The 110000-nt window shown below is 46.0% G+C and overlaps 7 protein-coding genes across 10 annotated transcripts; 2 read left to right on the top strand and 5 right to left on the bottom strand.

Moving 5' to 3' along the window:
- The first annotated feature begins 19619 nt into the window (after window positions 1-19619).
- On the top strand, window positions 19620-25334 carry lhcgr (luteinizing hormone/choriogonadotropin receptor). The gene is made up of 11 exons (XM_056610100.1): window positions 19620-19864; window positions 20009-20077; window positions 20675-20749; window positions 21067-21141; window positions 21459-21533; window positions 21869-21946; window positions 22148-22216; window positions 22569-22643; window positions 23046-23225; window positions 23403-23456; window positions 23569-25334. Exons 1-11 carry the CDS (start codon window positions 19686-19688, stop codon window positions 24719-24721), a joined length of 2082 nt encoding a protein of 693 aa, XP_056466075.1. The 5' UTR covers window positions 19620-19685; the 3' UTR covers window positions 24722-25334.
- A 107-nt stretch (window positions 25335-25441) lies between these two features.
- On the bottom strand, window positions 25442-29011 carry gtf2a1l (general transcription factor IIA, 1-like). Of its 2 annotated transcripts, XM_056609060.1 has the most exons (11): window positions 28729-28913; window positions 28502-28603; window positions 28257-28386; window positions 28048-28097; window positions 27647-27740; window positions 27358-27557; window positions 27284-27321; window positions 26839-27250; window positions 26459-26680; window positions 26099-26188; window positions 25442-26015 (listed from the first exon to the last, which is right to left on the bottom strand). In XM_056609060.1, exons 1-11 carry the CDS (start codon window positions 28750-28752, stop codon window positions 25908-25910), a joined length of 1470 nt encoding a protein of 489 aa, XP_056465035.1. In that variant the 5' UTR covers window positions 28753-28913; the 3' UTR covers window positions 25442-25907. The 2 variants fall into 2 exon arrangements, with proteins under 2 accessions (XP_056465035.1, XP_056465034.1); XM_056609059.1 differs by having other exon boundaries at window positions 26839-27557; window positions 28729-29011.
- Window positions 29012-29184: 173 nt separating this feature from the next.
- LOC130404369 (stonin-1) lies at window positions 29185-35091 on the bottom strand. Its single transcript, XM_056609057.1, has 4 exons — window positions 34701-35091; window positions 30083-32034; window positions 29666-29868; window positions 29185-29560 (listed from the first exon to the last, which is right to left on the bottom strand). Exons 2-4 carry the CDS (start codon window positions 31956-31958, stop codon window positions 29495-29497), a joined length of 2145 nt encoding a protein of 714 aa, XP_056465032.1. The 5' UTR covers window positions 31959-32034; window positions 34701-35091; the 3' UTR covers window positions 29185-29494.
- Window positions 35092-35197: 106 nt separating this feature from the next.
- ppp1r21 (protein phosphatase 1, regulatory subunit 21) lies at window positions 35198-50964 on the bottom strand. Its single transcript, XM_056609056.1, has 22 exons — window positions 50330-50964; window positions 49271-49339; window positions 48724-48870; window positions 48059-48160; window positions 47295-47459; window positions 46182-46240; window positions 45628-45722; window positions 45361-45413; window positions 45032-45181; window positions 44708-44809; window positions 44324-44412; window positions 43595-43731; window positions 43190-43282; window positions 42369-42496; window positions 41489-41641; window positions 40645-40737; window positions 39814-40092; window positions 39104-39139; window positions 38852-38968; window positions 37952-38050; window positions 37551-37679; window positions 35198-36368 (listed from the first exon to the last, which is right to left on the bottom strand). The coding sequence occupies exons 1-22, from the start codon at window positions 50381-50383 to the stop codon at window positions 36339-36341; spliced, it is 2379 nt and encodes a 792-aa protein (XP_056465031.1). The 5' UTR covers window positions 50384-50964; the 3' UTR covers window positions 35198-36338.
- A 1082-nt stretch (window positions 50965-52046) lies between these two features.
- Window positions 52047-73262, bottom strand: foxn2a (forkhead box N2a). 2 transcript variants are annotated; one of them, XM_056609230.1, is made up of 6 exons: window positions 73107-73262; window positions 61336-61913; window positions 58649-58773; window positions 58284-58333; window positions 57382-57450; window positions 52050-56476 (listed from the first exon to the last, which is right to left on the bottom strand). In XM_056609230.1, the coding sequence occupies exons 2-6, from the start codon at window positions 61897-61899 to the stop codon at window positions 55932-55934; spliced, it is 1353 nt and encodes a 450-aa protein (XP_056465205.1). In that variant the 5' UTR covers window positions 61900-61913; window positions 73107-73262; the 3' UTR covers window positions 52050-55931. The 2 variants fall into 2 exon arrangements, with proteins under 2 accessions (XP_056465206.1, XP_056465205.1); XM_056609231.1 differs by lacking the exon at window positions 73107-73262 and having other exon boundaries at window positions 52047-56476; window positions 61336-61909.
- Window positions 73263-81394: 8132 nt separating this feature from the next.
- Window positions 81395-94258, top strand: fbxo11a (F-box protein 11a). 2 transcript variants are annotated; one of them, XR_008904220.1, is made up of 22 exons: window positions 81395-81743; window positions 83715-83842; window positions 84044-84125; window positions 84487-84628; window positions 85128-85257; window positions 85856-85939; window positions 86091-86223; window positions 86343-86449; window positions 86575-86686; window positions 86932-87038; window positions 87198-87335; window positions 87635-87852; window positions 88562-88742; window positions 89310-89432; window positions 89870-89955; window positions 90101-90177; window positions 90272-90415; window positions 91208-91318; window positions 91556-91663; window positions 91803-91853; window positions 92125-92223; window positions 92568-92657. XR_008904220.1 is itself a non-coding variant. In XM_056609008.1 (22 exons), exons 1-22 carry the CDS (start codon window positions 81656-81658, stop codon window positions 92695-92697), a joined length of 2637 nt encoding a protein of 878 aa, XP_056464983.1. In that variant the 5' UTR covers window positions 81395-81655; the 3' UTR covers window positions 92698-94258. The 2 variants fall into 2 exon arrangements, 1 of the variants encoding a protein (XP_056464983.1); XM_056609008.1 differs by having other exon boundaries at window positions 91803-91911; window positions 92568-94258.
- msh6 (mutS homolog 6 (E. coli)) lies at window positions 93413-103147 on the bottom strand. The gene is made up of 10 exons (XM_056609007.1): window positions 102718-103147; window positions 102178-102380; window positions 101694-101869; window positions 98898-101505; window positions 97659-97963; window positions 96969-97086; window positions 96459-96548; window positions 95887-96041; window positions 94936-95135; window positions 93413-94399 (listed from the first exon to the last, which is right to left on the bottom strand). Exons 1-10 carry the CDS (start codon window positions 102978-102980, stop codon window positions 94318-94320), a joined length of 4200 nt encoding a protein of 1399 aa, XP_056464982.1. The 5' UTR covers window positions 102981-103147; the 3' UTR covers window positions 93413-94317.
- Between the last annotated feature and the right edge of the window lie 6853 nt (window positions 103148-110000).

The following is a 110000-nucleotide window of genomic DNA, read 5'->3' on the forward strand; positions in this document are numbered from 1 at the left end:
TTAAACACAAATGAATATTCAAGGGTTTATCATACACAACTCAATCAAATAAATCAAATCATACCCAACTGAAACATTGGAAACAAAACAAAAAACAAATAATCAGAGTAGAAATCAAGAAAACAGGGTCAGCTACCGAGAGACACAAAAAGACTGGCAGCAGCCACCGCACTGTTAACTACTTTGTTGTTCTGCAGAAGAGATGCACAATTACAACCCAGAGCAGGTTCGATATTATTACATTTTTCATTTTTTTTGTCTGAACTTGATTTTGTTTCTCCAACAGACAAACGAGACACCGCCCCCATCGCTGCCCCGCACACCGTACGATTCTGCGTGTGTGTGTCTGTGTGCGTGTGTGTGTGTGTGTGTGTGTGTGTGTGTGTGTGTGTGTGTGTGTGTGTGTGTGTGTGTGTGTGTGTGTGTGTGTGTGTGTGTGTGTGTGTGTGCGCGTGCGTGCGTGCGTGCGTGTGTGCGTGTGTGCGTGTGTGTGTGTGTGTGTGTGCGTGCGTTTGCGTGCGCGAGGAGTGTAGCGACTGTATATCAGGACAAATAGGTCTTGTCCCGCCTCTCCTCTCGTTGCGAGGCTCTCGTGGGACTCACCTAGAAGTTCAGGTGCTCGGTTGCCATGGTAACTGCGGAGAGTGAGGCGTAGTACGCATTGTTTCTGGCTCCGTCCGCGCGACCGCGAGTGTCTTCTAGTCCTGAACGGAGAGATAGCTGTGTGCGTGCGTGTGCGTGCGTGTACGCGCGTGTGTGTGTGTGTGTGTGTGTGTGTGTGTGTGTGTGTGTGTGTGTGTGTGTGTGTGTGTGTGTGTGTGTGTGTGTGTGTGTGTGTGTGTGTGTGTGTGTGTGTGTCTTTCTTATCGTGCGCTGTCGCTTCCCGAATTAAAGAGACGAACACTGAGCTCCTCTTTGCCTCTTGTTTAGTTTCTGCACATATTCTGTTTTCTAGTGTTGTGTTGTTGGATATCCTCAGTGCTTTCCCCACCAAATGCATAAACAGACACGCGCACGCACCCACCCACACACACACATAGGTTACCTATGACAAACACAATCCTGTTTTGCATAATTTCTTAAAAGATCCGCGGATAAACAAAGGACAATACACCTTTAACGCGTTGCGAGAATTGAATATGGCACGCCATTCATATTCCATGAGCAACTATTCCAGGGAAGAACTTGAATGGCAGTGATCACTCTCCGTCGGCCGCAGAACATGGGCAGCAGAATCACGCATGACTTAGTTTTTAAGGAACACTACTGACATCTGTTGGTCATAACATGAACTTCCAGAAATAACGGCGAGAAACAATGAGAGTCACTAATAACCGTGAACACGAATAGAGATTACGAGTCTCCATGCAACAAATAACCATGCTCATTATGACACAGAGACACACCATAATTTGGGATGGGATAAGGATGCACCAATCTTTCAAGGGACAATTATTTGTCCCATTTTTTTGTACCAAACTTGACTTCCCTCACGCACATCCACGTCCAGGCGACTGGAGTCAGAGTGTGTCTGTAATCCATTGATAATTTGTTCCCTAATATCCAGTGGGGCTCTCATGGTGATTATATAGGAGACGTCGTGGACTCAGAGTCTGTACCTTGTGAGATATCACCCACTTAAAGGAGAGCGCAGCTCGGCTCTCTGGAGGTTTGCTGCTGAGTTAAACGAGTGACGATGGGGGGGGGGGGGTCTCGTGAGCTCATAAAATCAATGCTCTCTCTCGCTTCTTCTCTCTTTCTCTCTCTCTCTCTCTCCCTCCCTCTCTCCCCTCCTTCCCTCTCTCTCTTCTTTCACTCTTTCTATCTCTCCCTCTCTTCCTCTCTAGCTTTCCCTCTCTCTCTCTCTCTCTCTTTCGCTCTTTCCCTCTCTCTCTCTCTCTCTCTCTCTCTCTCTCTCTCTCTCTCTCTCTCTCTCTCTCTCTCTCTTCCTCTCTCTCTCTCTCCCTCCCTCTCTCCCCTCCTTCCCTCTCTCTCTTCTTTCACTCTTTCTATCTCTCCCTCTCTTCCTCTCTAGCTTTCCCTCTCTCTCACTCTTTCGCTCTTTCCCTCTCTCTCACTCTCTTTCTGTTTTCCCTCTCTCTCCCTCCCTCTCCCCCCTCCTTCTCTTTCCCTCTCCCTCCCCCTCTCTTTCTCGCTACCTCTCTCTCTCTATCTCTCGCGCTCTTGCTCTCTCTCTTTATATACCTACAGTATATACATTCTACTTCTGAACTATAATATGCACACATTTTTCCGAGGATATCTGTGGCCCAATGAAAGACCCAGGCGGCCGTGGCAGGCTCAATATCTGCACTGAGTTCGCAGCAGCCGACACACATGATCTACACATCACATCTCTCAACCATCATTACGATGATAACATGATTGCAATCTTTATGATTGCTGTCTAAAGGACCACACGACCAAGTTCAGCCCGAGTGCCATCATCACCATGAGGCACCCAGAGGTCTCCTATACATTCCTCTGTGTTCCTACATACGTCCAGGGACAAGCGAGGAGGACCGACTACTATACTACAGCGGGGGGGCTCCCCAGCCAGAGTCAGTGAGACCCATCGTGGAGGAACAGAGAGAGGAGGAGGAGGAGGAGGTGGAGGTGGGGTCTCGGTGGAGACACAGGGGACAGCAGGGAGTGATGGTGGAGTAGTGGTGTTGCAGTGGGGACTGGGTGGTGTGGGTGTAGGGGGAGAGAGAGGTGTCCGTACTGGCAGTAAGAGCCTAATCCATCTTATCAGCGACAGGACAGTGTCTCCGTGGAAGCGTGCGATCAATGGCACTTGACCCGTTTAAATATCAGCAGGACTGACATCCCTCTTCCCTCTACGTCGGTCCCGGGCCCCGCATCTCAGGATGGATGGCCTTGCTGTAGCACTTCACCACGCTATACCGCTGGCCGATATTAGTTCATCATTTTGATCCTTTATGGTACAGATGGACGCAGTGATAACTGTGTGTGAGGCTGGAGGGAGCGTGGACAGAGAAGTCGGTGATGCGCTGAACCTTGTTTATTGCGGGCGCGCATCCTCACCCAGGAGAAATATTTAGCTTATTGATATTTCCCCCGGACGTCGACGTTGGTATCGATGAGCTCTTCAGAAAAGCCGTTCGTACCACTGCTGTGTATAGCCCCATGCTAATGGCTCCATTGTTCAACTGTGACACCCAGACATCAGATCACTGTGACGGGTCACGTTGTGTGTGTCTGTCGTGTGTGTGTGTCTGTGTGTGCATGTTTGAGTTTGTCTGTGCGTGCGTGTGTTTATGTGTGTGTGTGTGTGTGTGTGTGTGTGTGTGTATGTGTAAGCATGAGTGCCTGCGCGTGTTTGTGTGTTCCTGCATGCTAGTGTGTGTGTGAATGTATATGTGCATGTTTGCATGCATTCCTGTGTGCTTGTTTGTGTGTGTGTGTGTGTGTGTGTGTGTGTGTGTGTGTGTGTGTGTGTGTGTGTGTGTGTGTGTGTGTGTGTGTGTGTGTGTGTGTGTGTGTGTGTCTGCCTATGTGTGCGAAAAATCATTGAAGAGCTGTTGGGATCATGAACAGTTAATCTTTTTTTTCAGCATTATCCCCAAACAATGAAGTAAGATCAATACAAGTGATGATACATGAACGTCGAACCCTCTCCATAATTCCTGGGTATTTATGGCCGCTTGGAAAAGCATAGGCCTACTGTAGCCTCTTCTGGGCTGCGGTTCATCGCCACTGATTTGTAGCTTATGGTCTCACAAATACCTAATATCCATGCCTGCTTTTGTAACTTATAAATCACACCAAAGCCTATCTCCGTTCCGAATGGAAAGGTTTAAACTTTATGACCAAGCGTAAATGCCCAGGGCGTAGTCTTCTAGAAATACCGGTTGAAACAACGATCAATAAATTAGACACACGGACACAAAATCGTAGAATGTATGGATGTTGTCCAGTGTGTGTTTGACAATGACTTTACCAAACACGCTAAACGCTAGACCAAACCCGAATACAAGAAGATATCGGACCAAAAAGCCTGTTGGATTAAATGTCCTACCATCACAACTGTTAACGACTGGTTCACACTGTCGGTCCGTCGTGTTTTAGTCCGTATTCTCCCTTGTTTGAAAACGTGAGCTCATCTGCATGGGAAAGTTCAGTATTTTTCGAATCCCGTTCCCGCTATGCTGTTCGGATGCTAATAGGGCCCTGACAGCTGTAGGTGGGTATTGAAATGTGCCATTGGTATGCACTAGGTGGCCAAACGGCTTAGCAGTGCGTCCTGTGCTGCAGCATAAATTGGGCTCTTACTGATTTCAAAAAGAATAATTGCTAACAATGACAACTGCACTTTACCATTTTTTGTGCCCTTGCAACTGGGTAGAAATGGGACATTTTAAGAGAGCAATCCTTTTGTGTATTCTGCAACTATTTATTCTGATTTGACTGTCAGAATGCCATTTTATCTGGCCTTTTTAATTTTATATATTGCCCCTGCTTAATGAGTTTATTCATTATTTTTCGCTTATAGTCTGACAATAAAACTTTAAACTTTCATTTTTCTTGCATGCAGGGGGAGGGGGCGGGGGCATAATGAAAACTGTGAATAATCACAATTTATTAATACAATACGGTATGTATAGAATAAAGTGAATGATAGGGAACATACGACATTGTTTATTGTCTGCAACTTATCATTGAATCCAAACACGTTTTGGTGCCATAAACGAAAGCGTCATTAATTTCACTTTTCACACACATTAAACACTTCATCAGTTCATGTCAGGAAGCAATTAGTCCATGACTTATGGGTATAACATATACCACATCGTGTTACAACCCTTTACGGGGAGATTCTCTACAGTGCACAAGGCTTTTAGAACATTTGCTTTGTTTTATCAACATAAACATTTTAAATCTATCAGACTGTAAATAATGCAGAGGTAGGCCTACGCTAAAAGGCGTTAATGGAACCAGTAAAAAGAGTCATTTGTGGGCTTTTGAACCCTTCAATTAGTACTAACACCACAATAAATCCTTTCATCAAAGCGATCCTCTGGCAAACATTATGATCTGAACGAGGACAAAGCTGTGTGTAAAAACACACGCAGCGCGAATGCGATGAATATTTAGTTGTCGCAATGTGTTTGTTTCTATCCCACACCGTATTTCTATCCCACACCGCTATCTCTCCCAGCTTCATGCTAGCGGTGGTTTAATCCAAACAGGGCCAAAGAGAATGATCCATTCACTGCAGTGCAGCGATCAAACAAACAACATCTGTTTTGGTCAACCCAGTCTCACCAATATGCGTACAGATCGCACGGTTTGACACTTTCAAAATGCGTGCAGTACATACGCCAAATGACCATTTCGCGTGCATATGATACGCAAAACCCAGCATTAACTACTGTGGAGGGCGGATGCGTCCATTTCGCGTGCATATGATACGCAAATCCCAGCATTAACTGAATGGGAAATGCAATATTTTAGGACAGATTCACCATTAAACGTGTTTCTAATGACATTTCTAGCGAGAAATGTACTTTTTCCTTGAATAATCTTCAGTCAGTGAATGTGTATGATCTTTATTAATCTTTATTATCTGAATGGGAAATGCAATATTTTAGGACCGATTCACCGTTAAACGTGTTTCTAATAACGTTTCTAGCGAGAAATATACTTTTTACTTGCATAATCTTCAGTCAGTGATTGTGTCTGATCTTTAGTTTTATAGTTATTAGGAAGATTTTATCGGCTCGCTCGCATGTTTCAACGACGTCAGGTTGTTCAACCCAGTCGCCAAGAAAAAAACGTCAGTGGTGTACGTTTCCATGAACACTGGATACGTAGCATTTCAACGTAAAACATAGCGTGTTATACCTACAGTATCCACGTGTGCCGCTGTGGAGGCGGGTTTCGGGGTTTGGGTTTCACGGCTTTCGCGGCAAATTGTGGACTGTTGTTGACCGGGGAGGGGGGGGGGGGGGGAGAGACACGTTTGTTGAGACACGTTAGTTGAAGGGGGGGGGGGGGGGGGGGGGGACACGTTTGTTGAGGGGGGGGGAGACACGTTTGTAGGGGGGGGGGGCACGCTCGACAACGAGAGTTGGTTTTTATTGAACGCTCGACAACGAGAGTTGGTTTTTATTGAACGAGACTTCAACACGGAACAGCTGCGCGAAACGATGGTCACGTCACTCTCGGTGACGGTGTCGACAATAATGAACACACGAACAATGTTAATAGAACAACACACAACCACATAACATCCCGAACCCATTAACCCCACTTAATCCTAACAACAAAACAAGTTAACAAAAGCCCCATTTGTCAACTGAGAACCCCAATTCCCAGAATCCCCCGCGGCTCCGGAACACGCCGTAGCTTATATTAATCTTTATTATCTGAATGGGAAATGCAATATTTTAGGACAGATACACCATTAAACGCGTTTCTAATGACATTTCTAGCGAGAAATGTACATTTTCCTTACATAATCTTCAGTCAGTGAATGTGTATGATCTTTATTAATCTTTATTATCTGAATGGGAAATGCAATATTTTAGGACCGATTCACCGTTAAACGTGTTTCTAATAACATTTCTAGCGAGAAATATACTTTTTAATTGCATAATCTTCAGTCAGTGATTGTGTCTGATCTTTAGTTTTATAGTTATTAGGAGTTGATCGGCTCGCTCGCATGTTTCAACGACGTCAGGTTGCTTTCGCTAAACTAGCAGCTCACGTGCTTCCGGCGTTTGTGTTATTAAACTGTTACTTTATGTAACTTTTAATGATATCATCTTGTTAGAAACACGTATATCTGAGAGCCAACCCAGTCGCCAAAATCATACCTACGTTGACACTGTACGTTTCGTGAACACTGGATTACGTCGCATTTCAACATAAAATTGCGTGTTATACACACACACACACACGCACGCACATGCACAGACACACACACACACACACACACACACACACACACACACACACACACACACAAGCACACACAAGCACACACACGCACGCACAGACACACAGACACACAGACACAGACACACACACACACACACACACACACACACACACACACACACACACACACACACACACACACGCACACACGCACACACGCACACACGCACACGGTGCATTTCGCTGCTAAAACCACAACAAAAAAATATTCCCTCAAATATTATTACTTTCAAAACGTTGGCCAAAATGGCCAATAATATCATTTTTTTTTGGGATGCTTCTAGGACATTTTGGGTGGATTTTGAACGGTATGTGGGGGGCACGTTTTTTGCAGGAAGATCTGGCTCCACCCCGGCGTGGTGGCGTCTCCTTTTGACCTTTTGACCCCAGACTTCTGGGGGAATAGCTGAATCAATTCATTAGTCAATCAGAAGCATGTAAATATCTTTCCGGTGGCGGAAGAGGACAAACAAGGTATCCTTCAACATCTACGCTTCCAGGCGATTGCAACGGTGCCACACATGAGCATATTCGAACATGTTTAATGGTAGTAATTAGCTGTCGAAATTGGAGGCCTTAATCAATACTGAGCAGCTATTGATTTGCTTCCCGATAAAGATTTGTCACAAATGACATGTTATTTAGCATCTACACGTTGAGCTGAGTCCAATGACACCAAGAACGACACTCTAGCTAATGGTAACATGTATTTTACATGGTACACCTAGGTCTAGGACATGATCTCGGTGTAGCAAGAGGCCGAGCTTGATCTCATTGGACTCAGCTTAACGTGTAGATGCTAATTAACATGTAATTTGTCAAAAATCTCCATCGGGAAGCAAATCTATAGCTGGTCATTATTGATAAAGGCCTCCAAAATCGACAGCTAATTACTACCCCGAAACATATTCAAATATGATCATGTGTGGCACTGTTGCAATCGTCTCGAAACGTAGATGTCAAAGGACACCTTGTTTGCTCTGCTGCACCACCGGGAAGATATTTTCATACTTCTAATGGATTGATTCATATTTTAAGGTTCTCGGAGTGAGACTTTAAGTGGCTGCAGCAGAAGTGTTGCGACGAAAGATGATATCAAGAGATTTATAGAATATTCCCATTCACATTATGATTCTTCGTCGTAACTTCCGACCAAACATCCTTTACATTCACAGAGCGAAGATTATGAAAGTCCAGGCTCAGCAAGTGCTCCATCTCGTTGCACCTGCACCCAGCGGCTCGCTTGCAAGATTTTGGCCTGAAGTTCTTCCCAGACCTATACCCTAACATTCCAATATGCATATCTGAGAATCAGGCCTCTCTTCAATAATGACAAAATGTAATGAGAGAAATACAGATTCACTTTTTGTTATCTCATAAGCGGCGTGGTGCCGGCTCCTTTTGACCTTTTGACCCCAGACTTCAAAGACGTGGCCACAGGCCAGCGGTGTCTACACACATTAAGCCACAAATGTACACCTCCATCCCGCAAAAAATGGGGCCTAGAAACTAACCTCTGTCTTATGTACATTGACTGTACTGTTGGAGGTCACGCCCCTTTTCCAGCCTTTTCGAGATAGCTAGGGATGCTAAAATGTTGACACACATTTCCCGGGGCCCCGAGAACGACATATGCAAGATTTCTAGTTCTAGCCCATAGAGAAAAAAAGTTTTCCCAAATGGACTGTCATTTGGACAAAGCCCCTTCAGAAGTGTTGCCTGCGAGACCTAATGGTTCAGAATGTGGTGGAAAAAGGTTTTTGAGATAGGAAGGTCCTACCGCCCTGAAATTTGAATACCATATTCTAGGGCCTAACTGGGACCCCCGCACCGAAACTTGGCCCGGTCGGACCCCGAGGGCAGGAAGGGGGGGCCTGCCCTTGGGGTCTGACCGCGCCAAGTCTCGGGCAGGAAGGGCCCCCCCTTCCTGCCCTCGGGGTCCGACCGGGCCAAGTTTCGGTGCGGAGGTCCCAGTTAGGCCCTAGAATAAGGTATTAAAATTTCAGGGCGGTAGGACCTTCCTATCTCAAAAACTCTTTTTCCACCACATTCTGAACCATTAGGTCTTGCAGGCTACACTTCTGAGGGGCTTTGTCCAAATGACACTCCATTTGGGAAAACTTTTTATCTCTAAGGGCTAGAACTCCAAATCTCGGATATGTCGTACACGGGGCCCCGGGAAATGTGTGTAAACATTTTAGCATCCCTAGCTATCTCGAAAAGGTCGGCAAAGGGGCGTGACCTCCAACAGTACAGTGTATGTACATAAGACAGAGGTTAGTTTCTAGTCCCCATTTTTTGTGGGATGGAGGTGTACATTTGTGGCTAAAGGTGTGCAGACACAGCTGGCCTGTGGCCACGTTTTTGAAGTCGGGGGTCAAAAGGTCAAAAGGAGCCGGCACCACGCCGCTTATGAGATAACAAAAAGTGAATCTGTATTTCTCTCATTACATTTTGTCATTATTGAAGAGAGGCCTGATTCTCAGATATGCATATTGGACTGTTAGGGTATAGGTCTGGGAAGAACTTCAGGCCAAAATCTTGCAAGCGAGCCGCTGGGTGCAGGTGCAACGAGATGGAGCACTTGCTGAGCCTGGACTTTCATAATCTTCGCTCTGTGAATGTAAAGGATGTTTGGTCGGAAGTTACGACGAAGAATCATAATGTGAATGGGAATATTCTATAAATCTCTTGATATCATCTTTCGTCGCAACACTTCTGCTGCAGCCACTTAAAGTCTCACTCCGAGAACCTTAAAATATGAATCAATCCATTAGAAGTATGAAAATATCTTCCCGGTGGTGCAGCAGAGCAAACAAGGTGTCCTTTGACATCTACGTTTCGAGACGATTGCAACAGTGCCACACATGATCATATTTGAATATGTTTCGGGGTAGTAATTAGCTGTCGATTTTGGAGGCCTTTATCAATAATGACCAGCTATAGATTTGCTTCCCGATGGAGATTTTTGACAAATTAACGTTAATTAGCATCTACACGTTAAGCTGAGTCCAATGAGATCAAGCTCGGCCTCTTGCTACACCGAGATCATGTCCTAGACCTAGGTGTACCATGTAAAATACATGTTACCATTAGCTAGAGTGTCGTTCTTGGTGTCATTGGACTCAGCTCAACGTGTAGATGCTAAATAACATGTCATTTGTGACAAATCTTTATCGGGAAGCAAATCAATAGCTGCTCAGTATTGATTAAGGCCTCCAATTTCGACAGCTAATTACTACCATTAAACATGTTCGAATATGCTCATGTGTGGCACCGTTGCAATCGCCTGGAAGCGTAGATGTTGAAGGATACCTTGTTTGTCCTCTTCCGCCACCGGAAAGATATTTACATGCTTCTGATTGACTAATGAATTGATTCAGCTATTCCCCCAGAAGTCTGGGGTCAAAAGGTCAAAAGGAGACGCCACCACGCCGGGGTGGAGCCAGATCTTCCTGCAAAAAACGTGCCCCCCACATACCGTTCAAAATCCACCCAAAATGTCCTAGAAGCATCCCAAAAAAAAATGATATTATTGGCCATTTTGGCCAACGTTTTGAAAGTAATAATATTTGAGGGAATATTTTTTTGTTGTGGTTTTAGCAGCGAAATGCACCGTGTGCGTGTGTGCGTGTGTGCGTGTGTGCGTGTGTGCGTGTGTGCGTGTGTGTGTGTGTGTGTGTGTGTGTGTGTGTGTGTGTGTGTGTGTCTGTGTCTGTGTGTCTGTGTGTCTGTGCGTGCGTGTGTGTGCTTGTGTGTGCTTGTGTGTGTGTGTGTGTGTGTGTGTGTGTGTGTGTGTGTGTGTGTGTGTGTGTGTGTGTCTGTGCATGTGCGTGCGTGTGTGTGTGTGTGTATAACACGCAATTTTATGTTGAAATGCGACGTAATCCAGTGTTCACGAAACGTACAGTGTCAACGTAGGTATGATTTTGGCGACTGGGTTGGCTCTCAGATATACGTGTTTCTAACAAGATGATATCATTAAAAGTTACATAAAGTAACAGTTTAATAACACAAACGCCGGAAGCACGTGAGCTGCTAGTTTAGCGAAAGCAACCTGACGTCGTTGAAACATGCGAGCGAGCCGATCAACTCCTAATAACTATAAAACTAAAGATCAGACACAATCACTGACTGAAGATTATGCAATTAAAAAGTATATTTCTCGCTAGAAATGTTATTAGAAACACGTTTAACGGTGAATCGGTCCTAAAATATTGCATTTCCCATTCAGATAATAAAGATTAATAAAGATCATACACATTCACTGACTGAAGATTATGTAAGGAAAATGTACATTTCTCGCTAGAAATGTCATTAGAAACGCGTTTAATGGTGTATCTGTCCTAAAATATTGCATTTCCCATTCAGATAATAAAGATTAATATAAGCTACGGCGTGTTCCGGAGCCGCGGGGGATTCTGGGAATTGGGGTTCTCAGTTGACAAATGGGGCTTTTGTTAACTTGTTTTGTTGTTAGGATTAAGTGGGGTTAATGGGTTCGGGATGTTATGTGGTTGTGTGTTGTTCTATTAACATTGTTCGTGTGTTCATTATTGTCGACACCGTCACCGAGAGTGACGTGACCATCGTTTCGCGCAGCTGTTCCGTGTTGAAGTCTCGTTCAATAAAAACCAACTCTCGTTGTCGAGCGTTCAATAAAAACCAACTCTCGTTGTCGAGCGTGCCCCCCCCCCCTACAAACGTGTCTCCCCCCCCCTCAACAAACGTGTCCCCCCCCCCCCCCCCCCCCCCCTTCAACTAACGTGTCTCAACAAACGTGTCTCTCCCCCCCCCCCCCCCTCCCCGGTCAACAACAGTCCACAATTTGCCGCGAAAGCCGTGAAACCCAAACCCCGAAACCCGCCTCCACAGCGGCACACGTGGATACTGTAGGTATAACACGCTATGTTTTACGTTGAAATGCTACGTATCCAGTGTTCATGGAAACGTACACCACTGACGTTTTTTTCTTGGCGACTGGGTTGAACAACCTGACGTCGTTGAAACATGCGAGCGAGCCGATAAAATCTTCCTAATAACTATAAAACTAAAGATCAGACACAATCACTGACTGAAGATTATGCAAGTAAAAAGTATATTTCTCGCTAGAAACGTTATTAGAAACACGTTTAACGGTGAATCGGTCCTAAAATATTGCATTTCCCATTCAGATAATAAAGATTAATAAAGATCATACACATTCACTGACTGAAGATTATTCAAGGAAAAAGTACATTTCTCGCTAGAAATGTCATTAGAAACACGTTTAATGGTGAATCTGTCCTAAAATATTGCATTTCCCATTCAGTTAATGCTGGGATTTGCGTATCATATGCACGCGAAATGGACGCATCCGCCCTCCACAGTAGTTAATGCTGGGTTTTGCGTATCATATGCACGCGAAATGGTCATTTGGCGTATGTACTGCACGCATTTTGAAAGTGTCAAACCGTGCGATCTGTACGCATATTGGTGAGACTGGGTTGGTTTTGGTACCCTAACTACGTCTTTGACCTTTCCTTCACTGACACTTATTGTATTTCAGTCTGCCTTTTCTCCCAGATAAGCATAAAGAACCTTCTCCCGCGCGGTAGAGAAGGGCCGAGAAACTCGCTTTCTCCTGCTCTCACTTCACACAGACAGCCCAGTGCCACTTTACTTGTATTATGTATTAGGTGCACTGCACAGCACACACACACACACACACACACACACACACACACACACACACACACACACACACACACACACACACACACACACACACACACACACACACACACACACACACGGGTACACACACACAAACATGCACATAAGCAAGCACACAAACACAGACACGCACACACACACACACAAACACACACACACGATACACATAAACCACAAACACACACACACACACACACACACACACACACACACACACACACACACACACACACACACACACACACACACACACACACACACACACACACACACACACACACACACACAGGTAAGCACATACACTTTTTTAAATTAGCGCACTTCATTTAACCACTTCTCACAGGACACCTTTCTCGTTGCAATTTTCAGCAATAAAGTATAATTTGCGGGCTGCCTTTCTCTCGGCCATAGACTCCACAATTGCATTTAAGTGGCGATGAGGTCAACAAGGATATCCATCATGGCCGCAGCCCCCGCTGAGAGCCTGATGATCAACGTCTATGCCGCGCAGACAGAGCGCCATTTAAAAACACCTCAACGTGCCCTTGCCCATCACCGCACCGGCGCTAAGCTCATCGCGGACCGCGGCAATTTATATGACCCCGGTGCGGAGCGAAAGACAGCCGTTCTGTACCAGCGGTTTGCCAAATAAATAAGTGCTTAATGATCTTCTCGCTCCCCCCGTCTTTCTAACTTCATTAGGGACCGGGGGGTGTGTGGGGGGGGGGGATTCGGCCGGGCGGGTGGCTCCGGAGGTACGGAGTGTGAATGTGAATCTGTTGCGGGGTCCACCTGGCTATACGACGCTGCCCCCCGGACGCCACTCTGAGCTGTGAGGGGAACCGACCCCCTGAATGAAGAGGTGGGAGCCGCGGTGACGTCCCCAGCGTTTTTTGTTTGGGTGTTTTTGTTGTTTCTGTTAGCAGTGATGTTATGCAGCGTTGCGTTTCTGCTGGTGGATTTAGGCCTATGCTGCATTACATAATGTAACATCTTCGTGGTGTTTGGTTATGTGCTCGTGTGGTGTTGTGCTGTGTTTTTCCCAATGACTTCTACTTCTATAATAATCCCATACAAATACGTACTGATAGTTCATAATCGATATCAGGTAGGCCTAGCTGAACTCCAATTCTAGTTTTCATCAGCAACAGTGTAATGAGACCAATATTTCACGCTGTGCATCACCAAGGGCCCGTACCATTCACACGCAGCTAGATTTAGGCTAATACAATCACGCCAAATGAACGAAGGCTAATGAATAAGTAGGGTGGGCATAATGCAAAAACCAAACCACATCAGATGACATTACTGATTATTGGATAAGCTGCCAATCCTGTTGAAGCGCACTGTGGAATCCAGAGATAGCATGAGTCAATAGTGCATTCACTGCATCAACCTCTGTGTGTTAGAGATGATCCCTCTATAATAAGGTATTTCCACAGGAACATTTGAAGGGCTTTAAATTACTGCATTTGAAGCTTTCCGTTCTTTCAGATTTCACATAAAACTCTAATGACCTTTGCGTAATTCAGTTTAGAATGTATAGTTTGCAACGGACATAATGCATAGGCCTACTTGTTGCACAATGCATAACTGATTGAGCAGAAACTTCTGTACTTTAGTCAATTTTAAATGTGATTAACCTTCATAGCTGTGGCTGTATTTCTGCAACTGCGGAGCTTTTTGTTATATCCATGTCTTTGATATGAGATTTTCGATTTCTGACTGAATTAGCCTATCTCTCTATCTAGTCTGACTCATAAACAAGCCTGCATTTTTTTATTATGAAAAATGTCAATAAGTACTCAGACTGATAACACTCAACATGAACTATGTAGGCTACTAAAACCAACGCAGAAGAGAACGAGCGATCCATATCTAGCGATTGCGTTGTCTAACCGCAAACACAAACTTTCGGCTTTGTATGTTTTGTCTCACTCTGCGTCTCTGTCTCCCTGTCTTTCCAGTTCTACCTCTCTCTCTCTGGTAGCTTAGCCTCGTCTCTCTGCTATCAGTGATACTTCTCCGGAACACCATGTGCATTTCCCAGTCACACTGACCTCACTGTGCAACCCCAGCGTTCCTCTAGGGCAGATATGAAGTGGCCCGGTAATAATATCTAAAACTCAGTGCCGTCTGCTTCATATGAATTAAAATCCAAGACGGATGCTATCCATCCAATCACAGTTATAATATAGGCAATCTCTGAGAGAGGACATCCTCTCTGTGCAGGAATCCAGGAGATTCTTGCATAAGCGATGGAGGGGGACTTTGCAGGGATGAGACTGGAGTGGTTCGATGGAAGGTGGGTGATAGGCGTGGATATGGAAAATATCCTTGAAGATGTTGAGCCGAACCAGGTGCATCCTTACCCAGTGTCCAAATCCACCTTGTAGTAGCCTACACACACAGTGCTTACTCTAGACTAGATGCACGCCTGATAAATGCACATTATTATGGGTGTTTAAAGGAGCCCGTTGTTATTGGCTGACTTGTGACCTTGGATACACGCACACATACACACAGACACGCACACACAGAAGGAGAGACTGAAGTGAGAGGATGAAGTGACGGCTTACTCCAAGATGCAGATGACCGTTTACGTTTGTGGTGCATCCTTTAAAAATCCTTTAAAAAATAAAATCCTCCGATACAAAGAGCTCCAAATTGAAACAAGCTTTCTGGATTTGTGGGATAATATGTGTATTATGCAAAAGATACTGATGAAAAAATTATGATGGCCGAGTGCTTTCAATGTTGACATATATTGTGCGTAATCTGTGGGATCTTGTGTTCAGTATGACTAAAATGTTCAGCCTGACACCTGCTGGTGAGTTAGAGGAACTGCAAGTACAAATGGGATGAGGATGATCAACGTGAGATAGAACTGAACAGAATATATTTTTATTTCAAAGAAAAAAGGAATGACCGGGTGTCATGAAATAGCTATTATCTTATTGCTGTACAAGTTTAGCTGGCATTTGTGCTACAGTGAAGAGGGTCGTGTGAAATGGTTAATGTTCTAGGGTTAAGATTTCTCTAATGCATTTTAGATGCCCAAGGACCCAAGAATAAGTGTCCTGATAAAAGAGACAGCAGCACTGTGTATGTGTGTGTGTGTGTGTGTGTGTGTGTGTGTGTGTGTGTGTGTGTGTGTGTGTGTGTGTGTGTGTGTGTGTGTGTGTGTGTGTGTGTGTGTGTGTGTGTGTGTGTGTGTGTGTGTGTGTTTGTGTTAATGTGTGTCTGTATGTGTGTCTGTGCTTGTGTAGTGTGTGTGTGTGCTTGTTTGTGTGTCACATCTGGGTATGTGTGCTACATGCCCGGGTGAGTGTTGTGTGTGTGCGCTTCCATGAGTATGTCACACAAGCGTTTGTTAGGACTTTGTGTGTGTCTGTGTGTGTGTGGGTGTGTGCGTGCATGTGTGTGTGGTTGGGGGGGGGGGGGGGGGATAGCCGCAAGGTTATTTGCTATTAAATTCAAGACTGCATAAATTTTGCATGATAATTCATAATGACTCCCCTGTTTGTGGGAAGGTTGTTTATCTCCTATTCATGCAACAGAGCGAGAGCGTCCAAAAACATGGAATATATAAAACCTCAAACACATTTGAACAACATTAATGTAGTGCGAGTGTGTGTTTGTGTGTCTGTGTGTGTGTGTTGTGCATGCGTGAGTATCTGTGTATCAGTGTGTGTGCGTCATGCATGCATATAAGTGTGTGCGTGTGTCTGTGTGCGTTCATGCGTGCATGCGTGTGTGGGTGTGTGTGTGAGTCATGCTGTACTCTCTTGGTTGACTTCCCTGGGCCATCATTTAGTGGCTGTTGATAGAAGGCACTACCCTCGATCGGAAAGCCTTGTTTGAGGAACATGGGCAGTTCAAAATCCTTTCTATCACAGTACTGCAATGTCTTACAATGACTTATCATTATGATGAAGCGAAATGTCATGATGTTGTATTGTTATAATACTACTCTCACTCAAAAGAAAAAATTTGAAAGAGAAAGTCCAACACAACTTTAACAAACACACGGTGACATGAAGGAGTGCATGGTCGGGTCAAAATGTGCGTGTAGCGAACCGGCCTCAGAGACTTTCTCCAGAATCGCTCATCCAAACAGCCTCACACTTGACACTTCCTTGGGTCCTCGGCAATTCACCCGCCAAGTATGAGGTCGATCGAATGAATGGTTGTTGAGAAAATGGTTGTTGAGAAAATCTCACTCCATGATCACGCTCAGTCATATCTATAAGCCTTTAGTGAATGATGAGGTCATCATTAACAGATGATGTATACACATTTGTAGGCGAATAGTAAGTGCCCAGCAGACCATTCTATCCAGTGGACTGTCCCAACTGGTAGGCTGATCTATCCATCATACATCTAGGGGGACACTCCCACTTGTGATGTCACTCGAGGGTAGATGTTGAGATGGCTTGTAATGGTTGATCACACCACCTACCTACCGTCTTAAAATAGGATCCTTTAACATATACAAATGTATGTTAATGTTTTGTTACTAATTAGTTTGTGTTAAACGAAAGGCTTATAAATGACTTATGACTGAATGTTGTTGTAAAGTCTTCACAAATTCACATGACATAAACATGTATGCAGAGACCCTAATTGGATGACACTGAAGTGTACTGAGCGGTTGTTGTTATTTGTTTGTGTCATGTCGAGTTGGTTTCCCTAATCATGTGTCACCATTGTGCGTGAATTGTGAATGTGAGGCAATTTTGTGAAGCGCTTTGGGCGGCCAATGGTCAGAAAAGCGCTGTATAAATGCAGTCCATTTACATTTGTGTTGGCTTGTGTTCAGACTATTTGTGTCACATCGCTTTCTTGTGCAATGTTGTTGTGTTGCGTATCATTGAGTCATCGTATAGTTCTGCTGTTGTGTCTTCGTGTATTTGTATTATTGTGTCGTAATGTCATTGTATAGTAGTGTTGTTTTTGTCTTTGTGGTATAGTTTCGTTATGTCGTTTTATAATATTTCTGTCTTTGTGTTATTGTGTTGTTGAGTCAGAGTGTAGTTGTAACGTTGTATGGTTGTATAGTTGTGTGTCCTGTGTGTGTGTGTACTCTCCCTGAGCCATAGCTCTGACCTGTGACTATCAGCGGGGAGCCTGCAGGCCGACCGCCAGCCGCCAGAGGTGAGAAAACCCATCCACCGGGAAGGACCTCTAGTAATAACAACGGTGGAAAAGAGGCGCCCGATGATGGCCTGCTCAAAAGGCTCTCATCCCACGGTCTACAATGCAGGGCTTATTTTTTAGCCGTGCAATCTGCTTTTGTCAAAGAAGCAATCCAACTGAACTAGTTCCATAATAGACCGCTGCCCCATTTTGGATACAATACCACCAATTAAGACTTCTGATGATTATTTTAACCGTATCTAGAAGTAAATATGCACCTGAATTCATAACCTTATATCCTAGAATGGTAAAAGGTAAATGAGCGCTTAAAAATAGCGCTCATTTACTTAATTGCCTACCGCAGGCAGTGTCAACCATGCAAGGTAACAGCCAGCTCATCGGGAGCAGTTGGGGTTTGGTGTTTTTCTCAGGGATACATCGACACTAAGCTCAGAGGTGCCAGGGATCAAACTAGCAACCTTCCGTTTACCAGTCAACCCGCTATACCTCCAGAGCAATGCCGAACCAAATACATTTGATGCATCTGGATGCCAGACACATGTGTGTGCAATGTTCAGAACACTGTATCCCTGCAAAATTATTTTAAACGTAAAATATACTTAGTGGGGAAGCTTTCCGCATTAAACTGGTAAACTTAAATTCGACAACGTTGTGCCTTGCTGTGAAGGAGACAGCAGGTCAGGGTCACCGAATCAGGAAGGCTGTTGGGTCTGGAAAGGGCAAGGATCATTTTACGAGTTGTTGTAAAATGATGCTGAAGTAGGTGCATGAATGGGGCTTATCTATTGAAAAACCACAGCCAGTATAAAGTGAAATACTAATGTAGGTTTGTAGAGGCCGTAGCCCGTAGGGTTTGAGGAGATGTCAGATATGGTGACATTATCTTTCCTGTACTATTTTGTTGGGTGAGAGGTATAAAAAATTATTTTCTATTGAAAAACACTTTCATAGATATCAATACATTATATTATAATATTTTTAGATTGAAAAACTGATCAGTTGCTAAAATTAAAAACGTATACATCATTTTTGTTAAAGGTAGTTTACAGAAAACAGAACACATGGTTTGTTAGGACTCCATGTTTGATTTCAATTAAGACATATTTTTCAACACATGTATGTCATTCATGAAAGGCGCTGTTGGAGGAGACAAAAGGAAATCGAACCCAGGACCTTTCAGCTGGGAGTCCACCCCACATAGAAAAGCTTGCCCCTTAGTTACATTTGTAATCAGGATTAGTTTGGATTTAGTTTGTATCCATAACAACTAAACACACAATTTAATTGGCAACTAATCTTTTGAGATGGCTCAGAAACAGCTCCTGCATAGGCATGCATGGCACCAAAAGACCTGTGTAGCCTATCTTTTTAGCTGTCGATATCTAGATGCCAAGCTCACAATATAAATGTTTTTGCTCAAGTATTTGGTCTGCTGTCCTAAACTGCAGGCATATGCAGAGAGCTGGCTCTCCGCCTATTGAGTCCTTGAGTCTCAAAATGACTTCATGAGTGAGTGCATTGTTTTGTATTTTGTTTGTTTTGCTTTGATTAGGCTGCTGGACGCGCACGTCTTGATGAACTTGATGGGGCGTTTACTCGTCACGTTGGTCTGCTGCACAGAGCGCAAGTGACGGCGCTCACTTCTGCTTGTCCTTGTGTGTGTGAGTGACGTCGTGCATGTGAGGAATCGTAATCGAGGCGCAGGTGAACAGACATAGTGGTTCAATCTCTTCCCGGAGTTTGCCATTTGAAGACACAAAGTCATTATCTATCTAGGAAAGACCTAGATCTCCTTTAAGGACACCGTGTGGTTGGGTACAGGCCACTTGGTTACGGGAGAAAGGATGACACATATGGCTCCACAGGGGTCACTACGGCTACTTTTCGCGCTGTCCTGTGTGGTGAACACCTGCTTCGGCCTGACCTACATCTGTCCGGCGATCTGTCGCTGTAAGGTGGAGACGTTTCGATGCAACAAAGAGACCCAGGGCATCCATGAAAGTGGGCTTTCCTTTCGACCATTGTAAGTAGCCGATTTGTATTTGTATTTTATTTATTTATTTATTTATTTATTTATTTATAAATACATCTATAAATTATTGATACATTTATATTGACATTTTCTAGTCATCATGTCTCACCGTGCACATTGTCTGTTACCTTGTAGAAGACTCAGCCATTTGTCCGTGAAAATAGTTCCACGACATGCCTTCAAAGACATCAACGTGACCAGAATGTGAGTTGCCCTCGTGCATGTATCAATACTCTGGTCTGGATTAGGATAGGCTGCTCTTACCCCGAGGGTAGAAAGCCCTAGAGGAAGAGATATATAACATAGATTAGGCAATAGTCCCACGTTTATTAATTGAAATATTACCAAATATTTTGTGGGCGGAGTTCAGGCTGGTATCCAGGCTACCAATCTCATGTCACTGAGACTCAAATTAAACCACCACTGATACTAATGTGGAGAATCTTGGCACAGCATCTCTAAAAGCCCAATCTTAAGAAGGCCATGGGAGCCCCTATCAGTTGTAATTACAATGCAATGTGTTGTATTAACGTGTCAATTTAGGATAGGGGGGATATAATCAAATAAAACAGAAAACTGCATTATCAAATTGAAAAGAGAGGATTGTCACCGGTACATCTAAAATGTTTGTTGTTATATAATACTTTAATATAATGAGCTGTGTCCCTTTTTTAATTGTGTTAACCTGGAAGCTATTGAAAATCTCTGTCTGCGAAATGAAGTGAATCAATTGAAAATATCATAAGGACTTTTAACTTCTCCTGTTGAAAGTATTAACAAATTCAACTTGTATTCTCACAGTGAAATCTCCCAAAGTGTCAGTGTCACAGAAATACAGCGCCATGCATTCCTCTCCCTGCACTGCTTGTCTGAAATGTAAGGCTCCAGTTCACTCACGCACACACACACACACACACACACACACACACACACACACACACACACACACACACACACACACACACACACACACACACACACACACACACACACACACACACAGTCCAGTTCACTCACACACACACACACACAGACACAGGCAGGCACATTCACTCACACACACCCACGTACACGCACACACACACACACACACGCACACACACACAAACGTATACACCACACAGCGTTGTTGCCCTTAATCAAGCCTAATTTATGGTCACGTGTGTTCTTTGGTCGTTTATTTGCTCCTGCAGCTCGTTGCAGAACATCATCAGTCTGAGATATATTGAGAAAGGAGCTTTCACTGACCTTCCGAGACTCGAGTACTTGTAAGGATTTCATTTCGTTAACAGTATGGGTTATTTTACTAAGGCACGCAATTTATTCTCTCCTGGCCTTCTGTATTTTATGTTTTGATGTCAGGCTAATCGAATCACCACACTGTTTCCATTAGGAAGTTGTGAAGCTATTATGCTACTAAATATAAACAATAGAGACAAAATGACAGCACGCATACTTGTAGTTGTGTCAATTGAGTTTCTTTAATCAACGAAAGGTCACAATAATGTAGTGCTTTAACCATGGAATATAAAGCTTGAACTGCGTAAACCTTTATGTTTTGGTCTAATCCACTTCTGTCTTAAAGGAGCATCCTCAATACCGGCATGGTGCACTTCCCCGACTTCACCTCTGTCTCCTCCCTCATGTCCAACTTCATCATGTAAGTGGATGCGTATTATAGCTGCATATGGGGGTTGAGTTGGGTGCTTGAAGAGGAGGCTGGTACTGTGTCCTTTTGTGTCCCTATATCATCTTGTCATGCACGTCAAACACATGCCTGTGTGGGGCCAAGGCTGTCAACTCGAAGCCTGAGAGTTACTATTATCTTATCTTCACACCGCCAACGCACAATTCTCAGCGCTGTCTCCCACAGGGCTGAGGCATCTGTCTCCACTGTTGATCTGATGAATAATAATAATTCCCCCACCTAATCGTAACGCTGGATATTTCTTAATGAAGGTGTTCCCGAAGCCTTTAACCTTTTTTCGTTTCCAGAGAAATGGCGGATAACACAAAGATTGACTCTATCCCGGCCAACTCTTTCAACGGTTTTGCAGAGGACTATATCTTCATGTGAGTATGTGTGGCATATAAATGTTTCATGGCCACCATGGTTAATATAGGAGCAATTGTTGGACATAATTTATAAGGAATGGTTTTGGTAGGTCTCAGTGCACATGTATAATTGAATGCAGAAGTTTGTGAACCGTATTTGATACATCCGTCTGGGATATATCCATTTGACTGGCAATATTTGTGAAATGTCCCTGACAGGAACCTGTACAGAAATGGTTTCAAGGAAATTCATTCTCATGCCTTCAATGGAACCAAGATAAACAGCCTGTAAGTACTAAAATATTAGTTGTGTGAGATGGTTGAATTTAATTTTATGATTAATGATGTTGAAACACGATGTACCAGCAAGTAGGAGTTATAAAAGCCAAAACATAGAAAGGACATGTCTTTTGTCCCCGTGCATTAGTCTCTGTAAATGGAAACGCAAGTTGAACTGAAGTCCACTCAGTTCTTTACTAAGTGTAAAGTGATGAAGACAATCAATTCCAGGAATGTTAATAGTTCCTTGCTGCTTCGACCGAGATGCCAAAAAAATCCAGAAAATAGCACAGATTTATCTTTCAATGGCCTACAAATTAAAGTTTCTGAGTTAACCTGTATAATTAAATGTGTCTTTCAGAGATTTAAGAGACAACAAACATCTCTACCATATCCATGAAGGTGCTTTTGACGGTGCTTTGGGACCAATTGTGCTGTAAGTGCCAGTGGCTGATAATGCAGTTGGCTGTACGTGTGTCTCTGCCTTTACTGCCCCCTATTGGACAAAATAGGCACTTCTAATAACCTCTCAACTCACTCAAAAATAACTGCTATCGAGCCATAGCATGCTTCAGCGATGATTCTATTGAAAATCTGGTCATCATCAATTCGTTTTTCAATTGAATGTGGACATTAACATGATTAATGGTGCAATTAACACAGCATACAGAATACAAACTGGGTAATGGACGGCAAACCTGCATATCATACACATCAAACAGTCTTCACGAGCTAGACAGGCCTTTGGCTTTTGTTCTAATGTCAATATCTTGCAAAACAGCTAATTATCCCTCTAAGCCTAATGCTTGTTTATACATTTCTCTGGTTCCTTCTGCAGGGATATTTCCTCCACAGCCCTGAGTTCGTTCCCCGCTGAAGGGTTGACGCAGGTGAGGTTCCTGACAGCGGTGTCTGCCTACACTCTGAAGGTCCTGCCCCCACTAGAAAGCTTTACTGAACTGCGGGAAGCTAACCTGACGTACCCCAGCCACTGTTGTGCCTTCCAAAGGAAACAGAGGTAGCAGAACACGAACCGCAGCAGTAAACACAATCTTCTCATCATTTCTTCTCATCATTTCACGCCATCACAAACAACAATACAACTCCTTAAAGGCTTAACTGTGACAGATGTATGTTTTAATTCCCGGGGTACTCTGCTGTAACTATGTTGTCTCCCAAACATTTACATCAAAAGGGAAAGTGCATTAAAGAACCTCACAAGGCTCTGTGATGTCAACGAGGCGGACATGTAAGGACATGTTTTGTTGCGCAAACACACAAGGCCTTGTTCGCTTTTTCCCATCTAGCTTTTCACCAGCTTGACAGATTTTACAATTATTTTAACCGTGTTTACTCCATAGGGAACCAGCAGACGATGGTTTGTACGGAATCGATTACATCACCTCCCAGTATCCGGACATGGAACTGGACTGCCTGAACAGTTCCTTCATCAAGTGCACCCCAAAGCCCGATGCCTTCAACCCCTGCGAGGACTTGCTGGGCTACTCCTTCCTCCGCTCCATAACCTGGGTCATAACACTCTCCGCAGTGGCCGGCAATCTGGGCGTGTTGGTTATCCTCCTGGTTAGCCACCAGAAGTTGACCATTTCCCGATTTCTAATCTGTAACCTGGCCTTCGCAGACCTCTGCATGGGGCTCTACCTGTTGCTGATTGCAGCCATGGATTCCTACTCTAGCCCTCAGTACTATAACCACGCCGTTGACTGGCAGACTGGTCCGGGCTGCAGCGTTGCAGGATTCTTGACGATGTTTGCCAGTGAACTGTCGGTCTACACCCTGACCGTGATCAGCCTGGAACGTTGGCACACCATCACCAACGCCATGCACCTACACAAGCGGCTCCGGCTACGTCACGTGTCGTTCATAATGGCCGCAGGCTGGGGCTTCTCTCTATTGGTGGCTCTGCTCCCTCTCGTGGGGGTCAGCAGCTACAGCAAAGTGAGCATCTGCCTGCCCATGGACATCGAGACGCGAGGCTCCCAGTTCTACGTGATGGCTCTGCTGATCCTCAAGGTCGTGGCCTTCACGCTGGTCTGCCTGTGCTATGTCTGCATTTACCTGAGCGTCCGCAACCCCGCGCTCACCACACACCACGGAGACACCAAGATCGCAAAGCGCATGGCTGTGCTCATCTTCACCGACTTTCTCTGCATGGCACCCATCTCCTTCTTTGCCATTTCAGCAGCCCTGCGTATGCCCCTCATCACGGTGTCCCACTCCAAGATCCTGCTCATCCTGTTCTACCCCATCAACTCCCTGTGCAACCCCTTCCTGTACACCATCTTCACCAGGGCGTTCCGCAGGGACCTCTGGCGGTTCCTTCAGCGCTGGGACTCCTGCCAAACCAAGCCTGGGATCTCCAGGAACCAGAAGAAGCCCGTGCGCACGATCATTGCCAACAACAAACTGTCAGGCGTCAGACCCCCCTTGTTTAACTTCTATGCCTATCACATCAAAATGCAGGGTTGCTTACTCAACAAAGGAGAGACATGATCACAGACTATCATCACTTGGTCGTTATCTCGATTGGTCAAAAATTGTCCCGGCTCGGAATGGCTATCTGCTGAAAACATCAATAAAAAAACCTTTTCGTTGTGCTTCGGTCAAGAGAACGATAAGCAGCTCATGTATCGACAAAGATGTAGACAGACAGGTCATTAGCACTTGAACAGCCCACCAAAAAGGGAATTAAGTACCGCAATTCAAGAGATGAGTACAGATAAAATGGGCTGCAATGACAGACTATTTGTTAGGGGAACACAAGAGCATACTGGGAAATCATGTGGTTCTAAGTCTTCTTTGGTTTAATTATAGGTCTTATGTCACAACTGTATATCGTTACACTGTGCATTTGGTAGACAGAGTTCCTTCAGACATTCTGCAGAACAGCGATGGCATCATGACGGGGTTCCTCAGTAGTCTGGTGCTACCTGATGATTAGAGATCTCGCCGGAGCGTTGAGAGACCGACTTGTGAGTCAAGGGTTCCTGGCTCCTGAGGGTAACTCAGGAAATATCCCATGAATGCAGACAGCACCAACTCTTTCACACACTACTTCTGTCCAGTTTAATATGAATGTAATGCACACTCAATTTTTGTAATAAAGAATTACTTGAAAAATGATTCGTAGGCCTCACTTATTTTCCAATAGAACTCGATTGATGGAGTTGAAATTTAGTTTGCAGTCCAGTTTGTGTGTCAGACTAAAAGTAAAAGTTTGAATTTTTGCATGTGTTTATTTGAGTTTTGCAGTAAATAAACATGCCGTCCAAGAACAGAAATGTGACAAATGAATAATCAGCAAGCCAAGGAGCCAGGCAACCATGCCTCGAGTTCAGTATTTAGGACCGTTCTGTTCAGTGTCTAACTTTTTGTATAGGATTTCAGAGAAAGCAACAGCGTTAATTGGTTTTGTAACATATTTTATGTGCCTTGGTAGAAAACAGTAGAATTTTTCATTCAGCGTCATAGTTATGGAGGCATATGCAACGCGATATAAAGAATACATCCAACAACAAAGAATACTCCTCAATAACTAAAAATAAATAAATAAATACAGACAATAAATTCTCTTTGCAATGCAAGAAAGGCAGAAAAAAAAACAAAATAAAAAGGTGGACTCGTCAGTGTCATGATCGGTGCTTGGTTCTTCAGTCCCTGAAACCAGACACTAAAGTAATCACCACTCCGCCTCTCCGATTGCCTTAGAGAACACGTAGTCTCTGCCTCCATAGCACATCACCGCGTCCTTCAGATGGAACTTCCAGCGGTTCTTGCTGCGGTGAATCTGTCAGAGTAAACAGCAACCAAAGTAATACCAGTGAAAGCATACAAGGGCAAATGTGAATGTGTGGTGAATGGACCAAGTACCTTGTCATACTGGCACACGATCACATTGTCTGTGTCGAAGAGGTCAGGGATGTCCTGGTCGTGCACATCGTCTCCCGAATTCAAAGGATCCTAGTGAAGTTTCAAAAAGGTTTTTTGCACCCGTTATATTCAAATACATTTTGCATGATCCAAAATCCTATTTTTTTTACTCAGATACGTTAAAAGGGCTGATATACAAGTTGAATTTAAAGGGCTCCAACAGGTACCAAACTATTGTATGATCTCTTGAAGTGCCATTAGATATATGGAGCATCAAAATGTTAAAAAAAAAAAAAAAAAGCCCAGCATATTGAAACCTTTGGGGGAATCAAGCAGTCACTTACACCAGTCTGAACATACCTCTTCAACAACATCAGCGAGCTCATCCACTGCATCGCTGTCACTGCTGGAAGAGGGGCTGTCCCCCGCGCTGCTGCCGGCCCTGATCGCCTCTGCATTGATCATGCCCAGGAAATCGTTATCTTCCAGCGCGACTTCATCTTCTGCCTCGATATCCGAGTTGTCAAGAGGACCGTCCAGTTGAACAATATCCAACAACTCAGGGTAGCTAGAAAATACCGGCTTGGTGGTAAATCGGAGGGGGGGGGGGGGATATAAAATTACGGAATGGAAAGTAACCTCAGATACCGAACTGAGTTTTAGGGCGGGGATAAGACATAAGCACGTGAAAAATAAGTATGTTTAAGGCTTATGGATGAACATGAAAACAAATGTATTACCTCAGTAACAGCCTTGTTCATCTCATCTTCGATCACTTGTTTCAGGATATCGTCAATGTCTTTAGAGACCGAACCTGCTGGGGCCTGTGCCAACGTCTCGAGAGACTCCGAGAAGAACTCGGAGATGGGTGTGTCCACACCTACTGCACCAGGCTCCTGGCCTGGCTGGAACCCCCCTTCCATCATCACCTCTGGTTGCTGTTGGAAGACTTGAGAGTGCAGGTTCACAGCAAGAGGAACCGGAGGAACCTGATGGGAAGCAGCGTTTTCCTGACTTGGGTTATAACTGAGGTTTTTTTGTGGCTGCGGTGGCTGAGATCCTGCTGGTGGCTGAGATGCTGGTGGTGGCTGAGATGCTGGTGGTGGCTGAGATGCTGCTGGTGGCTGAGATGCTGCTGGTGGCTGAGATCCTGCTGGTGGCTGAGATCCTGCTGGTGGCTGAAAGGCTGGTGGTGGCTGAAATGCTGGTGGTGGCTGAAATGCTGGTGGTGGCTGAAATGCTGGTGGTGGCTGAGATGTTGGTGGTGGTGGTACGAGGGTTGTTGTTGAAGCTGGCCCCACTTTAGGCACAACAGTTTTGACTGACAAAGTGCCGCCGGCTGGTTGAGGGGCACTGGACTCTCTCCAACTGATTATCTTCTGTGTGGTTTGGGAGAAGGGGTTGCTGCCAGCAGGGCCCTGGGTTACTACTACTGGAACGTTTACTTTGTAAAGTTGACCTGGGGAAAACAAGACGGAAATTTAACCGAATTAGCTCATGTTATACTAGAAATGTGGTCCTGTAAAAGGTAACCTACAAATGGCTTACCTGAGGCAGTTTGCAGAGTCACCCCTGCTGGTATTTGCACTGGGTAGGACAACCCAGGAGGAAGAGAGAATGTAGCAAGGGTCTCAGTGCCTTTCTGTATAATGCAAGACAATTGTGCAAATATGTCATTTTCTGGAAGATTAAGCCAAGATGCACTTTGTGCCGTTTGTTAATGAGAAAAAAACATGAATGGAAAAGTGTCCAGTCTGAAATGTAGTATGACCCACATATGGCAGTCTGATTAGAGATTAATGATCCAACATCAAACATTTGATTAATCTAATATTATTTTTTTTAACTTGTAAATGTGGAGATGTTTCTCGTATGTAATTTAGTCATTTTAAATATCGGATGACCACAAAATATGTAACGCAGTTTATTTTGTAAATTTTAAAACTTACCTTGAGAGGGAAATGAAATGCATTTTGACTTGTAGGTATCCCAACTGCAACTGAAGTTGTAACATTGGAATATATAAAAAATATCAATTGATGATTCAAATAATTAAACCATGCCCAAATCATGTAATCATCTTCAAGTAACCAACAACGGATGTTTTAGTTAAGAAGACATCAATAGGTGGGGTAGGTGACCGTGTCCCCATGTCTACCTCTGGGCCTGCGGTCCTCATCTGAGTGGTTGTAATGGGCAGGGAGCTGGAGCACAAACTTTGAAGAGGTGATGTTGTTATGCCTTATGTCTTCCAGCGCCTTCGACGCCATCACCTTTGCCTCCCACATCTGTAGAAAAGCCGCCACATGTAGAATAGCGTCTTGATAATTTTGACGAATGTGTTTTTGACGAAAGTTCGGCGTTTCTCAAGAACATTTTAACAGTTTGAAAGCTTTGACTCACTCGCTTCAAATCGTCTAGGACGCGGTCCTCAAGTCCTTCGTCCAAAATAAGTTCCCGCATACTTTCAACCACATCCTCAATGATAGACATGTACAGTTTGGCCTGAGACAGCCATTTCATAGAGAAGGTTAATGACACATTAGCTCACAAAGCTAACATTAGCTATGCGCACACATTTCAGTAGACGCGTGAATTGACAGATAACGACAGCAAAAACCTTCGCTTACCACGTTTCCCGGGTTGCCCAACATAGTGTTCAAATGGACGAACGTATTAGAACATGAAGTATTCAAATTGCAACTTTGTCAGTTAGCCTACATGTAATGCCGCTGAACACTATACAGAGGGAAAATGCGGTTGCATCGCCGTATGCACACAGGTGACAACGTGTCCCATGGCATTGCCAATCAATGATCAATCACTGCCGCTCCGGGGTGCGCGAGAGAGGCCTGGGAACCAGGTGAGGTAAGGGGCGTGGTCAGGATGAGAGCGAGCGGGTCGGGAGCATCGATCAAAGCGTTTGCCTTGTCTTGATATAAAGTTATATGAATGACAAATACAATTTCTCTTTGGATGTTGCGAAAATGTGTACATAAAACATTTGGTCAAATACGCAAAATCATTTCCTGAATAAATGTTTACACCAAATATTGATTATTGTCCATGTTGATTACTATTACATACACAATATACAATACAATACATACCACATTTATTATGTTTGCAAAGGGTGCCAGTCCTTGACAGAGGCATACAAAAGCAAATACAGACATACATATATTAATATTATTATAATTTTAAAAATATAAAGTGCTAGACAAAGGACATATCATATGGTTTAAAATGTTAAGACTATTTGAGCCTTTGTAAAAGGAAACAGAATTGGTCCACTATAATGGTACAAAGGCTACTATCATGTGATTAGATTAATTTAACACCACGAGTGTCACCAAGGGTCATTTCCCTCTGTGAGAAGACGATTTGGCAAAGAGTTCACTGTGTCACACACGCAGCTTGCTTCTCCGTCTCCGTCTCAATCCACTTCCTTTCAATTTCAACCTAAGAGGACAGATCAGTCGGTTAGAGATGTTGTAGCTCAGCATCCATCTTGGTTTGATGTTTACTTTGTACACATCATCAGGCCAGCACGGCTCGACATCTCACCTGACAGTGATACCGGGTCCAGCTGGTGACGTGTTTCTGTGGCTGGATGTCGTTCACCGTGCCCAGGGACCTGATTCTGGTCTGGGAGACCACTGCCCCCAGGATCTCACACTCCATCGTGACGAAGGGGTACCAGTCGTGTGGGATTTCCTGGTCAGATCCTAGTTCCAGCTTGCAAGACAATGAGTGAGGATGGTTGACGGCTGCGAGAAGAGAAAAAATAAATAAAAAACAGTTGCAGTTAATACATTTGACCACTAGACGGCAGGCAAATCTGATTCAACTGCTTTCAATATGTTGATGGCATGATTAAGCATAGCAGTTCGATGCGTGACCACTCTGGAATTGTTTGAAAGTGTGTTTAAATAAACACTCAAGTTCCCACTTAGTCGAGTATATTATATGACGTCTTCTTACCGGTATTTTTCGTCGGAAGTTTGTCAATTCTCCAGACGATAGCCGAAAATACATTCTCATACTTCACGGTGCCAAGAGAAACGTGCATGACCGGTTGGGACTCCTCGGCGCTGACAGCACCCAGACACGTGTTCCTGTTCATGCGGGCCTTCAGCGACCTCTGGCGCAGTAAGGCCACCGTCTGGGACACTTTGACCCAGTCCCCCGGCACCGGGATCCAAATCACCAAGTTCTCGCAGAGTGGCTGCGTGTCACTCGCCGTGGCGGAGCTGGGGAAACCCGCCGACACGTTCAGGAAGGCCTGGAGCTCGACGTAGGCGCCCTGCACCGTGACCACCGCCTTCACGGAGAACGGCAGCTCGGTGCAGCCCAGAACCATGGTCTTGAACCGCATCAGCTCCGCCCGGCACGCGTCTGGCGGGGAGAACTTAATGAGCCGCGACCTCTGGAACTCCACCTCGTTGATGCAGTTGTGGAAGTGGCAGTCGGTGATCTCCATCCAGGCCTCCGAGTCCCCCTCGTTAGTGTAGCTGGAGTCGAAGCGGAGGAGCCCCAGGTCGTTCAGTGCCAGGAAACAGTCCGCCTCCCCGTTCAGAAAGGCCAAACAGTGGATCTGCGTGAAGGCCGCGCGGTCGATGACGCCGCCGGCCTTGTCCAGCTGTACCCACAGGTGATCCGTTATCTGCAGGGCGAACTCCTGCTCCTCATAGTGCCGCCGTGTCTGGTGAGGTACGGGCAACCTGAAGATCTCCTCCTCGATGGAGGCCAGGAGGTCCTCCATGTCGCCGTGCTCCATGGTGCCAAACTTCAGCAGTTGCTCTACTTCGGCCTCGTGGGTCACCTCCAGCTTGGGATGGTAGCGCTTCTTCTCCGCGTAAGAGAAGTGCTCCACCTTGACCGTGAGGATCTTCCGGGGCTCGCCGTGGCTCTCCAGCTTGGGCTCCGACGGTCGGCAGTGAGCGAGGAGCTGGAACTCCTTGAAGGGCTTCTCCAGCCCTCTCTCGTAGTACATCTGGAGCACTCCCCCTGCCAGGAGCCGAAGGTAGATGGGCCCCCACTGGCGAGAGGACATGCGGTTCTTCTTCTCAGGAATCCGGAGCATCAAGGACCAGCCGTCTCTCTTCTGGCCGCGGAACAGACCCTGAGGAACAAACTGTGTTGTTGCCTCCTGTGACAGCCTGGATTTTAACTTTGTTTTGCAACTCGACTCCCTGTCTCCGTCTCCTTCCAACTCCTCGGTCCCTGCTCGTAGGCCCTCCAGTTTGTGGCAAATATAAGAAAATGAGTTCTGAAGTTGGTCACGTTGCGGCACGCCGCCATCTTTGGTCCGGATAAAAAAGCGAGGCGGGGCATTGTCACATTCAGAGTCTGAAGAGGAGCTCTCTAAATCCACACTGGGGTCGGTTCTGTCCCAGAAGGGGTTGTAATGACCACGGTTCCCCCGTGAGGAGGTAGAGAGGCTGGGTCCCTCTGACGTCTGACTGCAGGCCCGTGGGCTACTCCCCGTCCCCGTGGACGAGGAAGGAGACGTGCTGGAGAGACTGTGCTGAACGACCTCACTCCTTTCCTGTGTCCTTTGGGCAAAGTTGAACGGAGATGTTGTACTTGGAATGCTGCTGACAGGAGTGCAAAAAGGAGTGTTGCAGGGAACGGAGGATCTTCCATTGGGACTTAATGGTAAGTGTGGGGATTCGAGGAGACCGTTGAAGTTCCAGGAGGTATCTCTCACAGACGGGATCTCCAACTTGAGGCCATTAGGACGGGGCACCGATCGTTTGTTGGGTTGTCCTGATGATGATAGGGATTTTGGGGGCGAGGAGATGGGGGTGCTGTCATCCTCAAAGGTCACCCAGTTTGTGTTTTTCATGGAACACATCACTGGGCTTATCTTGGTTGCCAGATGTTATCAAATCCTCCTTCCTGGGAAGGCTGGACTCTGTTTTACTGGACCTCTGTAACAAAACAGGAAAGAAAACATCCAAGTTATTATTGTTGTTAATAATTCCTAAAAGTTCAGTCTAAGAAAACAGAACACTTACGCATACACACACTTAAAGCTAACTAGCTAATGAGACCATATACCATTCGCCATTGATTTTTCCTGATAAATGACTAAACAACAGCCTATTCTTTGTTCTCTTGTGAATATTAACAACCTTTAAGAAAATTAGTAATTTTGTCAACTCTTGAGATTCACCACCACTCATATTTAATTTCAGATATTTTTAAACTAGATCTCTTTTTAAATGTTAAAATGTATATAAATACAAACATTTATATAAAAACGGTTAACAGGAGTGCATTCTCTTCACAACTAAATAACTTTCTGAACAGCACATGGCAAACAGACGCATTTTCTGAGATAGAAGTTGACATCATTCAGATGTTATAACATGCAATGGAAAAAAGCCAAACTCTTTGCCACAGCAGCAATCCTGTAATCTAGTTTTACATAACAAAATAATAATCTGGCATATGTAAATATTTTAACAGAGATGTAGCAGATTTTTAAACATTCTTTCAGGCAATTTAATATTTGAGGCTGTATTCCAGGCTGAAGTTCACATCAACTAACAAATAACATCCCAGACATCAAAATCCTAATTAAATATTTACTAATGCTAGTATTAAACCTAGGGAACACATGTTTACCCCTCCTAATGGCATGAGACTAGTGTTGGTGCCAAACATCTTCCTGTCTCATCATCACGGCGCCAAGTCAACTGTGAGAATTAGGCTACGGCTCAGAGCAGATTGTAATACTCTACACTAACTGGTACTGAGAATAGCTAGCTAGACTACATTAGAAGATGTAGCAGCATAATAATTGCAGTACTATGGGGTAGAACAATTGGATTGGATACAGAAAAAGGTTGTCTTTGTAGTTTTATATAGACTATAAACCATTTGTTGTTCTTCATTGTCATTGCTGGGCCAAACATTAAATCTGCATTTTGATCCTCTTCCAACACCCCTCATCATGACACAAGACACAGAGCCTCATTTCCCTGCAGATTTGAATATGAGGGAAAGAAATAATTGAAGACACAAAACCACAATTACAGCCTTGCTTCGTGATCACAGCTATTTCTTGCATGGTGAAGACAACCAGTGTGCAAATACCCCCTCTCTCTATAAATAACTGTGGGACTTAGAGAAGCGATTCAAGATAATGGGGCTGACCAGACAGAATGTTTCGGCTGCACTGTGATGAGTGAATTATTCAGATCTGTCCATGTTTTCTGTCCACTGATGCCCATTCTGTTTTATGAGGAGGGGCAGAGGCATGTTGTCTGAGTGAAACAATACAAACAAAGAAGGACGGAGCAAGTTATCCACTTTCGTTACCCCATTATCTCAGTTCGGAAGAACCACAGAGTCAACATCAACTCCGGAGTTTATGTGTAAACTTTGTAGAGGCCGGTAGCATTTTTAGCAACCAAGCTTATTCTCTGCTGAGGACAGGGAAGGAATTCCACACATTCCTCTGGGACAAGCTGCTTTTCACACAGGAAATACCATTAGGCTTTTTTTTTTATGAGATCTGACAGCAAATATGTGGTAGATTGTGTCTTTATCAACTCACTTTAAGATAGGCCTATCTAATCTTCAGCTCTTCAAAGCAGTGATGCCTTTCATGGCATAACAGACAAGCAGATGACCAAGCAAAGCTTTTACGGAATAACAGACTATCCCATGCCTAGGGGTTTACAGGTGTGGGATCTTTTTTTAAGAAGGGTCACAGAGACTACAGGAAATAATTAGTGTTTTACAATAAAAACGAAAAATTAAATGAGAGCATTTAAGCAACCAACGGAGAGCCAATGTTAACTGCCTGGCTGCTTCCTGTATTGCCTCAAGACTTTGGCAAGCTCTCTCAGGTTGCTGCAAGCTGTGATATTTAATTACAACTGATTTAGGCCTACTGGACATTTATCACCCTTATCATGCCTGTGTTTGAACAAGAAGGGCATTCTTTTCACGTTTTCAACCGGCCGCTTTATAATGAAATCCAGTTTTCCTTAATTAGAGCACTTTAACTCTTTTGCAAAAAGTTATTGTTTGTGATGAGCAGCCGTCCATCCAGAATGGAAAGAACAGCCTTAATCCCTGGAGCGAAACATTCCCATGTTTCCTGTTCGATTTAGAGATCTGATTGATCCCAGCCCTGGTCCGAGCTACGCAACACACTCACTCTGTAACCTATAATATGTATGAGTCCAACTTCCCTTGGCTTATTCGATCGCATATTCGCGGATTGCACTCATTATGCGTTTACAATCACGTAGGTTTACAACCGGAGAATGTTCCAAGTGGGTCAGATCAGAGACCGTTTAGGTAGGCCCGGGATGTTTATAAGAGGCCCGCTTCTGGTGCCGAAACGGTCCATTGTTTTGGGAGCGAAAACTTGTCCCGAGTATAACTAGTCGCGTCTGGCGTTGTTTGGGTCGCTCTTAACATAACGGTATGCGCACAATGTTATTGCATGAGCAACACATGTGGGGGGTTCATTTAACTACGTCTGACTTTTAGACGAAACACATCCATCCCGAGTTGGTAAGTCGAGAGTAAAACCTGCAACAAACGTGTCAGAAAACCGCGAAGGTGATATACTCACACAAAAACATTTGCAGGCCACACGTTCGGGACGTTATCCGGACTTTTTCCTGTGGACCAGCCACGTCCGAGTTCCGATGTCGGTGGGTGTTCGTCAAAATGGCAGAGCGCAAAAGCTTGGTAGTTGTAATAACGCAGCGTTTCCCCCCTCCACACTCTGGTGTTGTAACGGGACAGCCCTGTCAAGGAATGAACGGGGGAGGATGCCCTCCCTACACCTCCCTGAACCCATGTTCTCCCCATGACCCGTTAAAGAGGCAGGGCAGGGCTTTAAAAGTGGAAGCTTATTTTGAGTTGTGTTTCATGAAGACTCGCTTTTGTTTGCATGACTTTGTAGACTCTCTGTAGTGGTATTAAAATCCCCTTCATCTTGCTCATCTGGGTCACGTTTTTTTTTAGGTAATATTGTGTCGAGATTGACGTCGGTTTATGGAAGGCGTGCTGTTGATCATATCCTAGCCTTGTGCCTCAGAACTATTCTGAAATTAGAACGCTTTTATGTAAATAATAACCCATCGCAAGTTAGACTGCAATGCATAATTGGTGTTAGATAAATATGGTCCTTTAAAGGTCATATTTCCTGATTTTAAATTGACTAGGCAAAGCTCACACTTTACTGCTCCTTCAAACATAATGTTGCAACATAGCATTAAATCATTCATTTAATATGACTAATGATATCCTTATGGTGTTATTTCACTAGTGGCTCAAAAACAAACAAGCGATACAATGGATTTAATGACTTAAAATGTGTTTATATTCAAAATTACCCTTTTTTAATCCATTCACGATGGAGCATGACATTATACACAAGTGTTTAGTGTACATCCATACACCCTTTGGGGATAAAAACTGACACAATAGGGCTAGTTCACAGCAACTGACATTTGTATTGGACTGACATTTGTACGTCCAGTGTTGTGTAACCCAAAGGAAAACACAACTTGTCTTGAGTAAAATGTAATCAAGTGTAATTTAATTGTTGGTCAAATGTTAACAGGGATATTATATGTAGAATTACATGTGTCCTTTCGTTCACGGTCATTAAGAAAGAAAAGCCCCCTCATTTGTCCTTTGAGAAGGCTCACGATTAGGCAAACACATTCTGCTACCAAATAAAATTTGCACATGTCCAGTTACACAATACAAATTGCCGTCTTTAGCGCACACACACATACACACGCGGACGCACACGCATCCGCACACGCGACGAGAGCAAACAAAGTACATACACACGTCAACAGAGTTTGGTCTTCAAGTCTGGACTTCAGGAAAACATCACCATCACTCACAGCTCATCCTCATCCTTCCCTGAAGGGAGCTAAAATCGCCTGCTTCCCACACGTCACAAAACCGCTTCGCCATGGAGTATCATACAAAATTATTCCAGTCACAATTAACTGGTGAAAAAAAAAACTAACAAAAAAAAGCTATATAGGACATCTGGTAGACATAAAGACATGTGCCCGTCTGCATCTGCATCGCCGACCTCCACGTTGGACGTGGAAGGGATTCCTTGTGATGTCCCCAGCCTGTAAACCAGGCAGCCAATGGGAAGCCTCCGCAGGCCAGATGCCCCGCCCCGCGAGGGCAGGACAGATCCATGCGTCGGGGGGGGGGGGGGCATTCCCTGCCCTCCCTAGCGACCCTTGTTCTTTTTGGCGTTAGCCTAAAAGCAGAGGAAGAGAGAGATGCTTAGCGCCTCGTTAAGACATCAACAGACATGGGAGCAGATCAGGTGGTGGCCCACCGACAACATGGGTTAGACGAATATATAACGGAGACACATTCGCACATTTCTGACGTTATATCCTTACAGTATCCGGTACAGGCTAAACCACACACACACACACACACACACACACACACACACACACACACACACACACACACACACACACACACACACACACACACACACACACACACACACACACACACACACACACTTCTAGCCACAGGCCTCTCCACTGCGACCTGCCCTAAATTACTTTCTCAGACGGTTTCTTACAGGTGCTTTTCCCATCACTTCCTGCAGGAATCCAGCAGCCGCCGGTGAACTTTGATCGTCTTAAGACCCATTTTACGGATTAACCTCAAGCGACCAAAGGGGGGTAGACAGTTGGCTCTGACCCCACAGCAGAGAAGTGTGTTATGGAAGGACCTAATATTGAGATAAGCAACTCTTTTTCATATCGAAATAGTTGGAACTTTGTTGTTGTTGTTTTTCGGGCATCTTCATATCAGCGACTGCATCTCAATATGAGAATCATAGTATAGTGAGAAAATTAATTTCAGTGAAAGGCTGTGTCAATAAAAAATGTGTATATTTGGGCTATATTATATTGGTCTCTTTTTTGTATGTTGAAATAAAACCAGCCTGTGTATTCAGGCAGGAGTGAAGCTTGAGTGTTTCTCTGATTTGCCGAGTTTCTTGAACTACGTAAGGCCGCAGCCATATTTGGAAATCAATCACTGTCCAGCCAAGGAAAATAACTGGATGGTCTCAAGATTCTAGGGTGGCTCCATGGACAAGTAATGCCTTGTGATTGGTCATCCATGCTGTGACACCATCGTGTACAGAGCGGCGACAAAAAGTCCCAAAATAATCTCACGGGTTGACATCCGGTTCCAGAAAAGGAAAAATGCTGAAGTGCGCGTTTCAAAAGATTGACTAACACACAGCAATCCAATGACTTTTAACTTAGTCAAAATCAAATCACGCATTCAGATCCCCTTTAATACACACATTGTGGACACATGCAGTGCATACACACAAGGCTAACGCTAGGCTAAGAGCCGTGGAGCATTAGCCTAGCCAGGGACCATGGTTCGAGTGCGGCGGCGGTACCTTGCTCCCTAGCTTCAGCGTGTCGATCTCCTCCCTCTGCTTGCTCAGCGTCTCGTTCATGCTACACAGGTGGTCGCTCATCATGCTGAGCTGGTCCTCGTAGCTCCGCTTGGTGGTGGCCAGGTCGTCCTGTGGCCGGGGAACACGGCGAGGCTTAAGGGCTGATCGTGGGTCCACGTCGACGCAACGCAATGACCGCGCAGTCGTGAACCTGTTGGGGTTCTGCGCCTGCGTTAAGTTAGCGGACCTTGCGGTGGACGCAAAGAAGGCTCCGCAACGACGTGATGGGTCCTTGCGTTACGTGAACGTGGTACCATAATCAGCCCTTTATGGTTGGGAGGTGGGGGATGCGTGTGTGATGGGAGGGGGTGTTGTGTTGGACGAGGGGCGAGAGGACCTACCTGCAGTCGGGTGACGTTCTGGTTGGCCACCTTCACCTCCTCGCTCAGGGCCTCGCGGGACTTCTCAGCGAGCGCTAAACGCTTGGCCAACGCCCGGCACTGCATTAGAAAAAGGAGTACAAGGTTTTTGTTTTTTCCCATACACAGAGTTGTCTGTACATCTCTGGATGTATTCCAATGCATTACAGTGAGACAGAACTATTGTTAAAGGGGGAAAATACTGTTTTGGCTCTCCGGTGCCTCAGACAACATGCCATGCGTTCTGTTCCCGGTGGCCGTCAGTACAAGACGCAGATAACAGACATGTGGCAAATGAGTCAGACGCACAACATGAGGGTGCAAATCTGAGTGGCATCCAGCCTGCCCCTGACTCATCCCTTCCAGACAACGCTGCAAATACAATCCCGCCTAAGAAAATGAAAGAGCTCTTCACCGCCCCGACACGGCTGAGCCAAAAGGATTGCAGTGCTAATAATAGTATATGCTCTTTAAATCATTTAGCCAACGCTTTTATCCAAGGCGACTCACACATGGATGCCCTTAAGCACGACTTGGCGTTGAGTTAGACTCCCGTTGCTATAGCCCTCCCACTATCCTGTCCCCGATGACCCCTAAGGCGACCAAAGTGAGCCTGTGCGTTCCCTATAATTAGCCCCGTGTGTCCACCTCACGCCCGAGTCAACTGAGGAAGTGAGCGGTATATAGCCGTGGAAAGATCAGTCACAGGAAGTCACACGGTGGAGGAGGTGGTGGGTGGCAGCCTCCTCTGATTGGCTCCCCTGATTTGGGTTCGTTTTCACCGACCCAGGGGCCTCCGTGAGCCATGGCAGCAGTGCATGCGGGGCCGCGTGACGGCCCCCCCACGTGAAACAGGACTGGGAGCCGGGGGCCCCGACTCACCTCGGCGTGGAAGTGCACGGCCTTGCTGTCGGACACCTGCAGCTGGGAGGTGAGCTCCCCCACCCGGGCCATGTAGTGGTCCTTGATCAGCTGCTCCCTGGACTCCTCGTCGCCCACCTGCACGCGCACAGAAGGAGGAGGACCTCCTTAAAGAAGGGAGACACTGCAGTCCTCTCTTTTCAGAAGGATAAAAAAAAAGAAATTGAATCCCATCTGTGGGAATCTTGTTTTGTCTGGCATTCTTTCACTTACATTCTCCGTGCTGAACGTCGTGGATAGCATGCCAACCTGGTGATGACACAGAGCAAACAACGCCAAAGCGTCAGGGACGAGGCCGCAGACCAAAATATCCAATGTTGTGCTAGCTAGCTCGTCATTTAACTGAATAATATTCAGTTAAATGGAGGTTCTGAGAGCTGAATTTAATCCCAATTTGATCCCTTTATATTTTAAGAGTTTTTTTATGTAAAAAAAAAAAGTCCCATCATAACGATCTTAATCCTAGAGACAGACTATTCTCTACCGCCCATGTTTCCATATTTTTTTATAATACAAATATAAGCTGACACGATAGAACTGGTTAACACATCCGTGTGAGGGTCCAGTCGCACCTGACCGAGCGTAGACAGGCTTCAGAGGGAGCTTTGGCTGTATGCATAAATTCGACTAACACCTTTGAGTCAGAAACCGATAACAATAGGTGAGGGGGAAGAATTCAGCCAGAGTATCCAAGACGAACAGTAGAGCTCTCTGTAAACAAGGCTATTCTTCAACCGTTCTGCCGCATCAGCACAAAGCACCGCTGCATTGTTTTCAAACTATGCCCCGAGTGGGAGCAGCCGGCCTCCCGGTCGCTGAAGCATGTGCACGCACGCCCGAGTGCTGCGATTGGATATCGGAGAACCGCCACACCAGGACAAGGAGGGCTGGTTAAGGAGGGGGGTGGGGGGGGGGGGTCGTACCAGGCTGGTGCTCGTCGTGGGCTCCGTCCCGGGACACTTTGGCGCCGCCTCCGCGTCGTCCTGGTCGTGGGCGGACGCGTCGGCCGGGGGGACAGCCGTCGCCGGGGCAACAGAGGCCGGGGCCCCCCTGGCGGTGGCGGCGGTGGCGGCCAGCTGGGCCTCCAGCTCCCCGATGCGCTGGCTCTCCTTCTCCAGGCGCACCTTGCCCAGCTGCGCCTCCAGCAGCCAGTGCTCCTTCTCCTGCTCCAGGCGGGCGATCTTCTCCTGGCTCTGATGCACCTGCAGGGGGGGGGGGGGGGGGGGGGGGAGATGGGGGAGGAGGGAGAGACACGGGGAGCGTCATTATGGTGCCTTTTAAAACCCTCTCTGGCAGGATGGTCCAGTGCTAAGTGTTCCCTGTTGAAAGGTGCCGGGTTCGACACCAAATATCCACGGTTTAACTGAATTATCAAAAAACATGATAAAATTAATGCGTCTTTTAAATTAAATATAATACGGATATTGAGGTTTTCTCGTCTCGAGTAAATAAAGCCCATGGGGGGAGAGCATTAGCATTGGACTGCATCTGGACTGAACCTGGCTGCTACAGGGCACAGTGTGCATGATAATAATAATAACAAATGTTATTTATAACGCACTTTATATCAATTCAATGATCTCAAAGTGCACGAGAGGTTAGGGCACCAGCAGGTCACCAGTGACATTTTTCGCCTCAGGGAGGAAGTTCAGACTTAGGAGATGTGTCCTTTTGAGTGTGATTGTGAACCAGAGAACCGTGTTTGAGCCACAGTATTGGCTGGATGGGGAGGAGAGGAGGCGGGGGGGTCTGACCTGCTGGGTGAGGCCTTCCCGGCTCTCTGTTGAGCTAGTCAGCACACGCCGGTTAGCCAGAGCCTCCTTATATGGCACCGACTGCGGCCTCGGCTGAAACCAACACAAACCATACCGATCAATACACAAACCATACCGATCAATACACAAACCATACCGATCAACACACAAACCATACCGATCAACACACAAACCATACCGATCAACACACAAACCATACCGATCAATACACAAACCATACCGATCAACACACACACCATACCGATCAACACACAAACCATACCGATCAACACACAAACCATACTGATCAAATACACAGACCATACCGATCAACACACGAACCATACCGATCAACACACACACCATACCGATCAACACACACACCATACCGATCAACACACAAACCATCTGCTTCTCAACACATTGTTTAACACCGTCAACATCTGCCATTTATATATATTTAATTATTTGTTTGCTTATGGCTGGAATTGTTTGTCATTAATCATTAGTCAATGTAATTGGGCCAGCACTTATATAAACAGCTGCTTTCGGATGGAAAATAGGGCCAATTATCCGTGTGGTTGTAGACAAACTACAATATTGTTGAGACTGGCACTCCATTCGAATAAGCAACCATTCGGAACACCCTGCCAATTTACAGATAGCTCGGCGTATCCCTTTAACAGCAAAACACGCGTCATCAAATATTTACAGCTCAAACATCAGCATACTCCTGCAAACCCATATGCACATAGTTCCTGAGGTCGTGAATCACGGCACTAAAATTAATGCATTCAACCCCAGCAACATGCACACAGTGAAGGGTACCGATATCATTACGGACCTTTTGAATGGCGCGGAGGTAGGTCGCAGCCTTCTTCTTGTTAGCCAGCATGCTCTCTGCCTGCAGGGGGTCAAGGGTCGCCTGGCCTCCCCTCGGCCCGTAGCCCGGCGACGACGTGAAGAAGTCCAGGTTGTTGCTGAAAAAGGTGGCGATCTGCAGATCAACCGAAACAGGAAAAAAAAACACTATGAACCGACGCCATGAGCACGTCAACACAATGGGAGGCATTCCTCCAGAGAGACAGCACACACCACCACACCACCGCAACGCAATGACCACGCAGACGTCGTGAACGTTTATGGTTCTGCGTCGGGTTTTAGTGAGCGGACCAATCACAGCCCTTGCTTCTGCGTCGGCTCGACGGAAGGTTCCGTTATTTTTGGGAAGCGCACGTCCGGCCCTCGCGGTGGACGCAAGGTAGGGTTCGTAATGACGTAAGGGGTACGTAACCCCCATGCGCTGCGGGAACGATGAACCTAAAAAGCCCTTTAGGAATGGAATTGAAACATTCCTTCTATTACATAATGAGAGAGCAGGATGTTTTAAGCAGAACACTGAAGTGGATGAGTCTTCAAGTAGCAATTCGAGGGCGGGCCCCTTGATTTCACCATGGCCGGGAGGAGCGAGTTAATAATAATAATAATAAAGATAATTGAGAGAGACGAGAGAATGAGCATGGCTTCCGCTTAACACAGATAAATGTACTCGGTAGGTCATTAAGGTTAATCGCCTTTAATCCTCCTTAAATAGCCAAAGACAAAAGACGTATTGCGCGGACAAAGGAAATGGAATTGGTTTGGTAATGGAGAAACTCTCGAGTCGGAAGATGAATGGAATCGAAGCCGCTCTAGACATGGCATCTGCCCCCTTGTGGCCATACCTTGCTAGTGCAGTTGGTGAGCGAAACCAGGGACCCCAACAGGCACTCTGTGGTGGTGCGCAGCTTCTCTGTGACATTGGACAGCTCTCCCTCCAAGCTGGCCTTCTGGCTGTAGTGCTTTGACATCTCTGCAGAAACACACACACACACACACACACACACACACACACACACACACACACACACACACACACACACACACACACACACACACACACACACACACACACACACACACACACACACACACACACACACACGGCTCCATGTTAAAACATCCTATACTTAGGGAGTAGGGAGGGGCGGTTTGTTCCAGGGATGAACACATCCTGCTTTCGGGACGCCAAAATAACTCGGCGGCTTGCACACGGGGGCGTGGGATCCGAGCATAATGAAGCGCTCTTAGTTACCCGTGACAAACCAAAGGATACTAAGCCCGGCTTGTGCCGGGGGCCGGAACCTAACCCAGAATAAGGAGGGGGCGCAGAGAGCCTTTTGCTGGCACAGCCGCTGCGGAAGGGAAGGACCACCCCCACACATGATGCAGCCCCCCCCCCCCCCCATGCGTCGCCACCGCTGTGTAAGAGGCTTAGCCCTTCCAGGTAATCAACCCCGGCACCACTACGCTCGTCACCCGGACATGATTGGTTGGAACTTAAAGGGGGGGGGGGGGAGGCGATGCAGCGAACGGTGAGAGGAGGATTAAGTCGCGTCGCACTTGGCTAAGGGCAACTGTCGTGTGTGTGTGTGTGTGTGTGTGTGTGTGTGTGTGTGTGTGTGTGTGTGTGTGTGTGTGTGTGTGTGTGTGTGTGGCACCCCACCTTTAACAGCATCCTGAAGGCTGTGCAGGCAGGCGGACAGCTGGGTGAAGACGGCAGACATGCTGGTCTGTGGCAGAGCGTCCTGCCGCACGCCTGAGACACAGGAAATGAAACAATATGACACTCTCTGCCCCATCGATCTGCTTATGGAGGTGGCGGTGGAAAAGGGTGCGTGTTCGGGCTAGGGGGGTGCCTTGGCAAAGGCAAATAGGTTGGATTTGATATAATATATTGCCTGTAAAGCCCATAAGTCTGTGATTAAGGTCTATATAAATAAAATGGAGCAGGCTTTTTGCCCTCAAGGGCACTTTTTGCCCTTGAAGAAACAGAAAATGTATGTGATTTTACAAGAAAGATGTGTGGCTGAATAAGAGTATCTAAAAGGCAGAAGCAGCTGCTACTCACTGGGTAAGGCCAAGAGGTTGATGTAGTTGCTAAGCTTGTCAAACTGCGTCGTGATGCACGTCACGTCACTCTGGAGCTCGCGGTTTTTGGCAGTAAGGGCGGCGGTGCAGAAAGGTGCGTTGCACTCCTCTTCAAGGCTGGGGGGGGGAGGAAGAGACAGAGGGGGGAATGGTGACCCACGAGAACTGTCTTTAAAACGTGTTCAAAACCACTCGGAATCCTAAACTCTGAGGTTACAAATGTTATTTAGTTCACGCTGTGGGTTAACAATGGGGGGGGGAACCACTGATGCCTGAAAGACGTTCAGCATGTTTGAGGAATACAAAAGATATATGCAGCAGCAATTTATGCTTATTTCTGAAACATGAAGAAGAGAGGGAAAATAAACCATCTAGTTGATTCGCTTAAATAGCTGTGAAATTCCACATATTGCTATGATCAGAGTGGAATATAAACAATACAAACACATATCGCATGATTACCCATCAAATGATGTGCTAAAACTCTTTTAGAATTTAATTCCCATTAACAACGAAGGCCACCATGTTTTATGAGGTCAAATGGGACCAAAGCTCTGAAATTAATTTCCGAACTGCAATTCCGACTTTGAAAACCTTCATCTCCTATTAACAATTCGCAGCTCGTTGATTCCGAGTGCCCTTGAACGCAGCATTTCTGCTCCGCACACACACACACACACACACACACACACACACGGAGAGTGCTCACCTTTTCAGCTGGTAAGGCAGAATCTTCTGCAGGAAGCGAGAGTACGCGGAGAAGTGATCGGCAAAGAGCTTCAGCTTTCCTACGGTCTCCTTTCGGGTTTCAACAAACACAGTTTACAACAACAAGAGAGTTGGTATGTTATAATTATACGTTTGTCTTTTTTGCAATTACACACGGGGAATGGGGAGTTGTAAATGATCAAAGTATCAAGTATTTCACTTCTACCTACTCCTTTTCAAATATGTAGTAATTGCATTTTTCGGTTTACATTTCTTTCTTTTTTTTGTGGTTATTAGTTTGAAACAAATCCAATCAAAATCCAATCAGTGTTTCCAGGGTTCGTCGAGCGGCTCCATCCCTACAGAGCACATGAACCCCACTCACCAGCACGGTGACAGTGTCCTCTGTGATGCTCTGGTGCAGTTGCAGCAAGCCGTCCTCTAGGGGGCGCACGTAGGCTGCGTTCTCATGCAGATACTGGGAAAACTAGACGTGTGGGGGGGGGGGGGGGGGGGCAGAGAGCGAGGTATTGAGGCGGCACAATAACACCCTTGTTCATATCAGAAAGCAACATGCGTGTGTGTATGTCTTGAATATCGGTCGTGTGTGTTTTGTGTGAGTGAAAGACCTTTCGGAGTGAGGGAATGAATGAGATAAAGAAATGTTTGGTGGGGGGGGGGGGGGGGGGGGGGTGAGCGAGGGAAAGACCTTCTGGTTGAGCGGGGAGATGGGCTCGATGGAGGAGTCGCGGGGGTATATGTGGACTCTCTGCTCCGTGTACGAGTGGAAGTTGAGCAGCGCGGCCACCAGGTCCTGCACGAAGGCCAGAGCCTGGCCCGCCAAGTCACGAGCCTTCAGCTGGAGCCAACAGACACACACACAGACAGACAGACACAAAGACAGACAGACAGACAGACGTCAGAGGTGCGCAACACGCGGCGATTCCCCGCATCAACCGTGCATGGGGGCTGTGATGACTTTATTTTTGTGTAACGTATGGCGATCATACATATGGTGGAGGGGGATGCATCACTCACCTGGTGCCTTCGATTGTGCGCTGGAACGTTCAGGCTGTTGAAGTCGCTTAATTCTACAAAGAGGAGGAGGAGGAGAACCCTACTGTAAGACCAGAGCAACTCTTAACATATTTTGTTCTTGCATTGCAATATTTACATCCAACGGTAACTGCCTGGCAGGATGCGATCACTGACTGGTGTTTAGAAAAACAGGAAAAGCCCCGGTAAAAACAGAAGCCCGAACAGATAGAGATAGGCTTGCGGGGAAGTGAGCAGGGGAAGACTCACTGGTGTCGTTAAAGGGCACTTTCTCCTGGAGGACACTGCTGCTCTGCTTCAGCTGCCTGCTCAGCTCAGCCTGGCATCGCCGCAACTGCTGCTGACTGCACAGGGGGGGGGGGGGGGCATGGAGGACACACAGGTGTTCAGACTCGTGACAGAGGGCAACGTTGCCCTTTTTGCCCTTGATGCGCACGTCATCGTATCTAAACTCGTACCCCATCATCAGCCGTTCGGCCGACCCAGAATACACCAAGTTGGTGCATTGGTTATTATTAACGCTAGTTACAAGGGTGGATGGAAGCAATCAATGCATTAAACTGCATCCCAAACGTTAAAACACCTTATTACTGTAAAAAAATAGTGTGGCAAAGGATGTCAAAACACTACATCACAAAATCACCAAGAACAAACTGTAAAACAAAAAACTGTAAATAGCAATGCACACAAACTAATATATAATATAATATATATAAAAATGGAACAGTGCTTTCTGTGCCCTCTACGACTGCCAGGGCTGTGTTCCTGTATTAAATCAAGTGGTAACAAACAGGAGGACCAACCACTCTTCTGCCCGCATCCTGCACTCTTTAGATTCATGCTCCAAAGTCTGGCTTTTCGTCTGCAAATGACACACAGACACACGCACGCACACACAAACACAGGCACACACACACACGCGCACACACACTCAGTGACCTGGGACAGTGGGAGCAGCAGATCACATAAAAAGAGAGAAGCAGCCTTCACCTCCATCCTTTCCACAGAACTAAGATGGAAACTTGGGGCAGGGGTGATGGCAAGAGTCTCCCGTACTGCAACAAGTGATCATTCACAATCATATTGTACAAGATGAGATTTGCACATGTTTTGCTTTGTATCATATATCATTAGCAAATAACTCAAAGAGTGTGTTTAACCTCAAACTTTGATAAATAGTGCAGTGAATGTTAGTTTGCGAATAAGGGGGTTTATAATAAGCGGGTGTGCAATCTTTCAATAGAATAATGTTTTGTGGACCTGGTTTTTGAGGTTGTTTCCCTGTTTGAAAACTAAAAAAGTAGGCCATCGCTCTTTCGGAGACAGTTGGTATCCAAAAGAAAACTGCGATACAACTGCCAACCATCATTATATCAAGAGCAAAGTATATTCAGGTACCGCAGAGCAAGTGAACATCGGCTTGTCGCACAGATTGCTATCGAGATGATAGATCTATAAATAAAAACCTCTGCAGGAAGTGAGAGAGTCTATGAATGTGTAGTTTACCACTATGACCGCAGTAAGATGTCCGTGTGTTGAGAAATGTTAATAGGCTTTTCCATCCGCATTTATCCTACATCATAAACACTGACCACCGTGACTATGACAGAGATGCCCGTTTGCGATTGGACAAAAGTTATCCATCTCAGGCTACAGCCGTCCAAAACCGACTTCGGTGCGATTTAAATGAATGGCGCTTTTATGCAGAACGGAAACACATACTGGCGTCTTGGACAATACGGGCCAGTACAGGCCGCCGCAGTCGTCCGAAAGGGAGGGGCGGGTTGGTGCAGTTTATGGCAATCTGAAACCTCACTGCTAGGTGCTTTTCAAGACTACCCACTGCCCCCCTTAAAAGTAACACCAAAAAACAACTGCCACCATTGAAGCGTCTCTCGTCTTCCCCCGTCTCTCACCTCCATGCGGGCCTTGTCGGTCTGCAGCCTCTCCACAGCCTCTGTGTACCTGGCGTTGAGGCCGTCCACCACCGCCTGGTGCTGTGCCGACTGGCTCTCCAGCTCCTCCAGACGCGCCCGCATCTGGCCCTCCTGATGCCGGTGCTGTTCACCGGCCTCGTAGAACTGGAGCCGGGGCACAGGGAGGACATGAACAACGACGACACGACCAAAACAACCCCAGAAAGCATCCAATTAAGAGCCCACCCAAACTTTGCATCACCCAGCGGATCGGTCGGCTTGGCTCAGCAGGTAGAGCGGTTGTCTTGAAACCGAAAGGTTGCTAGTTCGATCCCCGGCTCCTCCTAGCTGAGGGTTGATGTGTCCCTGAGCAAGGCACTTAACCCTAACTGCTCCTGACGAGCTGGCTGTCGCCTTGCAGGGTGGACTCTGCGGTCGGTGTGTCAATGTGTGTATTAACCGATGTAAGTCGCTTTGGATAAAAGCGTCTGCTAAATGCCCTAATTGTAATTGGATCATCAACACACATTTATACTATGGAGTCGTTAAGCAGACGCTTTTATCTAAAAGCGAGCGCACAGTGGTTTTCTTTCCATTTCAATGTCCTAATGAGCTGATCGGGGTGAGTCATCCTGCTCAATGATGCGGGGAGACTGTGTACATTGTTTTTGAACATTGTTTTCCACTGTGGACGCTTTAGATAAAAGATGCACAAGGGAACCCCTCCATGAATAATTGAAGTTGAGTGGAGGAGGGCTGCCGACCTGAATGTGTAGCCTCTCGTTCTCCTGGATCTTCTTCTGCAGGTCCTCGTCGAAGACACTCTGGGTCTGCAGGCCCTGCTGTGACGGAGAGTCTCCTTTACTCTGGGGGAACCAAGACAGAGCCCACATCATGAAGTCAACATAAAGTTACTAAATCCATCCGCACCAATAATATTAAAGACCGTTCAAAAAGTAAATACCGGCCATAACTACTGAAAAAGGTTTTAGAGAGCCGCAGTAAGTTTAACACAGCTCCTGTAATATGAGAAAGACAGTCTGAAAAGCGTGACCTATTGAAAGGATCTTACAGTCCCGGTCAGTCAAGAGATGATGCACTTTGGACCCGAGTGGTGCAACGTTTCAAACGATTATTCGTTTGAAACGTTCAAAAATGAACTACGATTATAAACAGACTGACGGATTATCAGTGTTGATGCATTGAGCTGCAGAGATATTTACTTAGGTAAGCACCGTCAATCATGCCAAAAGTACACTGCAAATGGACGGCCCCAACGACTTTCTGGTAATACGCCGCCACCTATTTTCTTAGTGACTGAATCGACAGTTGACCAAATCATTAATGTTGGCATCTTTAGAAAAACAACAACAACAACAACAACAACAACAACAACAACAACAGACTCCAGCTGTCGGGGTTAGCTTACCTTGCCCTTTTTGCTCTTGGCTTCACTGGTGACCAGCTCCTCCTGAAGCAGCTCTACCCTCTTGGCCAGCTGCTGGTTCCTGAAGCTCAGACTGTCCATCTCCTGCTCCACCTTCCTCAGGCTCTGGTCCCGCTGCTTCAGCTGGTCCTGAGGTGGAGGTGGAGGTGGGTGGTGTTGACGTTGATAGCGAACAACCATAACTCTACTTGCCACATTTGTGTCCGTTTGTTGACTTGCGGTTCTGCTCTAGGTCTGTATTTAGCCAATACCTTCTTATACATGCAGAACGAAGAGCAGAACCTTAACTCTCAATAACTCTAATCTACACACATTTGAGTCTATTGAGACTTCGGGTTCTGGTTTAGGTTTGTATGTATCCATTACTTTATTATGAAGTTGACCTTATATATATGCAGGTGAAATCTGTATGAGAGCAAGCAGCTCTTATCAAAGAGAGACACTGATTAGCTGCATCACACTCTTTGAACAACAAAATAGAATACAGGCAAATTCCGACTAACACAATCAATGCACGTTGTTCATGTACCTTCAGCGAGGCCGAGTTGGCCTGTTCATCCACAACTCCCTTCTTTAGCACCTGGTTCTGGGCCCGGAGCTGGGGAACAGAAACAACTGTTGAATTGGGTATTCCTGGCCTATGGAAAGGTGTTTGTATGACATTATTGTGTACTAGAAACCATGAACTGACAAAAACCAATGGTGCGAACGTTTTTGCAAAATCAACAGCAAAAGGGCCACAGGTTGACTAGAGATGGGGTTAATGTGTACTCAAAACCATGAAAACAAACATTTTCAAACGTAGCAGTTTTCAGTCTACTACTTGAGAAGTTTCTAAATTACAATATAAAAAAAGAAACAAGTATACAATTATTTATCGGTTTCGGGATTATTGATGGAACTGAAGCTTCACCGTTTTCTCCAGCATAAAACACATACTACATAAAAAAAAACAGCACACTGGACGAAACGTGCAGTGTCAGCACTTCCTGAACAGAGAAGTCGGCTGAATGGCGAGTAAACTGCCGACAGACCCCGTGCTGTCAGGTGACTCACAGGGTCGACACAGCTCAACACTATACCATGTTTTTATGAACATTTAGACAGGAGGTCTATGCAATCTAGAATTATATTTATATATATATATATATATATATATATATATATATATATATGGCAGATATTTAATGCATGGAGACTTTGTTGTGAGAACTTAATAGTACCATAATAGTTAGAATTATAACATGTCACAGCTACAACCATGGCGTTACCCCATTATTCAACCAGGTTATTTAGTGAAATCGATATGATCCTTTCGTGTTTAATCAACTGCAGAAGTCATTTCCATGTTTACATATCGACAAAAACACAATGGTAACATGAACCACGGATCACATGGTTCATGAACACTCGTGTTCAGTGTGTAACTGCAAAGGCCCCATGACGGGGACATTAGGATCAAAACATTGATCAGTGATCATACCATGCACGATCAACGATATACAACACACACACACACGCGCGCGCGCGCGCATCATGCACGATCAACGATGTACAACACACACACACACACACACACACACTTTACCTTGGAGTACTCCTGCGCTAACTTGCTGTACTTGGCCTGGAGGTCCGCAGCCATGGTTACGGGACGTCAGTCACCGTCTTAAAGAATGATCGCCAACTAGCGAGGTCGCTCGCGCTGGACGGTTGGCTTCTCCTCGCGCTGTTTTTCCCTGACAGTGGCTGTAGGCGACAGTTAGACCGAGCGAGGCGTAGCCCTGCTAACGCTAACTATCATATCCTCACGACTGGCTTCGTGGTCTGTTGTTCCCGTCGGTTGTCGATACATTGTGACAGCGGGACGGTGCCTGCCCAGTCGTGATTATCCTAAAGCCGGATATTATGATGCTATAGCCGAAGCATCGCGACACATAACGTAACCAAGCAAGCTGATTAGCAACCGTTTAGCCGCCGGACTTGTAGCATAGCGGTTGCAGCAGTGCATCTACAAGCACCGACTAACGACGAGCTGGTCTGGTACACACTGTTGGCCAGATCCAGTGTAATCATGAACTGCTGCGGTTGCAATAGGAGAACATCATTGACACTTTCTCCCCGTCAACGTAACACACTTTCTTTTTTTAATCCGCATCTGATGCCCCATCGCAAACCTCTGACCCTGACAGCAACATAACCCAATCAAGGGGTTCAAAGTGTACGGCCATTGAAGACACTGGGGCCCTCTAGCGGCCGGAGGTCAGATTACATGGAAGACGTGTAGGCCTATAATATTAATTATCTATCATCTATTTAAAACTAACCCAACAAAGGCAAGATTGAATATTAAAAGTAAGTCATATTTTAGAAACACAATGCATTCGGTGATGAGTTATATATCAATATGATATATCGATTGATTAATTAGTAATATAGATTTTCACCTCATTGATCAGTTGGTTGTCAACAAACTAACTCAGAATTGGGTCACTGTAGTGTAGCCCTACTTCCATAATGGGTAGAAATTGGGATTCACCCTTAAAATTACCTCATCAAGCATTCCTCACCATAGAAATGTAATTCATTGTTTCTACCCATTGTCTACCCATCAAGCCACAATTCCTCAATTTTATTTTTAACAGATTTAAACGATGATGGCATTTTCATATTGGACATTAAATAATATCTAGGGACTCGTATATATTGTATTATATCAGCTTTAAACTCAATAAAAAATAGACAATAAGGGATCATCACATACAAGGGTGCGGCAAATTCCGTAGTGTTATTGTATCGTCAACGACACACTCCTATGTTGAGACGATATACCCCTCATCGATCCTTAATATTTACAGGCAAAACACAAACTCTGCCTTTTTCTCACACACATGCACCACAGCCATTGGCTCCAGCATTGTCTGGTTGCCTGGCAACTGTCAGCGTGGCGTGGTAGCTAGAGCCATGTGGGAGAAGGGAAAGGGGGGGGGCCTGCTCTGATTTCGATCTGAATTGAGGCAGTCAGAAGGGAGACCCCCTCCTCTGCAGTAGACACACAGGACTCCATTGAACAATAGAAGCCGTGCCAATAGGCCCGGGGCTAGTCAGACAAGCCCTTGTTCAGGGTCATGTTCTGTTCATCTTGCAGTCCTCCATGACTAATTAACTTGCAGGCAACATTCGTTAGGACATCTGACTACGCCTCCATCGCAGGCATAGCCCTCGAGAAGCCACACAGGGCACGGTAGCCTGTGCAGCATCTCGTTGACCGCTGCTTTATGATTATAAAAAAAGACTAGCAGGACGATAGAGTGGAGAGGGGTTTGAGCCTGGCCTGTTTACAGGGCCCAGGACTGCTGGCCCGGTTGGGTGCACGCATGCATGTATGCACGCACACACACACAAATGTGCAAGCTTTGACATTGCAGTCTCAAGTAAAAATAAAAAGGGGCTTTTGTTTTTCATTTTAAATGGTGTGACTGATACACTACAGCAGGTGGCAACATTGAACACTTTGGGTTAAGAGCAAACAAGGCGTTGGTATTCAATTATCTGCGTTTGGGAATGTGAAACATCTTAATTATTGGTATTATGTGATGAAGTTGTATCCAAGACAAAAGATTTAAAATAATACAAAGAGATAAAACAAGAAAATGTTTTTATTATTTTTGTAATACCATATATAATGCAATTGCATATCTTTGGCGAAAATAAATCTTATAAACATTTTTATGAACAGAGGTTAGCATACAAAACCAAAAGGTGTACCTGTCCAACAGACATGGCAGACAACTTGACACAAACTGATACTGGGTTGGCAGCATTACTTAGTCAAATGAGGGACAACAAAAGGCTCATCATTACCATGGTAATTCATACAAACAAAAAAAAATAAAAAGGTCACATAATCATTAACAGATTTTAAGCAGTGAAACAATGGCCGCTTTTGACTCGTTCCATGTTTCCAGGACATCATTCGGTCATTCACCGGTTCAGAATCAACATCACATGGACACCGTCAGAACCCATCCGTTGCTACAAAAACAACACGTATGATTTACCCCCTTGTAACCCCTCTACACTTTCCCCAACCATCTCTCCCAACTTTGGTGGGATGATCAACTACACAGCAGTTGCCTGGGGAACGCAATTGGTCTTTTTTTTGCAGACTTTAGAAAAAAGGTTCTAAACACATTTGAGCCAATGAGCCACACTTTAACACATCTTTAACAGATGGCAGTACATGCTAAATTATTTGAGTAATGGCAATGCTTCATACGTACATAATAATGTTTGACAACCATGTCCCCAATATCTGAATATGAATCAAACACCAGCTGAAGGCCTGTGAAGTCATGGCATAGCATCGAAGGGAGCTCTTCCTTGGGGATGGTTTACGTCTTTGCTTTTCAATGTACATTACTTTTGGCAACAAAATAATTCCGGAACAATGCATTAATTGGCAGTCATCGGTCCAGTCAAATTTAACAAAGTAAAATGAAGAAGAAAAATAAAAATACCTGGCAGTTAAGGGTAAAACAAAAACACCTGCGCGAAAGAGAGACATTGGCAGAACTATTATCACTTAAAGAAAAACAACAGGAAAATCAACTATCAGATAATTCCAGAGGAAAAAATATATAAGTGCCCACTAGCGAGAAGGCATTTAATTCAAGAAAACTATAATTTTAACAAAGAAGTCACTCAAAAATCCCATAAATTAATCATATAAATAAGTTGAACAATTAACAATTTGATCTTTCTTTCACAGCTAAATAAGACCAGTGTACGCTTATTTGTGGTTTTAGAGAACCGCTGAGTATCTCAAAGAGCAGTTCCCGGTCCGAGGCAAAATAAAATAATAAAACCTAATAAAATAATCCTTTATTATTATTCAGAGTCTTTTCCAAATTCCTGATTCTAGAAAACAGTGCACTTGTTACGACGAGTCCAAAAAGCTCTGGGAAAATATGAGTTCATGGCCTTTTTCACTCTCCCAACAGTGGCACAAGAAATTAAATAGAAATAAACAAATTTGGCACTGGACATGCAAACCATGCTAATGTCGCGGTGGGTCTACTAGCCTAATCATTTACTATCAGAGACAAATTGTGTTTTCCATATTCTTTTGTAATGAAGCCACGGTGAAACCTAACACTTTGTCGCGGGGTGTGTGTGCTTATGTTTCAGTTCTATCTCCCATTTCACACATACTCAACCTTTTATGAAAAGCTCAAATACCGATCGCGGCCCCTGTCCCAGAGGGTCTCCTGTGACTTCCGCTCACTGAAACAGTGCGGCCCAGGCAGCACAATGAACATCCCATTTCACAAGTAGAGCAAAGAGAAGCTTGATCGCTTCCTCTTTTTGTTCTGGGCGGAAATCATAGGAGAGAGTGTGAGAGAGAGAGCGAGAGCGAGAGCGAGAGCGAGAGCGAGAACGAGAGAGAGGGGGGCCAGTCCGAGGCTGCCACAGTGAGTCACGACGGCTCCCGGAAGCGACATCGCGCCACACGTCCCAGTTCCCAGCGAGCCGTGCATCACATGGCTCCCCCCCTCCCTGCACCACGCTCCCGCTCTCCACGGTCCGACTTCTGGCTTTCCTACAATCCCTCCCCACCTACTCTCTCACGAGACAGTAACACTCCCCGCCCCACACCTAGAAGATAGACCGACATAATAGGCCTGTGTGTTCCAGTTCAGGGTTGAACAGGGCATTTTGCGGCATAGCGTTTAGTCGATTCTTATTATTGGGCGAAACGGGACAATAGCTCTGCTCATTTTTGTGCATGGTTCTTTGTGCATCCCTTAATTCTGTGAATGCACTGAGCACGAGAGGGAATTCAATGTGCCCTTAAGACAGCTGTGCTCCAGTGTGATCAACCGGTTGTTCAGCATAACATGTCTGACTTGAGACCTGGGTCAATTTCAATCACTCGTGTCAAGCCAACCGCCATGGCCCAGAACTCAATGTACACTCTGTCACACCAGTGTATGTGAGGTACAGTTTAAACACCTCAACAATTACCTATGCTAGCAGTGTGTGTGTGTGTGTGTGTGTGTGTGTGTGTGTGTGTGTGTGTGTGTGTGTGTGTGTGTGTGTGTGTGTGTGTGTGTGTGTGCGCGCGCGCGCTTCTCGCCTTGCATAGGATGAGAGATCATATAAAAATTATACAAGCAATGTTTGGAGTTCTTCACAAAAGGCAAAGACAAACATAAAAGAAAAATGCATTGACGCATTGAAAATTCATGCTATAGAATTCGTACAATAGCTTCCTTTCTCATGAAGCTAGGATTACCTCACAAATTCATAGCCTGGGAGTTTGAACGACTGGGCAACAGAGTTTGGCAGTGGTAGGTTTTATACTATATCTTGCTTGGTTTCTTACGTGGAATACGTCCAGGATTGTGGGTACGACTATAATACTACTCTCTGGAGTCAAACCAGTGTATACACAAATGGCACCAATAAATAAAAGGTTAAAAAGGAAAAAGTTAAGGTTATGGATTAATTATTGCATCTCTCGTAAAAGACTTGTAGATCAAGAATGCCTTTCCAATGGTAGCATGTCTCTTCAGCACAAAAGGAAAAAAAACTAAATCAAATGGCCACACCAGGAGGTTAGATTGTGTCTGTTACAAACATGCACTCATTCGCTTCATAAATATGTCCACTTCCAAGAGGATACAGGTTTCAAGGAGGAAGCATGCAACGCTTTGAGCTGGGGAACCTTTAGCCTTCCCCCCCGTTCTGTTGTCTTGTTTTTCCAGAGAAATCCTTCCATTCACGTCATCCAATCCAACCGAAGCAGGCAGGTCATTTCGGACAGGCGTCGGTGATGTTTTCTCCGTAGCCCAGGTCCCCAACCTAGAAGATCCTCCACCTTGAGTCACACAAGTCTCTATATGGCTTTGTTCTCCTCTGTGAACGATACTATTGCCATTTGTTTTTTTTGTTTTTTGGAGGACAGGGCTATCTCGGACGACGGCGACAACGACGACGACGACAACAACAACAAAAAAGGCTCAAAATGGCGATCGGATAAGGAGAAGGAGGCACACCGGAGCACACGATCGGGGGTCAGGGGTCATGGTTCAAAGGGTCAGGAGTCTGATAAGGAAGAAAAAGGAGTAAAGCAAAAAATAAAAAAAACAAAAAAAAACGAGAAAAAGCCCCTCAAACACCCGCTATTTTCATTTCCTGCCGAGCTTTTTGCTCTTGCCGCGCTTGGAGGCCTCTGTGCAGCTGCGGATGCCCGCCAGGTGGAGCAGAGAGCCGGCCGCCTCCTTCAGCTCCTCGTCAAGCTCCAGCTTCACCTCCCGCCGCGCCCGCTTCCCCGCGGGCCGCTTGCCGGCGCCGGAGGAGCCGTTGGAGCCCGAGGAGGCGGCGTTGGAGGAAGCGGAGGACGAGGACGAGGAGGAGGAGGAGGAGGAAGAGGGAGCGCGGCGGGCCGGGGCCGACGGGCGGGAGCGCCCCCCCCGCTCCTCCCAGAGGTCCGAGTCCTCGTCGCTGTGGAAGCCCTCGCTGCCCGCCCGGCGCCGCCGGTGGCTCTGGCCCCGCTGGGGGCCCCGCTGGGGGACCCCCTCGTCCACCGAGGACAGGGAGGAGGAGGAGGAGCGGGAGGAGCAGCGCGGCAGCCCCACGCTGCCGCTGCTGCTGTAGTTGTGGTCCTGCTTGGGGTCGCTGCTCACCAGGACAGAGTCGGGCCGCGAGAGGTCCAGAGGGGTGTCCGAGTCGCCTGGGGAGGGGAGGAAGGGTGGGGAGGAGGGGTGGGGAGGGGAGGAGGGGTGAGGAGGGGTGAGGAGGAGGGGAGAGGAGGCGTGGGAGGAGGGGAGGGGAGGAGGGGAGGGGAGGGGAGGGGAGGAGGGAGGAGGGGAGGGGAGGGGAGAGGAGGGGTGGGGAGGAGGGGAGAGGAGGGGTGGGGAGGAGGGGAGGGGAGGGAAGAGGAGAGGAGAGGAGAGGAGACGAGACGACGAGGGAAGAGGAGAGGAGGGGAGAGGAGAGGAGAGGAGACGAGACGACGAGGGAAGAGGAGAGGAGGGGAGAGGAGGAGAGAGGAGGAGGGACGAGGAGAGGAGATCAGAGAGGCTTCTTTAAAGTCTTTAAATATCTTTTCACACCTAGTGGACACCTCACTGTTGTTACATAATGTCGCCTTTGTTATATAACGTTACATAATGATGTGAAGACAATGATGTTAAAACAACTGTACAAAAACACAATGCTCTTCATAGTAAGCAAGTAGAATTCACAAAATGTAAATCAGCATCTCCATAAGTAGCGAGAATTCGGACAAAGGAAATATTAAAAATTACATAAAAAAATGTAGCGGTAATACGAATTGTGAGTCCATATCTAAGACCAGGGCTAATACCCCCTCTACGATGTGTGACCCCCCCGTGTTACGCTGCTAAGCAGTCGACGTAGCAGTGGAACGTGTAGCAACATGTAGCGCACAAATAGGCCGCAAAAACAATGGCGATGGATGGAGTTACCGATGAAAACGGCTAACGGTCAAGACGGATACACAAAAAAAACAAAAGGACATCAAGCTTGGGTCATGGAGCGGTGTGTGTGTGCGGTGTGATGGGTGAGAGGCGTGGGGGTCTGGCGGGGTACAGCGGGGTGCTGGCAGAGTCTTACATGGGTCGTCGTGGTGCCCTGGGGCCGAGTTTAAGAGCATCATGGCAGTGGCAGCATCAATGTCAGACTCTGGAAGAGGAGAGAACACCAGGGTGATGGGTCAGTCGCGGGTGGGGGCCGGAGACAGGGCCGTAGGGGCCGGTGGCGGGGCCGAGGGGCCCGGGGACGCTAGGGGGGGCCGGGTAGGTGGGATGGGCTGGGTGTGGCAGTAGAAAGGGGCCGGCAGGATTCCTCCTCTAATTGGCTTTGAGGGGCCGGGAACCCTGAGACATTCAGCTAATAATAAGTGCATTATCTCGAGGGGAGGGGTAAGGGCCGTCTCCTAAGAGGTGCCTAAAAAAACACACACAGTCTCCTTTCTCGTATGAATGAAGTCCGTGCCCTTCATATTTACAGTTGCAGCTGATCTTTTCAGATCAAAAAAGAAGTGCAAGTCACTTCTGGGACTTTAAATTATTAATGACTGCGCGGAGTCGGGAGTGCCTTGACACTCAACACCGGCAGAACCTCTGTCGTCAAGGTTACCAAAACCCTTAACCGAGTGAGCGGCAGAGAGAGAGAGAGAGAGATTCAGAGAGAGATACAGAGAGTGAGAGAGGGAGAGGCAGGCAGACAGAGAGACTGATAAAGAGTAAGAGAAAGAGTGAGAGAGATAATGCTCAGACCAAGATGACTTGAACAACAAAATAAAAAAGGACATGCCACAGATGTGCTGAGGATGAAAGCATAATGGCTGGCCTTTGGCTGGAATGTAGATACGTGCCCAGAGAAAAAATAATAATTAATGTTTAATATGACACAAATTAAAGCTCACATCAGCGGCATCCTGTGCAGATGTGCTTCTGAAAACCCCTGAGAAAAAGTCCTGGTAGGAATAGCCCTACGAGAAGGATAATCTGTACCTTTAAATGAGCAGCCTTGGAGGAAGAGATGTCGAGGTGGTGAAGAGGCACTGTAATAAATCACACACAGACACACACACAGACACACAGACACACACACACACACACACGCACACACAGACACACACACACACACGCACACTCGCGTCAGTGCCAGTGAAGACACAACCTGGCAGAAGTCGACAATTCTGACACCAGTAGCAATTTCTCAAATAAAGAAAAGCAAAAGTGAAAAATCTCCACTCTCATGTGCGAATTCAAGCCTTGTGTAACGGCCTGGGAGACGGGCTGTGAACAGCAGGTCTTCTGTCGGTAGGAGGTGGTAGTGAGTGGGCTGGGGTGTTGGGGGACCTCGCCGTGTGTACCTGGGCGGGGAGGCAGGGGGCGTGCAGAAGGCATCGGCGGTGGGGAAGTGCTGCTTCCTAAGAGCTTGGATCAGGTTGGGCCGGTACTCGGGATCGACGCACCACAGAGAGCCCTTTCCGTTGGCCTGAAAACAGGAGAGCAAAACAAGCACAGGCGGTCAGGTCCACCGCAACCCCTTGGAGAAAAAGCAAACAGCATAGCATCGAGCCATTTCTATACAGAGGTCATTTTATCAATCGATTTGTGTCAAATAGTCATTGTTTGTCTATGTGTCAACTCGCTGCTATGAAGCTTCCAGCATGACAATGTCTTCATGCTGCTAACAAACATAAACAACTAGACTCGCTGTTACCATGTCTGGAGACATGTTTGAATAAGCCAGTTAGTGTTGGGTCAGGAGCACTATCAAGAACGACACTCTGAGCAGTCACCCTCCCCTAAAACCTATTTTGTATCTGATGTTCAGGGTAGGCAAGAGTACGGATCAGTATTTGCCAAGGGCAAATACAATTAGTCACTGATGGCTGTGGCCAAAGTTAATCCATTTGAAAGAGTTACTTTTCCCATGAAGAAGCTTAGTTGTGTGAAAGAAGGTTATATTTAGGGATGTCTCACAAATTTGTATAATTTAAATTTGTGCTCATTCAAAGATAGCGTGATGAATGTCTGAATGACTTTAAAAACTTCTTTTTTTAATAATGAAGGTTTATTCGTTTTCTCCGGCAAAAAAAGGGGCTATAAAGAACAAAAACAAAACAAACAACAGAAAAACATTGGCAGCGACTTACTGCTAATTTTGTTTTTAACATCATTATTTTCCCACATTTTTCACAATAGTGCATTCCTAGGCAAGAGTGTCGTAAAGCTGATTATTCCCTTTCTGTGGCAGTTACTTAGAAAGAAAATACGATTAACGGCAGTACCGCAGATAAGAAACTCGTCTGTCCGCAGCCAGACAGAGCCGGTGAACAGGAGGAGCAGGAGCCCGACGCAAACCAAAAAAATAAACAATCCTCACACCCTCTGATCCAACAAGGCGGCTCTAGGTTCCAGTGACACCCAACCCGTGTTTATTCTCTTCCTGCCTCTTGACAATGAGAGTGAAGACACAGGGCGCTGATCAGAAGGAGAAAGACGGCTCCAACACACGCTGTGGAGAAACATCCAGCTGACAGCGAATGATACCAGTGTGATCTTACTATGTCTGGAATGGCCAGGGCTGAGGTGGGGCGTAACCTTGACTCAGATTACCAGCCGGCTCGGCCGCAGGAAGGGAAGGGAAACGTGGCCATGGCAACGGAACCGCAGCGTGTTTCGTGTGAAAAGCGTGGCTGGTCTCTCATGGCTGGCGGAAGGGCTCACGCAGGGCTCACGTGGGGCACCTGCCTTTCAGGCTGCCTGTAACACGGCCATGTGTTGCTGCTGGCTGGGAAGCCGACCACAACGCCTCCCCCCATGCCTGCCTGCCGCCTACCCACTCTCACATTAAAGAAGGAAGTGTATACATATAGATGCATATTATGAATATATATATATATACGAGTTATTATCTGCCAGCACTGAGCTGGATACAACGTTACTCAGCGCAGCACACACAATGCCAGACTCTGACCGCAGCTAGCAGAAATAAAAAGGCTATTTGATGTGACAAGGCATTTGGGGTTGTGAACACTCCACAACACAATAAAAACCACCTTGAGATACGTGACAATGGTGTTGACGGCCCAACGCTTTGACAGCGAAGGTCAGTGAGACGGACGTGGAATACGGGTGACAAAATGTCAAGCGTCGTGTTTCTTTACCGGCTACCTCCTCCTTTGTTGACACGTATGCTCGGAGCGCGTACTGCAGAGCCTTCGTCACATGCCCTGCCGTTGGCACAGGGAGGTTTGTGTGACAAGACAACTTCTGCTTTGCTCCTTTGCATCGCAGAGACTATAAGAAAAACAGGAAGTGGACACGAGTGCGAGGGACCGAGACGGAAAAATAGATTCCCCTGCCGAATGCCCCTCTGTCGCATCAGTCTGATGAATCAGTCCTAGCCTGTTTTTGTACCTTATTGTAATTGTCGGGTTGCTTGGCTGCCCCGGGGGGCTACGAATGTAAATCAGCCTCTTGGCTAAGCCTGGCACATCTACATTGACCTCTGAACTAAAGTATTGATCGGGGTGTACTGCGTCCTTGCCAAATTAAACGCAAGGAAAATAAAAAAACTATGTTGGCAAAAAAAAAAAAAAGGGCCGTCCTTTGATTATTTCTTGTGAAGAACGGCGTTTTCAAACGAGTCACGCTGCGAGCGGTGTGTGTGCTCCGACACAAAAAAAAGCCCGGTGTCTCTTTGTGCTGCGCTGGCGTTTCCTGTGAAGGAGGATCCCTGACCTTGAGCGGATTCCACCCTTATCGCAGCCCAGTCAGAGGTCCCTGTGGCCGCTGTCACATGATACACACTGCAACGCTGCATCGCAGTGCGCCTCCGACACACAGATAGCAGTTCAGGCACGTAGCCCGTTGGGCCGCGCACCGCCCCAGCCAGCCAAACTATCACAACCACCACAGGAGTGTCGTTATGGTGAACACTTGCTACGCGTTAGGCTCGTTTTAGACCACGAAACCTCACGCAGCCACTCTGCGTGTGTGTGCACGCGTGTGTGTGTGTGTGTGTTGGTGTGAGATGTTGTCCACCTACCTTGCCCAAACTCCTTTCGACCTTGCGGAAGCATTTGTTCAGGGAGAGGTTGTGGCGGACAGAGTTCTTCCATCCCGTGGGGGCGTTGGAGAAGTAAGGGAAGTGCTCCAGGATCCAGCCATAGATCTCTTTGACCGGCAGGGACTTCCTGGGGGACTGCTCTATGGCCATGTAGATGAGGAGGGAGAAGGAGAAAGGGGGCTTTGACTTGAGCGAGTCCCTTTCTCTGCCTTTGCCGTGCGCTGAAGAGTGAGAGGAAGAGGAAGGCCCCTGGCTGGCACCGTGGTCGCCCTCGATGTCCAAGAGCGGGCTGGCGCTGGTCAGCGCCTCGGGGCCCCCCAGGGTGAAGTTCTGGAGCAGGTTCTCGTGGAGCCAGTTGAGGTTGGTCAGCTCCTCGTCCTCGGAGCCCCCCCTGCAGTCCACGCTGGTGGCCAGCGGGCTGGAGGCGCACTCCGCCTCGGGCAGGGTCCCCGCCCCGCAGGCGCCCCGGAGCCCCGTCCGCTGCTCCTGCATGCCCGGGAACTCCGCTTTCTTATCTGGGGACATCCCGATAATTGGACCCATTAACCCAGGGAGTCCTAGAGACGCCGAGACAAAAGGAAACAAGACGACGAATGGTTAGCGCTCGTGGTAAACAACAGTTCGCCCGCCTCAGTAATAGTCGACGACGGAGCCCCGAGCAGTCCCCAGCACTGTTCTGGGGTCTGCGGACCCCGCCTCCCCTTCACCACTTAAGAGGATGGAGAGGCCCTCCACGGCCTCCTCCAGACTCCAGACAAGGAGCTCCGAGCAGATCTCCCCCTCAAGAGACGCGTACCAATTGAGGGGGGGGGGGGGAAATCTCGACGCCCACCCCGGTTTAAGCCGACCGCTTGTCGAGTGTCAACGAGCATTAAAACCGTTTGTGAGGAAGGAAATGTGGCGGTCACGACGGCAATGAATTGAGTGGAGGGCCTGGGTCTCGCTAAGTAGATGGCTCTTTAAAAGGGCCGGGGCTCCACCTGCTTCAGAAAACTGGTGGGTTGAGATCCAGACCTGGGGGTCCTAAATCACTCACAAGGCACTAGGTGACTCAAGGCTCTCTGTGAGCCTGAATAATGAGTGGCAGGGACCTCGGTGAGAGAACCTCTTAAAATGAATCAAATGGGCGGAGATACTTTGGTGGGACTGCAGTGTTTCCCACACATTGACGAGACTATGGCGGCCCGCCATAGTCTAATTTCGGCCGCCATAGTCTCTGCGTGCACATGAATTATTATTATTATAAAAAAAAAAAAAAAAAATTTTTTTTTATTTTTTTTTGTTTAGGCGAAGTTTGAAGACATACACCCCCCCCCCCCCCCCCGTCAACAATCGCTCCATACCCCCCCCCCCCCCCCCCCGTCAACAATCGTTCCATACCCCCCCCCCCCCCCCCGTCAACAATCGCTCCATACCCCCCCCCCCCCCCCCGGTCAACAATCGCTCCATACCCCCCGTACCCCGTCAACAATCAACAATCGCCCCATACCAGCCCCCTTCCCCCCCCCCCCCCATAGTCTCCAAAATTTCTGTGGGAAACACTGGACTGCATTAAATCCTGTGTTAAACCCAAAACCCCTTTTGAGAGGACAATAACGACAAGATGTAGTACAACGGTGGGTGTGCTGGATCTCCTTATTGGGATTAGACGTATCAGGCAGGTCTGTGAGTGGATAAAAGGTTGCCCTATCGCAACTTTGCCAGGGCGACTCGAAGATTTGACCGCTGCGAACACAAAGGCGAACAGGAAATGGGTATTGGTAGAGCAAGTGATGACTTGTATTTACTTTGGAACCCTGTGTGAGGTGTATGTTCACTGCCACAAGAAAAAACATTTGGGAAATATTGTGTAATGCAGTGATTTTGATTCAGGTTTTCTGTAACTGTGAGTAGGTTAACAGATTGATTTATGATTGACTAATGAAACCTCTTGGCAGAAATTACCCTTATTACAATCAATTGTGTCACAGCCTCATTAAAAGGAGGCCCATTGATATTAATAAATGGTGATTGAAAGCACCTTGTACAAACCACCAAGCACATTGCTTTAATGAAATTAGGAAACAATGTTGAATTTGAATAACACTGCAAGTGTATTCAACAGAAAGCTTACCAGCTTTTACCACAAATGTTAGTAATCCCGTGTTTTTTACGAGTGTGTGGTGTGTTTGTGTGTGTGTGCGTGAATGTGTGCGTGTGTGTAGCGCAGGGTTTTAGTAGCTGCCCTACTTAATAAACAACTGACATTCATGTTGAAAATGAAACAAAGAAATCGGTCTACCATTAATATTTGCTCAATTATTTGCAGAAAGGAAAGATGAAGAGATGTATACCGTGGTATACCAGTAGAACAGTAGTTAACGATTGAGCCAACATTAATAGACTTCTTCATAATGTCTTAATATATATATAATAAAGTCATTTCAATAATAGCCATTGTTCAAAATGGTATGGTTAAATGTATCATGCCTCAAATTTCACTTTGTTACATGTTGGCATATGAATAGGGCTTTCAAGACTCATAATTTTCATTCTTACTAACTTGGAAAATAATTAGGCAGCCAGTAATGCAATCAATTATACTACAGTAAATATTGTCTAGTCATGGAAAATTCAGAAATTGAGACAGAACCAGTGTAAATAAATTAGATGCAATACGTTATATTAACCAATATAATTGATTGATCAAAAATCTGAATATAACATGGACCATAGGGTATTTGGGGTTCGATTTTCCCAAGAGGCTAAACCATAGTTTGGATGATTCCAGTAGCATCTTCCAATCCCACACCATGCAGCCGGTGTGCTCTTACACACTCGCTCAATGAGGCCGGGAGCACAAAGAGATTGCTCCTCAGCTCGGCTCAAAACAAGCTTTAATCTATGCCCTCCACGTCACCATGACAACCACGCCATCCCGTCAATTAAGGGCAGATATCCGCCCGACAGGAGAGTCAATGGGAAAATGAGTAATCCATCCCGGCTGGCTGTCACACAGCGAGCTGCCGCCCTGTAGCGAAATGCTCCCGTCGGCGGCGCGGTGCGGTGGCAGCAGATGCCTCCGTCTGGGGAGGTCTGGGGATCAGCGTTGGGCTGGGCTGGGGTGGGGTATGGATGGGAGGAAGGATGGAGGGACGGCTGGGGCTTGGGCTGGGGCTGGGGCTGGGCCTGGGGCTGGGGCTGGGGCACAGGCTTGGGGATAGGGATGGAGGGGAGGGAGGGAGGGAGGGAGGGAGGGAGGGGAAGGGGGGGAAGATTGTCTTTTCACCAATGCTCCGACAAGAATTGGGTCAAATTCTAGATGCAGATCGCAGCGCTGTTGTTGCGCTCCTTGCACACGCACTCCATATACCTTGTGCGTACAGAGGTGGTGGTGGTGCAAGATGGAGCTCTTACGGAAACATATGGTTTGAATACCATGAAGTGGAGACGTTTCCTGTGCTTTGAGTTTACAGCTGTTGTGTCTTTCAGATCCACTCTGACACAGCCGCACCTAAAGGGAAACTCCCAGATTTGTTGTTGTGACACATTTGCTTAAAGGCCAGCTTCAACTGGATGTGCACTCAAGGTTGATAATGCAACCAATAAGAGACCAGATACAAAAATGAATCAAATAACAACACATAAAACTAATACTTAAAAGGTTCAAAATGGATTCTACAAACAGGTCAAATTCACCCGTGCAACTCTTTCAGATTGAGATGAATCACTCAAAAAACGCAGATAAATCAGAGAGTTCACACGCGGAGCATGAACTGTTTAGCGCAGTTAATGTTAAGATTCCCCTCAGTTTTCATAACAAAAGTGGACATCTGCTCATATAGCTCTGGCCCCAAGTTAAATGTACAATTACAATAATGAAACGTTTGGTTCCTGCAGTGTCCAAAGATGACCTAATGAAATCCACTCTCCTGGACTCAAAAATAAAGACCCACTTGTTAAAGATGAGGTAGACATGGTTGCTCCGGTGAGATGACAAATTCCAAATTAAAAAGAGCAGGACTAGGGAAGCGACTTAACTAAAATGTTACGCTCTGTAGGAACCACTTTTACTCCCAAGGAATCGCATTAAAAAAAGTGAGAAATAATTTCCATTTCAATTATCTGCATGGCCTCTTTAAGTCGCTCCTGCCATCAAATCACCAAAAGTATAATTAGTTATCGGTTTTATGGCTGGAAATGTAAGGGACGCCCCTGTTAACAAAGCCATAACCGTTGGTCCTGGGACAAACCAGCATGTAGCCATGCGACTGGGGCGTCGTCTTTACCTGACACTAACCCCCACCAACCACTAAATCACCTCCAGCAACCGGGGCTGGAGGTGATGACGGAGCTGTAGTCTGGGACCGTGGGGGATCCTGAGGATACTTATCTGAATGGCTTCCCCCAAACACTCATTTAAATATCAAACGTGGGCGTGGGGGAAAAGGAGAGCGAGACGACAGATAAAACAAGGGAGCCCAGCATTCATCCAAACACGGCGAGGGCTTTTTCACCCAGATTACTGATGCTCAATTACCGCCGTGCCTGCGCTATCGTTGCTCTTATCAGAAAGCATCAAAGAGCATGGCGGCAGGGGGAAGCCGGGGATAATGGGGCACTAGTGTGTAAAGAGTGCGGGGGGAGTCGGAGCTAATGAGTCGCATTGGCCTGTTGACTGCCGCCCATCCATGAAAATACACCCCAGCCCCACTGCCGCTGACCCCAACAGGCTAATCTGCAAGTTAAAATAGCTCCGCACGCTGCCGCCGCAATCATATTCATGTGCAAACAGGCAGCCTCAAACAGCAGGTGCCAAGGCACATCTCACTCCCTTTTCAAACTGCTCTTTTATCCGGTGAAGCACTTAGCCTATTAAAAAAACATAGGCATACAAAGACACAAGGAGGTGATCTTTAGGCTGCATTCAAGCCTCCGCGTCGAATACACAGGGGCGACGTGAGGGAAAGCAGTTGATAATAGCGGCCTTAAAGCTACGGGTCCCGGTTTAGATGTTTATTTCTAAAAAGGCACTGTACGAGACAGCATACCGGGGTACCGTTCTAAGCATCTGTGCTCAGTTGCCACGGCAGCCAGTGCTGTAAGAGAAGCAATTGTGCACGTCTGTGCATGTAGAGAGGGCCTAATGTGGGGAGATCAATACTGGCGGAAAGTGCTGAGGCCAGCAGTCTGCTTCGCATTCTCTACAAAACCATTTTGAAAAAAAGCGCAGTGACCTGCGTGCCTTGACACCGATTACCTAGTGTCAGTAAAGCACAGCCCGGTCCCCTTATCATATCTACTTTATACCTAAAACCATCAATCCGTGGCCACGTCTTTATCACAACCAAACCTAGCTTTTGGTATGCGAACATATAAAACCATACCAAAACAAAGTGTGCTGCTCAACAGACAACTCGCAGTGTGCTACACAACATTTCCCGGCAATAGGTTGGTTTGCAGTGACGCAGGTGAGCTTGCGACACACCCTGTTCACGAGAGCTAAAAACCAGTTCACAAAAACCAGTTACACCTCAGTATGAGATAAACAAAGGTGTGTCACAAACCCCTTTGGCAAGGGCTGCTATTTGGGAAGACAAACTGAAATTAAGTCTGCCTGAAGTCAATGCAAAACGTTCTTTGGGTTTGAATAGTGGGGAGACGGGAGGAGTGCCTGGGAATAGATAATGGCAGGAGGTTGGAAATGCAAGAGCATGTCACCCAAGTAGGGAGACACTTCACACAGCTCTGCCCCTTATCTGATCTTCGGAGACCAGATTACGACACAATGGTAGTAGTACATGCATACTACTTTAACTTAAACAGGCTACAACCAAACAGTAGCACACATTAACAACATACAAGTTATTGTCTGTCCCTCTCTGCCACACCACACCACACCACACACTGACTAAAGGAAATAAATCCAAAGTAGCAAGCCAAAGGGGATCGCTCGCACAAAGACATTACAATTGGTCCCGGGCATGTGTGGCGTACAAAAGGCCAGTTGTTTTTGCCCTGGTAATGTTCAGTAGTGCTCAGTATTCCCCTCACAGTATCAAACAGAGGAGCAGGAGGGGAAGGAAACACCTCCGGTCTGTTCATTTAGCAAAAACAAAATCAGACAGACTACAGACCCAGACAGCTCCACTCTGATACCTTCGAGTGTGGGGGACATTCTGAGAAACGTTTGGCCTGTAAGTTGTAAAAGTGTATCTTGACTGGGTTGGATGTTAAAACTTGAAACAAAAGTTTTAACAGGCTTTCATACGTCTCCGAGTTGTATTCTTGTGACAAGCATTTAGCCGACTTGCACATATCTCAAACAGACACCTCACTAAATATGGATCCTGGCAACTCTAGGACGGACCCATAACCCCTTGACAAACTAAAAGGTACAATATTTGATATATTTATAGAAATGTATATATGGCTGTCGATGTCCCTGTATCTCTCACACACACTCTCACACACACACACACACACACACACACACACACACACACACACACACACACACACACACACACACACACACACACACACACACACACACACACACACACACACACACACACACACACACACACACAGCCTTCCAAAGTACAAGTCAAGCCACAGCCAACCCTGAAACCTTATCTCTTTGGGTCATGTGGTCAGAGTGCAGCGTGCAAACACTCCCCACCACTTGAGAGGGCAATTCGGTACGAAGCCCCATACACATTCTTACATGAAGAACAGTAACACAGGGACCATTTTGATTTTGTTTAGGGCTAAAGTAACGTCACATGGGTCACGCCTTCCGAATCACCACCCTCACATTATTGCCAAAATATGCTCTATATAAAAAATTGTACTCCTGCCTTCTGACTTAACATTAATGACTCGTAAATAAATGATGGGTAAAACTAACCCGGAAGGCAAGTAAAAAGGGGGCCTTAAAAACTGGGTAAAATAAATACCTGGTGTATAACAAGAAAAGCAAGCCAAACCTACAACATAATAAAGGTTAGGTACTCAAATATTCATCAAATCAGTGCCAGTACAACACAACAACGAGCGTGCAAGTGTCAACAAGGACACATGTGCCGCTCGGTTCTGTAAAATCTCACCGGGGCACACAGGGGAAAAGCCATCGGTCCGCACCACTCTATTTGCATTCCTTGGATGTTGTTGGATTTTCCATCATTGTGGCTATAATAACAACAAAATCAAAATAACTGTGAACGCGTAAAGACTGGTAAACCGTGAGAGGGTCACCACCTGCATCACCAGACAGGGATTTTATTTCCAGCCATTGTAAAAACAGAAACAGAAGCCAGCCTTCGTACTGGCGGCCCGGGTTCAAGGCCTGCATCGCTGTTTCTGCTCCAGTAAACTTGACACAATACTCGCTTATAGGATGGAATTACAGAGAGATGAGCACCCAGATGTTTTCTACAATGGAAGTCCATTTTTAGTTCTCGTAAATTGCCCTTAAGTCACCGCGGCGCTTTGCCGGGATTGCTGGCCTGTATTAGATACATCATGCTCCAATAACCTGAACATTGGATGAGCCCTGGCCAATACAAACCAGAGTTGGTAAGCCGTCTATTGGACACAGTTGTTGTCATGCCAACCGCGATGCGCAATAGGAGGTCTCTCCTTAATACAACACAGTACAGCGCTTATCCCATAAATGTTTTAAAACGTGCAGCTGATGGGCTTTCAAACCGAATCCCCAATCTCTAGCTCCTGAGCTGGATTGAAGCCGGGGTTCTGCGTTCGTCACGTTACAATCTCAATAAAGTAAACCCTGTTCATTCAGCTAGGGGTGACCAGAACAAAAGGCCCATTGTGACAACAGTACACAGACGTGCCTCCCAGGCACAGCCCGCACCCAATCAAGGAAACAAGCCCGTTAGGGTCGCCTTCAGTGACGTCTGCTCATAGGAGGGGGGAGAGGGGGCACGTCTTCGGTCCTCCCGCTTAGGAATCAGACAGGCAGAGGGGGACAGTTATGGGAGGGGGGGGGGGGGGGGAGAGGGGGGAGGTCCCTGATGACTCAAAGCACAAGTCTTACAACCATTATGGAGATGTGAATCAAGAACTGGAGTAGAAATGGCTCTAGCATCATAACAGGAACGCGCGCAGAGAACGCTCAGCAAGAGAGTAAACTCTCCACCCAAGCAAGTGGTTCCTACTTAGGGCTGAATATCAGATCATTAGTGAACAAAGTGAGTCGTTTGAGGCTGGTTAATTATTAAGAAATGTTGATCTTTACTTTACTACTAATATCAGCCATACGAACGGACTCGCCGGATAATAAGATGCACAAGAAATATCAAAGGCCCTGGAATACACCTCATTTGTGTGAGTGAGAGTGAACTCTTTCGTGTATAGCGGCTAGCTAAACATAGCAAAGAGGAAGGAAGCGCACACATTTGGAACCAAATAAAATAGGTGTTCAATTTGCCACACCTATATTTCAGTGAACTCTTGACTCCGGGTTAAAAGAAAACACGGGGGAGTGTACCTCCTGTACCCTATTGGGAAACCCCCATTCTACTGCAAATCAATCTGGCCAAAAGATCTGCTAATGATAAAACAATTAGAAGATGCAGCTGCAGTCTTTCAAGGTAACTTTGTAAATAGATGACCTCAGAACATCTAAAGCAGAAGTCAGAACTCAAATTAGAAGGCATACGAGAATAGAGCGTCGGTTGGTTATAGGCCAGGATGGATAGCCGTCGGACCCGTTTAGGATCTGAGGCCCCAAAAGACAAGGGAAATGCAAGCCAACCATTCCTGCATTAGACCCTTGAGGACAAATAGCTGGTCGAAAAAGACCAAAACACCAACCAGTTTAAAATCCAAATGATAAAGGAAATGATCCTCTACTGAAGTCTGCTAATCAAACTTTAAAAAAGTTGTATGCCAACCCTTTTTACGAATACAAATACATCTTCTGTCTAATACCTGAATAAGTTGTGTAAGACCTCCCTTAGAGGCAACACAAACTCAGATATCCTTGTCACAAACAGCATCAGCATTCCCTCGATGGTAGCGATATCCTACTTCTTCCATATTTAGCCAAGGTTTTCCATTGACCCTCTTTTTCATGTATATCGTATACAGCCACACAGAATTAAGCTACATACATCAACGAATCAGCACATGCTGTAATATAATGACCTTTGTACAAGGTCAACAGAGCAACCAAAACTATGGTACAAACAGACCTAAAGATACATCCTTAACAGTTGGCCTGCATCTGAACTCATCGAAACACTGTTTTAACAACAACAGGTCAGTAGGTTATAAAAGTGGTGCTGGTAATAACTTTTCTTTTTGGTTCAATTATAAAAAATCCCTAGGTAACTACTGTGGGCTATTTCAGCAAACCCAAAAGGGAGCTTCCCAACGGAGGTCCGACTAATGAGTGCTGAACTCTCTTAATGAAGTTACAGCAACAGTCGAAATGCGTGCAGAGCGCAAGAGAATTCAGGGAACGGAGGCTAGTATTTACAGTAGGGTAGAGTACACAGCGTGCTGATAAGGCTGGGTAAAGGGCAAAATCTCTCTGGACTTTTATTTTCACCCTCCAAAAATGTTTTTTTCATTTTTTTCTTAATGAAATGTGTGTGCCCTTCATATTTGTCAAACATGCTGCACTTTCAACTGTTCTAAAAGGTGGTCTTCCAAGAGGTTGGTTTTACCTACATCCAAGTACCTGCATCAGGCATTTGAGTGATGCAGCTTATGATGATCAACTGTATTCCAAGAATGCCTTTATTGGGCCTATGAATGCTAATTCTAATGTCTTCATCTAAATGACAAGCCACCAACCGTTGGATGAGAGATATGCTGTGGGGTTGCCAACAGAGAGTGTCTACTGATACTGTGTCTGATGAGATCAAGTACAGACCAATATTTCCTGATTGTCAATGATTCTACAACCAGTAAACCCAAGCAAGTTGATATGATATAACCAGCCAAGGACAAATAACAGTTAGTCTCAAAGGGCTTCCCAGGCCATATATGATAAGAAAATACTCCCTTGATTATCGAGAGAGGACTAATCTGCCGAATTATTCTGAGAGCCAAATATATAATAACGTTTTCTATAGAATCTATTTGTGCATATCTATCAAAAATTTGAAAATAATGAAATAGGCCAATTGTAGTGGTCATGCAAAAATTAAGGTTTTAAGTCAGCAAAGTCTGGGTTCTGGGGTTATGATGAGCCCTTATTTATAGTAATGGACGCCAGTAAAAGTAAGCATGACCTGATCTATTCTTGGAGGTAAGAACCCTCCCCACTCTGCAGGCTGGAGCTCACAAAAGCATGAAGAGAGTTGGATACATGCTACGGACACAAACAACAACAACAGATGGTTCAGACCATACGTTGCGGCAATGAATTTCATGCAATAAAAGAGAGACAGGTTAATCACTGCTGCTGATTCTTCTGTATAATCCCCATTGTTTCTGAGGATCTCCGCATAAACATCTGTCATGGGATACAGGATATGTGTACAACTGTTCAAATGGAACAAAGTCCTATACATAAAACTGTTATGAAAAATTCGGGGAGCTTCAGTTACTGACCAAAAAGAACAGGAGGCATTCAGTCAAATTATAATATGTTTGAATATTGTAAAATATGCATGGAAATAGCTGCCTTATAACAAAGTAAAGACCTGGACAGAAGTATCCAAACCACAAAATGAGGGAATGTTTATAATATGCAACATAATAATTCGCAACATAGGATGACATTTCCGTCAACTGTCAGAATGGATAGTTGTATCAATGTTGAGAGATGTTTTAGGCTGAATTCTGTATCTGGGACAATCTTGTGATAATCCATTACATCATGTGCTTAGCTAGCTAGCCTAAGTGCAGCTTCCTAGGCTTCAATGACGCGGATATCCAATGAAACAACTTACTATTTAAGAGTAGGATGTAAATCCATAACTATAGTGCGTAGACACATTGTGCATTGTATGTGTTATACATTTAAAGTTGGGCAAGTTACTTCGTTCTTTTTATTAATCACATCCACTCTTTATCACGCGGCTCCTGAAATATGCAGGGCTTTGGTGGACCCAACTGTAAGCAAACCAGCAGTCGTTATTTTGAACACAGCAAAGCTCACACACACACTCGACATATAGTGGAGACATTGTATTGTACACAGAGCTTTGTGGGGGACTTCGCGTCCACCCCGAGTTCACTAGTAAAGCACCACTTACACAACGCAACGAATGCCATTACTAACATGTTATGACGTCGCCCATTGTGCAACTACTCCACACAAACAGATAGGTTCCCCTTTCGAAAAGTTTCACATTTTGTCAACCATTCGTTTGGACAAACGGGGGGAATTCAAAGGCAACGTCAACTTATCCCAACCGAGCCCATGAGAGCGAATGTCAAGCTAGCTCAGCGAGTCCCGACGTTCAGTACCCCCCCCCCCCCCCTTAACACAGCCACGGTGTGCTACCCTGGTGGTTCACGGTCCACGGTACGAACGTGTCCGGGTCTAGTCAAGGAATACAAGTTCAGTCAATTGAAAGAGTCATGTTTAAGAAAGCTCGAAAGGAGAGCAGGGCTTGTTGGCCATGTAGCTAGCTGGCCACATGCTGTCGCCTGATCTGCCATGCTGGCTGATCCACCAAAGTCACTTGACCACATTCACCTACTTTCCGCTTAGTCGGAAACCAACGCAACATTCGCGGGCCCACGTTATTTGTCAAACGGCGAAGAATATATGTTGGAATACTCACGATGAAGCGCACTTTTTCGTGAAGCGGTAGCGCGAAAAACAAAAGTGAGTGCGGGCTATTGAGATGTCTGTCTCGCACAATGTCAGAGATCAGATCAGCAGCTGCTTCCTCCATGCACGCAGCGCGCAGATCACAGCGCGCACAGCAACGCTACCAAACCCCTCGCCGTAGCCATGGCAACAAACCCACTCCAGCCAATGAGAACCCCTCCCATTCTATATCCCCTGGCAACTGCCGCAACGGAGAAGCTCAGCGAGCGCGCACGCCATCCTACTTTGCAACGTGCAGTGTGTGTGCTGTGCATCGCTTTCACCTTTTTTTTCCCCACCAGATGCGAACGGCTTCCACAACAAATCAGTCGTTCTGTGCTACTTTTTTCAGGGATAGTTGTTTAAAATGTATTCGTACAAAATATGGTTGGGAGTCAACGAGGGCCATAGATTGATATTAAGGGGCCGTTTGATATTTAAACCCTGTAAGTAGGCTACTAAACAAAGCCACGTTTATTCACACCAATAGCCCAGGCGTACATAAAGGACGGGCTGGCAGTGCAACCACACCCATATTCATGACGTTGACGGACCCTCCTCTGGGCCCCTTCTAAAGTAAACAGCGATTCTGCCAAATTCATCTTTGCTGCTGATAGCAATTACAATTTCATGCGACTTATTTGCAGTGCCAGCTACAAAAATATTAGAACCAGATACATTAAATGACAGACACCACTATGGTTATTTTTAATTAAAGTCTAAACAGAAGTTGCATGATCAACCTATTCGGTAGCTGATGTTTGCATGGGAGAATTTGCTTTCCTGCTGGGGGTGTTCTCTGAGGTCAGCTGTAGAATGCAAGGTGACTTCACACCTAACTGTAATATTCACAGAAGGGTGATGCCTTACCACTCCACGCATACGACAATCGGCCGTAACTGTATTGGGATTGTTGTCAAGTCTCCTCCATTCCAATATACATTCATTCATTATAAATGTTTACACACCATTTTTTATTATTACTGGAAACATGCATTTATTTTACGAAACTTTGTCAGTGATCCTCTTTTGCCCTAAACATCAGTAAAGCAGACTGTTATGCAGATTAAATAATGTTATAAATGTCTCTATTGTGTGCCTGCACAGTTAAATATAAAATAAAAAAATAATAATGACTCCTCCAAGCTGCAGAACAGGGTTCAAGTATGATTGTTGTGAACAAGGTAATGGCATCATACGCACGGCCATCATTCTCTGCTCAATCCGATCTGCTTATTCACTTTAACTGTGTTTGCAGGTTGCCCTTTTTTCCCCACAATTTCCATGCACAAAGACCTATTCTTAGGCCCAACAAGCGTTATAGACTGTGCCCCATTTTCCTTCCAGAATCACTCCTCGGGATGATGAAGTTGCATAGCCAGCAAATGAAAGAGGCGAGCTAGAAACAGCAATCACCAAGGTAACAGAGCCGAGCGAGGATGCCTTGGAAAGACAGACCCATTAGTCTCTGTGTCTGCAATGGTTCTAATCTGATTTCAAAACCGTTAGGCCAGAACAACCTGCCCCACTGCCCACCATCACCAGTGTTTATTATTGAAGACCACGACTACGATCACATAACACACAGTCCACACCGGCCTGCTAATAAACCACACAATTCAAAATGTGCTTTTAATTCTGTAGCATGAATCCACAGCAAGAGAGAAAGGGAAGAAGAAGAAGAACCAGATTAACACGTTCAGAGTAAAAAAAGTGGTTAAAAGATGCAGTGGAGCCAGGGATAATTAATAAAGCGTTTCCAGGGAAACATTTAAAAAACAATGTAGAAGAGACACGGCAGTGTGTAAAGAGGGTTTGATTTTGAATAATTAAATTATAGACTAAAGGGCAAGTTTGTTCAGCGCAGTTAAAGTGGCAGCGGCTGAAGCAGAGACGAGGAACTGATGGAGGGCACGGCGAGCGTGCATGAATGAGGTGGCGGTGGCGGCCTGCTCAGAGTATGCAGCCCGTGGTGGCACAGTGGTCAGGAGGCCTGCTGCTTTAATGGTCCATAAATCTGTGTGGCCTGGCTGGTCCGGTGCCGCCCCAGCGAGACCCTCTCATGCAGAAAATGAATCAGGCCATTTTTTACGAAGAGCAAGTGTCGGAGCTGTGCTGCCGGCGAGCCGATAAGAGGCTGCGACTCGCGTGCGGCACTCCATTCCAGCCCCGGACTCCAGCTCATAAACCTCTCTATTAGTGACAGCTCCTGTTTGTTTGATGCTCCATCCTTTGCTTCCTTTGCATCCTCCCTTTCTTTCTGCTGTTCCCTGATTTGGTCCCTCCTCCTCTTCATCACCCTGTTCTGTCATGGCACCTTACTAAACTCTGCGGAACAGGCCACTGACATGAAGCCTCTCGGGTGATGGAGAGGTTGAAATGAAACAAGGCGACAGTTAAGCTGTCGTGTTCTGCTTGAGAAGGATGGCTCAGCGTGGTACAGTGGATGCATGCCCTCTAAATCTGGCTAATTGTGTCGCGTACACAAACAAATACACAAGGCTGGGATGCAATGCTGCATTTTATTTAATATTTGAAGTACAATTTAAATATTTCACTTCACTTCTGGTTTTGGAAACAGTAAACAGCAAACATATAGTGAATACGTTGTCCTGTGATTCACTGGGCCTAGTCCATGCCCTTCAACAGCTGTACCCATAAGTTATTTCAGATGCTGACCCGCTATCTCCAGCAGAGAGGATGGGTCACCTGCTGGAGACATTTCTAAACTGATAAAACGTTTTTTAAACGGATATAATTAATGTTGAAATGCATCGATGTCTTCCTCTAACTGTTGCAAACAAGTCGTTTTGCAGTCGTGAGACACTTAAGTAAATAAATGTTGCGCCAGAAGATCAGAAGTCAGTAAGCGCACTGACTAGAACCGGTTTAAAGAACAAACAAAAGAACTTTTCCTTTTTAACAAGAACAACAAAATGTTGTTCATGTCATGTTCAATAGTATTGCCAAATTGCTATGGAAACACAATATTTCCTGATGCCCTTTCTAACTGTAAACCAGGTGTGGTTAACTTGATTTAAATGCAGGCAGCACCTTTTTCTGTTTTTCTGGTTTGTTTTCCCTGGAGGTACTCCTGTGTCTGGCCGCCTGTTTATATTCAATGGCAGAGTGTTTGCCTACTGGAGTTCTTTGTTTGAAAGCCCTTTTTGCTAACCAGGCTTTATGAATTGTGTCAGCAGTCTATAGTTGTCTCTTATCTCTAGCTTGATAAGTGCCTCGGTTTTATGCAGAGGCAATGCCATTCTTGATGCGTCTGAAGAGCAATGATTGTCACGGCCGCCAAACAAATACGCAGTAATTTTGTGTTGATTCAGCTTATTTGTTGAGTTCAGATAGGTCAGATATTGTGCAAACACTGTAAAGTATCAGTTATTCCCCACACATACTGAAATGCAAGGATCTTAAGGTAAAAAGTCAATGCAGAAAAACATTTCTGACTCTAAAAAAGGATGGATGAATACAGTATCTATCTACATTATTACAAATTACTGTTATTACTGTTAAGAGCAATGCTTAGGAAACCGTTTTAGTTGTTATCAGACCTTGCAGACGATAAATGCTGTAATCATTAAAGCATCACAATTTATGCAGATAATTAATTGGTAAAATTTTTCCTTATTGTAATTAATTCCTTGAAAAACTCAACCAAACACAATTGAAGGTTGCTCTTTTCCCCTTCTTTTAAATTCTAGCAGCAGTTTTTAGGTATTATGTCTGCTTTGCCTCTATTGACCAATGTGATTAGCATTTCTTTGTTGTTTTAAGCACAATAAAGCTCCATGGGTCCCTTATAAAGCCCTGCAAATGGCCCTGCTATACAACACAACGCACAAGGGGCCAATTGAATTAGGCCATTGATCTTGGGGTGTGCTATTGCCAAGCTAAATTTTGTTATTCACTCCTAATGACTGCTCCTTGCGGGCAAATGAACAGTTTCGGAAGTCAGTTAACCAAGAGGCGGAGTAGGATAGCGGGGAAAACACAATATTCTCTATCCCTAACCATCCCTTGCATATTTAAAAACATCATTTATTAATTATGGGTGGTCATGACCTGTCTCCAGTTGAAGATTTGACCAACGCCCTCACTGCAAACCACGGCAACCCCGTGCTGATTATTTCTTACATCTACACACCCCTCATCTTTTCATCACATCTTAATTACCCTGCTATGTCCTCGTCACAGAGTCCATGTTATCTTCCAGGACAATAGTAGCCTTGTGGCTGCAGAGACGTTGTTTGGCACCATCAGCTCCATGGTTTATTACGCCATGTGTGAGACTTAGCAGCGCTTCAAAAGACAGGGATGGTGGCGTGTGCATGCATGCCTGGACGCCCCCACCTGTCTACCAGGGGCGGATCTAGCCATTTTGGGGCCCTAGGCAAAATATAGACATGGGGCCCTCATTTTTGAAACACGTACACAAAACAAATAACCATCCCAATACTCTTAGAATCGCAATAAACCCATAGTGCACTGCCACTCAACTCTCCACAGTCAAATCAGTTTCAGATATATATATATATTTGTTCAGTTTTTTGTTTTTTGTTTTGGTTGGGGCCCTAGGCACTTGCCTAGGTTTGCCTAATGGAAGATCCGCCACTGAGTGCAGTGCACAGTTTTCACTCTCTAAACTCTATAAAAACCACCAAAAGGCAGCTTCCATTGAAAGAGACCATTTGACATTATCACCTTCCATGTATCAAATGTTACATTTACATTAACGTACCGATTGCTGCATGCTGGGAGTTGGCTTCAACTCGTGATTGGTATTTCTTTGGGTGAGTCGGTGTGAGAGAGGGCTGTTGGTGTACCGTTGACGGCACAGATATCCCACTGTCTTCTCTGCGTCACCGGGCCCATAATGGAGTTAGAGTGACCTGGAGCTGGAGGGCGGTGTGCACCCTTGCCGTGTCTATGGGGATCCTGGTTGTGTGGCTCTAAGTGGGCACAGGGGCTGCCCTGCCTCCTTGTGCCTGGCTAAGCACGGGGTAATGAAGCATGGTAGAGGACAGGGGTGGACGGGCGGGAAGGCGAGGCAGGGCTGCCGCTAATGACGCTTTCTTCTATGGCCGTCGCCACGTTTCCTGTTGTTAATTGTGGTTATTGCTGCGCCTTTGCTTAATCGCAATCACTTGATGCGGTTCTTTAAACGTGGAGGATGTCCACTGACATCCTGTCCCATTTTGCTCTGCTAATGGGTTGACTGAGGATGTTGGGCTTGAGTCATCTTCCTTTCTTACCTCAAAGCAATTGGTTGTGCACAGCGTGCACACCTAAGGTGTCTCCTCAAGGTGCACGCGTTCTTATTTTAAAGGATGACTCGACTAATAGAATAAGAGGATATTATCCCACTCTGGTGGAGACTAAAATGTGTAATAAATATTAGGATCGTATTCTTTTCGGGGTTGAAGGAGAATGTCATCACATGGAATCTGACGGAGAGGAATCATTACCGCTTACGGAGCACAGGGAACCGAACGGAGTCATCCTTGGACTAGAGACCTCAGACAAATCTGATATCTCTCCGGCTTCTGATTGCCTGTGTGCATCAAGTGACCCATTCCTAGATGACACTGGGCTGGGTTTCAGCACTCCACTCCTGTCCTGGAAAGGAGAAGGTGTGATGTACTTGTTCCAGGTCTTGCAGTATTGGCGCAGGCTGTGTCCAGCTTTATGGACGTTGGGCTCCATGCACCATCTGTGCCCAACCTGCAGTGGCAGTTTCAGTCCCGTGAACAAGGACCAATGGGGGGGGGGGGGGGGAGCTGAGAGAGATGAAGAGAAGGAGTAAAGGAGAAAGAGGAGGAAGAGGGGAGAGGGGGGGGGGGTGCCTTTGTGTTGCCATAAAGCTGTTTCCCCTTCTCCTAGCAACGGACTTCCATTTCCTTAGTTTTTGGGCCGCATGGTTCTCCTGTTCGCTCGCTTTACTCTCACTCTCTCTCTCACAGACACACACGCACACGCACACTCCCCCTCTTTCTCTTACTCTCCCTCATCCACTCTATCTGACTCTCCCCCCCTCTCTCTCTTTCACTGTCCTATTTATGGTAATAAGCCATCTGCCCTCTCGGTAACAGCCGCCCAAATATGGGCGGGGCTAGAGGGTGCGTGTGCAGGGGCTGGGGGTCTGACAGACAGGACACTGAGACAAAGACACTTATGCTGTTATGTCTGCCGTTGTCCCAGTGGATGCCTTCAGACATATGCAGGACTAGAGAGAAGATGGTGGTTGGGAAACAGGTTATCCACAACTCAAAATATCTCCATGAGACTCAACGCTATGCTATACAAGGAAGAGGTTATTTCAAAGTTTTAAATCCCTCAATGTGTGGGCAGTCATTTTGACACAATGAAAACGGTAGACGTCTGGTGAGAGAGCAGGAAGAGGAAGTGATTGCAGTTAAACGAGACGGTGTCGGTCAGACTTGGCGACATGGAAGACTGGTGGGCACAACAGCCAATCCAAAGGCACTGGTTCTCAAAAGACCTCTGTTGCCACTGGATACTCGAAGAGTTACCAAGCCAACACATGTTCCTCACTATCATATCATCGACATGTTGTGTTATAACACGGCAGGTTGCATTTGGATTTGTTTTTTTCTTTCTTACATGGATGATGTTATCCAGTCCCATTGGTTTAGATATCCTATAATAGTAGTAAACGTAAAATATTTGGGCCTGTAGGCTAAAGTCTTTTTTATTATTATGAAAAGTGTTTATGGAAAAAAAGCTCAACTGCTCTAACAGATAAATAATGTAATAAATCCCTACAAGCAGTCACCTATTGAGTAGATAAAAACGTGATACTACCCCATACAAAATAATACTAGGCGATGTATAAAAAGGAAGACAGTTTTTTTATTTATTCATAAAAAGGCCAACCATAATTCCCTTTAGTAAACTCCTTAAAACAATGGTGTGTCCTTAGATAACTCTAGAGACATGACTTTTGACTCCTCCCCTCGTAAGGTCAACGGCCACTAGCCCTAACTGTCAAGCAGACAAACCCCCAGATGGGTTAATGGCCACCGAGCCACAAAGCACAGATGGCCCCACTAGTGTGGATGGTGGCAGTCTTCAGTACATGAGGTAATACATTATAAAGGCCGGCAGATACAATTGAATTAAATGTGCCAGGGCCAGAAATCAGAGTTAGACCATTGTCTCTTTTGAAAAGTCATGATGACACTGCCACCTTAAGGCATTCATGAGAAACACTAGTTAATTTGACCTAGTCCCTTTTCTTTTTGTCCAACGAAAACGAAGTAAATTTAGAATCATACTTTCTGAGGGTATATTCTCCCTTTCCTTTGCACAACATGTTATTATGGTAGGCCTACTTGTGGTAGCAGTCCGTAGTTTGGATCTAGATAGTTAATTATGTCTTTCATGTATGCCTCACATGAGAGCTCTGGACTTTGAAATCAATAAATCAATTGAAATATCTTAAAAGATCCTATTAGGATAAACATCCCATTGACGTGAACAGAGCAATTTTTTTTGGAGACAAAGCACCATTTACTGACCATCTCGTCTATGCAGTGGATGTATAATAGGTTGCAGGAGAGACACCTAGTGGACATATAGACTACAGTGCAGTTACAGGGTTTAAGAATAGAGTGTAGGTTTCTCCCTTGGCACATAAGACCAATATGAAACCTAATAAATATTAAGCTTGATTTGTATTAATCTGGTCAAATGGTCAGCACATTATCCCATTTAAGTCATTAACCCTAACCAATTAATTCACTTGATTGATAGAATAACATGAATCGTTGCACAATTGCAAATAACATATAATTCCATTTTTATAATCATCCAATTCAAGAATTTTAATTAAATTGGATGAAGGACACCAATGAGTGGTGATAGAGATGTGATACTTTGACAGTTGCGTGTGAAACAGAAGGCTGCACATGTGATGGCCGGCCACACTTTACTTTTACTAGGCTATTAGTAGGCCTATCCATACTTCAATGTGTATCACAAAACACTGACCAAACACAGACTGCTCTGGTTCTGCCACTGCAGTTTGATACATGGAGGAATTGTCACACATTGTATCCAGACACTCCTAGTGACAAAGAAGTCAACCTTTGCATAAGCTATGTAATCACAGGTGTTCCTACTATGTTATCCTACACCCATGGTCTATTCTTTTCCTCATGGTAGGGCAGTCGTCGTTTTATTTTGATCAGTGACGTAACGACGGAAGGCCGTCCCATGTGATGCAGTTGTGGCAAGAGCAGTCCGTTAGCCTCCATGGTCTGTGCTGCTCGTCTTGTTATGGCGCCTCCTGCTATAGCATAACAGCAGCGGCGGAACAGGCGCAGGGGTTAGGAACCGAACCACATATTTGTTTTCCCCTTTTTGGTAACGGAAAAGGTGGCGGACTGCGCAATGTTTAAGAAAAAGGCATATTAGCTAGTGTGCCCCGCTTTGTCTCTGCTGCTGCGAAGGGTTAGACATTTCTTCAAAGATTAATAACCCCCCCAAATGAACTCCGTCAGAGCAAGTAGCAGAAGACCCAGGCGAGTGTCCAGGCCGCGCCCGGTAGAGCCGGAAAGGAATAACCAGGAAAGAGGTAAAGTGGACCCGTATCTTAACCAGCATCCACTCCACATTGCATGTACTAGGCGTCCGTGTCAACGTTTTGGCCCGGGCGTGACATTGTTGCCCTATTTGTTTTGTATCAAACCCCAGACAATAGCAGCCTTACGCGGTAGACGGCTCTCAGGAAACACCGCGGCTTGTGTCTGTACCCAGCGCACAGGCCGCGCTTTGTCTGGCTGGCTCTTCTCACTGCTCCAGCTCCTTATCTTCTCAACTATCGCCCTGCCCGCATTCAGCGCTTGCTTCACCTTCAAGCGTCAGTCTCCCACTTTCCCCAGATATCATTTGTCTTCAAACATGTGTGTCAAATGCGCTGAGGGGGAAACGCCAGCCACATAACGTATGTTTGCTATCCGTATCCGCCGTGCTAACATGCTAATCAGCATACCATATGACGCCAGTCTCCGGCATGGTTGTGGTCCCTTATAAATGTCAACGTTGTACGCGTTTGATGACATGGTCACGGGTTGGTCAATTTTCCTGTACATCAAGAGCAGAATTGCATGTTTTTTTTGCAGAGAGCAGGACGACACGCGTGGAATATACAATGTGTACACCGATCTCCTTAAAAGTAAACAAGCTGAATCGTACGGTGCGGTCCCCCTGGTTTCCACCGAGTCTCCCCCACATCCCCGGCTGAAGGATCGCTAGATCTCATACACATTAAACAGCTGTTCGACCAAACACAGGAATAGCAATCGAAACGCTGCCTATGTGAGTTACCATGTGACGTTAATGCAGCGCAATGTAAACGTTACGACGTGTAAAGACGTGGTCATCAATTAACATAACTTATGTTAATTGTTTCCCAAATTAATGCTGTATACATCATTTTCTCGCTCCAGCGCGTTTTAACCTGAGCTCGAAATATTAATATTGCATCTACCGCCTCATCGTTACAATTATTTTGCCGACGCTTTTGTCCAAAACTACTTTTAATTAGTAGAGGGAATGGCATGTAACGTTAGCTTAGGACCACAGGTGGGAATCTACCTTCATTGTTAATGCACTAGCGGTTTGAGCCATCGAATTGTACAATCATCTCCACTTTTTCGTTTTGGTAGTGATGCAATCCACCATTTCACATTTTATGCAGTATATTCTATGTTATCATGTATGTGCATGGCACGCATGCATGCTCAGCCTAGGGTTCAAAAGGCTCTGCTCATTGTTGTTAAGAGTGTTGCCACAGTGCATTGGGATCTTTGCTGATTGAGCTGGACAAGTCAGGTCTCTGGTGTTTGTAGTGGTTACTGGTCTAGTAGCCTGGGAGTCATGTGCAACCAAAGCAACAAGCACTGTCTGCGTCCCTCACCTGGGGTAACTGCTAGCCGACAGCTCATCCCTTCCTCCTCAAACCTTTACAATAATGGCTAATTCTCAATCAAAAGGTGATTCCTTGTTGCGTTTGTATGGTATTGTAAATATATTTTTTTTGTGTAGGATTTAGGAACATTATGTTTAATTGGAATAGTAAATTTACGTATATTTTGCTGCTTGATGCTGTTTGATTATTGGCCTTTATAGTTCTTTAAATGCTTAAAAGTAGATTTGTCATTTATGGGTAATATTGATAAGGTTCTGTATGTTGAATGATAAAAGCCTGTGTGTGTTCCCATTCTAACATACTTGAGTAACGATGAAACATAAGAGGGAATGAAAATAGCTTGAGTGCATGTGATGAAAAATGAATTTAGACTGTTCAAGTAGGCTGGTCAAGTAGAATTATACAACACTGAAGACGTACGAGTTTTCAAAAACAAGCGTCTGATTGGAGAGATTTCTGAAGTAAGTCTGAAGCTCTGCATCAAAAGCATTGTTCTGCTAAAATTAGAGCTATGCATCCATCAATCTAAACCACGCTTATGAAACAATATTTGCCGCGCATTTGCCGCGTCAGAAATGGTTGTCTTATTGTGTTCATTTTTTATTTATTTTTAAGATGAGGACGTTCCTGCAGATATGGTCGCAGAAGAATCCGGTCCAGGAGCTCAGAACAGTCCCTACCAACTTAGAAGGAAGTCTCTACTACAGAAGAGAACAGTGTGTCCAGCCAAGGCCAACATGGAGGTATGACATCTCAAACCCAACTGACAGGGGTCTTTGGTACATTCAATTGAGTGAACCACACAAAGAAAATCATGCAACCAATCAGTTTTGTTATCGTGAATCATGTTGAAAAACTAGGGTGAACCTATTGTCAATCCTGCAAATAATTAATGTATCAAACAATGCCTTATTTAATCTAGAAACATGCTTCTCCTCATGCAGGGTGCTTCCACATCCACCACTGACAACTTTGGGCATCGAGCAAAGCGCCCCAGAGTCTCGGGAAAGTGTCAAGATTTATCAGGTAATCAGAAAGAAAACAATCCTCTTTTGACGAGAAAAACTTAGAAAAACGAATGCAGTCATACGTGCATAGAATATAGCAACCACGAGGTTACTATATTCATGGTGACCATACTATACTCATGGTTATATAGTTACCATAAGGTTAATATATTATATTTTTCCGGTCCAAAAAAAAAGGATGTTCCACGACAAACCGCCTGTAAGTTAGTTCTCCAACTCGCGCACCTGCGAAGCTCTCGTAAAGCAGGCGCCTCTAACGACGGTGTGTGTGTGTGTGTGTGTGTGTGTGTGTGTGTGTGTGTGTGTGTGTGTGTGTGTGTGTGTGTGTGTGTGTGTGTGTGTGTGTGTGTTCCCCACAGCGCCAGCAGAGCAGTACCTCCAGGAGAAGCTCCCGGACGAGGTGGTGCTGAAGATCTTCTCCTACCTCCTGGAGCAGGACCTTTGTCGCGCTGCATGCGTGTGCAAGCGCTTCAGCGAGCTGGCAAACGACCCAATCATCTGGTGAGACCCTCTGCCCCCCCCCCCGGTCGGCAGTGCTGTTATTATAATCACATCTCCATCAGTTGTTAATGGGCTGTTAATCACCATCAATGCGGATTTCTGTGTGATGGATGACAGATGAGACATCATCGAGTTTGTTAATGTCCCATCGTAAGACATGTTATATTATGAGGGCCATTAGCGATCCTTAGTTGTTTTATGGGAAATGTTGGTAGCGGTCAATTGTGTTGTTGTTTTTGAGGTATAAAAATTGTATGCAAGTAATGTTCCGACTAGTTCTTGAGTTTGTCGACAGAACTAATACAATAATTTAAAATGTGAGGTGCTATTGGTTTAAGTCAAATAAGCATATGAACTCTATAAGCAAAAAGGAAAAGTCTTCCGTTATTCATGCCTAAGGGCTAGAAACGATCCTTTAGGTTTAAAAGTGCAGTTCCAGATTAAATATGTTGCTGCTGTCAATATTCAGAGCCCTAACCCTGTCTATGCTGCATTGCAGGAAGAGGCTCTACATGGAGGTTTTTGAATACACGCGTCCTATGATGCACCCAGAGGCAGGGAAGTTCTTCCAGATCAACCCAGAGGAGTATGAACAACCCAACCCTTGGAAGGAGAGCTTCCAGCAACTGGTAATGAGCCTAGCTTATGCATGCTAATTCCCCACCACTTAAATTCAACTTAATTGCATGGAGGTAGTCCTTCGATTACAGAAGAACCCTTACAACACAAGAGATCGTCTTTGTTTGCTATTGAGTCTTTTATAGTATTATTTATGTGCTGCTGTGTTGAAGGTTAATATTCAGCCTTAAACCATTTTGGGTTCTTAAATGTGGAACATTTGAATCCACTGCTGTAAAGATGTCACATAGATCACAGGAAACTACACTGCCCTTGATAGTAACAGATGGTAGTCATAGCCACTATAAAGCTTTTGCCTGCACTATGAAATATTAGGTTCTTGTATACTCTGCCAAATACAGCACATTGTTAATGAAGACATTGATGCAGTTATTCATTCCCATCCATTCATGGATTTTAATACACTTTAGCCCAGTCACCATTTCGGTTAGTTCATAGCAGTTGTTAAACACTTGACTACTTTTATTAGAGTAAATTTACTACAACTAAAGACGCCCATTACACCCTGTTATCCATCTGTTGCAACAATTTCAATCCAATTCCTTATGGAATGTGCATTATTCACCATATTACCTTTCTCCTTCACAGTACAAGGGAGCGCACGTAAAGCCAGGCTTCGCTGAGCACTTCTACAGCAATCCCGACCGATACAAGGGACGAGAGAGCATGCTCGTAAGTGACCACTTCTTTAGCGGTGTGTGTTCTTTCCCATGTCACCGCGAGTCACCCAGCGAGACTAGCTTCAGCAAATTTTCATTTTAAATATTGCAATTAATCAACGGTGCATCCCTTGTTCCCTAATAATTCCCGGCGTTCCCTTCAGTACTACGACACCATCGAAGACGCCCTGGGCGGCGTGCAGGAGGGCCACTTCGACGGCCTCATCTTCGTCCACTCCGGCGTCTACACGGACGAGTGGATCTACATCGAGTCGCCCATCACAATGGTTGGCGCCGGTACGTGCATCAGAAGAACCCGTCGCCCCCCGTCCCCCCCTCATCAACTCCCCCCTGTGCGTGCTTTCAAAGGGGTCCCTGTGTTCCCTCTGACACCTCCTGCGTCTCTGACTCCACAGCCCCGGGGAAAGTAGCCGACAAAGTGGTCATTGAGAACACCCGCGATTCGACGTTTGTATTCATGGAGGGATCCGAGGACGCGTACGTCGGATACATGACCATACGGGTAACCACGCTTTTTATTTATTAATTTGTTTATTGTTCATGTTACTGAAAAGGTGTTGGTTACGTCCAGTCAAAGAAATGGTTTTGTGATCCTTATCGGTCGACGCGTTTGTCTCTCTGTCGTAGTTCAACCCCGATGATAAGTCTGCCCAGCACCACAACGCACATCACTGCCTGGAGATCACGGTCAACTGCAGCCCCATCATAGACCACTGCATCATTCGCTGCACATGCACAGGTAACGTCTTCACGCACAAACCCGCTGACCTCATGGGGAACGATCCAAAACACTTCCATTTGTCAGAGCTCAGGCCATTTACAAGGCATCTCCTGCGTGAACTAAAAAACGCCTGCTTATCAATCATGCGTCGCAATTTCAAATCTCGACATCTCAAGCATCAAGCCTTCAACGGTGGCTAATGTTGGACTGGGTGTGCAACCTTTCTAGAGGTGATAAAACTAATGTCTCCCTGGCGCTTTCAGTTGGGTCGGCAGTTTGCGTGAGCGGCCAGGGTGCCTTCCCCACCATCAAGCACTGCAACATCAGCGACTGTGAAAACGTGGGCCTGTACATCACTGACCATGCACAGGTAACGACCGTGACCTCACACGACGCAGTTACCCGTCCCCATAATTCAGCCGTGGTATTGGAAGCTGAAGAACACGGGACTGACGGAGAACACGGGATTGAATACGTCTGAAGCCGCGACACGTTACCCGCTGAGTACTCACTGATCCCCCCCCCCCAGGGCATGTACGAGGACAACGAGATCTCCAACAACGCGCTGGCGGGCATCTGGGTGAAGAACCACGGCAACCCCATCATCCGACGGAACCACATCCACCACGGCAGAGACGTGGGGGTGTTCACCTTCGACCACGGCATGGTACGGCTCAAAGTGCTCCCCCTCCTAGCCTGTTAGGCGTAGACTTGAGCCGGACTTGATTGATTATTTGTTGTTTCTACTAAAGCAAATGGAAACTTTCATTCACTCCTTTTGACTTGAACTTCTTTTTAGGACAACAGAGATTCATTATTTTTGTAGGTTTATCTATTATCGGTCCCCTATTAATGTCAAGGAAAATGTTTAATATTTTTTAAATATTAAATATGATTTAGTTTTTTATAATTTTGCACAAAAGCTTTCATGTGATTTGGTACTAAAGCGATGTTTGCGTATCGCAGGGCTACTTCGACAGCTGCAACATCCACAGGAACCGCATCGCGGGCTTCGAGGTGAAGGCGTACGCCAACCCCACGGTGGTGTGCTGCGAGATCCACCACGGCCAGACGGGCGGCATCTACGTCCACGAGAAGGGCCGCGGGCAGTTCATCGACAACAAGATCTATGCAAACAACTTCGCCGGCGTGTGGATCACCTCCAACAGCGATCCCACCATAAGGTTAGTGTGGCTCATCATAACGTTTCCATGTGTTCAATATTACTCTTCTATTGCAGTACTGGGGTTGATTTATTTTACTTAAAGGTTGTATCAGGGATTCTAGGCCGAAACATAAATGATCACATTCATCTGATCTTTCCTCACGACCGTTAGCTGCCCGCCCCGTAAGCAGGCCGTCAAAAAAAAAAACGTCCCTGTAGGCAGCCTGTGCTCTGAGATCTGAGAAATGGTACTATCAACCACTCAACCAAAATAAATCGTATTCCAACCAATCACCGACATGAGGTGGGTGTTGTGGGGTTTTGCGCTGCGTTCATGATAGTTTCTACTGGATGCACGAAACACGGAAGGGGGGGACGAGCTGGCTCTGTTTGTTTGGGATCTCGCTCCAAATACGAACAGAAAAGACATCACCGGACATCGCTGATACACCTTTAATCGACCCAACTTTTATTGATATTCTATTAGGCACCCGTGTCTGCATTAAGGCCTTCTCCCTACACTTTGTTACTCTATTGCTTTTATTCGTATTTATTTTTTATTTATTTTTACCATCGCTGCACACGCATTTAATTTGCAATAACGATCAAGCCAACAAATGATTGTTGGGGCAATGTGAAAGCCCTTTCTTTAAAACCACCTCCACCGCTTTCTGACCTCCTGTCAGAAAGCGTTCCTGTCTGACGTGCGCTCTCCCACCGGCCTGCAGGGGCAACGCCATCTTCAACGGGAACCAGGGCGGAGTCTACATCTTCGGCGACGGCCGGGGCCTCATAGAGAGCAACGACATCTACGGCAACGCGCTGGCAGGCATCCAGATCCGCACCAACAGCTGCCCCATCGTCAGGCACAACAAGATCCACGACGGGCAGCACGGGGGCATCTACGTGGTGAGTGGGGCAGAACTATTTGGGGAAATAATCGAATTGTGATTATTAACACCGATATCGCGATTGAGATTTGGTGTGCGTTCCTTATGTATCTGTATTATTCACTAAACAAGCAATAATTCTATAGCATGACCAACACAACATTGGAAGCAGTCAACATAAAATGCTGTTTCCTTTAGTCCAGGCCTATGTGTGTAGATGAATTGATGCATGAATTGATTATAACGTCTTTATTCAACTATTGAATTGTAAAAGAAAAATAAATACGAATCTCGCTGATCTCCAGTCAGTTACAGTAACAAATCCCCAAAAAACCGCAGCCTTTGCGATTTGCAAATCGTGTTCTATTACATTGCGACGTTGGTTTGGATTAGATGAATCGTTCCGTCCTAGTGGGGAGTGTCATCCACACACCCTCATGCACACGGGCGACCGCCGGCATAGGATCGAACGGTCGGCTCGATGACCGAAAATGCAAATTGTGTGCGGTAGTCCGAGGCGTATCATGTTCACGGCGGCCCGCTGACTCTGTACCCGCCCCTGTGTGGTCTGTTTCCCCCCCCGCAGCATGAAAAGGGCCAGGGGGTGATCGAGGAGAACGAGGTATACAGTAACACGCTGGCAGGGGTCTGGGTGACGACCGGCAGCACGCCAGTACTGAGGAGAAACAGGATACACAGCGGCAAGCAGGTAAGGGTGGCGCCTATAGGGACGACGCGCTCATCCACGGCGCAGACCTGACCGCACTGGGTTCAGCGCTCCTTTTGTGAGGCGAAAACATTAAAGGGGACGTATTATACCACCAGGTGTGAGTGTGATTAGCCTTACAAGCCATTTCAAAGACCTGCTGGAGATAGATCAGTCTACCAGCCTACCCAGTGGACTGAAGTAAACGTTGCTCATCTATACAGCACTGATCTAGGTGGACACGCCCACTACTGATGTCACATGGGGCCGATTTTCGAAAACGGCTTGTAAGGCTAATCACACTCGCACCTGGTGGTATAATATGTCCCCTTTAAGGCGACAGTGCAGTGTTTATGTCTGTGTTAAAACGACACTCTTTTATTATGGGCAGCATCAGGGGCACTGAGGGGAACTGACCAGCGTTGTGGTTGTGTTAACAGGTCGGGGTCTACTTCTACGACAACGGTCACGGTGTGCTGGAGGATAACGACATCTACAACCACATGTACTCTGGAGTACAGATTAGGTGGGTCAATTGTCCTCCTGATGGGCCTGTGGGTTAGAAACTTGGAGGGCCAATTTGTGCGGCACACAGATTTCCTTTGAAAATATCAACCTCCTGTTGATTTACGTCAATTGTACATATTGACGATTTCTATTCCTTTGAACAGAACTGGCAGTAATCCCAAAATCCGACGGAACAAGATCTGGGGCGGTCAAAACGGAGGCATTTTGGTTTACAACTCTGGTGAGAAAACCTTCCGTATCATCTCGGTTTATCTTCAGTCGCCATATACCTGCAACAAGAACGATGGATAACCAGAGCCGTTTGTGCACTCAAGGCTTGGGCTTCATTGAGGACAACGAGATCTTCGACAACGCCATGGCCGGAGTGTGGATCAAGACGGACAGCAACCCCACGCTGCGCAGGAACAAGATCCACGATGGGAGGGACGGAGGGATCTGTATCTTCAATGGAGGACGAGGTGCTTCAAATCTGTTCATAAAAAAATAATAATGTATGATGTGTGTATCCCAAAGACCCGGTCTCATACGAGGGGTGATCTTGAATCGTTGGCAATTCAAATCCTCAATAGAAAGACATTGACTCTACATCATTTTTAACGGTCGAATTGTCTGTTGGGGAAATGGTGGGAGTGTAACAGCGAGATATTTGATTGGGGGCATAGGGGTGCTACAGGAGTGATACAACAGCCTTGCTTGGCTTCTAGAAGAGGAAAGCCTAAAAGTATTACCATGTTTATTTTGTGACGGTGGGGGATTGATCATTTCAGTCTTCATTTCGAACCCATAAAAGATGATCCGAAAAAAGTCAATAGCAGCTCTCATATCATACCACTCGCGTTAGTGGAAATGATTTCCTCTGTCGGTAACTGAGTGTATTTTCGCTGTTCTGAATGGTTCCCTGTGAACGGTACATTCACATGTATTTTCAATTTGTGAGCAGTCAAACGCTTCTGCAATCTCTTTATCGCTTCAGGTTTTGTCATGATCGGATGTGAATACCTTACTTCATCAGACCGGACAGAACTCTATTATAGAATATTTTGACTAATATGTTTTGAAATGTAAACTGTCGTTGCATAGCGTTTTTTCCACCACAGCAACACATTAGTTTCTAAAGAATAAAACCCACCACCCACAACGAGATCAATTGCCAGATGTTGTTCTGCTTCTCTGAACAAAGTCGGTCTGTGGTGAAAGAAAAAAAAAAAAAAGCGCGCAAATCAACCGTTTCATCTGTTTCCTCTTCTCAGGGTTGCTAGAAGAAAACGACATCTTCCGAAACGCCCAGGCGGGCGTTCTCATTAGCACCAACAGCCACCCCATACTGCGGAAAAACCGAATATTCGACGGCTTCGCTGCAGGTGGGTAGCTCGCGCACACGGATCTGGCGTCTCCTTAGCATGAGGCTAACTTGTTATTTCAGTCTAATAGCCATGCTTTGTTACAGCCTCGCTAATGTGGCGCCGTTATAAAACAAACGAACGGGCCTAATGAGGCTAATCAGTCTCTCTTTCTCTCTCCCCTGAAACCTGTAAAAACACGTATACATGCCAGAGAGAGATTGGAGAGCAACTCGGAACATGTTATCTTCTCCGCAGGTATCGAGATCACAAACCACGCCACGGCCACTCTAGAGGCAAACCAGATCTTCAACAACCGCTTCGGAGGGCTCTTCCTGGCCTCTGGCGTCAACGTGACGATGAAAGGTACGGCCGGGGTCCGCCATACAAGACCACCGTCATGACGCACTCCTAAAAGGGCCTCGTTCACACCAAAAGGTTCAAGTTCAAACGGATCCAGGAATGAATCTTAACGCGCGGTTTCCCCTTCTGTTCCTCTCTGCAGATAACAAAATAATGAACAATCAGGATGCCATTGAAAAGGCTGTAAGCAGAGGTCAGTGCCTGTACAAGATTTCAAGTTACACCAGCTACCCAATGCACGATTTTTACAGGTAACTCTTCCTGTTCTAGCTTACCGTTGATAGCTTACCGTTGATAGCTTACCGTTGATAGATTACAGTTGATAGTTTACAGTTGATAGTTTACCGTTGATAGTTTACCGTTGATAGTCGCGTTGTTTGAAGTGTTTTTTCGTGTGAGCCTCTTGCTCTGGCCCCAGTGTTGGGTCTGCGTCACTAACGCTGTGGTCCTCTGGCTCCCGACAGGTGCCACACCTGTAACACCACAGACCGCAACGCCATCTGCGTGAACTGCATCAAAAAGTGTCACCAGGGACACGACGTGGAGTTCATCCGACATGACCGGTGAGTCCCTGGAGACCCTTTGAATCCTGCATGAAAGAACTTTTTATTGGTGGGGCACTGGATAGCGTAGCGGCCGGGACGTGTGTTCCCCCTCCAAAACGTACCGGGTTCGATCCCCAGTGTGTTACCCTTAGCCACCATTAAGAGGCCTACCTGTTTCTGTCTTTGTGACATATATCTATCTATTATTCATTATTATACTTAGATTAAAGCAAATTTAATATCAAGCTAAACCCAATCCCACTAAAGTAGTATATAATGTACAATTATACTTCTCAAAGAAATTGTGTAATGGAGAGCTTTGCTGCAGTGCATGATGGGAAAACTGTTCCGTCCTCACGCAGGTTCTTCTGTGACTGCGGCGCCGGGACACTGTCGAACCCGTGCACGCTCGCCGGAGAGCCCACGCACGACACGGACACGCTGTACGACTCTGCCCCCCCGATCGAGTCGAACACCCTGCAGCACAACTGAGACTTGAGAGCCACCGCGCACACAAACACACACACACACACACACACACAGCACCGCCACCTTCCTGGCTCCGTCAGACTCCAAGATGGAGGCAGGCCAGCCTGTACAGGGGGACAAGGCCGAAACCCGGGCTCCAAGTCCACAGATTCACTTCCGAGGAGGACGTGACGCAAGAGATACGCAACTTTATATGCAGGAGTGGGACAGGAAGGGGATAAGGTTCCCCCATTGGACGCCTCGATTCTTCTTATTTTATTTTTTACAATTTATCGACCGAGGACTCAGGATTTGGGCGGGGGAGGGAATGGGGGGAGGGGGGCGGGGAGAGAGAGAGAGAGAGAGATGCCAAGGAAGAGCCAGCAAAGCACGTCTGTCTGTCTGAGCGACAGCAAGTCACGTATATACAAGAATCCTCATGGACAGCGGCGCTGACTCAAGCGGTCCCCATGGCAACAATACTTCCATCACCGGGCAACCGTCGAGCTTGTATGCACGTCCGGAAAAAAGAAAACAAAAAGGACACAGCACTTCAGCGATAAAAAAAAAAAAAGATTTAATTTTTAATGCTTTTTGTGTAGTTTTGTATTTCATGCAAAAATCGTACTGTACTTGAATGTCTTTATTTTATTCAACGTGGTTTTATTTTTTTATTTTTCTCACCCAGCAATCGCTTCCCCCCCCCCCCCCCCCCCCCCACACACACTTCCGCTGTAAATGTACTCCCGTCGCAGTATCTTAACTTCTTTCTGTGAAAGAGAACACGAGGAAACACTAAACATTTCCTCCAGCAATGTTGGCTTATTTACATTTATCATTCAAGAAAAAGAAAAAAAACTTTTTTAATTTCACAAGACTTGTTAAAAGCCCAGTCTCCCATGTATAGCTTATGTGTCGTTTTTAGTATCCTTGACCTGAACTTTTACTGTCTTCTTATGGTGTTTGTTGGTGAGATTCTCTAGATTTCCTCTACTGTGGCTGTCGGCAGTCCTGATGGGAATGCCACACGATGTTTTTATACAGTCATGACGTATTCATGTATACCGTGTCCATTTTACAGCTCCACTGTCTTGCACAATTTGTACCTGTTGTAAACTTATTTTTTTTTGTAATACTATATGGTATATCCAACTCAAATGGCCTAATAAACCTACACCATTTTTACTTGGGTGGAAATTCTTGGTCAATTTGAAAAATGTCCGTAGGGGATTTTAAGATGTGATGAGCTTTAAGTCTTGTTAGCAGCCGTTTTATAAGAAACGTAAGATAAACGTGGCTTCTCCAACATTGCTGGAGGATAAGAAACTTACTCAAATTAAGCTGAGACAAGTATCTATACAGTGGTATGTTTTATTCCCCCTCCCCTCCAACTGTATTGGTTTTCATACAACCTAAATTGTATGCATGTATCAAAACATCTAGACTTAATATATTGTGAAGTATTCAATAACCATTATGTAGGGCGGCGATAGTCTGAAATTAAAGGGTTCAATTTCCTACATAAGAAATTGTCTTGTTTTTTTAAATAAACTTTATTAGATCATTACAGTAGTGGATTTATTTGTGTTGTCTTCAAAGTAACAAAACAGTGGAACAAGTAGAAAGGAACCGGAACAAACGGGTTCAGACACTGCTGATCGTTTGAACCAGCGAAACAAAGTGAGCTTTTCCCAGAGTGGCATCTTCAGCAAATTTGCAGAGCTTCCTGTGAAGTGGGGAGACAAAAACACAGGGTCAGTAATAAAATCTTCCTCGGCAATAAATTATGTCACATGATGAATCACCTTACGGTTCAAAACTAGGGCTGGGTATTGCCAGGTACCTCACAATTCAATTCTTTAGGTCTTCATTTGATTCAATATTGATCAAATAGCTTTGATATCGTTTCAATAATACGTGCAGATAACAAAAATTCCTAAATATTATGTAGAATTAACCATTTCATTGTGCTTTAACTAGTAAAAAGGGAATACACCATTGTCTAGTATTGTTCCTGAGCTAAACTTGCAGCATTAAAGTAATAATCATAACGTGGACAAATGTAAAAGGGCATGTACATTTAGGCATACTCGCTTCTAGATTACAATGACTGAGTATGCGTTGTTTTTTATTTTTTTAATGGAAATAATCGATTTCAAAATATTCTGAATCGAGAAAAAATAAATGGCAGAGCATTGATGAATCGATATGTTTACCCAGCCCTGTTCAACACTGTCGTTGGTTTAACAACGTATGCCGTACCTGAAGATCCTGAGGCTCATGGTACTCTTCTCAAACTCCCTGGCCTTCTGGTGCCCGGCCTGGATCACGTCTTCGGGCAGGTTGGCCAGGCGGGCTGCGTTGAAGCCGTAGCTCTTCGGACAGGCCCCAGCGATGAACTTGTAGAGGAAGGTGATGGTTTCCTGGCTGGGATCCTCACATTCATTCTCCACCATGCAGGCCTGGAGGAGACAGACGGCTTCTTCATACTTGGCAGATTTAAGGCCGCCTATTTGCATTTTTAAATATGGGGGGGGGGGGCGCAAACGCTGCCAGAATTTGGCGACCGTCTGCCATTTATCACTTGTGATCTACTGCTGACTTCCTAAGTGGTTGTCATAATGTTTGACATTCATTATTTAAACTGCTGATTTTAAATCAGCAGAGGGAAAAAAGCCGGGTTAGAAAATTGGTTTGAAAGTCATTTCTGTTATATTGGATGAAACATTAAATGTATTCTGTGGTCTTGCATTGAAATCCAAATTATATCCACAGTCACCTACCACACCACATGACAGGACAGTTAAGTGGCGATATCTTTTCTGAAAAATGTACTTATTGTAAGTCGCTTTGGATAAAAGCGTCTGCTAAATGCCCTAAATGTAAATTCACAATTCACTGCACTTCCTCTGCAGGCAAGGCAGGCCTTACTCCCTAGTGATCGACCATCATATATTTTTTATTTTTCCCAGCATGATTTACAGAGAGTTCAATAAATGTTATTTTTAAATTGAGACTTGTAAAATGTGTTATCATCATTGTGTAATTTGTATGATGTAAATTGAGGGAGCAAAAGCAGTATCGCCTCCAAATATCGCCTCAAGAAAAATCGGTATCGGCGTATCGGTCGTCGGCAAAGGCTGATGAAGAAAAAAAATTAAAACCGGTATCGCCCCTAAAAAGAATCCATACGGGTCGACCCCCGTTACTCACCATGTGGCCCAGCCGCACCGCTGGGTTGTGGGCGTAGTCCTCCACCAGAGAGTGGTAGTGGGTGGAGAAGAGGGTGCGGCAGCCCACCTTCTCCGCCAGCTCCTTCACCACGGCGCTGGCGATGGCGGTGCCGTCATAGGTGGCTGTGCCCCTGCCTGCAAAGACGTTCACAGAAAAAACGCTTACAAGTCTTGTTCCCAAGTCGGGGGGGACATGGGAAGGTAATGTGATACAAGGGATTCTGAAATTGCAGGGGGTAGAATTTGATTTTGAGAAGAATTTGATTATGCGCCATGTATAGCTTTCCAAGATGGGTGAGCCAAGATGAGCTCTATATTAAAATGGCACCGTGAAACGTGACCGCACAATATGTGATTTATAATGGGAAGTATATGAAAAACGTATTCGAGTCCTCCTACGTTGTAAGAACACAGATCTACGGTTGGATTGCTCAGAGGTTTCATCAATCTTTTCAAGGACTTCAAGTTTCAGGAATCAACAATAGCAAGATTTTATTAACGATACTCCTATAATTTCCGTGCTTAATTCTCGCCGTTGCTCCACAGCCTTACCCAGTTCATCGAGGAGCACTAGGGAGTGTTGGGTGGCGTGGTGCAGGATACTGGCCGTCTCACTCAGCTCCACGAAGAACGTACTCTCCCCTGGAGGCAAAACGACAAAGGACAAAACACATTGAGGTTGAGGTTCCGATAGATAGGTAGGTAAATCATCTTTATTGTCATTGTACAAGACTACAACATTTTGTTAGAGCAATCCTCCAGCTGCACAGTTATATAGATGCATGAAATATAAATATATAATATAAAAAAAAACAATGTCAACAATTTAAAGATAGAATGTTTTTCGAAAACATGTCCTTAAGTGTCGGTAGTGCAACGTATGTATGAGATGGGGAGTATCAGTGTTGGAGGGGGGGGTAGAGTTCGGCAGTGTCACAGCTCCAGGGTAGAAGCTGTTTTGCAGTCTTGTCGTGCGGGCGCTAGGTGTCCTAACCGCGGAGGTGTTAAGAGGACCAGTCCCTTTGGCAGGAGCGGGAGAGACGGCGGGGGTTTGTGTTTTACCGGCCATGATGCGATCCGAGGCGCCCAGGCGGGTGAAGACCCGGTCCACGGGGGTGAACTGCAGGCTGTCGGCGGGCACGTAGCAGCCCAGCTGGGCCAGGATCAGCACCAGGCCACACTGAGACACAGGACATGCACATTAGGAACACAGCGATTCAGGACGGCTGGCTCACGAGAAAGGCCCCCCTTTCCCTAAAACATCTGCACCACGCTTATATTTAGCAGTACTTCAAATACCTTCAAGTACTTAAAATACTATTAAGTACTGCACTTAGCATTGTGTAGCATCTTATCCTAGCCATCTTGTTGTATACAGGGAATTGGTTAACAACAACAATCTAGTGCATGGCACTTTGTTCTATCAACTTCCTTACTGTAGCGACTGTAGCGATATGTCGTTTCTCTTTCGTCCGACAAATGTACTTAATGTCAGTCGCTTTGGATAAAAGTGTGATAAATGCCCTGACTGAAAATGTAAAGCATCATTGCTCGTTGTGAGAAAATAGAAAGTATTCAGTGGTTACAAGGGACACACCAATGTGACATTTGTCAGTCGATAATGACTCACGGTCTCTTCAGGGGATGAGTCACTTTTTATATCATTTTTATGTAATGGCAGAAATGAAATAACGCCCGGAGGTGGATACACCACCGCCTCCCTCCGGTCTCTGCCCGGCAACCAGCCCACACCTGTCTCATGAGGGTGGACTTGCCGCCCATGTTGGGCCCCGTGACGAGGACACAGGGGGCATGGCCGGCCGCCCCTCCCTCCTCCTTCTCCTCATCCTCCTCTTCCTCCCCGGGGCAGTTGATGTAGATGTCGTTGGGGATGAAGTCGTCTCCGAAGAAGGTCTTGGTGACGCAGGGATGGCGCGAGCCCCGCAGGTCCAGGAAGGGAGCCGAGCGCTCTGCGGCCCCCTCCGGGAGCACCAACCTGGGCCGGCACATGGGCCCGTCGCCCCCCTGGCTGTAGCGCATCAGGCTGAGCAGCACGTCTGGGGGGAGGCCATACGAAGGGGAGTTAAAACCAGAGCATGGGCCGCCGTTATTACACCAGGGCTGGGCGATTCATCCACTTTTGCATCAAACGAGCACAAAACTAATATAATCCAATTTTCTACATGTAATTATTTTTTTGAGAACAGCTGGATACATATCTGTACATTATTTTAGATTTGAACATTTTCTTTTTGACCATTTTGTGTTTTTTTTTTAAAGGCGAAATTTCAGAGTTCTCAGTTACAAAGTGTTTTCAAGAGAGACATGCTGAACAAATACATCATGTTTTCAAACTCAAAAATAATCGTTTGGCTAATCGTGATCTCAATATTGACCAAAATAATCATGGCAGCCCTATATTACACTCATAAAAACAATGGGAAGTACACGTTTACATGGGCTGAGTACTTGTAGCCCGTCCCCCAAGTTTTTAATCACCATCCGTTATCGGGTGTATCCAGGCTTTTAGCGGCAGAGTGCTGCTGTAAATAGAACAGCAATGTGTGTTTGAGAAATGGTCTGTTGATAAGAAATCCCATTATGAGACACATTATGCCTCCACTGTAGAGCTCCATCATTTACAATGTAATCATCTCTGTGAGACTAGTCATTACTGTAAAACACTATCTGACTGAAACGTAGGGCTTAATGGGCTCAACGGCTAGCCACCAAGCGATTCCCAGTCTCTGGATAGTTATTTAAAGAGATGCATTATTTTAACATATTTTACACACACACACACACACACACACACACACACACACACACACACACACACACACACACACACACACACACACACACACACACACACACACACACACACACACACACACACACACACACACACACACACACACACTATTGTTTCTATTTTTAAGCCACGTTCCGAGAGCCGAAAATAATAATAGAGAAACAACACGTCCGTACCTAGCACCGCCATGCACTCCACGCCCGTCTGCCAGTCTCTGTAGTTCTTATCAAAGTTGTAGAAGAGCCTCCGCATGCAGTCCTTGAGCGCGGCGTCCCTCTTCTCCTCGTAGCCCTGCAGCTCGGCGAACAGGGCCTCCGACTCCTTGGTCACGTAGCGTTTCCAGCCCTTCTTGGTGGACTTCACATCGTACTCCTCGGGGATGCTCCTCGCAGACATGCTCTCGGGCACCTCCATCTGGTAGCGGTTGCGGCCTGTGCCCCAGAAGGTCATGCTCTTGCAGCCCAGCCGCTTCTTCTGCCGGTCCAGGTAGTCCTGAAGCTCTCTCTCGCAGGTCTTGATCTCGCCGAGCGCCTGGTCGAACTCGGGGTCGAAGCCCGCCTTGGGGGTGATGACGCCGGTCGTCCGGGCCTTCTGGTGGTCGAAGGCCGTCTCCCACCGCCGAAGCTCCCCGGAGAGGTCGGGGAACAGGCCCTCCTCCGCCCCGCTGCCGGCCTTCAGGTTCACCACCTGGCGGAGCAGCGCCGACCGAAACTCCCCGGAGACCTTGGCGAAGCCGGAGATGATCTCCTGCATGGTTTTGAAGCCCTCCAGGGCCGAGAGGAAGTCGGCTATCTTGCGCTTGCTGTAGGTGACCTCCTCGTAGAGCACGGCCCGGCTGTCGGGGTGGTCCTGGCCCTTGAGCGGCGTGCCGATGCTGTGGATCTTGCTGAGGAGGCGCTCCAGGTCGGGCAGCTTCTTCAGCAGCTCCGAGGCCTCCGAGGCTTCGCCCCGGGCTCCCATCAGGTCCTCCAGGGCGTCCAGCCGGGCCTCGATGGAGGTAGGGTTGCAGAGCGGCGCGCAGAGCCACTGCTTGAGGAGCCTCTTCCCGAACGGCGTGGAGCAGGTGTCCAGGCGCTCCAACAGGGTGCCCTCCGTTCCCCCCGTGCCGTTCTGGAGGATCTCCAGGTTGGCCAGGGTCACCCCGTCCAGCACCACGCGCTGACGCGTCTGGGAGAAGAAGCTGGAGGCGGAGCCGGCGGCATTCTCCATCTCGACGTCCACGGGGACGTACTCCTCGAAGTTGGCCATGGAGAGCAGCTCGTGGTCGACGAAGCACTTCTTCAGGTAGAACACGCATCCGCCCAGGGCGGAGAGGGCCAGCTCGTAGCCCTCCTTGGGGGTGAGGCCCAGCGAGTCGCTCTCGGAGGTCATGCTCTTCAGGACGCTCGGTAAAACGCTGCCGCCGGCCTCCTGGTCCTTCCCGACGCTCTCGTTGAAGTAGTCCTCTTCCGCCAGGGTCTTGAGGGTCTTCTGCGCGTCCCAGAACTGCGTGTTGGCCGTGAGCGCCTCCTGCATGGCCGAGGCCAGCGACGACTTGAGGATTTTGCGGGTCTCCAGCGACGGGTTCCCCCGCTCGAAGAGCACCTGCGCGGGGGCAAAGTGTGCCACCAGGGTGCGCAGCCGGGAGCAGTGGCGGTCGTCCTGGAACTGCCCCACGTGGAAGAAGCCCACGGAGGTGTCCACGAAGCTCACACCGTAGGTGCGGGCCGAGCCGGAGCTCTCCGGCTCCGCCCGCTCCTTCAGGCTCAGCAGGTACTTGCTCTGGCACTCGGACGGCGCCCCGTCCAGCACGCTGTACGTCTGGGTGCCCCGCGTGATGATCCGGCACACCTCGCGCCTCACCACGCGGTCGAACTTGGTGGGGCGCGCCATGGTCTTGCAGCGGGCCTCCATCATGTCCGGCGTCTCCGTCTGCTCCACCCGCGCCACCTTGTAGCCCTTCTGGACGAGCGCGTCCGAGAAGCGGCCGAAGCCGATCTCGGGGAAGCCCGAGTGGGCCCAGGTGCCCTTCATGAAGGTGAGGTTCACCTCGTTGACGCCGATCACGGCGTCCATGTGGTACAGCTCGTAGAACTTGCCCACCTTGTAGAAGAGCACCGCGTCGAACATGTCCGCCTTCAGCTGCCACCAGCGCCGGATCCCGGGCGTGCACTTGTTCAGGAAGTCGTCGGGCACGTAGAGGGTGGTGGGGTCGTAGTCGTTGTCCGCTTGGCGGCGGCGGCGGCTGTCTTTGCGTTTGCCGTCCTGCAGCCACTCCAGCTTCTCGTGGTCCCAGGTGGTCGCCCCGCCGCCGCCGCCGGCCGTGCCGTTGGCCTGGCCCTCGCCGTTGTCTGCCGCAGAGAAGGCGGACAGTCGTGACTTGGTGTCTGCGGCGGATACCGGCGGGCGTTTCGGGGTTATCGCTGGTGCAGCGGCGGCCGGCTTTGGTTTTGGCTTGGAGGCTTTCTCGTCGGGACGTTTGCGCTTCACAGGTTTAATCGGGCTGTCCACTTCTGAGATTTCGCTCTCCTCGACCTCCTCCTCCTCTTCCTCTGAACTGCTCACCGCCTCCTGCACCTCTTCTTCTTCTTCATCTTCATCCTCGCTGCTGGCCGCAGCTTTTTTGGGGTTGAACTCCTCGTCCGAGCCGTCGGTGTCGGAGGCCACGATGATGCGCCGCCGCTTGGGTTTACTGCCCTGGTCCACCGTGGATCTGGAGGAACGGCGACTGGGCTTGGAGGACTTCTCCTCTTCCTCCATCTCTTCGTCACTCGCCTCTTCATCAGAAAGCGTTGACTTATCAAGCTTAAAGCACAAGTAAGGACGGACGAATAAAAATCTCATAACATACCGAGGTCTTTCATAACGTAACAATACTCTACTTTATCAATCCCAGGCGTCGTCCTTAGGACTAAACACAACAAACCCAAAGGTGTTCTGGGAATAAAAGACAACAAAAACATCAGACGATGGCAATAGTCCTTTTAACCCACCTCCATGTCTTCCTCCTCTTCCTCTTCCTCGTCAGATGGGTCCATGGAGAGAGGCATCTGCAGCCTTTTCTCTGGACTGTCAAACATGACTTTGTCCGCTAGCTCCATGGCACGCCGGATCTCAGGCCTCCCACTGAAGAAAGTGCCACCGCTTTTAGCATCACTGCTGTCGGAGCCTGCAACAGAAGATAGGCATTTAATACCTTTCAGTATTTTACAGCCTTGGCATAAGTATTAACCACAAGTGCCACGGTGTGGGGCAAGTTTCATGTACAACCTTGTACTTATCAATACCAACTTAGAAAATAGTATCAAACATTTCCAGTAATAAACAAGGAAAAAAAAAACTAGAACCGAGCTTTAATAATGGGTTCATTCACACTTTGAATCAAATAAGTCATAATACATCAAAATAAATAAACGAAATATCTACTAATAATAACACTGACAGCATACGTATGAAGTTCAACCGACTCCATCTTACCTAGGTATTCTCGTACATACTTGGCGCTGACCCAGCCCCTTGTAGGAGGCTCGTCAAAGAAATGGACATGGATGCGTTGGTTCCGCCCACGACCCCTCATCTGCAGTCCACTTAGGGGCTGGGGGACGACCATGCACGGCCACCACGGGTGCCCCTCCAGCTTAGCCCAGACCAGGGAGCCAGCGTTGAACGGGCATGGAGCGCTGGGCACACAAGTGTACATTGTGTAAATGCGTCGTCATAGCAAGGACGTAGCTAACTTATATAGCTCCATCGCTCTCCATACAATAGGAACCATGTACTTTAGCACAGCACGATGTAGTTACGTTGGCTAACTGTTACAGAAAGTTAAAAAAGTTCAATCGAGTAATAATTTGATCCTTTAAACAACCTCTCTAACATCTCTTAGCACGCAAATCAGAGAGTCAACATCTTGACATGTCTGCTGCAGTTCAAAGACATTTAGTTAGAAATGATCGTGCACATTGTGCACAAAGTGTACAATGTGCACGATGCCAGGAGGACCGTGTCAACACGTACCTTTCCTTGGCCGCAGGCGCTTTATCCCCAAACAGCTTACCGAATCCTCCATTCGAGGTCTTTGAGTGAGACTTTGGTTTGGGTTTCGTATGTTTGACGGGCTTATTCGGTGTAGCTAGCTTAGCCTGCTCTTTCGGGGAAGAGTTCGACTTCAGGCCGGAGGACGGGACGTCTGCCTCGGTCGGAGAAGGACTGAGCTTAGGCTTGGAGACAGGCGGTGGAGACTTGGTGAAGAAGTTGAACAGGGAACTTTGCTTGGCCATTTGTTACGTGGCTTTTGGCACCCTTGCAAAGAAAAATTGGAAAAAAATATTGTTTGCCGTATTTACTTTCCTGTTATCCCTTAGCAGGCCTGCTTCTTCGAGGTGCTCTTCGCGGGAAAACAGAGCATGGCTGGTCTGTGGGCGGTGAAAACACACGTTATCCAATCAGAAGCGAATACAAAGGAGTCACGTGGGCCTGTTTGAGCGCCCTGTACGCATGTGTCACATGACAATGTTCCTACTGTCAAAAACACAACAGAATAAAAAATACTGAACAAAACTGCCCAAATTAATGTCAAAATTTTTTTCGTTTATACATGCCTTGCTTACTATACAGACATCCCGGTTCGATGGAGAGGAACGAAAGCCCTTAGCGATAATATGCGCTGATAAACATACACCAGCAGAGTGCAGTATGAGAGCGATAATCTCCACAGGAGGTGCTATGTTTCCTATGGTTTTACTGTAGCGGTTTGTATGATGGTATCTTTTGCGATTGCAATTTCCATAGTTATTACCAATGTATTGCAAACAGGGCTAAACTCTATTAGGGTAAAAAAAAAAAATGCTTAAATTGGATTCATAACGGAGTAGCAATAGATACAAGCACTTCGTCCTATGCATGCAGGCCGTAGAGGACGAGCAGGATTGCATTGGGCTGCTCAGGACCTTGATTAAGGGGGAGGAGTGTTGGCCCAGGATCGTGGACTACATCCAAATACAATCCTATTAATAACTGTAAATACATTTCCACTTCATAACCCCAGTGACTGATATGATATCACCGACTCACTGGCCTGCAGCTAGAGCTGCAATAGGACGATGCTGAAGTTGAATGATCAGTGAACATCTACTTAATGTGATGTATTATCAGGTACGCTCTGTGAGTTATTGGTTTTATGATTATACTCAATCGACCTTCGGAAATCCTTGTGTGTGTGTGTGTGTGTGTGTGTGTGTGTGTGTGTGTGTGTGTGTGTGTGTGTGTGTGTGTGTGTGTGTGTGTGTGTGTGTGTGTGTGTGTGTGTGTGTGTGTGTGTGTGTGTTTGCGTGTGCTTACGCACGCACAGACGCACGCACGCACACACAAGCATTCACAGTACAGGTGTGTGCACGTGCCTCGTTGAACTGTCCATTACAGTAGCATGTGTGTGTCTGTGTGTGTAAAGAAATATCAATTATTCATTCTTCATTCCACCAAACACTAACCTCAGCAGGACACCGGGAAAAATGATGACAAGAGTGTGGATGTTGAGAGCATTTGAGGCCCATTAGTATTCAGTCCACCTCTGCCTTGCCCGGCACTTACACCAGTGAAACCAAAAATGACCGTGCATGGTCTTGTTCCGCTCTGAGTGGCTTCCCCTCACGTTATGTCCATGGTAATCTGGACCAGAAAGGTGGGGAGGGTTAGGGCTGGGTGATGTTTTGCATCTCTTCTCACCGGGAGGTTGTAACAGAACAAAATTTGGGAGCTGTATAAAATGACGTAACCACATTGAAAGGGCGCAGAAAAAAACAAATGAAATGGCATGTCCCTCAAGGTCAGAGACAAATGGGGAGGAACCAGACCGAAAAAACAATCAGACACACAGACGGACACACGGACTATACAGACTGACTAATAGGGAATGGCTTCGCATAAAAATAATAAAATAATTTACAAAGGTGAGCTGAAGTCCTAGAGTCGATCGATTTCATTTGGCCCTTCGCCTCTTTAGACTCTGAGAACACGGCTGTCGGCTGTTGAGGTCTATGGCCCTCCACCGTGTCTAATGAGGCAGCGTTTCTCTCCTGCCGTGCGTTGACAGCTCCGCACCGCTTTGCGTGTTCAGTACCCTGGGTTCCCCCTTGAGTATCCAGAGTACCAATCACTGATAACATCGGGACAGCCCATCTTCCAGATCACGGTCATAATACCCCCACCAGCTGTTCAGGATCAGGCCTCCAACAGGGTGAACCACCGGGGAAATAACTTCCACAAATTGAATTTGTTCGAAGTGCGAGGAGTTAAGTAGGAAGTTCCTGAGAAATTCTGGTGTGTGGGCCTTGTGGCTGATATCTGAAGTAAGGGGGGCTTTGTGGCACTATATTGCATTGCGCACATAAAGTTTTACTTTGGGCTGCGTTCTCATGCCTACAGCAGCTTTAGTGAGGGGTTAGACATCTCAAGGATGCCTATAAGTAGCCTGCGGACAGTACTAGATCAGGGTGACAGTACAGTATAGCGCACAAGTACATTAAATAACTTTATACCTGCACTCCCGAAGTTCGGCCAGGCACTTGGAAAACCGCCACAGTCAGGGGATATCTGTCCTGTCCTATGAGGGGAGGGCAGGAGCTGTTTTTCTATTCCGGTGGCCATTCTGCACTGTCTCCAGTTTCTTGTTTAAACGGGTTTGTTCGGCTCTTTATTTTTTTGCAACCGCTGCAGTTTTGATTGTGTGCTTGGTTTGATTGTTCTTTGGCTCACTGCCAAGGGTTTGGACGAAAGCGTGAGTCTTCAATCCCGATAGTCATATGTCCAGCTAGGCTCTGATTGTAGTCTTTCTGTCCAGCTATGCTATGATTTTAGTCTTTCTGTCCAGCTAGGCTCTGATTGTATTTCTGTCCCGCTATTGTAGTCTTTCAGATTCGCGATCAATCTATATATTTTTTATTCAACTCCACAGATTGAGTTTTATTTCAGAGGTAGTCATTCGACTACCTATTTATGGTTGAACGGGATATATATATATATATTTATTTTTTTACATGGGAATAGACAGTTTATTGAGTCCACTGAATAGTGGTAATTTGTGTTAGTGGGAAATGCTGACCACATCAAATGTGTAATATAATATTTTATGTTTAAATAAAAGGTTAAACTGGGGTAAGTGATGGAGCCCTTTACTGAAGAGCCCTAAAAGGTGTAAACTGGAAGTATTTTAAAAAAAAAATATATATATATATATATATATTGTAATGGCTTTTGAAACTAATTGCAAATTACAATGAAGTATACTTACAATGTATTTTTAAGGTATATATATATATTTTTTTTTATTGTCTTGCTAATATATTTCTATATAAGTATGAGTGTAATAACAGTTATAAAAAAACAAAATAGTTTGAAATATAATTATAGTAGAAAGGTAAATTGTTAAAAAGTATAGCACTAGCAAAAAATGACATGCATTAGTCATTGGTAGGTCAAGCTCATTTAAGTGCATTTAAGTATGTCTTTTGTTGCACTAATGACGCATCACTAGCATATTAAGTGCATTGTTTCAGCACACTTTCAGTAAATTAATCATGTTCGCACATGGAAGTATACTAATTCGACTTAAATTAAGTGTTTATTGAGTGCACTTTTTGTCTTTACCTCGGATAACTCAGAGTTGTGTATAATGTTGGGACTAAACTCCATCCACAGAATATTTGGGCTATCGATCATTCTCTGTACATGCTGAAGAAAACCAAAAAGACTCACACTATAGGGCTTTAAGAACAGCTGTTTCATTGCTACAAATTCACACAGAGGATTTACTACTTGAGCTTAATTAAAATTGTTTGTTTGCTGTTGCTGCGCTCTATCTTTTTAATCAATCTGTTTCACAGAGCCAGATATAGCCAAAGGATATACAATGAAAATATACAAAAACATGATTCCGTGCACCCGTTTTTATTTTTTTGACAGCAGATAAGTAATTCAAGAGAAACATTTAGCAAACATGGTAGAAAGACAGTGGTTTATTGCCACACCAAAGAGCGGTATTACTTCCCCGCAATTTAGTAAGATGTTTTCATACTCACAGCAGAACACACACAATTGTCTTTGGGAAAAGTACGAATATTTCATTTTAATATGACAGCAAAGTACAACAGCAGAGCCTTTGTGGGTCGTGTTGGGTCATGGAGTCTTAAAGAGAAGAAGGCACCTTGTACTGTGAAAGACTCAGTTGTTTTAGGAGCACTCCTGCAGAGAATCAATAGCTGACAATAGAATACCTAATTAGATCCTTCTCAACCTGGTTCCCCAGTGGGGAGAAAACCTAAACAAATACTTATATCTTTGAAGTGCTGCGGTAATTATAGATGGTTTTGGAGAAGAAGGAACAAATGAGTGCGGCATCCCTTCTACAGTTCTTCAGAGTGATATGGGACAGAGAGAAGTGAGGAGGCACTGCATATTACACACAACTAATGAGTCCCTAGGCTAGGGGATCATTAGTTACTGTTAGGAGTCTAGATGTTGGATTGCTTAAATAGACCATGGCAGAATAGGAACTATCCCCCATTATTCGGTACTGAAACGTTAGTAATACTGTCTTTCGTATGGTAATCATGCATTGGTATTTTCAATATTCCAAACCAATGCCAACCTTTTTGTATTTGTAATGCAGAGTGTAAGAGGGTAAGAGCCCCGGGCATGAGCTCCACAAGATCTCTCATGTCCTATGGGCACCTTGCAGAAGGTTACGGGAGTTTGCCCAAAGTGCTCTCTCTCTCTCTCTCTCTCTCTCTCTCTCTCTCTCTCTCTCTCTCTCTCTTCTCTCTCTCTCTTCTCTCTCTCTCTCTCCCTCTCTCCCTATCTCTCTCTCTCCTGCCCTCGCCCTCATCCTCGCCCTCCACCCCTCTCTCTCTCTCTACACAGCGGTCATAAATTGGCAATTAAACAAGCCATCCCTGTTTGCTGCCGATAGGGACCAGGAATTCAGTGGAGACAAACCTGTAAATATAACATGCAAAAACACACTGCAGATAGTTAGCTTTGAACAGCGTACCCACTTTCAGTGCTTTCAAATCTACACATACATTTCCAACACACACACACACACACACACACACACACACACACACACACACACACACACACACACACACACACACACACACACACACACACACACACACACACACACACACACACACACACACACACACACACACTCAGGAGTGCCTGGGTGTGGTATTGGAAGGAAGATACTTATTTTTGCTGCCTTTAAAGATGTGGGAGGCTGAGGCAGCTGCAATCAATCAACCAATCGAGGAGAGAGCAAACGGGTAGCTGGAGAGGACCTATGGGGAGAGGGGGGGAGAGAGGTTGGTCACTCAGATATACTGGCTCTTCATCGGGACTGCTTGGTCAACTTCGGAAGGTTGGGTAGAGAAACGGACAGTGTGTAGATTTCCTCCTGTATGAACTTATGAAAACACGCAGTGCCCCATATTACATTTAACAAGTGTACAATAAACTACGGATATCTGCAAAGCAAGCAATGGTTCCCTATTTAGCTGACCCCTTTTACCCAACCATCTCCCTGTGTGTTTCCCTGGGTCTCACAGAGTCTGACGGTCCCACACCCGGGCCTGGGAAGACTCCTAAGTTTGTTTCCCTTACCGCCTTGTCCCTGCATTATTAATAAATATCTCCTTTTATTTTAGGATTTTCTTCCTTCAAGACGGTGTACATGTCTCTGTACTGCGTACGTGCGGATGCACACGCACACACACACGCACACGCACACGCTATACGAGAAAGAGAACATCATGCCTTTAATAGTGGATGGATGGATCATGGTATAACAGTATTACAGCCTTAATACAAACAGGATACTTTGCTTCTTTGTATTACATTGGAAGCCAATTAGTGTAATTGCCCCCCAATCTATAGCTTATTTAGGACCACTGCTGGACTACTTGAATGCAGAGTCTACCAAACGGCAAATCAATAGACTCATCCATTATATTTCCTGTCACGTCTATTCTGGGATTGTGCTGCTAATGCTGAAGTAGGCTAATTACACAACATGCACTAAATAGTTAATTTTTGGATGACTAGATATCTTCAGCTTATTAGTACAGACCTATCCTCACGTGGCCTCCACTGTTGATAATATTTATGTTTTTTTGTGCATCTATAATTCTGATTACATTGGGCATAGACAAAATTGCGTAGGCTATTTATTTTCTCTTAATTTCTTTATTTCGGCTACCGTCCTGTAATTTCTGCTATGACACCAACATATACCATTGGGGATACATACAAGTACAACCTGATATTTTTCCTCTTCCAGTTGGATATGGAGAATGCTGTTAGCTTTAGACGTCTCTGAAGTATCATAATTATGCCTGGGCACCCCAGGTCTGTTCTTGTGTACTTATAGTCTAGGGCAGGGTCTTCATTGCCTGTTCAGAAGTTCATCAAAGGCAGCCTCTTTCGAATGTCATCCTGACGAAATGATGACAAAAATTACAAAAAATGCCTTGGCCTGTTCCATCCTGAATTGACTGAAGATACAGCAGTTTGGTGTTTCTGACCATTCCGTTGACTGAAGTGCTTACTTCTAGGGTTGGCGGGGGGGGGGGGGGGGGGGGTGGGGGTGGAGGGAAGTCAGGGCTGGCAGACAGGGCTGGTGGGTGGAAAATCTTTATCCACGTATTGATTCTGGCGTTTTCAACATTCCCCAGTGCCTTGTCAACCGAAAGCTTTTGCCAACCGTGCTTTTTTTTGTTTGCGCAGAGCAGATGGTTTTCGAGGCATTTCACCACTTCGGTTCAGACGTGTTCCCTGACCAATACCATGTTCATTGCGTTGCAAGGGTCACTATTATGGGTTTGCAACAGTCAAAATGTGGAACCATTTATTTTGCCGTCATTTGCCAGTCTGCGAAGCCCCTTCTACCACAGCTGTTTGGTCAACAAATAGCCCACAATGATGATTCTTGGTGGCAGTCTTGCTGTGTTATTACGTAATCTGCATGACATTACATAAGGGGTCTTCGAACACAGAGGAAAATAAGGCCCAATCCCATTTCTACCCCTTCCCCCTTCCCCTTACCCCTTCGAAGCAAGGGGGAGGGGTAAGGGGAAGGGGTAAGGGGTAGAAATGGGATTGGGCCTAATTCCCAAGGGGGGGGGGATCTGTGTTTAACATGAGGTCATCCAATTCAGGTCATTTTCAAAGTAGCCTCTAGGGTTAAGTTATAGCCAATGTGTCACATGGTCGGCCTTAGTAGCATCAAACCAAGCTGTCAG

Source organism: Gadus chalcogrammus, chromosome 15, assembly GCF_026213295.1.
Source record: "Gadus chalcogrammus isolate NIFS_2021 chromosome 15, NIFS_Gcha_1.0, whole genome shotgun sequence".
NCBI classification, from domain to species: domain Eukaryota; kingdom Metazoa; phylum Chordata; class Actinopteri; order Gadiformes; family Gadidae; genus Gadus; species Gadus chalcogrammus.

Bases quoted from the DNA above. Each gene is read 5' to 3' on its own strand.
- lhcgr (XM_056610100.1), top strand. From the start codon at position 19,686: ATGACACATATGGCTCCACAGGGGTCACTACGGCTACTTTTCGCGCTG. The intron at 19,865-20,008 runs GTAAGTAGCCGA...GTTACCTTGTAG, and splicing joins GGGCTTTCCTTTCGACCATT to AAGACTCAGCCATTTGTCCG. The intron at 21,142-21,458 runs GTAAGGATTTCA...TCTGTCTTAAAG, and splicing joins CTTCCGAGACTCGAGTACTT to GAGCATCCTCAATACCGGCA.
- gtf2a1l (XM_056609059.1), bottom strand. From the start codon at position 28,752: ATGTTGGGCAACCCGGGAAACGTG. The intron at 28,604-28,728 runs GTAAGCGAAGGT...TGGCTGTCTCAG, and splicing joins TGGGCAACCCGGGAAACGTG to GCCAAACTGTACATGTCTAT. The intron at 27,558-27,646 runs GTAAGCCATTTG...TGTTTTCCCCAG, and splicing joins GACTCTGCAAACTGCCTCAG to GTCAACTTTACAAAGTAAAC.
- LOC130404369 (XM_056609057.1), bottom strand. From the start codon at position 31,958: ATGTGTTCCATGAAAAACACAAACTGGGTGACCTTTGAGGATGACAGC. The intron at 29,869-30,082 runs GTAAGAAGACGT...CTCTTCTCGCAG, and splicing joins ACTTCCGACGAAAAATACCG to CCGTCAACCATCCTCACTCA. The intron at 29,561-29,665 runs GTGAGATGTCGA...CTGTCCTCTTAG, and splicing joins GGACCCGGTATCACTGTCAG to GTTGAAATTGAAAGGAAGTG.
- ppp1r21 (XM_056609056.1), bottom strand. From the start codon at position 50,383: ATGGCTGCGGACCTCCAGGCCAAGTACAGCAAGTTAGCGCAGGAGTAC. The intron at 38,051-38,851 runs GTGAGTCGGGGC...TTTCTAATGCAG, and splicing joins CCGTGCACTTCCACGCCGAG to TGCCGGGCGTTGGCCAAGCG. The intron at 36,369-37,550 runs GTACCGCCGCCG...CTCTGCTTTTAG, and splicing joins CGCTGAAGCTAGGGAGCAAG to GCTAACGCCAAAAAGAACAA.
- foxn2a (XM_056609231.1), bottom strand. From the start codon at position 61,899: ATGGGTCCAATTATCGGGATGTCCCCAGATAAGAAAGCGGAGTTCCCG. The intron at 58,334-58,648 runs GTACACACGGCG...GATTTATTACAG, and splicing joins CCCCCTGCCTCCCCGCCCAG to TGCCTCTTCACCACCTCGAC. The intron at 57,451-58,283 runs GTACAGATTATC...CTCCTCTTCCAG, and splicing joins CCAAGGCTGCTCATTTAAAG to AGTCTGACATTGATGCTGCC.
- fbxo11a (XM_056609008.1), top strand. From the start codon at position 81,656: ATGAACTCCGTCAGAGCAAGTAGCAGAAGACCCAGGCGAGTGTCCAGG. The intron at 81,744-83,714 runs GTAAAGTGGACC...TTTATTTTTAAG, and splicing joins AAGGAATAACCAGGAAAGAG to ATGAGGACGTTCCTGCAGAT. The intron at 92,224-92,567 runs GTGAGTCCCTGG...GTCCTCACGCAG, and splicing joins GAGTTCATCCGACATGACCG to GTTCTTCTGTGACTGCGGCG.
- msh6 (XM_056609007.1), bottom strand. From the start codon at position 102,980: ATGGCCAAGCAAAGTTCCCTGTTCAACTTCTTCACCAAGTCTCCACCG. The intron at 101,870-102,177 runs GTAAGATGGAGT...CTTCTGTTGCAG, and splicing joins GTATGTACGAGAATACCTAG to GCTCCGACAGCAGTGATGCT. The intron at 96,042-96,458 runs GTAAGGCTGTGG...ACGTCTTTGCAG, and splicing joins AGTGCTCCTCGATGAACTGG to GCAGGGGCACAGCCACCTAT.